At 50.3% G+C, this 138927-nt stretch overlaps 10 protein-coding genes across 17 annotated transcripts in view; 7 read left to right on the plus strand and 3 right to left on the minus strand.

Annotated features, from left to right (window-relative positions):
* Positions 1 to 3970: 3970 nt before the first annotated feature.
* Positions 3971 to 4888, plus strand: LOC108926431 (class E basic helix-loop-helix protein 22-like). Its single transcript, XM_018739095.1, has one exon. The coding sequence runs from the start codon at positions 4108 to 4110 to the stop codon at positions 4669 to 4671; it is 564 nt and encodes a 187-aa protein (XP_018594611.1). The 5' UTR covers positions 3971 to 4107; the 3' UTR covers positions 4672 to 4888.
* Positions 4889 to 6552: 1664 nt separating this feature from the next.
* Positions 6553 to 9613, minus strand: LOC108926429 (glucose-induced degradation protein 8-B homolog). Its single transcript, XM_018739093.2, has 5 exons — positions 9555 to 9613; positions 8955 to 9082; positions 8660 to 8856; positions 8169 to 8366; positions 6553 to 7917 (listed from the first exon to the last, which is right to left on the minus strand). The coding sequence occupies exons 2-5, from the start codon at positions 9073 to 9075 to the stop codon at positions 7744 to 7746; spliced, it is 690 nt and encodes a 229-aa protein (XP_018594609.1). The 5' UTR covers positions 9076 to 9082; positions 9555 to 9613; the 3' UTR covers positions 6553 to 7743.
* A 458-nt stretch (positions 9614 to 10071) lies between these two features.
* LOC108926441 (dnaJ homolog subfamily C member 5-like) lies at positions 10072 to 16681 on the plus strand. Its single transcript, XM_029251945.1, has 6 exons — positions 10072 to 10242; positions 13508 to 13628; positions 14031 to 14154; positions 14778 to 14991; positions 15555 to 15726; positions 15807 to 16681. Exons 3-6 carry the CDS (start codon positions 14045 to 14047, stop codon positions 15911 to 15913), a joined length of 603 nt encoding a protein of 200 aa, XP_029107778.1. The 5' UTR covers positions 10072 to 10242; positions 13508 to 13628; positions 14031 to 14044; the 3' UTR covers positions 15914 to 16681.
* A 4923-nt stretch (positions 16682 to 21604) lies between these two features.
* LOC108926438 (TPD52 like 2) lies at positions 21605 to 29957 on the plus strand. Of its 4 annotated transcripts, XM_018739108.2 has the most exons (8): positions 21605 to 21796; positions 22161 to 22309; positions 22833 to 22981; positions 23682 to 23741; positions 27238 to 27339; positions 28901 to 28945; positions 29049 to 29097; positions 29501 to 29957. In XM_018739108.2, exons 1-8 carry the CDS (start codon positions 21778 to 21780, stop codon positions 29564 to 29566), a joined length of 639 nt encoding a protein of 212 aa, XP_018594624.1. In that variant the 5' UTR covers positions 21605 to 21777; the 3' UTR covers positions 29567 to 29957. The 4 variants fall into 4 exon arrangements, with proteins under 4 accessions (XP_018594624.1, XP_018594625.1, XP_018594626.1 ...); XM_018739109.2 differs by lacking the exon at positions 28901 to 28945; XM_018739110.2 differs by lacking the exon at positions 23682 to 23741.
* Positions 29958 to 31067: 1110 nt separating this feature from the next.
* LOC108926440 (pancreatic progenitor cell differentiation and proliferation factor B-like) lies at positions 31068 to 33844 on the plus strand. The gene is made up of 5 exons (XM_018739112.2): positions 31068 to 31242; positions 32509 to 32605; positions 32869 to 32946; positions 33085 to 33181; positions 33524 to 33844. Exons 2-5 carry the CDS (start codon positions 32551 to 32553, stop codon positions 33648 to 33650), a joined length of 357 nt encoding a protein of 118 aa, XP_018594628.1. The 5' UTR covers positions 31068 to 31242; positions 32509 to 32550; the 3' UTR covers positions 33651 to 33844.
* Positions 33845 to 35409: 1565 nt separating this feature from the next.
* Positions 35410 to 40782, minus strand: LOC108926388 (protein-tyrosine kinase 6-like). The gene is made up of 8 exons (XM_018739052.1): positions 40172 to 40782; positions 38986 to 39107; positions 38284 to 38447; positions 37869 to 38037; positions 37296 to 37454; positions 36749 to 36930; positions 36395 to 36548; positions 35410 to 36272 (listed from the first exon to the last, which is right to left on the minus strand). The coding sequence occupies exons 1-8, from the start codon at positions 40585 to 40587 to the stop codon at positions 36052 to 36054; spliced, it is 1587 nt and encodes a 528-aa protein (XP_018594568.1). The 5' UTR covers positions 40588 to 40782; the 3' UTR covers positions 35410 to 36051.
* Positions 40783 to 43720: 2938 nt separating this feature from the next.
* Positions 43721 to 74394, minus strand: LOC108926406 (nucleolar protein 4-like). Its single transcript, XM_029251744.1, has 11 exons — positions 73831 to 74394; positions 64842 to 64997; positions 64325 to 64436; positions 61181 to 61290; positions 54361 to 54499; positions 50837 to 51102; positions 50542 to 50724; positions 49945 to 50133; positions 49517 to 49636; positions 49167 to 49356; positions 43721 to 48465 (listed from the first exon to the last, which is right to left on the minus strand). Exons 1-11 carry the CDS (start codon positions 74170 to 74172, stop codon positions 48260 to 48262), a joined length of 2013 nt encoding a protein of 670 aa, XP_029107577.1. The 5' UTR covers positions 74173 to 74394; the 3' UTR covers positions 43721 to 48259.
* A 14884-nt stretch (positions 74395 to 89278) lies between these two features.
* On the plus strand, positions 89279 to 107027 carry LOC108926378 (DNA (cytosine-5)-methyltransferase 3A-like). 4 transcript variants are annotated; one of them, XM_029251742.1, is made up of 22 exons: positions 89279 to 89774; positions 93167 to 93258; positions 95213 to 95363; positions 95477 to 95568; positions 96719 to 96850; positions 98183 to 98335; positions 99192 to 99350; positions 99776 to 99883; positions 100626 to 100770; positions 101006 to 101128; positions 101233 to 101277; positions 101423 to 101502; positions 101759 to 101871; positions 101986 to 102169; positions 102394 to 102478; positions 102603 to 102748; positions 104243 to 104333; positions 104534 to 104682; positions 104944 to 105029; positions 105174 to 105243; positions 105408 to 105526; positions 106418 to 107027. In XM_029251742.1, the coding sequence occupies exons 2-22, from the start codon at positions 93196 to 93198 to the stop codon at positions 106557 to 106559; spliced, it is 2436 nt and encodes an 811-aa protein (XP_029107575.1). In that variant the 5' UTR covers positions 89279 to 89774; positions 93167 to 93195; the 3' UTR covers positions 106560 to 107027. The 4 variants fall into 4 exon arrangements, with proteins under 4 accessions (XP_029107575.1, XP_029107574.1, XP_018594553.2 ...); XM_029251741.1 differs by lacking the exon at positions 89279 to 89774 and adding an exon at positions 89789 to 90273; XM_018739037.2 differs by lacking the exon at positions 89279 to 89774 and adding an exon at positions 89789 to 90224.
* Positions 107028 to 111259: 4232 nt separating this feature from the next.
* On the plus strand, positions 111260 to 131413 carry dnmt3ba (DNA (cytosine-5-)-methyltransferase 3 beta, duplicate a). Its single transcript, XM_029252110.1, has 25 exons — positions 111260 to 111402; positions 116315 to 116422; positions 116842 to 116987; positions 117693 to 117897; positions 118948 to 120659; positions 120830 to 120998; positions 121672 to 121731; positions 121932 to 121999; positions 125423 to 125509; positions 125688 to 125837; positions 125937 to 126044; positions 126594 to 126738; positions 126857 to 126976; positions 127070 to 127114; positions 127247 to 127326; positions 127426 to 127538; positions 127947 to 128130; positions 128585 to 128669; positions 128767 to 128912; positions 129323 to 129413; positions 129506 to 129654; positions 129765 to 129850; positions 130318 to 130387; positions 130580 to 130698; positions 130792 to 131413. The coding sequence occupies exons 2-25, from the start codon at positions 116320 to 116322 to the stop codon at positions 130931 to 130933; spliced, it is 4383 nt and encodes a 1460-aa protein (XP_029107943.1). The 5' UTR covers positions 111260 to 111402; positions 116315 to 116319; the 3' UTR covers positions 130934 to 131413.
* A 4274-nt stretch (positions 131414 to 135687) lies between these two features.
* Positions 135688 to 138927, plus strand: part of LOC108926380 (microtubule-associated protein RP/EB family member 1-like) — a 7673-nt gene continuing 4433 nt past the window's right edge. Inside the window, exons 1-2 of one of the 2 annotated variants that reach the window (XM_018739039.2) lie at positions 135688 to 135837; positions 138819 to 138927. The exon at positions 138819 to 138927 is cut by the window's right edge and continues 52 nt beyond it. In XM_018739039.2, coding sequence (XP_018594555.1) covers positions 138859 to 138927 — 69 coding nt within the window. In that variant the 5' untranslated portion in view covers positions 135688 to 135837; positions 138819 to 138858. The remainder of the gene's footprint in view (positions 135838 to 138818) is intronic. The other variant, XM_018739040.2, reaches the window with a different exon arrangement.

A 138927-nucleotide genomic window follows, 5' to 3' on the forward strand; every position in this document is an offset into this window, starting at 1 on the left:
ACTGGACCGGGAGGCTGTGGGGGGGTGGGTGTCAAACCGCCATGGTTGCTATGGCTTCACTAAAAAGTAAACTGTTCAAGGACCACAAAGTGGCCCCTAAAATGAATGGAGACCAAAATAAAGACGTTTCCGGTGCTAAATGACCGCAGCGCCATTTGGTCACATCTGGGACAATAATTAGCGCGGGGGACCAAACGGTCCAGCTGGTGTCCAGCACTCGGAGGCTTGAGTCACGTTCATGAAGCGCGTTCAGCTCAAGCCGCTGGTTACTGTCTTGCCGTAAGACGTCGGTTTACCAGTAAAAAAGGTGTAAATAACAGGTGATCCAAAGGGTGTCTATTTTCATACAACACTGTGTCACATTCTGCACATTCTGCACATTCTGCACATTCTGCACACCCAGGACCCCTTTCTGCGCTGGAAGCCCATCAACTTCTTATTAATGTGTGAATGTTCGTATACATTACATCACATTAAAACATCAGCTATTTTCACAGAAATTTTTGGGCTCTGAGTCTATAAGGAGGTTAGGTACCAGTAAATATGTTTTTAAGTTATGGTGCTTGAAATGAATAATTAACCGTTAAAACGTATTATTGTAAAATGCTCATTTGATTAATTAATGATTACTGTGGGCCTTGGCCCTTCTGTAATTGAATAACTGAATGACTGATTAATTTTAATTAAGCTGAGCTGTAATTATTGTTCTTTTATTTGAGACGCGCAAATGAGCAAATCAAGTTAAAGAGGCACATTTTACTTTTCCATTAGTGCTGCTCTGTGACCTTTAATAGGCTCCACGTGCAGCTCGCTGTTTTGTGACGGCGCAGTCAGGGCTGGTTAATGAACTTGCTGCACCCACTGGGGGTCCAATTGTGGGTCCCGCTGGGGGTTCAGCTGGGGGTCCAACTGGGGGTCTATCTGGGGGTGCAACTGTAGGTTTCACTGGGGGTTCAGCTGGGGGTCCCACTGGAGGTCCCACTCAGGAACTGCCACTCTAAATCACACGATGCCTCGTGTCGCATTGCGTCCATCTCTCAGCCTATTGGCTGAGCCCAAACCTCAACGGCCAATAAGATCATACCGCTCGGAGCCCCCACACTAACTCATAGTGACCGATTCATTGCTTTTTGCAGGAAACATCCCAGATTGGATACAGTCAGACATTTTTTACCACAGTCAGCTCAGTTATACCACCGTTCCCTCAGGCCGTTCGTGGTCAGCCGGCCTCTCCTTGCGGGGGAGCGCGGGTCAGACAACAGCCGCTCACTGTTCCCATGGAGACACGATGCTACTGTTGGCTGCTGCAACGCTTTTTTAAGGGCATGCCCAAAAGGTGAATCTGAGCTGTTGCCTTGTTTCCATGGCAACCCATAGGTGTTTCATGTCAAGCAGCAGCAGAGGAGGAGAGTACAGTACCTTTCGCCTTTCACCTTAACGGCTGATTCGGTCCCCTCGGCTCTGCTGTCCAGAAACACAGTGACAGAACGACCACACGGAGCAGCGTCATGTGTCACACAGCAGTAGAGACAATTATTCATGTGGCACTGAGCTACTTATGTTGATTCAGCCATTCATTTAATGGCCCTAAACACTGCGCCCCCGCTGGCCCCGAAGAGCACACCGAAGTGGTCCCCTCCCAGAGGCTCTCGCGTTTCAGCAGGGTGCTCGTCTTACTCTTGGGTGGACTCCGCTGCCGCCTGCTGGTAAAAAGGCAGAGAGACATATTCGCTTTCGGCCCATGTTCCCCCAGTGGTGGTGCACAGGGTTGCAAGTTCAAACCCGGGCCCAGACTGGTGTGCGCGCACAGTTTGTGTGGAGTTGCAAATGTGCACACGTTCACTGACCGGTTGCCCGGTTGCTCACTTGGGGACTGCTGAATCTCAGTTTCTAGAGCACTTTACACACACACACTGTTTGAAACCACTTGTCCCGTGCAGGGTTGTGGCAAACCAGAGCCTAACCCGGCAACAAAGGGCACAAGGCTAGAGGGGGAGGAGACACACCCAGGACAGGATGCCACTCCAGGCAGGACTCAAACCCCAGACCCACTGCACCCCCTCTTTACTACTTTACATTTACATGAAGTAATTTAGCAGACACTTCTCTCCAAAGCGACTTCCAATGAACTCTATGTAGTGTTATCAGCCCACACACCTTATTCACTGCGATGACTTACACTGCTAGATACACTACTTACACTGGGTCACTCATCCATACATCAGTGGAAGGCACACACTATGTCTGTCCATCACTCACACACTGTGGGTGAAGCTCAACAGCATGCCTTTGGACTGTGGGAGGAAACCAGAGCACCCGGAGGAAACCCACGCAAACACAGGGAGAACATGCAAACTCTACACAGACTGAGTGGGGATCAATCCCAGGTCCTCTCGCACCACACAGGCGCTGTGAGACAGCCACGCTACTCGCTGTGCCACCGTGTCTTGGGCCACTATGCTGGTGTCCTACTGTACTTCACCTGAGATCAACGTCACACTCAGAAAAAAGCAATGAATATGATAATACTGGTAATGAACCAGTATTTTTTTTCGCACAAAATTGCACACATTGCACTTTTTTCTTATTTAATCTTTAATATTAAACTTTACATTCATTCCATTCATATACTTGAATCTGTACCGTATTGCATTTTTCTCCTCAAATACATTTTATTGTGCTGTATATTTCTAATACATTTTTATTGGTTTTGTTATTCCGCATTTTTAGATCACTATATGTTCATTTTACCACTACATTTTCATCTTGCATTATGTATTTAATCCTATTTTTATCATTATATATTCTTCATATTTCTGTAGTATGTTTCAAATTTTTACTTTATTGTGTGTGTGTGTGTATTGCCTTACTTTTATTATCTCTACTATTAGTCTATATTAGGGACAGTCAGAAAAGCATTTCACTGCACGTCGTACTAAGTATGGTTGTGTATGTGACAAATAAAATTTGAATTAGAATTTTTAATGACGTAAACCTTAATTTAAGGAAAATGTGTCACTGAGCTGGACTGAGACACAGGGGGTGCTACTGGAACAGATATATATTTTTTCAGACTAGTCCTCTGTGATTATTATTATTATTATTATTATTATTTGTAGTAGTATTTCTTACTAGCCCTCTATTATTATTATTATGATCCGTGGGGGATCATTGCCTTCCTCTAATAATACATGGCAACATTATTGAACAGGTTTCTTCATATAAATACTTGGGTGTTTATAAAGATTCTGTTCTCTTTTATCAGTCTGCTTTTGAGAGCTTGATAAGATATGGTATTACAGCATGGTACGGAAACTTGACTGTCCGATCAAAATCGAAACTTGTACAACTAGTATGTAATGCTCTAAAAATTGTAGGGTGGGAAGAGAAACGACCCATACAGGAGTTGTACGAGGTATCTCTTTTAATAGAAGCTAAAAAAATTGCTGCTGACGACACGCATATTTTACACGAGAATTTTAACATGTTACCCTCAGGGGACATTTAGGATTCTGATGTGTAAATCAAATCATTATTATTATACAAATTATTTTGTGCCATCTGCGGTTAAGTTATTGAATAGAGAATTCCAAAACTGAGATTTTAGATTGGTATTCAGTAGATTAAAATATTTTGATTGTTGCTTTATTTCTTATTTTATTGTGTGTTACGGTATGTATTGTATATATGTGAGTCCAATCAACGTTGTGCCCTGGCCGTGTCATGGTTGTCCGAGACAAATTTCCCAGAAATGGAACAATAAATACATTCTGTTCTATCCTATTATTGTTGTTGTTTGTAGTTCTGCTTTTTTTTAGCTGTTTTTCACTTGTTTTCCTTTGCTTCATGCGCTGTTATTCAAAGTGAGCTCTAATCCTATTTGTGGGACCTTCCCCTGATTGGAGGCAGGTAATCCGAGTCGCTCATAACCTGCAGCCTGCAGGGCCAAGCAGGGAAACACACACACGTCACACACGTCACACACGTCGCACACGTCGCACGCCGATCGAGCCCTGCGGCACTTTCTCCGTCCCGTGTGACACACGCGCAGACACACACCGCACCTGTGCTGCGTCAGCCTCTGGGACAGCGCGAGCGCGTCAGAGGATGAGCGTCAGGGAGGAGTGCGCGTTCAACTCGGCGAGCGGCTGCAGCGCGCGTCGCGATGCCGAGGACCCCGGACACGCTCGAAAGGCGGTCGCCGGCGCCGGAGTTGGGTTCGAATCGCCCACCCCCTGGGAGGCGGGGCCCCTCGGCGAGGACGAGGAGCAGTGGCGGCGCGAGCGCGGGGCCCTGCGGCAGCGTGTCAACGCGCGTGAGCGCAGGCGCATGCACGACCTGGGCGATGCGCTGGACGGTCTGAGAGCGGTCATCCCGTACGGTCCCGAGCCCTCGGCCCGCAAACTCTCCAAGATGGCCACCGTGCTGCTGGCTAGGAACTACATCCTGCTGCAGGGTCGCGCCTTGTGGGAGCTGCAGCGCCTCGTGGCGCACCTGAGTCCGGGGCTCGGGACGAGGCCCTCTGCGCCGCACCTGGTGGGGGGCGCCGCAGAGCGCTCAGAGCCAGGTGCGGGGCCCTCGCCCCACTGGGGAAACGCACTGACCGCACCGGGTCACGGGTTCGCATCCCGCCGGAGCCACCGCACCGGATTCTGTTTCATGTCCCAGTGAAGATCTTACCCGGATTTGTACCTTCTGTTGCACTTTACTGTGCCAGAATGTGTGGACCGGTAGGAGGTTAACTGTACGGTGTCAGTTTTCCAGTTCATTCCCCTCTTGCTGATCATCCTGTTGCCCTGGCAACACTGAACACATTACTCTTACTGTATTTACCACATTGTGAGCTCTGTGTTTTCATCATGTCGATGCCTGAAATAAATCCAGCACACCCTGCTAAGTGTTGTCGGTCATTACTGGAAATGCCACCACCCAGGTGCTGTGTGTCTCTGCGCTTCAAAGCTGCTGTCACTCTTCTTGGTGTCTCGTCTGTGCTGAACCAGCAGGGGGCGCACTGGTTGGCGCTCTCGCTTGGCAATGAGGAAGACCTGGGTTCGAATCCCACCTCCTGCTGTAAAACCCTTAATGAAAGTACTCAGCCTGTCCTGATACAGTAAAAGTTACCTTGCTGTGTACATGGGTAAATCAGGGTACGAACCTCAACGTAAAATGTTCACACTGTAAGTTGCCTTAAATGTAAGATTACAGCAGTAACACAATAAGACCCAGTCAGTCCAGCTGCCTGGCAGGTCTCACAAGCTGTGCTGGTTGAGGATCACAGACGGAGAGAAAGTGCTGGAACACATTTCCATGTGCACCTGAACTGTAAGCTTGTGGAATACCACAGTAAATGCCTAAAACAGCTCGATGGCATTTGGAGGAAGGAGAAAAACCAACGGCTGACCGATTTACAGTACGGACGAGAGGTTTGAAAATCAATAATAATAAAGATATGAAAGAGCCATAACCCCTAACACAAACTGAATTATGAAGTGTGGAACATCTGTTAGTTGTGATATTTCAGTAGCATGTTTACCATGTTCTGGGGATGTTCAGGGTGCTCTCAGTTCAACGAGGAGGAGTGTGTTCACGTGCTGGGAAACACTCACCCATCATTTGTGCCCCACCCACCAAGTGCTGCTCTCAAGGGAGACAACCCTCTGTTTTCTCAATGTGTTTATTTGTTGTTGTTGTTTACCTGAGGCTTTGCGCCACAGTCTGTAACCACCCAGGACCCCTGGACCCTGTGGCTTTAATCAGCTTAGCACCCGGTGTCAGCACCCCGCCTCCGAGATTCAGTGCAAAACAGAGATTTGGTGCATCCTCTAAATCCACTCTGCTGCTTTTCAATATTATTATTGTTATTATTATAATTCAGAGAGAAACAAAATCAAAAACAACACATGGTTTTCCTCTTGTTCCAAAGGGTGTGGATCAAGGTGGGGGACAGCTGGATGCCTGGGGTTTGTGTAATAAAAATACATCTTTAAATTTTCAAAGAGACAAACACTATAAGCTTCAAAGAGACTCCACGATATGTTTTACTTCATTTTTTTCACCATTGTACTTTCTAAAAATATCTGCCTTGGGGAGCAAATATGACCGGTGTTTACCCACCATGCAGATAGATGGCAGTAAAGAGGACCAAAACAAGAGTGTAGGACCACCTCTTCAACTCATTTCCAGTTTTGCTTCCATCTAGTGTCCCTGTGCAATCATCAGATCGATAATAAACATTTTCTCATACGTGCTCACAGATCCACAGGAACATAGATTAGAATTGTTCAGTCAGTGGTGGTACTTTCTGCAGTACTGTATGGATGTGACAGGAAAACAATGGATTCCTTAGATATGTGATGCTACAAGAGACTATTAAAGACACCACGGACATCCAGTAATACAGAAGTGTCTTGAATCGAATGCAACCACAGCTGTCGCAGGAAGCACAAAAATTCCACTATAAGCAAACAGTTTTGAATCTAATATCCTGCAGTTTTAAATAATTCATCTAGACACAAAAATCAATTTTTCCAAAAGAACTGTTTATTTCTGTATCTGTAAATCTGACTGCAAAAACTCATAGTAACAGAGTTGGGGTTTTAACATTGTCTGTAGTCACATTATAGTCTGGCTATGCAATACAACCTTAAGAGGAAATGTATTCATGAGCTCCACAATAAGGTTATGAGAAATAAAATTTAATTAAAAAAACTGTTTAAAACTTTTGAACACAAACGTGGCTCAAACAGTTCCCAAGTACCCTTGAAAACAATTATAATAAAACAAATACAGCAGACATATGTTCAGCAAATACAAAAGCAAAACCACTAATTTAACACGCTCCTCTGTCAAGGCCAGACTGCAACCTGCTCTGCCCACATGGGACAGCAGGGCAAGACCAGGGTCACAGATTGGTTGCACAAGGCAGAACATCTTCAGCATAATGGACAGCACGGGGACATGGTGAAGTGAAACATGGACACTCGTCTCTTAGAGACACAATTGAGGCTGGAGGCAGTCACTCTCTCATTCACACAAAATATCTTTTTAATGACCAGCTGTTTCTAAAATGCCTGCATTTGAGCTGACCAACAGGCTTCATGTTCAACAGGCAGTTTATAAGCTACTCATTACTCAATCACACCCATACAGCAGCCACCCAGGAAAGAATCCCCTATGGTTGTGGTGTTTTGTCCCCTTTGGAAACTGAGGGAATTGCTTTCCAAGTTTACTGCAGTCTCTCAAAAACAGACTTCCCTAATATCACCCCATCAGCATCCTGTACTCCCCTAATATCAGGCCTAATTTAGGCTCAAAATACAAGTATTTCTTCCAAGCATACCAGTCTTCCATATACACACAGTTCTGTACAAACCACCTCATGCACTTGGTGTGAAAAAGAAGTGGCATTTAAGCAAGCAATAGAACAAGCTAAAATCATCACTACACCAAAGTAAAAATGTCAACGAGTGAGTGATCTGTTCAGTAAAGAAAAGGTAAGGCTGAATCAAATCAACCTCAGCATCTTAAACAACTAACCGTTGGCTTTTTACTCAAAGCATCATTTTAAATTTCAGTCATTTACATTTTACACAATCCAATAATTATGTTCTTTCCAATATGCAAAGAAATATTTATACATATATATATATTTATATATATAGGGTCCAGTCAACAAGTTGTTATAAATAGGAAGTTTTTTGGTGTCCCTGTTTTCTCCACAGTGCATCAGTACCAGGCTGTGATTCACTTGGGATCTTCAATTGCCCCCTTGCTCAGATCAGTCATTTTGGGGTACTTGACCTTTTTCTGGTCCAGTTCATTCTGGGCCCACAATAACAGCTTTAGCAGTTTGGCGAGTTTTGGTGTCGACTCCCTGTTCTCGTAATCCAGCACAGCCTGGTTCACTTCGCTCCAAACCTGATGAGGTAATACAGGCACTTTTGTTTCATATTCAAAAGAACTAAAACAACTGCTTGCACATCTGTATTTTACACAAACCTACCAGAAGTCAGTGATGTGATACATTTTTGTTTTGCACAGTTTCTCAATGACAACTGCTTACTGTTCAAAAATTAAATGAAACTACACCTTGCACTCTGCCTAACCTCCACCCTCCTAATGTTACAATGAGCGATATCCTCCCCGACTGAGGCCGTGTCCTTGCCCACCTTCTGCCGCTGCATCATGTTGAGCAAGTCGCCGAAGGGCGAGTCCTCGGGGTTGTCAAAGGCAAGCAGTGCCAGTGTGCGTTCCATCTCTGTCAGGCACTCTCGGCTTTCCTCTCCCTGCTCGGCCAGCTGTGTCTGCGCAAACTCCAGCGCAGCCTCCGTTTCACGCAGCCGAATCAGCTCAATCAAGTGCTGCTGCTGCAAGTGGGGTGGGGATGTCACAAAGGAAGTGTTGCAAGGTGAAAGAGAAAATGGGGCAGGGGGTCAGGAAGGAAATGACAGGAAGACAGAAAAAGAAAGATAAAGGAGATGGGAACAGAGAAATGAAAATCTGTCAACCATGTGGGTAATGTGAGTAATGCCTGAAAGAGGACATGAAAATGAAAAATCAGACAAAACAAGGTTTTATGCTTCATTGATCCTTTCACTGAGTCTGCTTCATCCTCCTCCAGGCTCAGACAGCTGTGCCCCGACAGCAGAGCCAAACATACCTGCAAATGAAAGTACAGGTAGCGGTTCGTGTCCAGTAACTCTGGGTGGAGGCTGTTGATCAGCGCAATGGCCTCTTGGATCTGCCCTTTTAGGATCATCTCCCGAATCTTTATCCTTTCATCCAGTGAGTCCAGGTCCACGCTGGGCTCAATTCCCGACTCCAAGCGAAACTTCTCTGCAGCCTCTTTAAACCCCTCTGCAAAAGAAAGCGAACACAATTTAATCTGAGAACACAATAAAGCTTAATATCAATATCTGGGTAGAGAAGAAGACACGGAGGGAGGATCTACCTACCAGTCACCAAGTAGTTCATGATGAGCCGGTTCATGTCAGCTCTCTGTATGTGCACGTTGTTCAGCTTCTCCATCCATTCATCTCGTGTGATGTCCTCAGGTTTTTCTGCATAACTCATCATGAAGAGCCTGTGAAGAGGTCGTGAAAGAGATGGTTAGTAACTGCTGGGGAAGAGCCCCCGTGGGATTCTGGGAAACCACTGGCACATATGCTGCCTGGTGGTGATACCGTTAGTATGTACATACGTTAACAATTATTAACGCAGAAAGTCACAGTCATTTCAGCTTTACTGAAATGCAAAAACACATGTTTTTTTTTTTTTCTAAATTCAACAAAAACAGAGCCCCAGCGTCTTTCTGAACGAGGCATTTTTTTATTTTTTATTTTTTTTTACAGATTCCATTCCGCGCGAATGAGGCCTAACTCACTACGCGCGCGCGAGCCTCAGCACCGCACACACATTCAAAACATCGCCTATACTTACTCCTGTTCAGAAACACACACGTTTAGACGAATCTCCGAAATACACTCATACATCGCGTTTCATTTTTTTGTGCGAACATAACGCTTAACACTGGACCGATACGGTTAAACATATACCTCAGAATTTGTGCGGCTTCTTTCCAGGCAGGCGTTGTTGACGTTGGGCCGCGAGGAAAATCTCGCGATATCAATATCGCTTCCGCAAGCGAGCGAGATTTCACTGAGCGTTGAAGCGATTGGTTGGAAGGAGCCGTGCGCTATGACGTCATGTCGTTCTTTGCGTTATTTATAATTTGTTAGACAGTGTAATAAGTAAAAATTGCATTAGTAGGCCGGTTTTCAGTTACAGCATTTGTTCAGATTTCACATCGCGGCGGCTCCCCTTTCCTGTCTAAATTTTGGGTCCAGTTTTTACCTGCCACACAGTTCGGTTTGACACCGTGCGAATTATAGAATGAAATGCTATTAAATGATATCTGGCGACGTGTTTAAAGACACTTTTCGAGTAATCTGTTGTATTCTGATGGAGGGATTTGCTTCGTGACAGCTCCCGTCCCGCCCACTGTCACCCGCCACACCACAAGCAGCCCCGCCCCCCGCCCGCCCTCCCCAACCCTAGTCTGACAGTGCGCGAGAACACGGGTCCGCGAGCCGCGGTGCGGGAGACCTGCGGCAGAAGATCGCGCGTGCTCGTGATTACCGCGCGCGTTCACTTGGGATGCGAGAATAGCTAAGATTCCCCCCGCAAAGCGAGCAGAAGACCGAGAAACGCACACCCCGCCCCCCCCCCCGCACAGACAGCACGGTGAGTGGAGTGTGGAGAGCAGCGGAACGGGGCGTTAGTCGCTTCTCTCTTCGGTTATTTTGTATCGCAGTCGTGCCTGCGAGAGCCGAGCAGTATCGAGTATAATATGTTTTTATGTGTGTCCCGATGCACCATTTCGGTGTGTGTATGCATGCATGCATGCATGTGTGTGTGTGTGTGTGTGTGAGAGAGAGAGAGAGAGAGAGAGAGAGACAGAGAGAGAGAGATGCTCAGAGATGAGCCTCAGGACTGTATCCAAGATGCTGCTCCTCCTGTATGGTCTCAGTGAGGTCCTCTCCACCTTGGCCCGTTGACTGGCGGTTCTGCTCCCACACCCGTCCAGGGACACCTGAGTGCGCAGAGACCCCCGTGTCTGTCCTCATTTGCCCCTCCGAAGGCATCAAAAGCGGGTCCTCATGGAGAGCGTAACAGCAGAGTGGAGTGTGTGTGTTTACGTTTGTAACTTAATGTTTCTACATTCTGAACACACTCCACTGCAGCGTTACACAACACACACACTCGCTCGGTACGACGTTATTTCTGTGCATTATTATGTATCATCTACTGCACTACAAATCCTCTTATTCCATCACAGATCACGATGAGCTGTGAAAAGAAGCTGTGGGGTTTACTGGGGGTGACGTCAGCATGGATACACACACACACACACACACACACACACACACACACACACACACACACACACACACACACAATCCGTTACACTGGCCACACAGTTATCGTCACAATTTTGTTTTTTAGAGGGAACTCCTGCACAAACTGTCATTTTTTTAATCCCAGCTGCAGATTTTCTGACTGGGGAGGGGACAGCACTTTCCAGAACTCTGCTTCAGCCTGGAATTTTTGTCTCAGGGTTTCTCTATCACCTATGTGACAAATCTTCTCTGAAAAGAGCCATTATGTCACTGTGACGTCACAGTGACGTCACTCCCCGGGTGGTCTTTAATGACTAACTCTGAGACAGCGTCTGCATTCGTTTCGGGTTCGAAACACGCTATGGTCCAGATGCCCTGCTGTCCTAATGCTTAGGACTTAATGTATCCATCATAAGGATGTTGTGACCTCCCCCCTTACTAGCTCGCGGCGCACCGTGGCGGCTGCTGTCCTCAGTACTGCAGGTCGCTCGTCCTGTGACCATGATCACTTAGAGCCTGGTTTTCATTGACCTGGGGACGTCATCCATTAATGCATCGGGGGTTCACACTGTTCTGCATGGAGCAGCACCACCCACTGCAGCTCAACAGAGTAATGTGCCATATCCCTGTAGCCTATGTTTTACCTTAATATTACCCCTGGGTTTTGTGAGCTGCGTGTTCTAGAAATCTGCTCATAGATATATATGTACTAGATCAGATGTCCACACAACACACACACACACACACACACAGTTGGATTAAATTTTGCTGGCAGATGTGAGCTGGAGAATCCTTCTGGACCTGCAGTTGTGTGGAGTATAAGGCAACACCGTGCAAGTACTTTTACACCAACTCAGAAATGGGGGGTCATTGGTATCCGATCTTAGGACCTATATTTTGGTGCAGCATCACCTGTTTGCTGTTATTATGATTCGACGCACAACGGCTGTCAGCTTGTGGCATTCTGAAAGGTGTCACAGTTATTAGCACTGCTGTATGCCTCCACCCTACCCCAACTGAAGCGACAGGTTAGAATAAACTAACAAAATAAATTAATTAATTGGTTAGTAAAGAGGGGGTGCGGTGGCGCAGTGGGTTGGACAGGGTCCTGCTCTCTGGTGGGTCTGGGGTTCGAGTCCCGCTTGGGGTGCCTTGCGATGGACTGGCGTCCCATCCTGGGTGTGTCCCCTCCCCCTCCGGCCTTACGCCCTGAGTTGCCGGTTAGGCTCCGGTTCCCCGTGACCCCGTAAGGGACAAGCGGTTCAGAAAGTGTGTGTGTGTGTGTGTGTGTGTGGTTAGTAAAGGTTTTAGGGATCACTGGGGTGGAGGATGGGCTCAGCTGAGTGCAGGAAGAACAGGTTTGGCCTCCTCTCCTGGAAGGCAGAGGTGGGGAGGAGTTCTTCCCCGAAATGGACCAGAGTCCTCACCACCCTTCTGAATCAGCAGTCATCACACGCTCCTCACTGACTTTCGTTTTTCATTTCTTAATGTTTGTACTGAACTGTAACATAATTCATGGCCATTCATGACACCAGTAATCTCCCGTGAAGAATACTGTGGTCTGCATGTTTGTGTCAAGGTGACAGTTCAGGCTGCTGCCACAAATCCTTGCTCACGAGTTTTAATACACAGCTCTGCGTGTGTGTGTGTGTGTGTGTGTGTGTGTGTGGCTTACACTATGTCACCGAGAATCAGCAGTGTCCATATCTGTTTAATCTAAAATCACAGCATGTGCTGGAAACATAACAAACACACACGCTCAGCCAGTCATCGGCTCAGTGACACTCTCTCATTCTCTCTCTCTCTCACACACACACACACACACACACACACACACCGACATACGTATAAAATCTATAAACATGCAGAGACATTTTTGTGTGTGAGTTCGGAGAACAGGCGAGGGGTGGTCTGCCTCTCGAACCTCTATCCCTGGGGTTGCAGGCCTTCACACTCAGTCTAGATTAACCTCAGACCAGCTGATGACCTCACATTCCCCCTATTTGTTGGGTGAGGTATTCACCGATTTTTTGATTTATTGACTTATTGATTGCAGACAGAGCCCCTCTCTGTGTCCAGGGGCAACTCTCATCATTAGTTTGTTCAGTTTCAGCTGCCATAGAAACGATCCACAACGGGCTAACTGTGTGTCGTTCTGATGGACAGGAGTGTGTTGAGCTGGGAATCGAAGCGCTCGCAGTGACCGGGGGGAAGAGTCACCCACATTTTATGCAAATACATTTCTCTGGCTTTGCAGAAATGTGGGTCGAAGTCTTGCAAGGAGCGACCGGCTCTCACCGTGCTCTGTGTGTGTGTGTGTGAGAGAGAGAGATGCCATCGGCGGAGGGCTCCCCCGTGCTACGTCACCCCAGCAAGCCCACGGGGGTTGCTAAAGCGTGTAGCACACATGTCTAGGGTAAAAAAGCAGAAGACATAGGCAGAGTGTCCCATGTCCCTGCGCCTTCCACTTGTACCCCGACGAGGTTCTCGCTGCCAACAATTTCCGCGTTACACGCAAGAACTGCAAGCGCTTCGGAGGAACACGAGTGACTGCAGTTTTGAAACTTGGTGTGAAACTTTCCTAATTTATTATGTGTGGTCAATACCAGGATTAGGACTGAACAAAGACCACACTCCGTGGCTGAACGTTGAGCAGAACCTTCCCTTCAGAAGATTTCGGTGGCCCGTGTTCTTCAGCCTGGATCTCGCTCCCGCCCTCCATCTCAGCGGGTACGTGCGGTTCACCCTCATGCTGGTTTTGAGGTGTTGGGGGGTCACTGATCACTTTGAAGACATGCTGGACAAAATGATGCATTGTGTCCAAGGAGCAGGAACCTCCCACTTCTAAATGTCTGGCAGGAAATATGGAAAATTTAGTGGAAATTTTGGCACGTGAAGTAGAAATGGGGATCAGTGGATGTTACCTGTACTTCATTTTGGTGTCATGAGAAAAATCCTCTTCTTGCCAGAGTCCTAAAACGTTTTTCCATCCTTGTCCAGATTCCTGAGCTGAGGACTTGGGTCTCTTGTTGTGCCCACAGAGTGCAGCTAGGGGACAGTCGGGCTTCGGGACGGTGCTAAGTGACCCTCGTGTGTGTTTTTGTGTGCGTGTGCGTGTGCGTCGCCCCCCAGGTTGACACCGAGCCATGTCCGAGCAGCAGAGGCAACGTTCGCTCTCCACCTCAGGGGAGACGCTCTACCGGGTGCTGGGCGTCGACAAGGTGGCCACGCCTGATGACATCAAGAAGTGCTACAGGTGACGGTCCCTCTGTCCCACCTGCGAGCAGCATCTCACCACGGTCGCTGTCGGGACACCCTGGTCCTGGGCCCTGGTCTTCGCGAGTCCTCCCCCTCCTCACCCGTACTCTGCCTCCCTCTGTAGCCACAGTTACATTGTTTCCATGGAGACGGATAGGCACATCTATCGGACTCACCGCTCCGTCTGCACACAGCATCTGGGTGAAAATGAATTTTGTGTTCCGTGTTATGTTGGTTTATTTATGGGCACAAGTGAGAGTTAAAGGGGAGACAAACAGACAGAGAGAGCGAGAGAGAGAGAGAGAGAGAGAGAGAGAAAGAGAGAAGCCATTTGGCCATCGCACACCTCATTGGAGCTCACTGTGGGACCCTAACCCACTGAGGTGTGGAGAAACATGGTACCTGTGGCCAGGACGCAGGCTCCCTGGCCGTCGCGAACATCGTTGTCTCCTCACGTGGCGTTTTGTCAGCGAGCACCAGAAGTTCTACTTTAAAAATGGATGGAACGTTTCAACTGCTGGAGTTGCGATTGGGTTTGAGAAGCGTTGGTGGCCAGCGGAGAGGCACCCCGTTCCCCCGAGCAGGACCTGAGGGTTGCTCCTCCTCTTCCTCCTCCCCCAGGAAACTGGCACTGAAGTACCATCCCGACAAGAACCCCGAGAACCCGGAGGCGGCGGAGAAGTTCAAGGAGATCAACAGCGCCCACGCCATTCTGACGGACCCCACCAAGCGCAACATCTACGACAAGTACGGTTCGCTGGGCCTCTATGTGGCCGAGCAGTTTGGCGAGGAGAACGTCAACACCTACTTCGTGCTCTCCAGCTGGTGGGCCAAGGTAGGCTGGCCTCTTCCCTGGCTCAGCTGTTTGGGCTTGAGCCCAGGTGTGCATAGGTTCGCGACTCCAGTGCAGAGACCAATCCTATATTGTTGACATGTGAATGAATGAATGAACGAATGAACGAATGAATGAATGAATGAATGAATGAATGGTCCAGAAGCGAATGGTGCTCCGAGTCGTACATCACTTGGGAACGAATAAATGCACATGTAAATAATAAAGAGAAGAATACACTGGAAACTGTCCGCTTGGACAGTTTGTAATACAGTGTTTCTTAACACCATAGGAGGGAAGGACAGCGAGGGGCCGGAGTGCCCATCCTGACCACGTCCCTGCCGTGTGCGTTACCACACATGCCTCTTGAGTCCCCTGCGTCCCTCTGCTCCGTCCCCTGTGGCAGGCGACACGGTCTCTGTTTCGTGGGACTTGTTCTTTCTAGTGGTGCAACAGAGAATTTTTCAACTGCTGGGACCGTTGCAGAAGGTCGTTGGTTTGAGGTCAGAAATGCTCTTTCGCCACCCTCAGTAACACCCCCCCCCCCGTCCCGTTGCCCCCTGCAGGCGCTTTTCCTCTTCTGTGGCCTCATCACCGGCTGCTACTTCTGCTGCTGTCTCTGCTGCTGCTGTAACTGCTGCTGCGGGAAGTGCAAACCACGGCCCCCCGAGGGCCAGGAGCCCGACTTCTACGTGTCTCCCGAGGACCTGGAGGCGCAGCTGCAGGCCGACGAGAGGGGTACGTGCTGTGTGTGTGTATGTGCGTGAGGGGCGGCGCACGCAGTGTGTGTGTTGACAGCGCCGCCATGTGCTCCGCAGAGCCGTCGGAGCCCATCATGATGCAGCCCTCCTTGGCCACAGAGAGCACCCAGCTGACAGTCAACAGCCACCACACCAGTTACCACACCGACTTGGGCTTCAACTAGAGGGCTGAGACGGAGGACGGAGGGACACGGTGGACTGGACACCAGGTCGTCCTTCATACAGAACGAGAGGAAAGAGAAATTGGTTGTTTGTTTTTTTAAATCTTTTTGGCCTTTAGCATCCAGGCCTCCCTTTTCATACCGGGTCCATCCACCCTGTGTGCTGTCCAGTGAACCATCCAGGACGTGTCTGCTTTGGTGTGTGTGTGTGTGTGTGTGTGTGTGTGTGTGTGTGAGAGAGAGAGAGACCATCATGCTGTTTTCTTTCCTCTAAGTGCTTGAACCTCCAGCAGGAAGCCTAACTAATCTACTGGACTTTCCTTATGTAACATCCCTGAGTGTGAACTTTGACCTTTGGAGCTCCAGCCCCGCTCACACTCTGTGTCTGCTGTATCATGTGGAACTGCTCTGTTTAGTCCATATTATTTGTGAACTGCAATGCTATATGTTGGTACAGGTTTTACCGTATTAGGAAGCTATAAATGAGGGCTTTTATGAATAGGACTGCCCCGTATTGCTTCGGGTTCCCATATTATGATGTGATTTACATGTATAACTTCATTGATAGTTTTATCATTGGTGATTTGCATACATTCCTACTTTCATTACTTATGTCCATTTACAAAGCTGGGATTTAAAGGTAATCAGGGGAAGCCACCTATTGATCTCGCTGGCCAGTATGAAAGGGGTGTAGCTTCGATGCACCCGCCACCATACACTACATTTACTTTGATCACTCCCCCAATAACTGTGCCAAAGTTTCACCTGCACCCCCACCTCAGTATTCAAACTGCTCTCCCAAGCCCCTTGTGGCGCCACCTAGTGGACAGGCAGGTGGAGCGTCGTCTCTGTTGGAACCGCTTTGCGCTCAAATACAGACTTTGGCGGTTTGAATTGTTTTTAATTGCATGTTTGCACTTGTCTGTTCTAGTAGAATTTTTTGCCCGAGGCAGAGGGAACACAAGCTGTGTTTACTTGTTGAGCCAATAGGTGGAAGTTAGGAGCACCCAAACAGAGCAGGAGTGGGAATGCCTTAATTCAACTCACTTCCGCAGTGTTTACAGCTCCTGTCCGATGTTCCCGAGGGTCAGTGATGAGTAACAACGATGGGAGTGTCTTAGAAAACAGTTTCTATTGATTATAGTTATATCTGGGCTCTTTGCATAATTGGATCAGTGAATAAATCAAGAGACCCCTCTGTTATTAACCCCTTATTGACTGTGACTTTGGATTTAGAAACAAAACAAGTTACAGTTTGAGCCAGGGTCTGTTCTTACATTAGACTGCACCTACAGGCGAGATTCCAAATCATTTACAGAGGGTTTGTTGTAGATGTCTTCACATGAGGACAGCTGGTAGGACAGCGGTTGCCGCTCCGTTTTTCTGTGCGTTCTTGTTCGTCTTCTGCTGTGCGCCTTGTTAATGCTGGTGACACGAAGGTATAAATAACTTTCTGTGGATTTTAAGAGCTCTTCCCCTGCTTGCTGATCTCCCCATCCTGCCCCAGTCTGTCCGCTTGTTGGAATGGATAACACACCTGCAGCAGCTTCTTCGCGGAGTTGCGGGTGCAAATGGCCATCGTGGATCACAGAGACCGCAGGATGTCCTCATGTGTCCAAACGGAAATCAGTCTATAGTATAACGACAATGACGATTATATGTGTTTATTTATTTAATTTGTTTTTTTTTTTTTTTTTTTTTTATGAAATCTATACTTTTTAATTGTATGGGATTTCATATATAATCATTAAGTAGTGTGTACCACTGGAGACATGCAGTGAAGGCCCTGTGCTTCGACTGGAGCGAAGAGGATTAAAGTAAAGAAGTGTGTACCAGTTGAAAGGCTCAGATCTGTCATGCACACTCTTATGTACTGAAGTATATTCGTTATGTTGTAGCATGTTTATAACGTCTGAAGGAAAAAGTATCATATCTGCTGTTGTAAAATAAATGTTTCTTGACATTGTTTCTGCTGTTCTTTCTTCCCATGCAGTCCTGTCTCCATATTCATGTTCTACACAGTGCCATTCTGGCGCTACAGTGCTGCAGTCCAGGATATCAGAGAAACAAGTGCCGTGTGTCGAATGGGTTCCTCAGGGACAGATGTCCACCAATGGAGGCGACTTCTAACTCAATCACGACTGCTGCCGAGGAAGCCGTAGATTTTTCTACACGTTAACATTTGTCGCTGGTTCAAAAATATTCTCTTGTTTGGCAAAGAAACCATTTCTTTTTATTTGTTCAGGTTGCATTATAAAGTATGACAATAACATTAGTACAGGAGCCACAGAATTTCCTGTAATGTGTCCATTTACATTGTATTACAAGACTGATACCCATTCAAGTGATCCTGCTCTCCGCTGTGTAATTTGAGGGAACATTAATTTATAAACATGCGTACTAATGTAGGCTTACATATACTTTATAATCTAGATATTTACTTGCACAGTGTAATAATAATCCTACCAGTGTGGCCACTGATCATCTAGGAGGACACACAGAGCAAGGATGGGATGTATTTGTTATTTGAATGTCACTTCTGTAGGAGCTACTGGAGGGATGTGAACCAGCAACATGCTGCCATTAGACACACAAGCCTTGTGTCCACAGTCCTGTGTCTGTGTCTAAAGTTCTTTATTGATAATCCACTTTGTTTACTCTAAGATATACATCCATTTGGAGGAAAGTGACAAATGCAAACGTAAATGATGGACTTTTCGGTCTGTAGGTTGCGGTGAAATCCTGTGATGTCTTAAAGTGGAAAGTGTCCTTCTCCAAACGGAGTTGATGGACACTGAACGCAGCAAAGGTAAACAACAGCATTCCACTACAACTCTAAACAAGTCCCACTGCAATGGTCAGAACTACCAGTACCAGTACCACGACCACTACCATTTCTATTTCCATTACCACTATTTTTACCATTTCTGTTACCCCTGTCATTACCATTACTTCCCCACAGCTTGCAAGAGTTTCTTGTTGCTCTGAGTTTTCTGGGCCATCTTCTCAGCGCTGGAAATTTCATAAAGTTCTCGGAGCAGGTGGAAGGTGACATCCAGAGAGTTTGGTTTGCCCTTTGTCTCCAGCCTCTTCGATCGCCCCATGTCCCGTCCACCCCCAGCAGATGAGTGCTCCCGTGCACGCAGCGTGGTCTCGGATGCTCTGCAGAGCCGCCCGTCTCCTCGGAAAGCGGGTCCTCGCTCTCCGCCCGCAGTTTCGGGTTCTGGACGTGGCACAAAGGCTGCACGCAGCCTGCAGGGGGCCGTCTGTCGAAGGGGTTAGGGACGAGCGCGGGGGAGCACTGCCCGCGTGACAAACGCAGCCGAAGGAGGCAGGACAGTAGCAGGAGACTAAATTGGCTCATGACCGTCACTTGGCACCCGGCCCATACCTGGAAAAAAACAACACATCAGAAAGGAAACAGCTTTACCTTGATTACTGTGTTTCAGCAGAGGACACTCAAGTCTTACCCAAGAACTCTTTTCACATCACAAAGCATAAAAACACTGAGTTGTCATGGTAACGTATGCCGTAACTTCTCGACTATGAATCACTGAAACTAACAGCATATGAAATATGTGGAAAATTTGCCATGTTTTCCCCACACTGTCACACGGCCGTTGACAAATATCCCCCTTATCTAAACGGGCGGAGGCAGAGCGCTACCGGCGGGGACGCATGGTGGGACGAGGGGCTCCGTTTTATAGCTCTGCTTCCAGAGAGGGATTCGATCCCGCTGGGCGGAAAGGCACAGGAGACTCACACGTCAATGCAGAAGCGCCGAGAAGCAGATGTTCCCAGGGCCGTCCTGCTTCTTCATGGATGTGACCTCCTGACGCAGGGGGTGGGAACATCTGGAGCGGGCAGACGCGGGGGCACCGCGGAGAGAGTAGAAGGCGGTGCTGCGCTGGGTTGGGAGTAACTGATGACATCACAAGTTAACATAGAACATCCATTCTGAGCGAGAGAAAAGGGGAATTCTGGGATGCGGATTCACACAAGCCTCAGCCGTCATGGTGTTTACCGACTTTCGAGGAGTCCGCAAAAGCGTTCCTGCCCGCTGGAGCGTGTGTCCGAAATCCACGGTTCAGTTCTTCGGGAGAAGAGGGCCAGCTGTGTGTTTGCTAGTGGGAAGCGAACTAGAACCAGCTACCCCGACACACACGTACACAAACACACGTGTCCGGACATCTGCTCAGTCCTCTCCCTCGAACCCACGGGCCTCATCCATCTCATCCAGGTCCGCACTTTGATCGACAGCCACGGGTGCGGAGGGAGCTGGGGGTGTGCGGGTCCCGGGCAGAGCTGGAGATGCTGTCCGGTTGGGGAATGACAGCTTGTCCCATCAAGCCCAAAATATTCAACAAGCAATCAATCCGAGGATGCCAGTTTGTGTGTTTGAGCGAGTAGTTCCATACCAGTGGGCTCAGAGCACAATGAACACGTTCAAGTTCAAGTTTATTGTCATAGGTACAAGTACTGTGTACAAGTATCATGAAATTCTTCCTGAATGCTTGTCCACAGACTGTGGACAAAGACAGAGACAATAGAAATACTGCACAAACAAAACAAAACAATGACAATGACGGTGAGTGGCGCAACAACAATAGCAATAAATAATGGTAACAGTAGTAACAATAATGCCACTTGACAGCCAGAGAACTCAGAAGGAGAGACTGAGAATGCGGATGCTTAAAGTGGCAGTGTAATTTACCAATGCGCTTGGGTGGAGAAGTCCAACTCTAGTTACAGAAGGTGGCACATCGGTTAGTGTTGTATAGTCTTACAGCAGTGGGGTAAAAGCTGTTCCTGTACTTAGCTGTGCGGGTTCGAATAGACCTAAGCCATTTTGCTGATGGCAGGGAAGAGGAAAGTGCCCGTGTGGGGTGACTATGATCTCTCATGATGCGCATCGTCTTTCTGAGGCAGCGTGTGGCGTAGGTGTCCTCGACTGCTGGTAGCCGTGTGCCGATGATTTCCTGAGCTGTTTTGACCACCCTCTGTAGGGCTTTCTCGTCCTGTACGGAGCAGCTGCCATCCCAGGATGTAATACACCCTGTGAGGACGGACTCCACAGCACACCTGTAGAAAGTGGTGAGGACTGTAGTGGACATCCTGGCTTTCTTCAGATGCCTGAGGAAGTGGAGGCGTCGATGGGCCTTTATGATGGTCGATGTTGTGTGCTCAGTCCATGTGAGTTTGGCAGTGAGGGTGACCCAGAGGAATTTGAAGCCGTTGACCCTCTCTACGTCCCCTCTCTCATGTAACGTCTCAGTGACCCCAGGAGTTCGACGGAACCCTGTCATTTTTGTTTTATTTTTTAATCTGAAAATAATTAGAAAAGAAATCATTAATAATCCCACGGGCAAATGCACCGGAGGGCCAGGCTCTCTGCGCTTCTGGGATGAGCTCCAGACCAACTCGACCCTGCCTCTCTGTGTACAGTGAGCGAACGAGCAGAGAGACGAGACATGTCATGATACAGAATCATGAACGGTGTTTCACACGCCATCTTTATGAACGGGTAATAAACAAAACACCGAGAAGAAAGTGAGTGGGGGAAAACACGAATTAACGCGCAGTTCCACTACAGGAACCGGCACGACGCCTCCGCCGCCACACACTCACACCCGCGCTACGGAGCGCACGAGGCGGCAGCGCCGCGAACCGCGGGAAAAGACCTTTTCACTGCGACGTCACGCCGCGCGCCGGAAAGCGAGTCGCGCGGAGTGGCCGTCGCGAGCCTTGCCGAGAGGTGTGAGCGGGTCGCGCGGGGTTTGTGTCCGGAGCGCGAGGAAAATCTCACACTCTTGAGAGAGAAAGTGGCGGTTTGATAGAGAAACAGCGCGAGTGTGCGGAGCTGGAACATGGAGTCCGCGGGTCAAGGTAAAACACGGTGAAAACGTGGTACAAATGGAAGAAGGTCCGAGGCTTGAGCAGCGGGGTTTTTCCTCAGAACACATCAGTCTGACGCACACAGACTGAGCAGTAATAATCATGCCCAGTCCGTCAGTGACAGTCAGTGACCCTGTCGACCGTCACAGAGTGTACAGTCTCCAGAGAAAAGCAGCAGGGACCGGTTAATTAATAATTACAAAAAACAGTCCTAAACTGGTCAGTACTGCACCAAACGTGTGAAAATAAAAAAAAAAGATCATGTGTGTACTACTGGGGTAAACTTGTGCTAATTTTGTGAAGACTGCTACTAACAAACAAAGCTTGCTGTGTCCCTTTCTTCTCCGGGTTCCAGACATCAACCTGAACTCACCCAGCAAGGGTCTCATCATGGGAACCTCTCTGTCGGACTCCCCTGCTGGAGCTGCCGGGGTCGCGACCCCCTGCGCGCTGTCCGGCCTCAGCCAAGAGGAGCACGAGGAGCTGACGCTGGAGCTCTCCAAGGTGCAGTGCAGTCTGGGGTGTAATTTCCTACCGGGCCAGCTGGTGGGGTAGCGGTTAAAGAAGTGAACCTGTGCCCGGAGGCTACTTTGGAGTAGTTGTGTCGTTGAGTAAGATTTGTTGCGATAAAAACACCCTCCTGTGATGAACTGTGTCAGCTGTGTGCAGTAAACAGTGCTGCACATACGCTGGATCCACGACTTACGAACCCAACTGGACCAGAAGTCTGTTCATAACTCGTTTTGTTTGCAGCTGTAAAGTGACTCTAACCACTGAGGCACAATTAACAAAAGTCTGAAAAGAGAGGTGATTTGTTCACGTCTCAGGTTCTGTAAAAATGTGGGATGTAGCTATAATAAAAATACTCTGTATGACTTTTTGTGTGGGGAACTCACTGAGTTTTACCCATCTTGTCTTCTGGTTATTCGCCTGAAGAGCCTCAGGTTGGCAAGGGTCCCCCACAGGTTTGAGACCCAAAACCTGTTCAGCGCAAATCCAGCTGTTTTGTTGCGGTACGCTCTTGTAGGTGGAGGAGGAGATACACACCTTGCGGCAAGTGCTCGCTGCTAAAGAGAAGCACGCCGGTGACCTGAAGAGGAGGTTGGGTCTGACCCCACTGGAGGAGCTCAAGCAGAACCTGACCCGGAGCTGGCACGATGTCCAGGCGTCCAGTGCGTGAGTAATGCTTCCTGTCCACTCTCCCCCCCGACACCGACATGACCAAACCCCACCCTGCTTTAGGAGACCACAGTGGCTGACCAGTACATTCTTAGGACAGCACCATTGCCGAGAGATCCGCTGAGACCCCAGAGTGGGTCTCCATTACCTCTATGGAGACATGGGGGGCGTGGGGATGATGCACCCTAAGTTCACTTTGTACCAAACAACAAAGTGGTCATGTGATATACAATATTGTATTTTCCATTCCCTCAGTGAATCACACTGTGATGGAACCCTATTAATATTGTCAGTCTAACAAAGTGTGATATAGAGGCTGAAATTGCGCACCAGTGTGTGTTGAGCGGCCAGGCTTCATAGTGCCACTGTTGTGGTTCAACGGTAGGTACCACAGTAAATGTAAAAACTTTTGAAGGACACCTGCCCTTTGCCTTTGATCTCTGTGGAAGTGTGACAGGCGAGGTGACCTTTGTTATTTGCTTGGTTTGTACAGCGGTGACGCAAATTCTTGTTGCACAGAAAAAAGATGCAGGTGTCAGTCATCAAGCAAAGAGGCTTCACAATATTAAATTAAAATAATTGACAGAACAATTCAGGGGAGTCACAGCACCGCTTGGTATCTTCCTGGGAGAGACCACCCAGGAGGAGAATGGACCTTTTGTTTGGGGGTTTATTTTAATTGGGTCTCTATTTCTAGCTATGTGAAAACCACGGAGAAACTGGGGGAGTGGAACGACAGACTTACCACATCTGATTTGTGAGTGATCCTTATTTTTGTTTTATTTTTATTATTTATCTTTTGCTCATACCTTCGAGGTGTCTTGGCACACTTGAGTGGGTTTATTCTGTGGTATTATCCTTTGCTGTGCTGTCGCACACCTTTGTTGTGTAGTGTCGTAAGTAGCCATTGCTCTGTGGTTTTGTGTGTGTGAGAGTGAGAGAGAAAGAGACCTGTGGCCTGCTGCTTAAACCTCTCTTCTGAAAGCTACTGCAAATCTTCCTTTGAGTTATGATGAAGTTTGTTTTTGAGATCAACTTATTCTCTCTCCGCATGATTGAGCACCTTTGGTAAAGTGTACCAAAGATTGGGTGCAGCTTAGCTGGAAAGTGTTCTTGAAAAGGAAATACTGTATAAATGCTGTGGAAACTCCTGATTTTCAACTTAAGAACCAGAGTGAGATAAGAACAGCTTTCTGTTTGTAACACTGAAAAACATTCAAGACATGTCAAATAGCAGTTGTACAACTTTTTTTTTTTTTAACTGGTCTGATTCCATTGAGTGAGAAGTGCATGGTTAGATCTTTCCCAACCAGGCCGCTCATAGGATTTGACCAGAGGGAAGCAGTAGTGAGCTGGACAGAGCAGAACTGACGCAGCAAAGGCTGTGAAAATATCTTATCAAACACCAGCTGCCACTTGGCAGCTAAGGACACTTCTGTTACACCCATCTGGTAACTGTGATAGGGGTCACAATATGGGTACTGTTGTTTTCAACAGAGGGGTGCGGTGGCACAGTGGGTTGGACCGGGTCCTGCTCTCCAGTGGGTCTGGGGTTCGAGTCCCGCTTGGGGTGCCTTGCGACGGACTGGCGTCCCGTCCTGGGTGTGTCCCCTCCGCCTTTGGCCTTACGCCCTGTGTTGCCGGGTAGGCTCCGGCTTCCCGCGACCCCGTATGGGACAAGCGGTTCAGAAAATGTGTGTGTGTGTGTGTGTTTTCAACGGAACCCCGGTGCTTTCTAGAGCACTTGGCTTTATATTCTGCTCTCTTTCTACTATTCTGCTAATATTTTGTTGTTATGATTGTTGACAAATTCAACCCATAAACATGTGCCAGATGCTTCATCTTATTACTGATCACAAATACCGAGAAACAACAGGCAGGAGCTGTAAACACTGTGGATGTGGGTTGAAAGAAGATGGTCCCGCACTCCTGTTCTGTTCGGATGCTCTTTACTGCCATCTTTCAGCAGACCACGTAAACACAGGTTGCGTTCGCTCCAGTGCTGTCTGAATTTTAGAAGTTAGATAACTGAAGATAATGTGGATTAAAAAATTAAATTGGGGGGATTTTATTATCTTGGAAAATTCATAAGCTAAAAGTTAATAACACAAGAAGCTGGTGTATTACTGTGGATTTTATGAAAGCAGCACATCACATGTACTTCTGTGTACAGCTTGTATTGTTTTTCACCAAAGTGCTTGCTGCTGAGTGTTGGCATGGTGACAAGGATTTACTGTAAACGTGCCGTCTTAGTGCAACTAATCCCTCGTCCTTAAGTGTTCTCAGTGGTTTCTGCAGTTTTGTCTGAGGAGACTGAAATGAAGTGCACCTGTTTAATTTACCCTACTCTCGTGATGCCTGTTTACCCTTTGCGTATTTTAAAAATGCAGCAACTAATAGATGCAAAGTTCATGCTGGATATTAATGCAGTACTGATATAGATGGGTAGATAGTTTATTTATCCCAGAGGAAATTGCAGTTAGTATGCAGAGCATGGCTTAGATGCATTCACAGATACTTTTATGTGGTTTGTTAGTTGTTTTTGCTAGATGATGAAGCAGTGAGCTGTCACACTGTGTCTGTTGTAGACTTCTTTCAGCATCTGCAGCTTTGGAGGACATAAGCCATTCTGAACTATGAGTTCACTTTTTTCCCCCCGTTTTTTTTTTTTTTTTTTTTGTCCAGTTTTGTTACCAGCTGGCTGCTGTGGAGCAGTATTTTGTAGGTGGTGTGATTTTAAAGGCATCTTTATCAGAAAAGCTGTTTATCTCTCACTGAAAGGCTGCAGGTTCTTATCGTGGGAAAGACCTTGACATGAACAAATATTCAGCTGAGTGAACGAACAGGAAGTACGGAACAGTGAGCTGAACTGTGTCTGACGTCGGTTTTGTTGATCACCCGTTTCTTGCCATAAGATGTCGTCAGGGGTTCAGGATGACTGTGTTCAATCCTTGAGAGCTTATTTGCTCATTTGGAGACCAGGATGCAGGTGCCTTCATGAGAACATGTGATGTTTCCTTGTCCACAGTTAACGGTGACTTTAAGAAGAGGAGTGCAGTGAAAATCCAGATCGTACGCTCTCAGACCAAAAGTTGGCCATCATACTAAAAGCACAAAATATGTTTCCTCTTTTGGTTTCTGCTTTGTTTGTGTTGGAGTAGCTGTTTGTCTCAGACTTGCCATTGTCATAGCATCTCTTTCGAATGCAAGTAGACGTTATTGGAGCACTTTTTAGAGATCGTGCAGTTGGCTGCCACCTCAGTAGATCAGTGATATACATATGCAAGATGCTGTGATGTCTTTATGGAGCACCTGAAATTAAGCAAAAAGAAAGGAGACCTGTGGTAACAAAGGCCATCTACCTGGGATGGTTCTGACATTTTTTATTGTTGTGTAAGCAGGAAGGCCACAGTCCCATGAACTATCAGAAATGGTGAGGTTCCATTCCTGTGACAAAAGACAGCTGTGTCAAAACCAAGCATGAGAACATTAACCCTGCTTGGGTTCATCTGGTTCAGGGTAATCCCAATAATGCCCAGCAATACTGCAGCTCAGAAATCACTTTGGGAAGTGCACAGAGAGCCAGGTGGTGGGTCAAGTCTTATGACCAGGGTGATCCTGGCTTTGGCCTGAGTACAATTAGTCCAATACGGGCAGCTGTCTCACTGAGTATGATGAAAATATTCTTTGCCTCCCTAAACAAAGAGTCACTGCTTCCCCTAGTATTGTTTAAGCAAAACACTGAAGGAAAGCATAGTTTTAAAAATACAAACAGACAGGTCAAGTTGCTGGTTGGTCCCACTCACAAGGGGTCCAAAATTGAAAGCCTCTCAGTTTTAGCCTGTATGCAGTTAGATGTGTCCCTCAAAGCTGCTGAATTCCTCCCAACATTCAAGAATGGTCTCGAACCCATCTCTTTGAGAGCTGCCACTCTCCTGATCTGCTCACAGCTCCATAACTGAGTCGAAACACCATCTGCCACAACTGTCTATGTATTTATTATTTTAATCTCACTTCCATAAGTAGCTCCTTAGCCAGAAACATGGTGGTATCAAATATTAAACACTTCTCAAAACTGGTGTTCCTGACATCTCCAGTACATTCAGATGTATACCTTAAAACATTAAAATTAGATCAGCTCACATCACTGAGCATCGGCCCGTCCCCTGTTAGCTTCCGTCTCCTTCCTGGAGCACAACCGGTGGTCATCTCTGCTGCCCCTCACAGCCGTCCCTCTGACCTCTGACCTGCAGGTACAAGAAAACTCAGGAGACCCTCACCCAGGCAAGCCAGAGGACGTCTGCTGCCCTGTCCACGGTTGGCACAGTCATCAGCAGGAAGTTTGGAGACATGAGGTATTGTGCTTCCTGCCTTTGTGTGAGAGAGTAACAGATCACCCTTGAACAAGGCTGTACAAAACAGTTTTTAAAGATCCACCTCTTAATTTTTTAAAAATTAACAACAGAACAGAAACAACACAGAAACAGAATCAGTGCACAGAGAAATTGGAAGTGCACAGAGGTACACAGCACAACTCAAGGGCTGGATATTACAGTATTTATCTTCATCAGAAACAGAATGTGGGTTGTGGATTAGCAGGAATATGGAGGGAGGACAAATCCGACCTTTTTCTAAAAGGATCTTTTGAGTAGCTGAACTTATTTGAATTTAGAGAGCTCGAATTTTGACCGAGTTTGAGAAAATGTCCTCAACATCCCAATGGAGCCAGACACAGTTATAACGTGTTGTAGAGAAGCACAGGGGACCGAGGCGGCTGCTCAATTTTCCTCTCCACTGGTCTCATGCACACTGGCCTACTTGGATGCAGATTGCCAAGCTCTGCTGTTCAGGAGCTGAGTGGTTGCCTGGCAACTGAGACTGCCCCCCCAACCCTAACATTGCCGCAGCAACACGGATCCCTGGTAGAACTGAAGAGCTGGGAGGAAACGCACTGTATGCAGTTGCGCCGCTTTTCGCTCATTCGACTCCCTGCTGTATGTTGCTGAGGAACCTTCTGCTCTTGCTCCAGTGAGACAGCAGGGAGCAGAGTAGTTGAGGACATAGATGTACAACCTACACGTTGCTTTTTTTCCCCTAAAGTTCTGGGTGGTTCTGTGGTATCTGTCATTGGTCTAAATAACCAGAATTACTCCTGAAAAGTATCCGGCTGTAATGAAAGCATATACCCAATACTGCATTAGCAGTAAGTATTATTATTTGTTGTTGTTGTTGTTGTTGTTATTATTATTATTATTATTACTGTCATTGTTCTGTGGTATCCATTTGTGAACCCCACATTGTCATTCTGGGTGTTTTGCTCCAAACATTGCTGCATGTGATGGAACAGACACTTGAATAGAAATGGGGCGATGCCACCCTCTGCGATGGCAGTAACGTGGTCACAGAATCCAGCCACCTGAAAGTCAGCACTGGTGTGATGCTGTGGGTGGAGCCTGCCTTCCTCTTCTGCCTTCTTTCTCATTTGCACACATTGCTTTTGCTTACATTTGTTCCCCCCTCCATTTATTGCTTTCACTCGGTGCAGCAGAGCTCTCCTGTTTTCAGTCATTTGGATAAAATTAACACATACACATCCTTCAGCCAACTCTAGTCTGAACATCATTAAAATTTCTATCAACAGATACAAAATGTAAATTTAAAGGGTATATTAAATTAGTTTTGCCTTGTTCCTTAGTTATTTTTATTCGATGTTTTATCTTGCATTGCTTCTGTGGTGTCCATGACTGCTTTCCTTGAGTGACTGTCCTAATGTTGTGGTCCTGCTTAAAGTTGTTCTTGACCACACGTGTACCACATGAATGAAGTGCGTCATGCTCTCTGCGCTCCTCTGGATGGGTTCCTTTGCACTCACTTTACATTAACATTCACTTCTTTGTCTCCTTAATGCTGTCCAAGTGGTAACTACTCCATCCGCCACTCTATAAGTATGCCGGCAATCAGGTAAAGTGCCTGGTGCTCCAGCATTTTTTTTTTTCCTTCAGTGTCTAGGGTCACTCACCAATTGACCAGTTGACCAGGACTAAAATGTGCCTTTGCTCTGCAGGAACTCCCCGACATTCAGGTCCTTTGAAGACAAGGTGGGGAGCATGAAGGTAAGCCCAAATGTCCCCGCAGAGGCCACCCCAGTGCGAGCTTGCCCAGGGAGGGAGGTGCAATAGGCCCCGCAAAGCTGTAAATCTCATGAAAAACACGGGCGTGTTCGGCCTCAGCCTGAGGTCCATGTCATTTCCTCTGCTGACACTGCGAACCCTCTTGGGCTACATTTTGCTCTTGCATTCAGCACAAGTCCGCATTGTTAAAGCAGAGTGAGCACACAAGAACTAATAGTTCTGAATAAGTGTTGATCCTGTCCCTTTGTTGCCACTATGCTCAATACGGACCTTGAGAAAGTCAAAATTTTTGAATTCCTGCTCCGTTGAGTCTTTTTTTGTTTTTCCCCCCTCACCCTTGCTTCTTTCCTCCTTTATCCTCCTTCCATCCCTGTCCCTTCTGCAGTACAAAGTGGTTGGCGGAGTCAGCGATGAAGGACTTCGTTCTCCATCGGAACAGAGTCACCCTTAGATTTTGCCCACCACAGCAGAGGAACCCCAAGCGAAGAACCACACACACACACAAACACACACCCTATGCTGCCTAACTCTCCCCCTGTAAGCTGCCTGCCACCCTGGAGGCACAAGTCTTCCCCACCCCTCACTGTATATACTGTTGAAAAGAGAGTTTGCATTGTCAGTACTGGCCAACAGAATGTAAAAATGCTGCACCTTTTGTATTATGACCTATTTTACATTGCTTTGCATAATGTTTCCATATGTGTATAAATATGTATTTGAACAATAGTGCCAACCGACATTTGGAGGCGGGCAGCAGGTGGAAAAGCAAAATGCAAAAGGAAGATGTTCTAGACATTGTAAGTAAGCAACAATAAACAATAGGTTTAAGAAGTGCAGTTGAAGAGCTTGAGCCCTGCTGTCGTTTCTGAGTGATCTTGACCACATGACTCCAGCAAGCACACGGGGTGAACATGGGCTCCATACTCATCACCTTTTTCTGTGCGTGTATGTAAACACAAGCATGCTGATTACCGAACGACAGTTGTGGGGTGTGTTAATTTTCTCTAGTGTTTTATACCACTTTTTTTTACTCCAGTAATACAATGATCACATATTACAGCAGTTTACGGACATGATCTTGATGAGGTGAAACATTCGGTCCAATCATGTCTGCAAATACCAATAATACACCTCTGCAGTTTTGTGCATAAATGCAGCTGTGAAACGGGGTTTCAGGTGTGTGTGTGTGTGTGTGTGTGTGTGTGTGTGTGTGTGTGTGACAGAGAGACTGAGAGCTCAAGCGTCAACATTAAATATTTAAAAACTACTGTATATACTGTCAGTTTCCCGGTGCTTATTGAGGAGTTTGGTCCATGTTGTTCCACACATGTAGCACCGACAGAGTTTACTTTTCAGTCCCTGGTGGTCTAGTGGTTAGGATTCGGCGGTTAGGGTTCGATTCCCGGTCAGGGAAGTGTTTTATATTACTTTTACCTTTTTCATCTTTTAACATATTGATTAAGAGAGAGAATAACGAAGCTTCTCAGAATTTTTCCTGATGTTCATACAAAACGTTCTCCCGGTTTGCAGGTAACCTAGTTCTGCTGGTCTGTGGAATAAGTGTTTTTTTTTCAGAGTTGAAATGCATCCGATTTTTGTATATAATATTTGTAGAAATTAGTTTTTACAGTTATCAAAACATATCCCTCTATTTCCTAACCGGGAATCTAACCAGTTGTGGTGATGAGAGCGCCGAATCGTAACCACTAACCCACCAGGAATTTCTTTCTGTTGTACTTATTATTGTACGAACCTCTCTTCTATCGAGTTACTAAAGTGGAGTGTTAAAAAGAGGACATTTCAGTTCTGTCCATTGCTAAGGCTCGTCAGATCTGCTCCTTTCAGCTACAGACCCTCGCAGCGCTCTGTTCCGCGAGACCTAGCCCGGGATCACGTGACCCGGAGTTTGGGGTGACGTAATGACGCGTTGTCTATATATACACCCACCGGGCCGTTGTTCAGCAGAACGGACATAGAGGTTGATACAAGAGAGGGACGTGGAGGGTTTTACCCGAAGTGTTTTTCACAAATGGGCCCCGTCGCCTAGCGCCTACTCCTCTGAGCCTTGCCCGCCGAGACCTTGAGCTGCTAAGGGTGCTGCTTTAACATCGGCACTCGTCAACGAAGGTGAGTCAGTGGAGGAGGAGTAGTGCGGGCTCGAGTCCGCGAGCTGAGGCGCAGAGTATAAAATGGAGGACGGAAGGCGTTACGTGACTGGAACTTCAGCCTCGCGCTGAACTGAAGTGGGGGGGCGGCCGGCACGCGGACGCGCCGCTAGTTTCACCGCGTTTTCACGGTCCGCGTTTCGCTGCTGTTTTATGAGGGGATCATAGTCACAGTGAATGTGGAAACTGGTCTCCGCCGGCTGTACTGTTCTTTTGTCTGTCTGTGCGCCCGTTTCTTTTCTTGCCGTCGCAGACTGCGCGCTGTCACGCGCGCCGGACCCCTATTTTTTGTTGCTTATGGGCAGAAGCGTCATTGAAGCGTTAATAATTCCTCTCGTCGAAACCGCCTTGTGCTCTGGACCGTTAGTGCGTTATATACGCCGGCGTCGTTACGAAATAACTAGTAATTAAATACAGCCTGCCTTTGCTCTAAATTATTGCTGAAATGTTATTCGTTCACTGTCCTGCTTCATCACATATTGGTGGTGTTTGTATTAAACCATATCGCTGTAACCATGGTAAAAACGACGTGTGGGTTAGTCGTTGTGCTCCTGCTCATCTTACACACCGCCGGTCCTTCCATCTTTGCTAGTAAATGATCTCTCTTGAGAAACACCAGCTGTGTGACACAGACAGAGAGGGCAATTTAGTCACCAGTGGTATATCAGTGTGTCTTTGGACTGTGAGAGGAAACCAGAGCACCTGAAGGAAACCCCATATAAAAGAGTGGGGGGGGGAGCTGAACCCACATCAAGTTGCACCATCCAGATGTCAGAGATGCACCAGCGCTACTGGCTACACCACTGTATTGTGGTACCAGCTGTCTGTAAAACGCTCCGGCTGGCGCCAAACACCTCGACACCTTCAGCTGAAGCTTTTCATATTCTGCTCTTTGTGGATATGATCTTGGCAAGAGAAGAGCTCCAGTCGGTGTCGGTGTGGGGTCATTTCTGTCCGTTCCCGACACCAGGTGGACAGTCTGAATCCCGATCGAGGACTGATACCCCTGTTCTGGAGAGCACGTGTCCCTTTTGTCCTGCTTTAGTAAATGTTCTGCTTTTTTGGACCATGTGGTCAGACAGGTGGCCTTTGCGGTGTCAGAAGGACCCCTGGTACCGCAGTTGATCTATATGTCCTTTGTACATGAGTGGAACCATAAGGTGGGCTTTGGGCTAAATGAACACATCTGCTGCGTCTCAAGCAATCTCCATACCTTTCCTTCTTTCAGGTTTTTCCATCACTGCTCTTGACGCACAAGAAGCTCAGAAGGATGGCAGCCATTCCGTCCAGCGGATCCCTTGTTGCCGCCCATGACTATTACCGGAGTGAGTCCCTTGCTTGAGTCGGGGTTTGTCAAGGACACGCTGAGCCTTAATGTGGCTAGCAGTGCTGGTGTGTGAGAGGTAGCAGGTGGTGCACAGAACAGCAGGGTGTGTGTAGTAATCCGTGAAGAGGAATTCATTCTCTAAGCAGCTTTGAAAGGTGCTGCTACCTTCAGCCGATGTTTTCTGGAGGAACACGGAGCAGAGGAAAGCGGCTCTCCCTCACGGTGTGTGTGTGTGTGTGTGTGTGTGTCTGTGTGTTCCAGGGCGCATTGGCTCCACCTCCAGCAACAGCTCCTGCGGCAGCTCGGAGTACTCCGGTGAAGTCATTCCTCACCACCCAGGTAGGCTATGGTGGGTGGGGGGAGTCTGCACTGCCCTCTTACAGGGTCCCCAACAGACTTTCATGGGTTGCTTCTGGGGCTCGATAGCCTCAGAATGCTTTCTGTCCCTCAGCTGACATGGTCTCTGTGTCCCTTCAGGTCTGCCCAGGCAGGATTCTGGCCACTGGTGGTCCAGCTTCTTCTTTGCCAAGCAGAACCAGGCTGGGATGCCCAACTTGCCTGAAGCTCAACAGAAGTACGTACACTGGTGGGATTAGAACCTGTTAATCCTGCAGAGGGAAAATGGGCTAATGCTTCAGCCGAGATAAACTGCATCAGCTGCGTGTGTAATGTCCTCATAATGACGTTATGCAGGAGGTTCTTTGGGCTGTGGGTATGAACACGCATCTCTTGCTGTGCGTGTGGTGCACATGTGTGGAATTGGTGTCCCAGTAGACCTGTAGGTATCTGTCCAGTTGTCCTGAAGGCATTTTGCCAACTGCCAGTCATTCCATTTAATGCTGGCTTGTGTAGTGTCCTGAACCTGAGCTTCACAAATGGCACAGCTGACATTGCTGACCTCTGTCTACTCCCACAGGGCAGGAGTGTTTGCTGTGAACAGCGGGCAGGGGACCTGTGTTGCCAGGGAGATGGCGAAGAGGCAGCTCAGTGAGACCAGTGAACCTGGGAGGGGGGAGGCTGGGGGTGCACCCCCAACATCTTGAACACCCACCCTGGGGGATCAGCGCTAGGCGACGGAGGCGCCTTTTTAGCAGAAACGGGCTGCATTTTTTTTTTTTTTTTTATTGGGCAAATTAAAGTTTGCTGTGTGTAACACCATAGTGAATTTGCATTTGTAACACTTCCCACTTTGTTGTTCTGCTTTGGAGGACATAATTAAAGTAACCTTTGCAGCCTATCTAGCTGTTGCTGTCGGTTCATGGCGGGGCAGGTTTTGGGGTCACCATACTCATGTGCGTTGCGAGACGAGCGTGAACGTTAAGGACTCTGTCCGTGGAGCTCCTATTTATCAGCTTTTCATCTTCCAAGCTCTTGTGCTTTGAAATGCTACGTGTCGGTAAAGTGGGATGAGGGGATGTTGGAGGAATCGGTGTCATCAAGCAAATATTTACCCTGCAGTCACATTTTAATCTTTCCTCAGTTTGACAGTCAGACATCGAATGCTGCGTCTGTTCTCACTGTGCTTCATATTCCTTGAGCCCCGAGCTCTTTGCTAGGAGGAAAAGCCCCTCTTTGGACAGTCACCCCCACACAGTCTTGTCATTGTCCACGAACATCAAGTGAGGAATGAACAGCTGGTTATGTAACCGCACCTCTGCTGGGATGTGGGACAGCAAGTGCATCTGCAGGATTGTTCATAAGCACATTAAGTATATAAATAGTGTCTTGTTGCTCTGCGATGTCAGAGCACTGTGGAACAGGGCTACGCTATCCAGTGTTTAAAAAAAAAAAAAAAAAAAAAAAAAATGGTAGAAAGGGGGCAGATGAAGTGCTGGAAAGCTATTGAAGGATACTGGGTAATCAGATACATGAAAAGAGCACTGAACATATCCAAACTGTGGGACAAACATGGAGGACAGTAGGGGTTCATTCTCCTACAACTTGTTGGTGTGCTTTTTTTAAAAAAAAAAAAAAAAAAAAAACCCCCACACAGGTGAAGAGCTTTGGGTGGGGTGGGGACTATTCAGACCTGTGCCCTGCTGTGACACTCAAGTGGCCTTTTCAAAGGTGATTCTGAACTATGCTGCTTCGCCACTGTGTTCATGGGGGGTGATTTTCTCCACTTAGCCGAGGGTCTGAGAGCAGCTCTAACAGAATGCCAGGTAAGACCGGAATTTTCTTGTTGCAGCTGGATTCCTTGCTGAGGCTGAGTGAGAAACCGGGACGTTTCTAGCGTCTGCTGGGGGTGTGTATCTGCGTACGGTAAATGCAAGTCCCTTGCGGCACTCGGCCTCCGAACAGACCGGAGAAACGTGGCGCCGTAGAGGCGAGCGAGCACCCTTTCCATTCGGGGTCACTGGGGACAAGTCTCCAGCTGCTGCAACAGCAACCAAGGTAACAGTGAGAGCAGTTGCTCCCCCCCACCCCTGTTACTGCTTTTGGGGAAAGGGCAGGTTTCCATAGAAACTCAAACAAATGCTGACTGTATCAGCAAATGACCCACAAGCACAGATCAGCTGGTAGCCCGGAGCTCCGTGTCTCATGTCACACGTAGTGATCATGCCCCCTACTGGACATGGTGTCGCACTGTTTCTAGCAATTTCTCAGCTCTCACATTGAGTTTTGGATGAAGAAAACCATTTTATAGGGAGATCAAAATCCTGGCCAAGGTGGAGCAAAGCAGCTGGAGCAAGAAACGGCGCTTTTGGGCCTTGAAGCAGGTGCTGCGTCAGACTTCCTACCGGAACAAACAAAACTGAGTTCTGGAACAGCGTTTAACCTCGTGTACAAGAAAAATGAACACACATTTATCTGACTTTACATAATGGAAATCATACTTTATACATTTCCACTGCTTTCATAAATTTTATTGCAGTGAAAAGGCTGCTGGATGTGATTTTGTAAACCACCTGAATAATATAGGTTTGAATCCCCCTCCAGCTGCAGTCCCCTTGATGAAGATACTGACCCAGTAAAACTGATCCTGGTGTATAAATAGGTAAATTGGTGTAAGCAGCTTAACTTCTTCACTTAGAAGAAAAGCATGAACTTAATGAATAGTCTAAGGCAAACATTAGGAAAAATAAATATTATTTATATATTTTCAGTCACTGCAATCCTATACATTAATCTGCAAAGCCTCTGCTGAGCTACCTTGTTCTCCTTCAGTCCAGATGAGTATAACAGGGCCATTCACTGGTTCAGGCTTAAAGTTTTGACTGGTTATTTATGTTAACTGCATTAGTAATGAATACCTTTTAACACCTTAATCTGTAATTCCACTAATTTAGAATTGAAGCCTTTGATCAGGTCATTCCCAGAGTTTTTGTGCCCTCTTGTGGCCAAACCGTGTTCTGCAGTCCAGAAATCAGCTTTTTCTCTTCTGCCCTCTTGTGGCCAAACCGTGCTCTGCAGCCTCGAAATCTGCTTTTTCTCTCCTGCTGCCTAGTGGCCAGTCTCCCCACAGCAGGTTTCTCCAGTTTGTTCCACCTCGATGATGTTGGCCTTAATCAGACTGGAGGTGAGGGCACCGAAGCTCGGCCGTCTCTCAGGCTCCAGATCCCAGCAGAACAGCATGACTTCATAGATGCTGTCGGGACAGTTGGACGGTGAGGGCATCCTGTAGCCCGAAGTGATGAGTTTGTACACCTCGTGGTTATGTAAAGCTGGGAGAACAGCGGCAAGAGTCATTGGCAAATTGTACACACGCATGACACACCGTACACACCATACACCCAAACACGTACACATACAGGATGCCCCGAGGAGACGCCGAGGTCGAGCTCACCTGGATAGGGGTTTCCTCCATAGGTGAAAATTTCGTACAGAAGCACCCCAAAGGACCAGACGTCCGACTTGATGGAGAAGCGGCCGTGGCTGATGGCCTCTGGCGCGGTCCACTTGTAAGGGATTTTCACATCCCAGGAGATATAGAAGGGTTCCTGGAGTAATGCAGGAAACAATGGATAAACGCCACAATTTTACTACTATTGGACATGTTACTGTAGCTGAAAGATACCTGCTAGTAGCAGGGGCCGCTCTCTGAGATCCTTTCATTTGCCAGCTCAGATTGTTATTGTCCACCGTATTTTTACCAGTTTGCAGCTGCCGTGGGACTCAACTGGTTGAGAGCACAGCTCACCTTGATGACGCGAGCCAAGCCAAAGTCAGCCACTTTGCAGGTGTAGTCCTCGCCGACCAGGACGTTGCGGGCAGCCAAGTCTCTGTGTATGCTGTTGTTGGACTCCAGGTAGGCCATGCCGTTAGCCACCTGGATCGCCATGTCGATCAGAGAGGGCATGTCTAGGCTGGCCCCCTCATCACCTGCAGGGAAGACCTCCAGAGTTTGAGCATCTTCGCTCCACCATGTTCAAGCCCTGCAGGTCTTTAAAGAGGAGCGACAGCAGAACCCTTGGAGCAATCGTGGTCTGAAAATATTGCTTTTGGCCTTCGGTCTTGTTCCCTCGTGTTTGATTTAGGATTTGTGCGCCGTCAGTCACCATTACAATCAGTAGGTTAGTAACAGAAGGATGACCAGGTGTGTTTGGGTAGCTATTCACCACTAAACATGCAGTGTCAACACTGTCCTCAAGGTGGCAGCAGCCGCTCCCTTCGTTGACATTTACGTCGATTTGTTCGGCCCAGGTTCCTGAGCGCAGTGGTGCATTGTGGGACGTCAGCGAACACACCTCGCAGGAGGTCCTGCAGGCTTCCCTTCTCCATGAGCTCGGTGATGATGTAGTAGGGCTGCGAGGTGGAGCTGAGGGCAAACAGCGCCAGGAGGTTCCTGTGGCGGAGTTTCTTCATGATGTGGATCTCCATCTGGAAGTCTTTGTAGTTCAGAGACCCTGGGTGGGTCAAACACTCGTTAATTAGCGGGGTACATGAGCACACGATCGCACCGCAGGGGGCATTCCAGTCCGTTGATACATTACTGTTAAGTGTCTGTCCAGAATTGAAGTAAAAGCCGGAGAGTGGCTGGTTAATTGGTGACATCAAACTCCAGCCACTTAATTTAAATATTTAGTGATTTTAGAGCACACAGCTCTCACTATGCAATTCTTGTTGTTTGGAAATTCCTCCGTCTTCAAGGTCATCGGCCAGTTTTGCCCTAGTAGGGGGTTACTGGGCTAAATGAGTTTAACTTGTAGCTCATTAAAATGTGTCAAAATGATTTCAGAAATGAAGTGCGCGGTGCACCGGGATGACGGCACGGTACACGTGAGGACGGGTAGCGACCTGTGGATCGTGGCTCTTCTCACCCATGTTCTTGAGGACTTTGACAGCGACTCGGACGCTGCCCTTCCAGCAGCCCCTGTAGACGTCGGAGAAGAAGCCGCTGCCCAGCTTCTCCTCCAGGACAAACTGGTCCTTGGGCAGTTCCCACTCATCCACCGTGCTGTGGGAAAGGTCCTGCGGTCTGGGCGTCCTCTGGGGCACGCGGAGACACGACGCCATCAGGCGTCACACACTCACACACACTCGAAGCACAGTTTCTACATGGGAAACGCGGAACGATATTTCTCCTGCTGCGTACGCATGGAATCCAAATGCGTCTCCCAGCATTTATGGACACAAGGACACCGGATCACGTTCAGATTCTCACACTGACATTTTCCACAGTGCGCCTTGAATCACGCTCTTACTGAACCTGTGGCAGTTGCCGCGGTTACTCACCCGGACGCAGGGCTTGCCCAGTTGCCCGACGGAGGTCAGGGCATGTCCCCTGTAGTAGTCCACCAGGTCCTGGAGACTGGAGAAGCAGTGGGTTTCATCGATGTACCAGTGGTTCTCCTCGGGATGGTACACCTTGAAGTGCTTCGCTTTGTTGGCCACCTTTACTGTGGGTTCCGAGCCCAAGTAGGGAGAGCGAAGAACACGTTGGTACACAGCTGGCTACTGAACTGTACGCCAGCGGTGGCAAAAAGCATTTGAAATGTGTTATGAAAAGTACTGTGAAAAGAAAAGTCAAGAATTAGAAAACACACGCTGGCTCCTCCTGCTGCAGATGGCCGAGTTGCTTCAGTTATTTGTCACAGATACGTGCGACATTTCGATGGCAAAAATACACTGCTGTATTACACTGAATTTACTCTACAGACTAACGTGGCAGCTCTGATTCAAACTCCTCTGTGACGTGTTTCTCATGATTTCAACGAACCGGTGGTTCTCGGCTTTCAGGTTAACAATGGCCTTGGGTCGACTCGATCGTTCTTATATCGACTTGCTTGAAACATCTCCTGGTACTCTGGTGCACTTTTCTCAATATTTCACGCAGAGAAAAGATGCTGCAATGGTTTTGTGTGGGTGTGTGTGTGTGCGTGTGTGTGCGCGCGCAAGTAAATAAGAGTTTAGCCAGACGAAAGCGGACATGCAGACCTGAGAGCACACAGCCAATGTCCTCCTTCTCGCTGAAGCGCACCATGAACGCGCCGTCTTTATTTCTAGACGCTTGCAGATGCTTTACGGTCTCCAGTCGACTCAGCTTCCCAAAGTACCACCTGGAAAATGTATATTTACACACATCGCACGTCAAGAGTGTGACAGAGAGCGGCGAGAGGTCTCGGAAACCCTCCAAATCATCTCCAGCTGTCATCCCCGGATCCCGCCGTGCTTAGCGTCACCCTGTTCTTCCTCCTCTTTTCTGGTAAGTGTCCGTTCCGTAGGAACTTCCGGCTTCCTCATGAGACATGTTACCGTAAAATGCGGCATGTTCGGATTTTTGCTACACTGTCATCATGCAACTATTGCAGACAAACAACAGCAGCTCTCGGCCGTGCTGCTCAGGCTGGCGTTTGGCCAGAGGAATTCCAGAAAGATGTTCAAAAAGTCCCTCAATCTGTGGCATGATCTCTTTTTTTGTCCTGTGAAGTGCAAAAGGGACGTAGCACAAGGACAGAAAAACAGCTCTTCCAGTTTGTCATTAGCCCATCTGCCTTCCCAGTGGCTGGACAGTAAATGGTAGAATGGTTCTTTCTGGCCTGAATTAACTCCTGGAACATCGCATTTGTGTCTTGCAACATATGTAATGTACTGATGATCTGAATGAGATAGTCGCTCGTGGCACAGAGGCTCTCAAACGTCTCTTCGACACGAAGCAGATACAGTGATGCGATAATGTGACCGATGTACATGGATGACATGAATTTTTCAGCGATTTAGAGACTGAAAATGTTTGATGGACTGCATCTGATTTAGCGGCGTGTTGTTGCGAACGAAGCAAAGTTCTTGAATCAGGAATATAACCGCAGTATCAGTTACCGGTTCTGGGTTTTGACCCCTCCATGACGTACACGCGGTTCAGCGTCACAAGCCAAGGTGGAATACCACGCATACTTTGAGGTGAACTCAACCGGAATGACATGATTTAGGGCTTTCTGTGTTGAGTCTGTGCGCTTCTCGCTCGAGACAACGAGTTTACGTGATTGGCCAGCGGAATGCATCGACAGATCGGCGTAACGCTGGAAATCCCTCCGCAGAAAAGCGTCAAATAAATGAACACAGATACAAACGAAGGAGCAGAAGGCAAACACTCGGTCAGGTGGTCTGTTCATGGGATACTCACGGATTTGCCTCTGGAGTGTCCTCTTTGGCCAGGTAACTTCTCGGCACAATCCCTTTGCCCGTAGAGATGCCAAAGGCGTCTATCCTTTCAACAGTCCACCATTCGCCACAGCGCTGTGCGATCTTAAAGCGGTCACCCTCATGGAAGGACAGCTCCTGCTCCTCCCTGGCATCGTATTTCCACAGGGCTTTGTAGATGTCTGACCCGTCTGCTGACCGCTGACCGAGTAGCTCTCCATGTGATAATAACCGCTGAGGTTTCTTGCCCTGTTGTGCAGAGTCCGACTCTGTGTCTTCAGGTCCAGGTCCATCCTTTCCACCAGAGCCCTTGTCATTCTGGTCAGTGTTCCGAGACTTGGATGACTTGTGACAGCAAGTGCTAAACCACTGACTCAAACGGGTGCAAAAGCTGGACATGACTCCTGGAGGAGAGAGGAGACCTGCTCAGACTCCTCCTCAGAGCTGCTCTGCATCAGCTGTTACCCTGTTGCACGGTCACAGGTAAAGGAACCGCGAGCGCAGCGCAGGTATGAAATGACACGAGTGCCTTCAACGTTTGCTTATACAGGGAGAGAGGGCAGATCCTTTTGTCTTCGTCATTTCATACCATTGCAGATTCCTCTCTTTCATACATGCGGAGATGCAGCGGTAACTAACTTAATCCCTCCCTCTCCTTCTTTTCTCTCATATCTATTCATACAAACTCACATACAGACAGACAGAAAAAACTTTGAGTCTCAAAGGAAACTGCCCATATTTAAATGTATCAATGCTTTTCTGGTTTTCGTATAATTTTATCCATAACTTTCCTGTTTTGTTGTCTTCCTTCATAACTAAAAGTCACTTTTTCAAGTTTCCTAAATTAAAAATTAGTTGCTAAGGCACACAGTACCATTACAACCTTATTCTAGATGTCCAAGTCTCGAGCTATCACCTGGGTTCAGGTAGCACGAGACAAATAGTTGTCTAGAGTCTGTTGTTGGATAGACATGGATCCTGCGGATATTATGCAGGATGTATCTGCAGGACCGGGTTGTGGCTTCAATGTTCTGAGAGAAAGACAGACTTGAGTCAATCGTCACTCCTAGACTCTTAGTCGAGGAGGTCGGCAAAATGAGTGAGTTGTCCGGTTTGATCGAGACATTATGACAGGAAGACAGGGCAATTGGGAGTGTAGGATCTCTGTTTTGGAGAGGTTGAGTTGGAGGTGATGATCAGACATCCATGCAGAGATGTCCGACAGGCAGGCAGCGATGCAAGTGGAGATGTCTGATGCTCCAGGTGGAAAGGAGAGGAAGAGATGGGAATCATCGGCATAGCAGTGACAGGGCTGAGGGAAGAGGTGTACATTGATCAACATGGTAATGATCCTGTAGTACAAGGGTTGTTGAACATCTAAACCATGCTTCTTGGTAGCAGGGACCCAGGACCACAGTTGCCTGGGGTGACATGAAACAAAAAAGTACCTGGAAACCCAAAATCAGGACAAGTAGTTTGATTTGGCACTATTATGAAATATCAGTTACACTCCTTACCAGTCATGAAACATCACATCATTCCTGCTCTTTGCTTTGAGCCAAACTGGCACTAATCTTTATGACTGGGGCTTCACTTTCAGTAAGAATCTTGCATCTAGATCAGGACTGTGGAAACAGTGCTAGTTTCTGAGGGTGGTGAAAGTTTCTTCACAGATCACTGTTTTATTGGGCTGTTGGACAATTTTGTGCTAAGATCGGTCCGGTGGCAGAACTAAAGATAAAATACATATACTTCATGACAAGGTGAAGAAAGTCCGTCTCTCCAACTTCCTGTCTCAGAATGTTCTCCACCTTTTTGCATTGGAAGACTTGTCAGTCCAATGATCTCTTTTGCTTGTGGTAGAAATAGTCGCTTCAGTCAGGCAGGCAGAACTGTCAAGATCTCTAAAGCTTGTGAAATTGATGGGTGCTTAATGCTACCCGAATGGTATTACAATACGCTGAAAAACTCCTAGCGGTGGTCAAAATGTACGTTTTTCTTCCGGTGGGTCTTACCGATTCCTTTCTCAAATGCAGTACGCGAGTATGAAATAAGATTTTCTCACTGTCTCATAGATCATCAGTACATTACACATGTTCCAAGACACAAATGCGATGTTCCAGGAGTCAGTTCAGATCAGAAAGAGCCATTCTACCATTTACTGTCCAGCCACTGGGAAGGCAGATGGGCTGATGACAAACTCGAAAAGCTGTTTTTCTGTCCCTGTGCTACGTCCCTTTTGCACTTCACAGGACAAAAAAGAGATCATGCTGGGTTCTTTTTGACATGGTAACAATGCTTTTATTTTATTAGATCAGCTGTGTGACAAACAAAGTTGACTCCCTTTGATTTTTTTGGGAGAAACCAACATTTTGCTATAGCCGTGACATCAGAGAACACGCGGTCACGGTTTTCCATTCCTCCAAGTGATATGTAGAGGGCAGAAAGACCTGCCATGACATTTTTGCATTGAACAAACAGAAATAGAAACATTTTTCATCATCATTCATTTGTTGCACGTATATTTATATATATATAATATATTTATTTATCAACACTTTTCTAAAGAATTAAAATATTTAGTCACACATACTGGAAAAAGAACCCACTGCCATAGCACAATAATAAATATAAAAACAAATAATCATCTGTCATAAATTACAGGGTATCAGAGAGGGAGGATGGACTGTTGATTCAGTAAGACACATTTTTCATATATATTTATATATATATATATATATGTATATATTAAAATTCTTGGGGAGTCTTCTTTTCCTGAGGTTCTGTTTTCCCCTGGTAAACCCTAACCAGGGGTTATTAATGGCTTCTAATTTACCGAGGAACATCGGTGTCACATGACCTGCTACTGCAAAACCTTAGAATCAGAGGGTTCGGTCCGACGAAATCATAGGTAAACGCGAGGCGTAAAATTTCAAAGTTCTACATGTGTTTGTGCCATTAGAACTTTTTTGACATTTAATCTGTTACAAACATAACTACACGTATGTAACAATGCATAGATGAAAGACAGTGGATCATCAGTATGTTAGAAACCCATTTCTGGAAAACAAATGTAGAACCCTGTAATGTCAAGGTCTCGATTAGCCAAAGCTGAGTACTCGTCCGTCCGCTGCTGTGCGCTCACCGCACTCCGTGCACCTTTTCCGCAGGTTTAAATTTGCTGCCATTTTGTTTGAGCGAGGCGGCATGTTCCGCCAATGCAGAAGATTTCCCAAATTAATGCATACAGTTTGGGGGTTCGGGATAGGGCTGAGAATAAAAGAAACAAACAACATCAAAATCGTCATCATCAGCATCATCAGCATCATTATCGTCAACAGCAACAACAACGAGAACAAAAAACGACATTTAAAACCAATAGCAAAAATCTGTACATGTAAACATCACACTTTGACTGAGTCCAAAAATCGAGAGGGGAAAAATACAAAGTTTCACATTGGTATACAGTATAAATACAGAGTTTTAAATTAGTATAAGGAATAAATACAGAAACAGTTAATACCATCAGTTTCTGGTAAGCAAAGAAGAAAATCCTGAACAGAACAAACAACGAAAAGGTCTAAAGCACCAACAAATTAAATAGAACAGGCTATCGATTCGACTGTAGCTGTACACCACCCTGATAGAAAAATAAACTTTTTTTTACTTTATATTTCTCCGCATGAGACCTACGAAGATAATAGGCAGCAGCGGCGAAAGCCGCTCTCTGAAAATATAAGTACTCAACAGAAACGGACAGAGGTTTCAGTTCAGGATGGACCCCTGATACAGCGTCTAGCTGGAGACAGTAAGCCGTCACACTCACTGGGTGGATAGCCCTTGCAAGGCCGACTGGTTGGTAAATCCTCGGTGTGTCATTAATAATCTGTTAAAGCACGCAGCGGTGCCGTGGAACTTGCTGTGAATTCCACCGGCGAGGAGGATGCCACCCCACCCGGTAAGGAAGGGAGCTGCGGTTGAGTCGGGACACCTTCAGACACCAGTTGGCAGGCTTTTCTCCCCAACCACCACCGTCGGAAGCCGGTTACTTTTCTTTGCATTTATCGCTCACCGTTTTGTAATCTTCAACGAAATTTGAGTCAGTGTAACAGGGGTACTTATATTGACAAATTGCCCGGTTTTTGGCAATCGACCGTGCCCGAAACTCAAACGGAGTGTGACAAAGAGTGTGTTTGTGTTTGCGTCCATCCCGGCAGCCGTGCCGGCGAGGTCTGGAATGTGAGAAGGCCGGCAGCAGGGTGGCTCCGGTGACACCAGTGTCATACAAAAGAAGTTCAGAAAAGACCACATACACTACAAATATATAGTACATGTATTTATAAAAACCAAAGCGAAGCAGTGATACCAGGTAGAAACCAGGTGACACTAAGGGAGGATCCAGGAACAGAGTCTGGTCACGGCTACAAGTCCACCAGACGGTCCATCTGTGACAGCGGCACACAAAATAGGACGGGGGAAGCATCAGGTGGAAGAAAAATCCAACTTCTGAGATTGTCTTAAGCCTTTTTACAGTGAAGTCATTACTGTTAAAACTTTGTTGACGAGAATCTAGTGAAACCCTAGGTCAAGTAGGGGGTAGTAGTGAGAACTCTGCACAGCTTTCATTTTATAGGGCTTTTTCTGCATGTACAGTCTGAACCTGACGCCATATTTACTGTGTCTCCCAAGCAAGGCTAAATGGGAAACGGAGTCATTCAACTTATTCATTAGTGCCTAGTGTGTGGACACACCGGTCCTAATAAAGCGTAGGTCTGAGCCAAGATCTGGACAAAAACCAGTCCAAAGGAACTGGGGTCTCCTTTCACCTAACCCAATAAACCCTCAAGAATCTTCATCGGAGAGCTTCATCCCTGACAACACGCAAGCCCAGAGCTGATCCAAGCTCCTACTGGCTGCTTTCCACAAGTCACACAGACAGACACACTCACTCACACACACACACACACACACACACACACACCTCAGCTTGAGGAGGTTGTCTAGGGTAAATCTAGAAAGGATTGCTCTTTAGCTATATGTAACAATGACTTATCTTACCGGTGCATCGTTCCTCTACACAGACATTGATTCCACCTGATCTCCCAGCAGCAGTTCTGGGTACTTCGAAGGTCCCTCAGTATTTCCCACTGGTACACAAGCACTCTAAAACTTTACAAGGAAATATTCATGTGGCAGAAGGAACTCCCAGCCACCCAAAAGTTCCTAGACTGACAGCCACACCTGGGAAGAAGCTAGATAGCAGGCAGTGAGACCCAGATGTGACTAATAAATCCCTGGCACGGGACCATTTAAATGGGTACTGAAGAGTTCTGGATGTTGACAAGTCGCTTTAACAGAGTTTGAGTTGTTGCAGGGGCAAATTTGCATTAAGGCTGAAAGGCTGCCTGGATAATCTGACTATTCTTACTCTAGCTTTGTTTTGTGGTTCCCATTCACAGAAGCAGCAAAGTTTCTCATAAAATCTTGAAAATCTACCTGTTGTTGACTCCCACCTTGTCACATCTCAGATCAGACATGTCCCAGATGTTACAACTGGTGCCGAACCCAAGAGTGACTAACACAGTGCATGGGGTAGAACTTGTTTCCCGGCAAGAACAGCCAATGGCTGTGGGATTTCCTACAAGCTTAACAAGTTCTAGAGATACTAGCTTGCAGCCTCTGAGGAAATGGCCCTGGGCCAGAGGACTGGTCCAGCACCCAACTGAGAAAGTAGTTCTAGCGACCATAGATTGGGTTCAACGATGAGTTGCCATGCACGCGTAGAGACGAAGCAGCCGACTGAGAGCCCATCGGGAGTAGTGAGGGATGAGTTTCAGGAGGACCAGCTAAGGGCCCAGACAAGGGCTCTGTCCACGGCTTGGACAGGGGATCCTGCTGACCACAGTGCACTAAGTCAGACAATACACAGAAGCGACTCAAGGGACAAAATCAAAATCCAAATACAGAGGTATCTGGGAAGGGGCAGATAGTGTCCTATCTAGAACTGAGATAGCAGTGAACCAGTCCATTGGTGTAACAAAGCAGCACGGAGAGGGCTGAACCATCCCTGATGTTTTCAGGTTCAGTTTTGCGTTTGTGGTCCACTGAATTATTTGATGTGGTTTCTCATCCTTCTCTGTGCCAATTCCAATTACATTTCTCAGCTCGAGATTTCCAAGTGTGTAGCAGCAGCACGGGTTCAACAGATGTCAATGGCAAGATCTTTTCTCCTGCCAACACATCGGAATGTTGAGCTGACAGTGGGGTGACATGGGACAGGTTTTAACTTTTGATCTCACACCTCGACTGAGAGGCTGGCAGTGGTGCTGGCAGCAAACCAGAGATCCACATCAGAACCTTCAGGAACTAGAGTTCCGATCAACTGAGCCTCTCCACAAAATAAACATGCCACCAACCCAGAATCTTCGGGAGAAGGTCCATCGATATGGGAATCTTGGGGAACTATGAATATAGCCAAATGAGCAGCTTGTGGAACTGAAAAGCCACTCAGTTCAGAAACCTAGGGAGCTTCAGGTACAGCCAAACACAAAAATTAAGTAACTAGAGATGCTGCAAATCAGGATACCTGGTGTACCAGAGGTCCAGCCAGTCCAGAAGACTGAGAAACAACAAGTAGAGTCAACTGAGACACCTGTGGAACTAGACACAAAGGCAGTTTAAAATTTTGGGGAATTATAGATTAAGTCAAGAAACTTCTGGAAACAGACACCCAGCCCATCCATTAGATCAAGGAACTAGAGATTCAACCAACCCAGAAGATCAAGGAACTCGAGACAAAGCCGTCAAGAAAATGATGGAACTCGATGTACATTCAGTCCAGGTCAAGGTTCTAGAGATACACCCAGTCCAGAAAACCAAGGAACTACAGCTGCAACCAGTCTAGAAGATCACGAGTTGGAGATGGTGTCAATGGAGACCCCAAGTGTGAATACGGAGACAGCAAGCCCATTACGCAGCCTGGTGGGCCGGCTACTCATATCCTAAACACCCACGAGGATAAAGACCCAGGAATAACGGCAGCATTTCTGTCGTTGATATCGATGCCTTGTCACCACTGAACATTTCACCTTTTGATACTGCAGGTTTTAATATGTACATAACCACCCGAAGGATCCAAAAAAAATTAAGTTTAAATAATATTCTCTGCTTGGCTACGTTTTTTTACTTTTTTTTGTTGTAAAATAACATTTCACATCAAATGTGAATGAGCAGTTCGCTGCTCTTCGAACAAAGATTTGGGACAAAAAGCACAACGACAGAACAGAGAGTGCTGTGTGTCTGAGGTATTTCCATGTGAAACAAATGGCATTTCTTTATGCATAAGTTACCGGCGGCGCTGTTCCCCGCGGTGGAAAGAGAGGCCTGCGTGCGCGTCAAGGGTGCGAGTGAGGTCTGTACTACGGGGAAAGCGCCGAGACGCGGAGAGCAGCAGCGTACAGCCCATCGATTGCAGGAGTGTTTACCTTCCTCATTCCTCCCGGCTCCGCCTTCCTCGAACCTACGTACACACTTGTTAGTTGCCCTCTCCAGGAAGCCAATATGTACAAATGCGCTGTGATCGTTCCAAACAATTTTTCGACAAGAACAAAAGATTAAAAAAGAAAAAAAAAAAAAAAAAATCAGTCATAAATCTTGCTGGGGAGTCTTCAGATTGTGTGCATTTTTAAAAATGATGAGGTCCAACTCTGGAGGGTCTCAGTCGGTCAGATCCAAACCACAGTCCCGCCCATATCCGTTCCCATCCGCTCAGTGTCCTCGAGTGATGCGGCGTTGCTCCAATCAGAGGGGCGAAGGGCGTGCCAACAGTGGTGGCTCCGCCCCTTTAGGTAGTCTCGTCCCGTCTCGTGCGCCCGTGTGCTCTTTGTCTACCGTAACGGAGGCCGTCTGGGGGGGCCCCTCCTTTGGAATCCGTTCCATTTCGTACTGGTGTCTCTGAGCAGGGCTGAGCCCGTCACAAGCGTGTGCGTGTGTGTGCGCGTGTGTGTGTGCGCGCCTGCGTGTGCGTGTGTGTGTGCGTGCGCGCGACAGCTGGACCGCTGGCACCACCGCCTCAGTTCTGCTGCAGGATGAGGCTCTCCAGCTCGTCCGCTGAGCGCAGCAGGAACGCCGCCGACTCACGGTACCCGGCGATGAGCTGGCGCACGGCAGCCACCTCGGGGGCGCTGAGCTGGGCCGAGGCTCCGCCCCCTCCGCCGCCCGGCCCGTGGCTGTTCGAACTGCCGGACGCCAAGGATTTCATGCTGAGGTCAGTTGGACCTAAAGATAGAGAATTCGTTCAGTCGAGAGCGTCCGCGCCGGAGAAAAATGCTCAGCGCAAACACGCTCATTTTTACACGTTTTCAACCGATCAAACGGACGGGAAGAGCGTGCGGCTCGACATGGAAGAGGCTGTAGTTCGGGGTCAGAGGTCAGGGACCAAAATGAACAAACTGACACGCACCGGCTGCTCGACTTCCCAACACAACCGAAACCGGGAAGTCGCCTCTGTCTCTAAGAGACCATTAATAGACGTGCGATAATACAGACCGGCATCGATTCGTCTACCGCTACGCTCTGTAGAAAATCGTCCATATCGCACTGCTAAGACTTGTCAATATTTCCGTGAACTCCGAGCTACCTCGCAATGAAAACTGAAGTGAGTGACAATGAAAATTTCCATTCAGGAGCTATAAACGCTGTGGAAGTGAGTCGAACTCTTCTGTTTGGGTGCTCTTTACTGCCACCTATTGACTTGGAGGGTACGGAAATTCTGCGAAGGCCGTTAAAAATAAGCAAGCTTCAAAATTTTGGTACGTTGGAAAATTTTGGAACTCGACCGTAACGTGAGCGGCCGATGCACAATTTAGCCCGTCCACCAGCCGAATCGGATTTCCAACATCCGGTCACGACCCGTCGCGACCCCTGAACTCCGACCCCTCCCCACAGGCTCCCGACTGCGCAGAGCAGCCGTCGGTCACCGTTGGTCTGCGAGGTGCCTGTCGACAGGGGGTTGGCCTGCTGCAGTCCGTAACCACGGTAATTGTAGCCGAGCCCGCCGTTGGTGTACAGTTGGTCCTGGGAGTAGACGGAGGCAGCCAACGAGTAGGCAGAGTGCGCCAGCGTCGCCGGGTCCCGGGGGCTCGCCTTGTCGGCGGACACCTGCTCGTCCTGGGAGGGGAAGGGGGCGGAGTGTCTGCGTCATACACCGCTGTCCCTTTGACGGACCTCAGTGTACAAACAACGAGCATCAAACTCGACCGCGCGCTCAGTACCGACGCACGCACGCACGCACGCACGCACGCACAGACGCACAGATGCGCGCACTCACGAGAGGCTGGTAGGTGTCCAAGCGCATCCTCTTGGCAGCGTTGCGGGTCTCGCTCTCGCAGGCGGCAGCCAGGATGTTCTCAGCCATGGCCGAGGTGAGATGCGGTGGCGTGGGCCGCGTCTGGCGGGGAGAGGAGGAAGGGAAGCAACTCACAGCCTGGACAAGTGCGCGCGCGCGTGTGCGCGTGTGTGTGTCTCTAACACAGACAAGTGCCACGTCTACCATTAGTTCATATCCTCCAGTGGACAGAATGATGCTTTGTCCAATGCAGAAGTTGCTATTGGCAGAGGAGTGTGTCGACAGTGAACCAATAAGAGTGCTCTGTGCATAGCGTGAGCCAACAGGAGAGCAGCGTGTTGACAGTGCGGGCCAATGGGAGAGCAGTGTGTTGATAGTGCGGGCCAATAGCGGCGCAGTCTGCAGCTCACCTCCATGCCGCCTTTCTTCATGCGGCGGCAGGACTTGAGGTAGGTGCGGATACGCTTGCGGGCCCTCTCCTGGAACTCGGGGAACTGGCGGCTGCACGACTCGATGATGGCCTGGATCTTCTCCTTGGGTTGCTTCGAGATGGGCACCATGCGGTCCAGGTTCTCGTCCACGAACAGCCGTACAAACATCTGAGGAGGGAGGGAGACGGTCACGGCGGGGTCTTTCCTGCACGCACGGGGAGAACACGCAAACCCCGCGCAGGCCGAGCCGATTCAAACCCGCAGCCCAGGAGCTGTGAGGCACCAGTGCTACCTGCTGTTCCACCATGTCGCGCCCCCCAACTTTTGATTCTTCCGAATTCATGAATTTCCTATTCTGTGTGTGTGAGACTGCACTCAGACGGACTGGCACCCTGTCCAAGGCGTACTCAGCCCAAAACCCTATGCTTCAGGAATAGGCTCTGGACCACCTTACAGGCAGTTAGAGATACAGGATGGACACATAGACTCATGAGTGTCGTTATGTTGCGATGTTTACAGCGTCCAGTTCCCGTGGCCGTCTCGGCAGACCGTCCGTCCCGCACCGGTCACTCGTACATTGAAGGCTTTGAGCCGCTCTGGGTCGAGTCCCTCCGCGTCGGTGATCTTGTCGCTGTCGTCGTGGTCGTCGTCGTCGTCGTCGTCGATGGCCGTCTGGCCCCGCCCCGCGCTCAGGTCCTCCGCGCACATGCTCGCCTCCGTCTTCACCGAGTCGTAGCTCCCCGAACTGTACTGAGGGGACTGAATGCGCACACAGACACGGAGAACACGTATTTGTACCCCGCGTTCCCACAGATATAAAATGAGCTGCGGCACTCGTCCGCTCGAGCGCTCGAGCGCGTCGTTTCCACACCTTGCTGCCGTAGTCGATCCGCAGCTCCGCGGGGTGCGCGGGGCCCCCGGGGAACTTCCTGTCGGCCGCCAGGTTCACGGGCTGCTGGTCCTCGGAGGAGGGCGACGAGGACGTGGTGCTGAAGTCCAGCGGCGCCGCCGCGCCGCCGCCGCCGCCGCCGCCGCCGCCGTCGTTCGCCTCGCCCTCGGGCGGGGGGGCTCCGCCTGCCGACAAGGGGGTCAGGGAGGGCATTCCGTTGGCGCTGCCGTTCTCCGAGGAGTCGTCGTCTGGGAGGGGAGAGGGAGAGAAAGCACGAGCGTGACGACGGTGACGCGGACGGGCACGCCGAGCCGGGTTCGAGAAGCGGACTGTTAGGAAACCGTTAGCGCGGAACAGTTTCTCTGGGGTCACCCACACGGGTGGGGGTTATCTGCTCGCGGGCTCTCTCCTGGACCCCCTAGCGTGCACGATCAAGCGGCGTCATGCGGTGGCAGCAGGGGGCGCCACCGTGGCTCTGCACGCAGACTAGAGCACGACAGGACCCGCCCTGCGGACTTGCGCCGTCTCCAAGAAACCGAGAGGGGGCGGCGGCGTGTCCGCCGCGGACCGAGACGCGGAGGGGGAAACGGGTTAGACGCAGGGTGACCCCGGCGCTGATGGCACTGCGGCGATGTTCACGCGTCACCTAAAACGCTTCCCCAGTTATCTGCTTAATTAACTGCAAATGACTCGCTAATGAAGTCGGGAACGAGGCCCACTTCTCTACCAGGGTTTTACCGCAAGAATGGTGACCCTGCCACGTTCCCCGTGCTCCCGGTCTTCGTTGCGCTCGGAGCTTAATCCCTTAACCGGATCAATTACCGCGCTAATTTAATAGGGGGACCCATGTGGCGCAGGTCCGCGGACCTTCTCCTGGACACCGAGGACCATCCGCGTCTTTGTTTCAGCGTTACGGACAACGTGCGTGCGGAGAGCTGCGTGGTTTCATCGAACATCATTTGTCCAACACTTCTCTGCAACGTGACTTACGCTGTGAGATTTGTGCACTGAGCTACTTACACTGATTTACCCATTACTGTATACACCGGAGTTATTTTTACTGTATCGCAAAAGTCTGCCAAAATCTCAAATATAGCTATGATTAGAAGCAAATAGGCTCGTAAATATGAATTTTTCATATTGTATGATCTGTATACATACATTAAAATTAAAACTAATTAAAATGAGCGAAAATAAAAATCTATTGTCTCCACAAGCTTCCGATCAGCCTAAGAGCTGTAAACACCGTGGAAGCGAGTTGAATTAAGGTGGTCTCCCACTCCCGTTTGGGTGCTCTGTAGTGCCTTGGAGGGTAAACGCAGCCAACAGCAGAGTGGCGCGTTGCTAGCGTGAGTAAACTCAGGTCGCCCTCGCTTGACGACAAACGGAAATTGTTGAAAATAGTCAAGTGGTGAAAACAAAGTAAAAGATATACTGGAAAATACATTTAGATTTTTCTCGTATTTGGCTCAAGTCAGATTCGGAACAAGACGAAGCCTCGAGAGGCGGCGAGGGCTGCTGGGTCGCCACGGCAACCGGGGGGTGGGCTTACACGTGTACCTGTAAAACAGTCAGTCAGCACCGATCACCTGAAGTCATTTGCTCTAAACATGGACCAGTGGACTGTTCCAGAAGCACCGCATCCCGCAGTCTGATGTCACAACGTCACAGTGGCGACACATCCTGGCAGTTCACCGTATCTTTCGGTGCGGTAACACAGGGTAATCGAGGCGAACAGGCATTATTAATTGCAATAACCACTTTCGCAATAACCGTTTCGTTTCTCGCAAAGAGCGGCAGGGTCGGGGGTGGGGGGGGGGTAACGCTAAGTGTGTGTCTCTCAGTTTCGGGATACAAAAATGTATCGGTTCCTCAGCCGCTTTATAATGACTTATTCATGACTATTGAAACTGGTTTAATAGGAGTATAAATGTGTGGCCCTCTTTGCAGAAGCCCCTCCTCCCTCCTCCCACAATGCACCTGTACACACAAACACGACCACAAGACGCTCGACAACTCCCTCAACGAGCACGACGAGTAAGAACCTGTGACCGGTTAACTGACCCGTTCCAGTAGGAGCAGCCGAACAGCCCCAGCTGTTTAAAAAGCACACGGTTCGAGAGCTGGAGTGAGGCTGCAGCACTGAGGATGCTGAGTATTGCTGGATGGAGGTGGGTGCACACACTTGGGGGGGGGGGCGGCTTTGGACTGGACCAGCTCCCCCTTGGAGGGATTACAGGAGATTATCCCTCGAAGATGCTGAGTGCTGACCCCCCCCCCCCCAAAACCCTCCTGCTGCCACCACCACCACCCCCTTCTCCCATGGTGACAGGTGCAGGGGCTGGAGCATCTGTCTTTCAGTAGAAAGTTCTGGGTTTGAATCCCACCTTCTCCTGTAACACCCTTAATCGCAATACTTTACTAACAGTGTTAATTACCCTGTGGTATAAATGGGTAAATCAGGGTAAGTAGCTTCGTGTACAAAACACACATGTGTCAGATAAGTAATAATCATAGAATAGTGGCCCTTCCTGTCCATCTCTCACAGACCCCCTCCCCCACATCACCTGGACATTGATGGTGCCCAAGTGTGTGTGTGTGTGTGTGTGTGTGTGTGTGTGTGCGCGTCTGCTCTGCAACGAGGCTGCGTTGTTGCCCGAGGCTGATGCCATGGCGTAATACGGGTGCGGGGGGTGATGAGCACATCCAGTGTCAGAGAGATTCTCTTTATCCTAACAGCACTTGTGAGGGGGCGGAAGTGGGGGGGTTGGAAGCCAAAGCTGCACTGTTCCCTCAGCGCATCCCAGAAACACTCCTGAGTCGAGTGTCCCTCAGGAAGAATCCCCCCCAACGTACGCGAGTAGATGAAAATATATTGTAGTGAGCAATGATGTCGGGTTTTGGCTCCTCCGTGACCCCGGTCCTCGTAAAACGGAGCTGTAGAAACGCGGTAATTTGGGGACGGCAAGGCCCTACCGGCACCTGTCAGATGGAGTGAAGTTTTCCCAGTGTAAAGCTCTGCAGAGCATTTCTGCAGCGAACATGAAGTGAGGAAGTTGGACAGCAGATGACAGGAGACCAAAGACACCGCTGTACAGGACAGGTGACGACATTACTCGAGTGACACCCGGAGATCCGGCGCCACACGTGGCGTTGCCATGGTAACCAGTGACACGAGCGACAGCCTCGCGGTCGCCAGGCGATTCCGGCATCACGACTGCCGCGCGGTGCCGTGACGGGCAGCACCGCAGTTGCCGTGGACGCCCGGAGGATCGGTCCAGGTGGGGGGGGGGGGGTACCGTTTCATACCGTGTTCTGCTCCACTTCAGATCTCACACAGCACAAAAAGACACATTTTTCTAAACAGCCACACACACAGCAGAGCCACGGACATGGAAATAAAGTGACGCACACCCCTCCGGTGACTGACCGTCCCGGTACGATCCCACCCCGTTTCCCCTTTCCAGTGTGTCGGTTTTCACACTGGGGGAGGGGGGGTGTCCTACCGTCCTCCTCCTTGCGTCCCCTCTCCGGGCTCTGGACCCGCTCTCCGGGAGGGCTCATATCCGATGCTGGACCGCGGTCGGCAGACATCCACGTGGGTTCGCTCATGTCCAGGTCCTCGCTGCTCACTGTGCTGTCATCCTGGAGGGGGGAGGGGGTGTCGACAAAGCGCAGCAAGGTGAAGTGAATTCCGCTCTCCCTTACACACACACACACACACACACACACACACAGTATTCTTATGGACTGTGCATAAAAGACTCCCTGCACACGGAGGGCGCAGCCTTAGCCGGAAGGCAGGCGGAAAATCTTTGTTTTTACACCCCGAGGGGACTGATAAGCAGCACACGTGCCTGGCGAAAAGTTCCGAAAAGACTGGTCTCGGCAAACGTCTATTTCCTTGCAGCGCGACGCAAACCCGTTGAGGGCCAACTGGGGGGATCCATCTGGCTCCGCCTCCCCCATCTGAACCCCACGCAGCCTCTGACCTCGTTCTCTTTTTCTCCAGGAAGACCAAATCGAATAAAGACGGCCACATGGACGCCTAACCGGATCAGCCACACCGAGATTTATGGCTTCGGCCGAATTAAAAGCCACTTAGGGGCGCGGCGGCAGCGGAAGGAGAACGGAAAGTCCAGGCCGAGAGGTACCGGAACACGTCCCGCCCCTTGTCCCTACCCTTGTCCCTACCCCCCCACTCCAGGACACGACTGGAGAGTGACGGGTTGCACGAGCTTGGTCAGCAGCGGCTTGATTTGCGAATGGAAAACAGGCCTCTGCCTAACGAGGGGCTTTTTAAAGGTCATCTCAGGAAGCTCGGGCACGGGACGGGTTCCCCCCACCCAGTGCGTCCAACCAGGCGACGCGTCCCAGTGTTTAATAACCTCACTGGAACAGGAACATAAACATAAATCGTTAATCGTGCCACTTTCCAAAGCCAGGAAAACTCCACAGGCACTGGGCTTGTGAGACGCCAACGCCGATTGGTGGAAAAGGAAGAGGGCGGGGCTTCTGCGTTCACGCGATACCCTGAGAAAGGGAAGGAAGCAAGCGAAACGCGTCTTTTTACGCGTTTCCAGCCGCCACTGAGAAACTTATGACGACGTGACGTTCTCCGGCATTCGTCCGGAAACGGTCCTGCCCCTTGGCCCGGCGCTCGGCTCCCCGCGCGGAGCAGCTCTTGGAGACGGGGACCGTCTGCCTCGTTTACCGAGACGCAAAGGAGCCGCCTCGGCCCCGTCGCCCCGAGCGCATTTTCCATTCATCCTGAGAACATCTCCCTGGGACCGGACCCGTACACCACAGCGCAACGAAGAGTTGAGGGTCAAGGGTGAGGAACGCACACGGAACGCTACCGACGCGTAGCTCCAGCGCTCATTTCGTCAACCGCGCGTCCCTGCGCCCCCCGTCGGGAGGGCTGCTGCCATCGAACCCGTGAAAGGGCGACCGCGTGAGCGAGGACGTCCAACGCCCAAAAAAGCATCAACCGAGGAGCGAGAGGACGAGGGGAGGAACAGGCAGACTTCCGAAGCAGCGTTCGCAGGAGGACGGAAATCGAGTCGAGGAGAGCTCCTCTTTAAATAATGACTGAGCTGGAGCGCGGCTATTTTTACCGCGCTGGAGCGAAAGGCCTACGTGCTCGGCCGCGTGCGCGTGGGGGGGTGGCAGGTGGCAGCCGTGAGCTCGGGGCCTGCGAGCACCACCCGGGATGCTAACAATGCTAATGCTAATGGAGGTAGCTGGAAACTGCGACCGGACATCTCGCAAACACGGAAGTGCAGCCTGGTTGGTGATGCTGAGACAGTCAGGGTGGCGCGTGCGTGCGCGCGTGTGCGGATGTCTGTCCAAATGGTCCCGCCTCCTCGTGCGGTCACTCTGTCGCTGCACGTTCAAACGGTCGGTGCACGAGCGCTCGGTCAACACACAGCCAGTGGGTGCACCGCGGTAACCGTGTCACTCGCCGCGAACAGCTATATTCTTCTTGCGTGGGAAAAAATCCAATCCAATCCTGTCCATCTGCTGCGATGCGACAGCTGCGGCGAACGCAGTCTTCGGTGTCCAAAAACACTCTTTTGTTCCCGCAACTGCTTCCAAAGCAGGACAGTCCACTGTAACCGGGGTTACAGCCCCGAGGGAGGGGCCACACGGCGAGACAAGCCGAACAAACGGTTTCCCAAACGCGCGACTTTGCTCCCGCTTGGTCCTGCACGTGTCCTCTACCTGAGCCCCACGCACCTGTTGACCAGGCGCCGCAAACACGAGCTCAGGTTCACTGTCGCCGCAAGTGATGTTCACATTGTTTACCTGTTGCCATGGAAAACCAATCGGGGTAATCGGGGCATCTCGGCCAGAACGGGGGGTAAGTGGGCAGCGGCGAAGGTTCACGGAACAGCTCCGCATTTGGGGGAGTGCCAACGAACTCTTACAAACGCGGTTTGTTGGGAATAGGGCGTTGAACGCAACCTACCACAGCACGTTTCCGAGTACCAGTCCATCGGGGGGACACAGTCCTCCGCCTGGCTCCCGCTACCTCCGCAGCATCTTCAAAACGGGAAACGGGAACAAAGCCTATCCGAGCGCTCCGAGAGGCGCAGGAAGACAATTTTACTGACGAGCTACACACTGTTATTGGATGGTGAGCAAGCGTGACGGATGCCACTCGACCAAGGATGAACGAACAGCTCCTCCCAGACTCCGCCCCCTCGCGAGAAAGCCGGTGCAGGAGGGGTCACAGTAAAGCTGAGCATCTCTGCGAGGCACCGACTTTACACACACAAATACTCTGTTTCGGATAAACAGGAGGATACTGCCGTGTGTGTGTGCGCGCGAATTGTGGCCCAAAGGCTCCCAGAGCAGACAGTGAGCACTTTGCTGGTCCTTCCACCCCTGCAGCGTGAGCTCCACCGTGGTCCAGCGAGCGCCACTGTCTCCCTGGACGCGTGGGAGGGAGACGTCTGCACACGCTGGAGAAAACGCCGCCGCGCACGAATATTCCGTGTTCTCGCGCAGAACACATATACTAACGCATGCATTGACATGACATGTGTTTTGGGTGGAGTCGGAGGGAGGGGGTTGGAAGGACACTCGCTCCACGCAGCACGTCAGCTCAGATGAGGATTACAGCGCCGGCCGCCTCCCCGACTGGCCGAACGTCTTTTTTTGGAGGGTTTTTGCCGAGCGCAGCGGCGCCAGAAGGCAGAGGATGATTAAAAAATGAAGGTTTTAAACCATTAACCCTTTTCCTTTCTGCACAGCGGCGCAGGGGGAACGACGGGTGGGATGGCGGCCCGGAGCATCACGGGGGGAGCCAAGACTGACTGAGCAGAGTAAGAGCAGGAGCGTGAGCATTTCCACCAAGTGCGCACACCACACACACACACACACAATCTAGTAAACACACACACACCGCAGGCCGTGGCCCTACCCGGGAGGGTGTTTGTCCTCCTCCTCCTCCTGTCACTCCCTTATTGACAGGGCTGCACGTTGACACTTTACACACCAGAGGGGCTGAAGTATCTCCACATCACACACACTCCCACCCCCCGAAGCGCGCGCGCACACACACACACACACACATTCAGCCAACTCGACTGCAGAGTGAGAGTTGTTGATGATTCATAACCAACACCGTCATTATGCTAAAATGATGTTGCAGAAGAAATGCATAATTCATCCTCGCTGGCCGAACCGCAGGCTGACATGTTATTAAAGCACCTAATTAGTATGATTAACCCGCAATATGAACCGCTTCTCGCAACACAGTCTGCCGCCCGGTGCGGTCCGGTGCGGTCCGGTGCGCTCGAGCCGAGCCGCCGCCGCTCCGCGTGTGACTCCCATCATCATCATCAATACCACAGTGTGCGTACGTCAGTCGCGGCCCGGGACCTTCAGCGCCGCTTTCTCCGCAAGCTGAAGAAGGGACGCAGTGACACTCCGCTCCCCGTCAAAAGCTGCAGCGGCTCGCGCTACCCAGAAGGCGCGGCCCCGCTCGTCCCCCGCGTCACACGCGCTCCTCGCCGCCGCCGCGACGAGCACGTGCACGGCGCCCGGAACCGAACGCACGGAAGGCGCAGCCGGGCGGACCCGCGGCGGTGAGCGGAGGGGGGGGGGGGGCGTTCGAGGCGCGTGCATGAAGGAATACATAAACAACGGGGTCCGGTGTCCGCAGGGAATAACGGTGACGTTCAAGAGCCGTCCGCGTCTGATGTGTGATGTGCCCCCCCCCCCCCACTTGCAGCTCATCTTTTCACACGTGCAGCAATTCCTCGGAAAGTTTCACCAGTCAATCAATGTGTCGAGGTTCCGCACCCTGGTACAATGGCCGGTACACCCCCACCCCCCTCGGCTTCAGTTTCTCTTTTTCCTCCAGTTTGGGCCATATCAGAACAAGACGGCAGGTCCGCATTCGCACTGGTAATTAATAATAATCAATAAGGGCACGGCTCTTTAAATATATTTCATAAATAAATGAGCCCTAAGCCTTAGGACTAGCGGGGATGGGGGGGGGGGGGGGGGTCACTGTCACACTCGAGCATCATTCTGGCAGTGAAAGAGAGCCGAACCGAACCGAACCGAGCCGAACCGAAGCCTCTCACCTGCTCCGGCCGCCCTTCCGATCGCCCCCGGAGCCCCGAGAGCCCGACACGTCCCGCGCGAGCGCTCGCGCTGCCTGCCCGCCTGCCTTCCGCGAGAACAGCGAAACAATGTAGCGCTGAGGAGACGTGCGCGGGGAGGGTTCAGGGGCGGAGCTATCGCCGTGACGTCACGGGACGCCAACGAAGCCGCGCAGAGATCCACGCTGCTGGTGTCCTACGGTAAAATACCTCACAGATAACGCACTGTACTACAGTAAATTAAGGAGGGTCCTAACCCTAACCTCTTCCGGACTCACTTCTCCCCTGATCTCGAAAGTACATGATAAACGTGTAAATGTTTAGGCTCAATAATTTTGCGATTACACAGCTGTTGAATAACATTAACCTTCATGCAGCTACTCGTGTGATGAACATTGATTGGTTCACGTGGTGGAAAGTAACAAATTAACTGCACTTTAGAATCACACGTCTAAGTGTCTCTTTCTGTTGATGTTATGAACTCAGTGTATTTTTCTCCGAGATGTGTGTCGCTTCGGAGGAAAGTGTCTCATAAATTAATACATGTCAATGTACAGTAAAGAGCCCTGTCACACACAGCGCACAACAACAGACCCACATGGTGCGTGTGCTATAAACCTCAAAGGTTCCTGCTTTCCGCCTCCTGATGCCGGTCCACTGTAACCAGTGCCATAACCACTGCGCCACCTGCTGGTGTGCAGAAAGACTGCATCGCAATCTGTACGTGTGTGTTCTCCGTTAAGACACCACTCGGCCGGTCGTCCCCAGCGTATGAATTGCGGTCCTGTCAAAGCCGACATCTTGAGTTCCGCTGGCGGAAGTGATGCTTGCGGTGCCAGCGTTTCACTGTTTCACTGTGTCTTGGGGGGGGCTCACAGATGGGGGGGTCTTATCTCTTACTGGTCATCAAAAAAACAAGGAGGTGAACCGACACTTGTTTTCTCATGGTCCCGCTTAATTCTTAAACCCCCAAATCCAGATTTAGAGCAGTCAGATTTAAAGTCCATGTGTGTGTGTTTGGTGAGGGGGATGGGCTGAGTGTCACAGTGAAACACCCCTGTGTGTGTGTGTGTTCATCAGACTGAAGGATTTCAAGGGCCTGAGGGGATGGCAATTCTGTGGTTGAACAGCGCCCCCCAGTGGCAGTGCTGGGGCAGAGCAGAGACAGAAGAGTACAGTGTATAGTGTACAGTGTACATTACTGCCCAAGGACCCCTAGGATCTAACAGGAATTTCGTTTAATGGTACTTTTGCGGAAATTTGAGTTTGCGGTAATTGTGACAGTTGAGGAAAACCTAAATAGACAGCAGTGTTAATGTTGGACAGGAGAGCCACGTTGTTTGTGCTTGTCTGTCGCCACGGAAACAGGCCGGGGTCCACCTGTGTACACCATGTGCACTCAGGTTCTACATGTACAATACACAGTATATAAGTAAAGCGGAGTGATTTACCGAGTTAAGCTACTTACACCGATTTACCATTTATAAAGCAGGGTTCTTTTTACTACATCGATTCGGGGTAAGTACCTCGATCTAGGGTACTACCCCAGGAGGCTGGATTAGAACCCGGGACCGTCTGACAGGCAGTGTTTCTAACCGCTACGCCACCTGCTGCCACCTCTTATTGACATTATTTACTTTGTGTGCAGAGGATACGGGCTCACAGTTCTCACACTTTGTTGTGGCTTTTCAACGAGCCACACTGACTGGGGGGTGTCAGGGGGGTGGCTGCGGGCGGCAACGTTCAGTCTGTACCTTTGTCATACCATCTGCACGTCTCCAGGGATCAGGCATGTTCTAAAGGAGCATCAAAGGGAGATAAGAGGGTGTTTGCACCTGATAGGGGGCCCCTCCCACCTTCCTCCACCCTGGGGGGCTGCAGGTCCTGCTTTATCTCACCGACATGCGGTTGACACAAAGGGCTCCATAAAGCGGGGGTGGGGTCGGGCACACTCGGCCGTGCAGGGCCATGTGAACGTGCTCTCAATGAGCGAGTGGCGGTACAAATCAGAAAAGTACAGTGTTTTACCTTCAGCGCAGCACCCCTCCCCCGCGCCGCGCCACACCGCCCAGCGCTCCAAAACACAGCACACACAGCCAGTTCACCACCGCCCTTTCACACTCGCCCAGAAATCACACCGTTAGCACAGATACACAGGCACACGTACATACATGCAGAAACACACACACACACGCAAGTGCCTCCTTACCTGTTCGTTGGTGTTCATGCACTGCAGCTTCATCTGCTTCAGGTAGGTGGCAGTGAGCGGCATGTTGTAGTCAATGAGGTCCGGGACCAAGGGGGCGGGCCTATCGTTCTCTGTAAACAATACGCAGCCAATCAGCTCAGGAGTGTTCGCCTGCCACAAACACTCACAGCCAATCAGGTCTCGTATCAGTTTTGCAAAATTCCTTTTTCCCAACAGCCTTTCCTCTGCACCATAAAAACTGAGTATTTCAGTGAGTTTAAGGCTTTTTTTGTATGTGACCTTCTCAGCTGGACAACATGGGTTCACCAGGGCCAAGGACCGTCGGCGTCGGACCGACGCGTTCCGTCTCCGGTTTCTGGCTTCGGCACTTGATGTAATAATATGATATGGATATGATATGGACCGCAATATGATACGGGCCACAGCCCTATAAATGCGTCCAACACCATCTGCTATGATTATCTGCGTATTTGCTGTTTGAATGTCACTTCTATAGGAGCTGCTGGAGGGATGTGAACCAGCAACATGTGGTGTCACACACACAAGTTGTGCCTCTACAGTCCTATGTGTGTGTCTAAAGTTTTTTGTCTGTCATTGACATACTTTGTTTACTCTGATTGTACTTCACTGCAGAGAAAGGTGTTGTTCATTAAGAAAGACGTGTTCTTCAGTGAACGACAGGGAGCACGTTGTCCCGCGGAGCTATGAAACAGGTGACGCCGTCCCTGCGGTATCAATCACAGTTATTGATTTGTCGGCTACTGCCTGCTTCTGCTCAGCATGACACCCCTCTACCCACAATTCTGCTTGGCCAGAGTGCAGCGTGTAGAAGACATGGGCAGCGGGTCACCTTTCCTTTCTTTGATATAAAGCAGCTGGTCAGAGGAGCGAATTGTAATTATAATAATGTACAGCGGTGTAAACCTGCGGTCCACTGGTAACCAGGCGGAGCAGGACAGTAGGACAGTGCTCAGCAACCTGTCGCACGTCCTCTTTAGAGAAAGCAAGTGCATAACTCTCGTTTATAACTGTTGATAACTCATTTTGTACGTAACTCCTTTCGGCATTAAGTCACGGTCGCCAACATGTTTTACATTTATTCATTTAGCTGATGCTTTTTTCCAAAGCGACTCGCACTTATTTACCCGTTTATGCAGCCGGGCAATTTTACTGGAGTAAATTTAGGGTAAGTACCTTGCTCAAGGGTACTACAGCCAGAGGTGCGAATCGAACCTGCGACCTTTAGTGCAAAAGCAGCAGCTGCAACCGCCACACCACCAGCTGGCCTCGTGCACCTTGCGTGACGTGAAAGACTGAAACGTCCCAACAACCATGATGTTACACACGGCACAGGGGCAGCTGGTAGCGTAGTGGTTAGAGCTACTGCCTTTGGACCCAAAAAAAGGTTGCAGGTTCGATCCCCGTCTCCGGCTGTAGTACCCTTGAGCAAGGTACTCTCCCTAAATTGCTTCAGTAAAATTACCCTGCTGTGTAAATGAGTGTAAGCATGTAATAATTGTGACCTTAACACTGTAAGTCGCTTTGGAGAAAAGCGTCAGCTAAATGAATAAATGTAAACACGGCACGTTTGGCGTCCATTACTCTTAAAGCTGCACGCTTTGCCTGTAGCACCAGAGAGGTGAACCCAGGTGTGCGCCAGGTGTGCCTGCTGTTCCCATGCTGACCACTAGAGGGACCACTGAGCCACGCACTGTTTTTCCTCTCAATGAGATTCACTTCACTTTACTTCGCTTTACTTGCGAACCATGATCGGCGGCACCACAGTCCTCCTACCGCTGGGCCAACGGAGGGTCGATTCTCCCGCTACGCCGACCTCTCACCCGACCGGAAGTGCCTGGTGCTCTCAGGATCCGACGGTTGTGGTCAGCATGTGACCAGGACGCCTACTGACCAGCGAGAGAATGAACCCTAACCCTTAAGGACCGGTAGCCGGGTTCCGCTGCGGATCAGTTTACGTCTCTGGGATCCAACAGATCTTTCATCTACAGAGGATCCTTCACGGAGCCCGTAAACGGAGGAATCGATACAACCCTGAGCTGAGAATTTCAATGTTCTGCCTTGAGTAAACATGCCGTCGTTAAAGAACAGAACAAACACGGTAAAACAGCATCCAGCTACCCTTACGCACAGGACGCAGGTGGAACAGAAACGTTCCTTTCTGCGCATCGCTCACAGAGCAGCCTGTGTGGTAATTACCATATTATTAATGACCATGTTTGGTAACTGAGGGCGAAGGGAGCTGCTGTCGGAGGGCAGCGAGGCCTCCCGGCTCCTGTGGCGGCACCGCGCCCCCATTTCCCGCTAGCGCGGTGTCGGCACGGCCCTCTGACGACGTGCTGCACTCGGCCCTCCGGCACCTTCCCTGTTAAACAGTTGCTCTCCAGTTACCACACTGCTCTTTGTGTGTTTTTTCTTTACAATATTTACTGTTTGCCCCCCTGAGGGGCTCTGACACCATTCAAGCCCAGGGACCAAAATACACTCACTACTTACAATGGGTCACTCATCCATACATCGGTGGAACACACACACTCTCTCTGTCACTCACATCACACACTATGGGAGTCATCAGTCCACCTGAAGGGTATGTCTTTGAACTGTGGGAGGAAACCAGAGCACCCAGAGGAAACCCACACAGGCAGGGAGAACATGCGAAGTCCACACGGACTGAGCGGGGATCGACGCCAGGTAATCTCGCACCGCCCGGGCGCTGTGAGACTGCGGTGCTCATCGCTATTAAATGTGACTTTCAAAGGTACCGGAATTTTTCCACTGTATTATTTTTAATTTAATTTTCGTCACTTGGCTACTTTCTGACATTTCTGCCTGTAGCCAAGGGGACCAGTCGAGACCTGTTTCTGCCCTTCAAGGCCACAGGCGGCAGGAAAGAGCACTCAGACAGAAGAGGAGTGAGGAGCCGCTTTCATCCAACTCCCTTCCACGGTGTTTACAGCTCCTGCGTGATGCTCCTCGGTGAGTGCAGGACCCCGGGGGTTTAGCGCTTCCTCTGGACCTCGGTCGCACCGCTTTGCGCACCCAGTAGCGACCGATCGCTCACTGATCGGGAGTGGCCCCTGCACCATGTTTAAAGCGGACCGGGTCGGGCCAGGTCAAGGCGCTCACCTTTGAACTCGGCGGCGCTGGGATTGATGTGCATCCTCTTCTGACACTCGCCGCAGCTCATCAGAAACCGGGTGACGGCCTCCCTGGGCAGGAAGGCGTACGTCTCCGCGATCTGGGGGACATATGGATCTGGGGTCAGGGACACGGGGACGTGAGGACATGGGGACTCGGGGATGGTGATGCTGGTGGCAGATGGCTACCACAGAATGCAGCACAGCAGTTAAGGATCTGGACTTGTAACTAAACTATCCCGGCAGTTGCGGTCCATAAAAGTCTCAGCTGTGGATACAGTAAACAAAAAGTACTTTTTGTATTTACTTCAAACTACAGTAAAAGTACAAGTTAGAAGTAGGAGTCGAATGTTTGTGTTATCAATTCATCACACGAGGAGCCGAATCGGTGCCAAAGGGGGACGGCTGGACAGGAGGAACACGGGGCCGTGCAGCGGGGAGACGGCTGAGACGGGTGATAAAGGTGAGACGGGCCTGGTCGCCCCCCCGGAGGGGGTCTCTCTCACCGCTTTGTAGGTCTTCTTCTGTCCCGCGTGCTTGGGCGTGCGGCTCGGGTCGGGTCCCACCTCCACGTGCATGGCGTAGATGATGTCGAAGAAGTCCTCCACCACAGCCACCCTCTTGAGGGACGAGCCATCTGCGGCAGAGCCGCCGTCTCCGCACTGTAACCACACGCGGAAAGCCTCTTTAACAAGGGAGGGTCTCACCGTGGAAACACCGCCGAGACTTGCCCCGTGAGCCTGCCTGTGTGTTTCTGCATGCGTTTGCATTTCCGGAAGGAACGCGAAATGGTCAAGAAAGGTCAAGCACAACAAGCGTTGAGGACACGTCACGACGTGCATCCTCTCGGGAAACAGAACGAGGTGAAAAAGCAGAGGACGGTTCTAAACAACAATTGAATGATCTGCTCGTGCTCAGTTATTTCTTGGGGGAGGCGACCCCCCGCAAAGAGCACAGCATAAAATTCAGTTTGTCTGCTGCACAAGCGCCCCCAACCGGCCAGTCGGATTCCAGCAGCAGGAGGTGCGTCGCTGTTTCCCCCGAAGGGGGCGCCGCACCGACCCGTGAGCAGCACCTGGAAGGTGGGAGAGGGGTGGGGAGTGGGGGGGGGGGGCTGCTGCTCGGATACTCTTCAAACCCTAACGGGCAGCGGAGGCAAAGGGAGCGGAGGACCCCGGTCCGGGCCAATTTCCCCACGTTAAAAATAACACGGTTCTCGCGCTGGAACAACCCACCTCCCTGCCCCCGCTTTCCAGAGGGCCGACCTCGTTACCATGGAAACTGCCACTGTGCCTCATAGGCAGGTGTGCGGGGCAGCGGGTCATGTGATACCGCGCTGAAAGTCGGACTCCGGCAACACGCCGGGGGGGTCTCCCCTCCGTCTCTGACAGGACGAAAGTGGGACAGCAGGTGGCGCGGCGGTTAGAAACCTAGACTAAAGTCCCTACTGGAACCCAGGCGTCGCGTCTTTGGGAGAGGTACTCGGGCCAGATAAATACCGTCACCTGACTGGTACCTAGAGCACTGCAGACAGGGTTAGCTGGGTATTCAGCGAGCTCGTACACTGGTTTTACCATGCTGTCTGGAGCAGGGGTTGTGTTGAGGGTGGCGGGCCCACGGGGGCCTTTGTGCGCACAGAGGACTGCCTGCAGTTGCTGGGGCGACGGTCCATGTGCGTTGGAGGAAGAGTCGGTGGCATCGTCGAGTCACTGCCCACCCCCACCACCCTGGGCCCGGATGCCCCTCCCGTGGATGCCCCGCCTCCCCCTCCTCCTCCTCCTCCCTCTGCCTTTCCATTCCCCATTTCTCCTCTTCTTCTCTCCCTTCCTCTGCTCTTCTGAGTGCCAGGTAGTGGGCGTTGCCATGGCAGCAGAGACGGGGCAGGGTGTAATCCGGCCCTCTCCTGCCACGCTCTCCCTGCGTGTGCATCCCTCCTCTTATTATTATTATTATTATTATTATTATTATTATTACCCCCCTCCCACCAACAATGATGTTGTTGTTGTTAACACTGCTGTCACCATTGGTCCCTCAGGTCGATCACCCCCACCGTCCAGCAAACACACCAAATCTGGAGATGCACATCCTCGTGTGGTGCGGTCAAACGATGCTGCGCCCTTTTCCTACTCACCCCCCCCCCCCCCCACACACACACACACACACCTCTTCCCTGCTCTCTCCTTCTTCTCCATCCCCCTCTCTCCTCCACCCTGGGGGTCTTTGCTCTCCCCAGACAGAGTATTATTATTATTATTATTTCTTTCCTCCCTCTCGCACTCTCACCCCCGTCCCGCTCCTAACAGCTCTGTTGCTAGGCGACCGGAGGGGTTGATTCGGCAACCGGCCGCCCCCAACAGCCCCCCCCATCCCCCACTGGCAGTTGCATTGGGCTGTCGGCCGCTCAAGAGCAGCCATGGCAAGCATTACAGTCCCGCCAGCCCCCCACACATACAAGCACATGTACGCGCGCGCGCACACACACACACACACACACACACACACACACACACATATACACAGAGTGCCCCGTGAGGCCGCAGGTTAACCGGGACAGCTGAAAGGACTCCTGGTCCAAACGGAAATGGTCCAAGAGTCCCCACCCACCCAGCACCCACCTTTGTCTGCCCCCACCCACACCCCTGTGGGGGGGCATCTGGCGTACGGGTCGACAGTACATTTGTTCACCGTGTCTGTCAAGCACAGAGAGACGTCCCACATGTGTCTCACTGCAAACACCAGATCTCTCTGGTCACTGGTCCAGTTCTTTAACCACTAAGGAACCTGCTGACTGCAGCGTGAGCAAGTGCAGAGCAATGGGCAGCAGAGAGAGAGAGAGAGAGAGAGAGAGAGAGAGAGAGAGAGAGAGACAGAGAGCCTCTCCACCGTCTGCCTCCCAAGAGGACGTTCACCAGGGGAGACGGGGCAGTAAAATGCGACCTGCTGTCACACGGAGAGCGCTGAGCGCTGTTGACACTGCTAACCCCCCCGGCACTGGTGGGGGGGCTCAGCTGGGAGAGCGAGGGCCTTCGATGCGATCGCTCTGCTATAGCGTCATGCCAGGCCTTCTGCTGACGTTCTCCTCCCCCCCGATGGCATCATCGTTACCACTGTCATTTTGTTACATTTACAGTTTTTCGTGTATCACACATTTCTCTCCAAAGCAACACACTGATTTATCCAGGAGGTGGGATTCAAACCCAAGTCCTTTGTTTATAAGGGGACTGTGAATGTTATGATTGTTCATTTTATTTTAATTTCCTTTTTATTTATAGCGAGTCACCACTTGTGCTCCAATCAGTGACGCCCTTGATAATTATTATCATAATATATCCTGTTATGAATGCAAATCAGCGAGAGAATGCGGCGCGCAGCGGGTGGTGCTAACAAGACCCTCGCAGGTCCTATTATGTGGCAGCATTGGCAGCTGGGCCAGAGGGGGCGCTGTGGGGGTGCAGGCACGTCGGGGTGGGGGAACTTTTGGACACGCTGGCTAAAAGCGGTGTCCGCTTCGAGCCCCGTGGGAGCGCAATCGCCATGGCAATCGTAAGGGCACTGTGGGGTACCAGGCCCCCGGGGCCACAGCGAGAGAGTGCACTTTTACACCGGTACGAGGGAGTGTATCAAGTGGAGGTCATTGGATGGACCGAAGGGCCACCTGGGTGCAGCTCTGACTGCAAGTGTGTTTGTATGTGTGTGTGTGTTAAATCAGTGTGTGTTTCCGGCAGGCCTCGTCAGGTCTCGTCAGGCCCCCCACACCTGCAGCGTCCTTAGATGTACCTCCCAGCCTCCGGCCCCTCGCACCTCTCGCTCACTCGCTCGCTCGCTCACTCTGGAACCTGCTGAATCGACAGCCTCCCTGGAAGCCACTTAGCCTCTTAACCTGTGCATTTACTTACTTGCTCACTGCGTGTGCCTGTGTGTGTGTGCGTGTGTGTGTGTGTGTGCGCGTGTGTTTTATGTACCGTGTATGGGCCAGCTGGTGGCACAGTGGTTAGGAGCATCACCTAGTCATCCAAAGACCCAGGATAAAATAGCACGTCTTGCTGCAGTACCATAATCAAGGTACCTGTAAGGCTACGGCAGAAAGTACCCTGCTGCATAAGCGGTAAATCACAGCAAAGTTGGTCATCTCGCAGTGCAAGTCAGCCAGTGTAGTTTGTAAGTAACGGCCCGTTCCAGAAGAATTACCACAGCTAACCTCACGTGTCACATGACAGGAAATGAGTTCTAAATTCTACAAAAGCACGGGTACGAGGAACAGACTGGAGAAGGTGAGGGACAGGAAAGAAGAGGCGGAAACCAGTACCAGAGCAGCGTAAAATACCATTTGGACTCGGAGGAGAGGGTTCCTAACAACAGCAGGCACACGACTACGGCCACGACCGCACCGCGCCGACCTCTGCGGCTGCTCCTGGTAAACATATTCACACAAAGACACCAAAGACACAGAGCCCTGGTAGAACAGCTCAGACGGGAAGAGATACTCGGAGCCTGGACCCTCATACGGCGGTGGAGGGGGGGCAATCAGTCACGGGGAGGCAGCGCTTCTGTGAGAATCCGAAATTAATGACGTTCACCTTTCTTAAAGGGACGGTGTCACAGAAGTGGTGATGAGGCCGGAGCAAGCACTAATCTGGCCTCATCTTCATTTCTGCAATGCCGTCTCTTTAAGAAACACGAACGTCATTAATATGCATATGCAGTTACATCCTGCTTTGTCCACTCCCTTAATAACGACAGGGGGACACGGGGAGGTGGAGCAGCGGCAGGGCTGGGTGCCGCGTGTGCAGCTGGCGGACAAAATGCATGAACGGTGCTAACACTCCTCTGTGGTCACATAAGACCACCAGGTGGCGTAGCATTTGGTCGTCACCTTACGATCCAGGTACTCACGTTTGAATCCCCCTCCTGCTGGAGTGCCCTCAATCCAGGTACTTACGCTGAATTGACACAGTAAAAATTACCCTTCTCTCTAAGTGAGTAAAATCAGTGTAAGTAGCTCAGTGTACAAACCTCCTGCAGTAAATGACCTTGGAGGAAGGTGTCAGCCAATAATTAACAATAATAATTATACTAATAATACGGCTGTGCCTTGTAGCGTCCTGCTGAAAGAATGCGCTCTATTAAAAACAATAATTACTCTTTCTTCTCAATCGAAAGGCCTTTGTGTTCCAAGCGACCGTGAGCGCGAGCTTGACGAACAGACATGAAGCCAATAGTTTTATTAGCTCCTGTTGCGCTGAGTCCGGACTGGTTCCTCCGCAGCGGCAACATTGGCTCCCCGAGCCCCTCAGCTGCCCCCCCACCCCCCCCGTGGCTCATGACGAACGCGCGGCGGAGGGTACGTTAACGCTGCTGTACCGGCCGGGTCCGAAGAACAGGGGAACACGGTAATTGCCGGTTCCCGTTGGCACGGCAACCGCGGGCCACAGCTCCGTCCCGCTCCGGCTGGCGAGCGCGGGCCAAGCTCGCATATTCAGCCGCCGCTACCGTCCGTGTGCATTTTCGCAGAAGACGTGAGAGCTGCAGCATTTGGGGGCGAAACGGGCCTATGGCGACCACGAGAGGCCTGCTGCTCCAATCGACTTGTGGCGGGACGCATCTTTATCAGCTGAGCTCAAAGGGATGCAAATGAGGCGAGCAGCAGCATGGTATTTACAATGGGCCATGTGTGTGCGTGTGTGTGTGTGTGTGTCTGAGAGTACACGAGCGTGGGCGTAGGCGTGTGAATCTGTCTGCAAGTGCCTATTTGAGCACGGGAGCACACACACACACACACACACACACACACACACACACGCCCTGTCGAGCGCTGTTTCACTTCCTGCCCTCTGCGTGTGTGAACACCACGCTGCGGACCCGCGAACACGTGGCGCTGCAGAGAGACGCGGCTCTCGAACCCGGGCAGCACCGTTCCCGCTCCCAGGTGTCGCTCCCTCGCTCTTTGCATCTTAAGTCAGTTGAAAAACACACCCTCTGACACACCCTCCTCCGTCCTTCTCCACCACTCTGATGGAGACCGTTGCTCAACGTCAATCACACTCTGTTCGCTGGGGGGGCGGGGGGGACTCCTTCCCTGGGCTTCTGTATCTGTTTGACCAAACAGAGGGGCCCGGTCCCCGGTGCCAGCGCTGCCCCGCCTCTCCCCGCCAACGGGGGACTTCCCAGGCTCCGCCTCCTGCAAGAGGCACAATAAGAAAAGACCAACTGTACGAAGAGCTGACCTTCCCCACGCTAGTGTGCGCAGTGTGAACACACACAAACACACACAGGGATGCAGCCTTTGAGACAGAGGTCCCATGGTGAACACGGGTCTGAACACACACCATACTGTCCCCATGTCCCCGCCACCTACCCCTCCAGACCCCAACTGGTCAGAGTCACCCTGCCCACACGAGAACCCTGGCAGGGTTAGATTCAAGGTAGCTCTGTGTGTGTGTGTGTGTGTGTGTGTGTGTGTGTGTGTGTGTGTGTGTGTGTATATACACACAGCTCCACACCGGTCCTACTGTTCACACATAGCTCTCCTCATTGAAGCTAGGCTAACAGTAGTTCTCAAAGGTACAGTAGGACGTTCCCCTCCCAGGATACAAACCCGTCGCCTGCTATGGAGAAATCTGGGTTTCGAACCAGCGACCCCCGTGCGAGTGAGTGTGACGCACATGGACTTTCTACCTTCCGACACAGAGAGGGCCAAGAAGGGGCCGCAAAATGGCAAACAGGCAGGCGAAACAGGACAAAAGTGGGCCAAGGAAGGGCCATGAGTACCAATGGGGGACAAAACAGGATAAACAGATTGCTGGGTGGAGGACAAGGGAGAGCCAAGAGAGGCCAAAGTAGGGCCACATGTGGAGCCCTGAGTGACACTGCTTGTGCTCCCAGGGCGTTTAAATGCCACTTTTCCCCTTCGTTTCATGTGTTTCCTGTTTTGAGACCTCCACAGTTCCGAGATGCCCTCCGACACGTGACGACCAAATGAGAAACAAACGCGTGGGCACGTTCCAGCCATCGTGGAGCAACACGGAGACGAGAATAATTGCCATTTACAGCCCAGGATGTCCTGGAGAACAGGCCAGTGGGTGGCGCTACTGGGGAAGCCACACAAGAATGATGGAGACCGTAAGAGTGAGTGGCAGTTGATGAATTTGCCTGACAAAAGGGTTGTGGGATCCTGTGGGACAGGTACTTGGACTGAGTTAGAGGTTGATGCCTTTCGTAGGATCCAGTAAACATGTGAAACGCACACAGTATGCTTGTTCAGTGCAGGGTCACTGTGGTCTAGAGCCTATCCCAAAAAAGCAGAGTACACCCAGAATGGGACAGCAGTTCATCCCAGGGCAATCACACACACACATACACACAGGGCAATTTCAAACCACCATCTTTGGACTGTGGGAGGAAACCAGAGCAAAAACCGTATGTTCAAACCTCAGTTTCAACATATGCTTGGGGTCCCAGAAGTGTAGGTTGGTGTTGAGTTAAAAGTAAAATGTAAGTTTTCCTATGATTTTACAATTCTGTGTGAAGGTAATAATTTTTCAGAGTAAACGCGATGAAACATTTCCTGCACAGTTGTTTATGGACACATTCCCTGTAGTTTTCATCGGCCGAGAAAAGACTGAGACTCTGAGCTGCACCCTGCGGCTCTGGACTTCATTTCCCATGAGCACCTGTGTGAGATGTCAGATGAAACAGTGACATTACTGACATGACCCATGTCACCGGGTGACCCCCCCCTGCACTGACCCTCCTCTGTCCTTGTCCTGCATACTGACACTGGTTTATCACCCCCCTCCCATAGTTCAGCCTTATAGCACAAATTAAAATCATCCCTCACAATGCTGTTATTAGTCCTTCAGTGCTATTATTATTATTATTACTATGACTATTATTATTATCCATTGTATCTGCTATATATCTTTATATTTTATAACTAGCAGTTTTGGGGAAGCAAGCAGAGTTGCGACTCTTTCTCAGCATGACGGTTATCTCCTCTGTATGTCACAGAGCGTCCCAGAAGGTTGCCAGGACCAGATCCGGGGCTGTGGGGCCGTGACACTCTCCTGCGTACTGCTGGACACTACAGACCTCCTCTACCTCCAGGTGTGTGTCCCCTGCTCTCTAGATGGGACACATGCAGCAATGAACCCTGCAGTTGCCCCGTGCCGAGGAGGACGGGGCACTACCGTGGGGCGATGGAGGCCAAAGACCCCCGAATTCTGAGCCAAGGGGCCACCGACCCAACACACCAAAGTGGATCTCCTAACAGCACGCACAGGGCTGAGTGGAGGTTCCACACAACCAGGAACATACACAAATACGGGGGGGCCTCACAGCGTTGACGTTCAGCACAGGCTCTGTGCTAAGGGGCTTCCCTCCCACCCCCAGCAGGGAACACTGTGGCCATTTCAGCGCTTCAAACGGATTTTAGGCGACATGACATAACGGCAACTTTCCTTCATATTTCTGCCAAGAAGCGCATGATGACCGGACTGCGGAAGGAGGTCTTTCGGCGTGTGTGTGTGTGTGTGTGTGTGTGTGTGTGTGTGTGTGTGTGTGTGTGTGTGTGGGGGGGGGGTCAGTCATACCGAGTGACACCGAGCTGTCCTGCACTGGCCCACCGAAACCCCGAGCCACGTCGTGTGCGCGCGCTGCTCCGGCGGGGAGGGGGTGTCACACTGCCTCTGCGCCGTACAAAGACCATGTAATTGCCCCCCTTCCGCGTGCGGGCGCGCGCGCGTGTGTCTGCGTATGTGTGTCACACACCCCGCTAACGCTGCTCGTTCTGTACTGTAGCCACGATGTAACTACGACCACTTAAAATGGCCCGCCGCTGGCACGAGGACGGCTCGGCTCGGTGCGCGCACGCACAGGGCGCCGGCCGACCCGAAACGCGCGACCGTCGCCCGGTGCAGGATGCGCGTGGGCGGTGCTGCGAGTTTAAACCGGGACAAAAGAACCGGACCCCCCCCCCCCCCCAACACACACACACACAGACACCCCCACCCCGCGCACCCCGCCCCGCGCGCACCGCTCGGTGTCGCTCGGTTGGCAGGACGACGCCGTGCAGATGGGCTCCGAGTCCCGCACCCTCCGTATTGTTAAAGGCACCGGCGTTGCCATGGCAGCCGGCTGTCCGCGGTGCTGGCAGCGCGCAGCGATGCTTTGTGGAGATCGAGATGGTGGGACAGGCGCGCGGAAACGGAGGGGACGAAGCCGCAGAACACGGTACCAGTGGAGTAAATAAGAGTAACGCACAATAATAAATAATAACGCAGAAGTTGTACTGAAGCACATATGAGAGATTGGACGGGGGGTGGGGGCGCAAACACAGAAAAGGCACGCACGCACGCACGGACACACACACACACACACACACACACACACACACAGGCAGGTGTCCTGGGCGACACCGCGCACGGAACACGAAACACATGTGTAGGAGCGCGCGGGCGCGCGCACATGTGGGCAGCGAGGAGCCGCCACCCCACTGACCGTGGACTTGACGGGCACGTAGAGCACGGGCTTCCCCGGGGCCCCTTTCTGGGCGTGCTCGCTGAGGACGCTGCTGCCGACCTGGAAGCCCTTGGACTTCACCCAGAATTTGAATTTGGCGTTGATGGTGCTGCTCTCCACGAACACGCCGTCCGCCTCGTCGCCCTGCAGCAGCGTCTGCATGATCTTGTTGTATTTTCTGCGCGTCACCGTCTTTGTCTTGCCCGAGTCGCCGTACGTCCGCAGGCACCAGTCCTGGAACTCGCTGAACATCTCGGCCTCCAGCACCACGGGGCTCCGGCTGCCCTTCCGCGCCTCCGTCGGCGCCTTTTTGCTCGCCATCGCGCCGCAGATCGTGCGACCCCCGCGCCGTCCGCAGCCGCCTGTCGCGCAGCGGGGATGGTTGAGGTGACGAGCGGCTCCGGGAAGCGTCCCGCGAGGAGGAGGAGGAGGAGGAGGAGGAGGAGAGACGCCGCGCGGCGGGGCAGTAGAGGAGGGCAGGCAGGAGAAGAGCGTGTGCGCAGGGCGTGCGCTCTCTGTCTCTCTCTCCCTCTCTCTCTCTCTCTCTCTCTCTGTGTCTCTACGTGTCCCTCTCTGTGTCCCTCTGTCTGTCCCGCTGTCCGTCTCTCTCTCTCTCTCTCTCTCGCTCTCTCTCTCTGTTCTTCACACCTGTTTGCAGACGCGCCGCGCTGCGCCTCCCGTCCCGAACCGCAGCAGCGAATGCGCGCGGCTCCCTCCTCCGTCGGGGAACTGAAACAGGGGGCTGTCCTGGGGTGGGTGGATACGGGGGTGGGGGAGCGCTGTCCTGGGTGGGAGCGGGGTTGCGGGAGGAAAGGGGGGGCTGTCCTACGGGGCAGGGGGGCTCCCACCTGTGCGCGAGGGGCTCCGACTAGATGCTGCGCACACGAAGAGCACAAAGAGACGACGGGCTGTCAAACCCGAGCCGGTCCGCCGCGGGAGCCTGAATCATCACAAAGGAGATGTCATTAGTAAATATGAAACATAACCTTAGCGCGCGCGGGCTTTGTCACTGTCGCGAGATAAACCGGGGGAAAAACAGCACATTAGCGAGGGAAAATCCGAGTCTGGGACGTTGGGGGGGTGCGGCGGTCAGTTTGTCGAAAGGGGAACCGCGCTTTCGGTTTTTTTTTTTTGGTTTTTTTTTGACGTCCTTTCCTTCTTCCTCAAATTGCACCGACTCCTCAGCGCGCGCCACATGAACGCTACGGCGCTTCCTTAGCACGTGCCGTCTGCGGGTCAGCGTGTCGCTGTCTTCATGAAAAAACGTCCAGGCGTCGCGTATGAACTTTCACAGACACCGCACACCGATGTGTGTGAGAGTCCGAACAAAAGGTGAACAGAGCCACACACACACACACACACACACACACTCTGGCTTTTAAACGACGCTTCGTCCCGCTGATCCGTGCACGCACGACTGGGGGACTCGTTTCCATACACCCATCTGAGTAGTGTGTGTTCAACAGATGTCCCGTTTGTCGCCCGTCCACTTCCTGTCAGGGGACAGAGCGCTGTCCCCTCCGCTCTGCGCTTTGTCCCCGTAGAGTCATCAGGGATGAGCTGCGGACCACGATGACCGGCCGGAGCGCAGAGCGCAGAGGTCGTCGTTCTGGCAGGAGAACATTTCTCGTGAATGAAGAATCACCCTGAGAAACGTGCTTTTACATGACCTAGAACATGTAAGACACACTGAAAAATGTATCGTCCATGTGTTTGTCATTGCTACACATGTATATATGTTTCTTCATATGAAGCGTCAGTGTCATGCCAGAGCACACGGTGCATTTTCCTCATTTTAATTAATCTTAGATCATGTATTTATGTATGGACATATTTAAACACATGGGTTCCCATGCCTCTCACTCCACACAAGGTGCGTCCTTCCTCTTTGTCCCTCCCTGCCACTGGCCTGTCTGTCACTCTCATCACTTCCTCTTAGTAGCACCAGTGTGCTCCCAACAGCTCAGGAGTTTATTGAGGACGAGAGGCACCGGAGATTTTGGCACCGGTCTCCATCCTAGATTGTGTCTCCGACGCCAGAGCTCAAAGACTCTGTTCTCTGACATATTTGTCCTTGTAGACAAAACTGCTGGAGCGTCAGTGGCACGACACAGATGGCACAGCTGGCTGAGGAACCTTCCGGCACTGGAGCTTTCAGACAGAGACTGTAGGGGCCAGAGACCTCGACCAAGATAGACCACAGTCGAGAGAGATGGAGCGGGACCGAAACCACATTTTAGAAATAATTCGGTCAGGTGACCATATTCGACAATGACTTCAGTTCACAAAGACGTCAGAGACCACATTTGACAATGACTACCGATGACATGGTTGCTTTGCGAATGAAACGTTCTCAAGCCTGGCAACACCATTTTCACTGAGTGCTCACATATCCCTGTTCCCCCTCACAATCTCTGCCTGGGGCTGAGGGTCCATCACCAGCAGAAACCATGAGGTTGGGGTTTGACCATCCTCACCTTGGGTGGTTTAAGCCAGCACCTTGCCAGGCAGGATCTGAAACTGTGTGTTTGTTGTGAACGTCTACAGAGTTATGCTCCCTCTTCCTGGGTGAAGGTTGCGTTGAAGTCACTGAAGAAGCGGTTCTGCAAGTTTGGTCATTTCAGCAACAGATGAGCAAGTGAAGGATTAAAGAGGTTAACATGCGTGGAACGATCTGATGACTTACTTCCAAGTGGTCTTTGAAGCTCAAGGTCTGGTCAAAGGTGACCAAGGTGGGAGGGGAAACAACTCGGCATGAGACCATTTATGAAGAAAGGTGGAACACCCTGGAGGTTCTGGATAGACTAGATTTTAGACTCAAGGCTGTGTGGTCCAGGCCTTTGCTCTGGGTTTGTTCCAGGGGGCTGAGGTCCAGTGCTTATGGAGCCAAGTAGGTGCCATCAACCTAAACAAAATTTTTGGATTCTCCTTCGAGAACATTGTTTATGTCAAGGTCGAAAAGGTTGGTTGAAGTACTGAACCTCGTGGAAGCCTATTGATTTGTTTCTTTCAGACTGACTAAGGCGCATCCAGGTGCTCCAGTTAGCAGGTTTCAGCAATGTCCGTGGCCCACGGTTGGAGTGCTCAGCACCTTTTCAACAGGAGCCCTTTGTGTCACGTGTCATAGGTGGCAGTGAGGTTCACGAGTTCAGTGATCACCTTCAAGTTCTGCTGGTAGCCAATCTCTACCAAGCCGAGAGAGCAAATGCTTGTCTCCCAGTACTTGATGAGGCGAGAACCACAGATGGAGGAGCGACCGACCGCTACCACTTCTACGGCATGTGGCTCTCCTGAATGCAAATCACATCAGTGGAGTGTCAGCGAGCAACAGCTCCACTGAGGTTCTCAACACAGAGCTCTAGAATTCTGAGGATGGGTCACGACCCATTTACTGGTCCCCTGCAGTCAACAGCGCCCACAGTCGACAGGGAGCCCAAAGACGGCACTGACCAGAGGTCGTCGTCCACCGGGACCATTTTATTAGGGACCCCAAGGAGAGAATTTGCGTCCAGCGTGGACTCTGTTCCCAGAAGATGCGTTTCAGCTGAAGCCCAAACAGGAGGTCATCTTCATCCAAGTATGAGACCTTCAGCTCAGACATGGAACTCATATGATCATGAGTCCAGAAGGAGGAAGTAGCAGCCGTCTCCTGATGAAGTCCAGCCTGGTGCTTGACCCACTTGGTTCAGCTATGTTTGCAGGACAATTCCTGACCACATTGGACCGCATGAACCGTCACTTCAGTTTGGGTGTGTAACAGTAAGACTGCGTGGACCCTTTACCCCATTTTCACTCTTAACAAATCAAGCATATTTATCCAAACTGGAAGCTCTTCTCATACCAACCAGACAAACGTGGTGTGTGCCTGATACACATCCTTTCTCTGCACCGATGACACAAACTTGTGGGCTGCGTGGTGCACAGGGTTCTGGCTCATCGCTCCTTGAAACTCTCCCCACTCATGTGTGCTATGAGGGAGACAAGTCGTGACCCAGTCGGACTCGGGGGATCCAACACCTTGCTGTGGGAATGCACATATATTGAGACCTCCACCTCTTCCACCAGTGCTGTCCCCCCCACACTCTTCTGCTCAAACACTGTGTTACTCTGCCCCCCTTTCGGTTGCACCATTACACATGGTCCATATACAGCGGTCATGGTTGCACACATTTACCATGGTTTGGCACAGCGTCAGTTGAGGCTCCGGTTGAGTTATAAAATTTCGATGTTACAAACATTTTATGTTTTTTTTAAGCTCCTCTTTCTTCCCTTGCTTATTTCCTGAAATGTCTGTCTGTGGCATGAGTTCAACCTGACTTTACAGTTCGAACCGATAGGTAGCAGTAAAGAGCACCCAGACACAATAGGAGTTGCCTCAGTTACACTGACTTCCACAGTGTTTACACCCCCTGTACGGTGTTCCTGTTTATGGGTTGAATCGCTCAACAGTCAGTGCTGAACAGGACCATTATTGTTATCAGTTATTGTAAATTCATTTTAATTTTACACACACACACACACACACACACACACACACTCTCTGAAGCCGCTTGTCCTGAGCAGGGTCGCGGTGAACCAGAGCCTAGCGCAAGGCTGGAGGGGGAGGGAACACACCCAGGGCAGGATGCCAGTCCGTCGCAAGACACCCCAAGCATGACTCGAACCCCAGACCCACCAGAGAGCGGGACCCGGCCAAAACCGCTGCGCCACTGCACCCCCCCAACTAAAAAGTCTTACAGCCTATTCATATTTGTTAGAGCTGCATGTGTGATCTTTTACAGAACCTACCCAGGTAATGAATCAGAGAACATCTCTGTTATTCAGGATTTATTGATTGTGACTCAGCAGTAAAAGCAACTTTGGTGTTAATAATGAACTGACCGAGTTACGAAGAGAACAAGTTATGAACCTACTGAGTTATGAACGGAACGAGTTATGAACAGACCTCCAGTTCCAGTTGTATTTGTAAGATGGAAGTCGCTGTGCTGGAAAGGCTGGAGCAGCTCCACAGCTGAGCCCTACAGATGACTCTACAGTTAGTGGAGGGACCTCATTACATGCTCACGGTGCGTGCGTGCGGTCGGGGGGTGCAGGGGTGCTTTCCTGTCCCTCTCAGCAGTCCTGTCCTAAGGCGATGAACCTCCCTGGGACCTGGCAGGTCTGTCTGCGGTTGCTATGGCAGCAGTGCACCGGGGTAGGGGGTGGGGTGGGGGTGACAGGGGACGGCGTCGTACTCAACAGACAAACACGGAAGCTCTCACACACACTCTCACCGAGGGCCTATATAGATGCAAATTGAGACTGTCCGCTGCCACTCTTGGCAAACACCTAAACAGTGCCATACGCACACACACGCGCGCACACACACACACACACACACACACACACACACACACACACACACACACAGAGGGGTAATGTATATCCAGAAGTGAGTAATAGTAGTAGCAGTAGTACAGAGGTGCACACTAAAACAACAAAACCCCACCCATCCTGCATCATTCTCTCTGCTACACACCCACGCACACATACACACTCACACACGGACAGAGTGCCGTGAACATGTAAATGTCAGTGCAGTGACACCAACCTATGAATATGCAACTGAACACACATTCATCCTCAGGACAAGACACTGAGTTTTGCTGTCACCATCTGAACACAAGTTGTGATCCTGCACCAAACACACCTCCAGGCACACACACTCCTCCCTCACTGCCCACACACACACACACACAGAATGACGCACAGTCCAGGTCTGCACAGGTTCATTCACGTAAGACATTATTGTATCATCATCTATTTATTTATCTGACACTTTTCTGCAAGGTGACTTACACTGATTTACCCATTTATGCAGCAGGGAAATTTTTACCATATCGATCCAGTGAAGGTACCTCGTACAGCAGGAGGGGATTTCGAGGTGTGTTTGTCCGACCGACACAAGGCCAGGGCTCAGCACCGCGCCGCCCGCTGTCTCCTCTACACAGACACACCTTTGATCGCACCCGTGCATTGAGGATCGGGGTCCTGTGCGGGTACGAGCTCACGCGCCGCCCCTCCCCAGGAGGGACTGGCTCCTCCTCCTCCTGCCCCCCCCCCACCGCCAGGCTGTACCGCCTGAGCCACATGATGTGTGAACAGAGGATCCAGCGCAGTTCTCCTTCCAGTCCGGTGGCCAAGATGCGGAACGACCGCGACTGTGTTTGCGACCCCCCGCAGCTGCTGTCTAGTTCTACTACAACTGTTAACTGAAGTGAGAGTGAGAGTCCCCCCGCAAGCCGGAGAGGACCCCCCCCAGCGCAGGTTCACCAGCCTCAGCTTCCTGTCACATGGGGGTGGGGAGAGGTCAGGGCGCTGTGGTTAAGAGCGCGCTCAACAGACACCCTAAATTGGGGAGATAACGAAGGAAGACCCCCCCCTCCACCCCCCCAACCTCCGAGAACACTAATAAGGGCTCAGCCGCCAGGGGGTGGGGGTGGGGGTGGGGGTGGAGCAGCCCTGCCTGCGGGGGGCGGGACGTTGCTTCTTCTGCAGGTTTGGGCCCGAGGCAGGAGGGACATTGCGCTGCGCTTCCTGTTTCTGCTGAGTATCTGTAGCGGTGCGGAGCCGTGTCATTTCCTGTCACACGCCTGTGCTGCGCGCCGCCGGGGGCCGAGCGCGGGGGGTGCGCGGCAAGGCCGCGTGTCGCCACAGGGCTGCGTGTTTCCAAGGAGACGTGTTGCCTGAGGTTTCAGGCGCTGGGCCGTCACCGGGACTTCATACTTGCAAGATATAATCCAACCTGGGGGTCCCTGTGTGTGTGTGTGTGTGTGTGTGTGTGTTACGTGACTCACTGGGATCCTCTGTGTGTGTGTTTGCTGTTTGCTGTTTGATCTTCCCTCTAAAATATAGAGATCACTCAGAAGACAAAAGTCATATTTATATAAATATAAACATATCCTGTATATTATTATAGTCTATAGAGAGTTTGTGTTGAACAAGACAGGAAGTGAAATACACTGTCACACACATGCACACACACTGGTAAGTGGTGTATACGCTGTTTTTACACTGATTCTTTCATTTCCTATTTTTCTTCCTTTGTTCCTCTGTTTCACTCCTTCATCCGGCTGTTTCTGTTTCTGCTTCATTCCTCCGTGTTTCTCTCCTTCTCTCCATCCTCTGTGCCGCAGGCTCTTCACCTCACCTCCACCCCCACCCCCAGCTACACCCCCAACCCCTCCCCCACCAGAAGAGGTCACTGGAGACAGGCTGGAGGGAGACTGACCCTGGTGGCCCAGTTGTGTTGTTCATCTACACCTTTCAGCAGATCTCCGCTGTGTGTGTGTGTGTGTGTGTGTGTGTGTGCTCTTTCTGTGCTCCCGGTTAAGACAAGGTTTGATGTGGTCCAGGACGGTGGTCACTCAGAAAGGTATCTGTGACTCAGACTTCAGAGCCACAAGCAAAGACATCATGTACGAGAGAGATGCTGAAACTCTGAGGACTAACACGCACACACACACACACACACACACACACACAGAAGAATGTTGTTTCGATCAGTGAGTTGGTGATGGACTCAGACCAGCTGTGTGACGAAGACCTAGCGCAGATGACCTTTGACCTGTGCCGATCCCTCAGGCCGGTTCATCCCAGGCGCTCCCAGAGTTCCTGTCCACAACTCTGAGATGTGCCACATCTGGAGGCAAAAGGATGAGGGTGCGAGCGATCTGTCCTCCCCCCTTGCAAACCTTTATTGCTCAGTTGCTTTTGATTGGCCGAATGAGGCTGAAACCCAACACCAGTCACCTGCTGCCCCCTGCGGGCGACACCTGTTGTTGGACGGACGCGTGGGACGCATAACCGACAGCAGAGGGACAAAGGGGTGTCCTGTGTGGGGGGTGCTCCAAACCCGCACACGCCGTGGTCAAATCCCAGCCTCTTCAGGGGCTGCCTCCCCTCCCCCGTGTCCCTGAGCTGACCTCTGGTAACTGGACACAGGAAGAGCATCGTGATGGACCACGAACGGTGCCTCGTCCTTCTGTCTGCTGAAACCTAAAAACAGCACTTGTTCAACGAATTGTGGTACCGAGGAAGGAGCACAAGGAGCACATGGGGTGATGAATATGCTGTTCATCCAAATGCTGTTCATCCAGGCGCTGTTCATATAGGTTCTTATCATCCAGATGTTGTTCATCCAATCACTGTTCACCACTAATGGAGATCTGAAGAACACGACCAGTTCAGTTGGTTCAATCGGCCCATTGTTTCCCGCCGACCGTTCAGTCACTGCAGGGTTGTCCACTGCTGCCACCTGGTGTCCTCCAGCAGAACTGATACTCCCGGGCACCGGGACCACTGTGGGGGGCCATTTCCGGGGGCCATGCGACTCTTAGCAAACCTGCACTAAGAAACATCTCTCATGCTCCAGCGAAGGATATTGTCATTTATTGTCATTTATTGTCATTTATTGTCATCGAGAGACACAAGCTGTGCTTTCATTGTCTTTTCCGAGTTGACTCCACCGTCGCTGCACAAGTGTCGCTAACAGGCCCAGCCCTGTACCCTGCGCTCCACACCCTGCGCCTGCTTCCGCACACAGGTTACCCAGCAACCCAGGAGTGTCACACACACACTGGACGGTGCCCAAGGGTGCCCTTCTTCAGCTGGGAAGCGCCACTCAAACCCCGGGCCGAGACCCAAGAGCGTTGCAGCAGTCTGCTGCCCACGCTCCTCCGCATGTCTCCTCACTTCCCTCAGATTTTACTGCGATATTTTGTATTTATCACAGAGGAGCCGCACAGGTACACAGCAGCGGGACCTCAGCTCTGCAGCAACACCTCGGGCTGTCGGGGCTCCAGAGCTGTCAGCACTACCTGGGTTTCATTCCTTTTCTTTCTCGTTCCTCATCTCTTGTTTCACCCGAGCCCCTCCAGGGGGGCTACGGTGAACTCGAACTCGAGCCCCTCTGACCCGGGGAAGGACTCGATGGACATTGCTGTCCAGGTGTTTCACTGCACTCCAGAGCATGACGTGTGGCTTAGCAGGTCCAGGTGTGCAGGGGTTCCAGTCCAGCACCTCTGCGCTCCCGAGGGAGGACTAGTCTGCCAGGTTCACACAGACCCTCCAGAAAAACACTCCAGCGCTTCTGCTCCACAGCTTCACACCTGCCAAACTCCATCCCCTCCCTACAAACACACACACACACGCATTTAGATGAAGAGACCAGTGTTTGGGTTCGCATCCCACTGAGCTGTGTTGGTGCATGCTCCGCGCATGAACTGTCCCGCGGGTGCGAGAGGAGCCCGTCGGCCTGGGCTTTGTTACCAGGTTGGTGTGGCAGGAGAGAGGCTCTGCCAGCATTCAGCCCTACCCCCAGCAGGGCAAAGTGGGGGTGGGGGGCTCAGGGCGCCCGTGGTACCCACCGACAGGCCAGAATGCAGATGGAGACGGTAGCACCGTTGCCACGGAAACACGAGGGACTTGGGCTAATCGTGGCAACTGGTAACTTAGTAACTGAAGCAGGCGGTGGACGGCGGCTCAGCCCCGTGGGCTCCATCAATCATTGACAGGGTCCCGGTACCGGCTCTCAGCCTTTAGCCACAGCTGTGCAGGGAAGCGAGGGGGGGCAACCGTTACCACGGAAATCATAAACCCTATGCTCTTAACAGTGTTACTAAGAAATGGAGGTGTGCGTGCGTGTGTGTGCGTGTGTGTGCGTGTGTGTCTGTGTGCTTGTTATATGTTTGCTCAGGAGCCCAAGTGTGTCAGTTGTTGTGTGACCAACTGTGTGTTTGGGCTCACGTAACGGAGTACGTCCGTGTGTGAGAGCGTGAGTGTGTTTCCTGGACAAATGGAGGCCCGATTTCCTCCTGCACCCACAGTCCCGTGTGTGCGGTCCTGTGATAACAGCCCCCCCCAGGAAGTCGTCAAACTGCAAGAAATGTAAGAACGTCCAGAACCTGGTCCCCCTGCTGAACCACCCTGACAGGGGGCCATTTCTCTGGGGCGGACACTTCCTGTGTGGCCCCAACGCGCATGTGTTTCGCTCCGATTATCGCTCCAGTGAAACGCTGGCACCGTGGGCTGAAATACGACAGGAAGTCCCATAAAACCCTTCATCTCCTCAGTGCCATCAGGGGCCGTGGAAACAGTTTAAAAAAAAAAAACTGCCGTCAACAGCCGAGACAGGTGAGCAAAGAGAGAACCGCGGTTTGAGTTGGCGGGGATCTACCGCAGGGTTTGAGGTTCGAGTTCCTACTGTGAAAAAGAGACAAAGGAACATGACTCACAGTGAGGGAGAGCGACCGCAGTGACTCTCGGCAGAGTTACGGCAACATACTGTGGGGTGCGGAGGGTCGGTGCCGAGGGGGTGGAAATGAGCAACAAAACAGGATAAAGGCTCAGATTCAGCAACTCTGAGGCACAGAGGGAGCTTGTTCTGCCACATCAGGTCCGATTGTAGCCCCTCTGGTATTTTACCTGGAAACATGGTACGGAATGGGACGCGTTCCTGCCATCACCTCAGATTCCCGGTAAGAGGAGAGCAGGTGGATCCTAATTTCTGTTTCCACCATGAGCACACATAAGAGCCACAGACACACACACACACACACACACACAGGTCTTGCTCTTCAGCGCATGCCTCTGTGTGTCTTTGTGAGGTCATGACCTCTGCACACCCTACACACACCCCCAGGCTGACTTGCAGCCCCCACATAGAGCGGCCGGGGCTCGAGGACTCCTCGAGATGATGTGTGTGCCTCAGTACCTTTAGTCCCCGAGACAAGTGGACGGCTGACTCAGGGAAGGAATTTTCACCTGAACAGATTCTTGAAAGATTCTGCGGTCTAGAAAAGGTCAAGAACCTCAGATGTACGAGTTGTGTGAGGGGGATTTTCCAGTTTCATTTGGCAACCCAGAACCAGGTTCGGGGGCATCACCGTGTACCATGTTTTTCCCCTTTCTGGACACTACCGTAGATTCCCTGACAGGTAAATTTAAAGGTTTTATGACTGTTACAAGGGTGGAAAAGGGAAAAAGGAAAGAAAAAAAAAGGATTCAGCTTCTTGTAATGTGTTGAAACAAAGCAAAAACTGAACACACTCAAAAGAGTGGAGATGATTGTGGACCTCAGGAGGAACCCCCACTATTCTCAACAGCACCGTGTGAGCTGCGGAGTCCTTCCGGTTCCTGGGTCCAACAATCTCCCACGACCTGCGGTGGGACGCCTATATTGACTCCTTCGTGAAAAAGGCCCGACGGCGGATTTACTTCCTCCGCCAACTGAACGAGTTCCAGCTGCTGCGGGACCTGCCGATCCGCTTCTGCTCAGCTCTCATCGAGTCTGTCCCGCGCACGGCTATAGTACAACTGTCTGCTTTGGCTCGGCTAGCGAACGGGACGGAATCGGGCTGCGAAGGAAGGCTCGAGTCGGGCGCGAGGATCATCGGTGCCCCCCGCGGACTCTTCGGAAGATGCTAAATTCCAGTCTTCGGCTCCCGTACGAGAGCGGAACGAGGAAGCGGGCGGGCAAAATCGTCACCGACCCCACACGCCCCGGGCACAAACTCTTCACACTCTTCCCCCCGGCAGGTGTTACAGAGCGCTGTCCGCCAGAACCACAAGACACAAGAACGGTTTTCCCCCTCAGGCGTCACATGTATTTATATTTACATTTATTTATTTATCACTCTCGTGAAGAGCTAACCCTCCCCAGTAGATCTCCTGTCAGTGCAACATTATCCAACCGCTTTCTGTAATTTACCCATTCATTTACTTTTTTAGTATTTATACTAGCACTTACACTCTCGTGTTTGTATACTCTGTTAATATATTATTTATTTATTTATTTATTTATTCTGCGATTCTGTGTCAGCTGTTTGTTGTCTGTAAATACTGGAAGCATCTAGAAACACAGCAAATTCCTTGTGTCCCTCAGCACACTCTGGCTAATAATAATAATAAAACTCACTCTCAGTCATTCTCTCATTCTCAAATGATAACTCCTGATGGGGGAAGGGTGAAATGATTGGGAATAAAATCACTGACTGCATAGAAATAAAACTACAACGCGCTTTAGGACCCCTGTTTATTACACGCATCCATTTTTCGTTGGAAGATGTAAAGGAAACGCGCGCCGAATTCAGCGAACGGGGATTTGAGAGAAGAATCTGGCAACCCATTTCAAGGCCCTTTAACATGTGATTCAGAGACGCACTTTCGACACTTTCGCAAGTTCCACTTTTCGGCACTATTTCGGTTTCCACCTCGTAACTAAGATCAAAACAGAGCAACGTGTGTAATGATACACTGTACAATTTAATGCAGTCCTTAATTTGAACAAAAAGCAATTACTCCAATATAATTTAAGTATACATTTCACAATGCATCTCTTAAATGAATTACACACAAGGGGTTATTTTCTACAGATTTTCTTTTTTTTTTTTCAAAGTTAAGTTATACCATGTAACCACAGCGCCTCTCAGGACCCGCGTGGACCGACAGATGGTGTTTGTGGCTAGATGTGTCCGTGTGGTTTAAGCGCACAGATCTCGGCTGACGCGTGGATGTGCGGCCTTATTGTGGACGGCGTGGGGGTTGGGGTTCGGTGGCCTGCGTATCTGCTCTGTATACCAGAGTTTGTGCTACGCTAAACGTGGTAAACGGGGCCCCAGAGAAGGCCCAAGTGCCCAGCTAAGAAATAAGGACCAATGGCCGGTGTGTGACATCGGGGTCAGAATGAACGTGAAGCGCGCATCCTGGGTTCGCGCTGCGCTCCACATAGTCTTCGCACCCCAGCGGCTGCAATCGTCTCTGTGAATAATCCTGATGTGAATAAGGACACAGTAGATAATAACGAACACGCTGCAAGACAACAATATGTCCGAACCAGTCCAACCTTTAGTCCCGGATTGTTTGACAGCAGCGCGATGAAGTTTTCGCAGATGGTTCACTGCGCTTTCCACTTTTCACGCGAAAATTTTATTCCTCCTGTAGGTAACAAGCAACATCACGGAGAGCGATGTGAACTTGAGGACGATCGTGGTCCATTGTGGTGGAGCTTCTGCTGGTGCAGTCGTTCATAGAACGCGTCTCTTTCCCAATGAGTGATGGGTGTACGCGTTACTATGGCAACATCACCATGAGACACCGGGTGCTAACCAAGACCTCTCTCTTCTACTTGATTTTTCTCCAAATTATATTATTTACACACTTTTTCTATCCAAACAACTCTTTTAAGCAAAACTTTACTGGAGCTATGAAGGTTGAGCACACTGATGAAGGATATTGTGCTCATGTTGGTTAAAAATATGGTATGTATAGCGAAATATACAGTATGTACAGTATATGTACTACATATGTGAGCATCAGCTTATATTTCTTAAAAGGATATTTATAGCATGAGATTTTGCACAGATGCACAGTGCAGTGTGTGTGTGTGTGTGTGTGTTTCTGTGTGTTACTCCCAGGTTGTGCGACAAAGCTCCCTTCAAGCCCAACAGGATTGTGTAGTCGATTCCTTTTTATTTTATGACTATCGGTGGAGTGGAAAAAATAAAAATACCAGTTAATGAATAAAATTCTAACATCACATTGGAGTTTTGGCCTTTGTCAGCTGTTTTTGACTTTTCATTGGTAATGATGAATCCAAAACATTCGATTTATTTGACTTCTTTCTTTATTTCTTCACTTAGGCAAAGCAACAGGTGTACAGAGAGACACAGCTGGGAACAGTGAGAGGAGACACTTTGACCAGAGCAAAACGTCTGCTAGACGAGTACAGGGAAATGTAAACCAGATATTGTCACCTGAATGAATGTGGTAAAATTCAGCAGTACTAATAAACAATGCGGCAGGGGGTGTGGTGGTGCAGTGGCACAGTGGATTTGGTCCGGTCCTGCTGTCCGGTGGGTCTGGGGTTCGAGCTCCGCTTGGGATGCCTTGCAGTGGACTGGCGTCCTCTCCTGGGTGTGTCCCCTCCCCCCCAGCCTTGTGCCCAGCATTGCTGGGTTAGGCTCCGGCTTGCTGTGACTCTGCTCAGGATAAGCGGTTTCAGACTGTGTGTGTGTATTTGGTAAACAATGCAGATCAGATGTACATATACAGTAAAGACACAGAGCTCAGTAATATATACCATTTCTTTGGGTGCGGTTTTGTGTGGGAGAAACTACAGTTTATCCCCACCTAATGAGCAATTAATGTAGAACAAGTTCTTGCCTTCATTTAGTGAAATATGAAAAAGATGAGCTTACTGAAGGCACTCTGTGATATTTTATTCCGTTAGCAAGTTGCAGCCCAATATTAATGAATACATCAGCACTGCACAACAAATTGGGATTTTTAAAAAACTGCTTCAAATTGTGACAGTTAATGTTTACACAGTGGCACAGTGAGTAGCGCTGCTCTCTCACAGCACCTGTGTGGTGAGAGAGAACATGGGTTCGATCCCCTCTCGGTCTGTGTGGAGTTTGCATCTTCTCCCTGTGTCTGTGTGGGTTTCCTCCGGGTGCTCTGGTTTCCTCCCACAGTCCAAAGACATGCTGTTCAGCTTCACCCATAGTGTGAGAGTGACAGAGAGCGTGTGCGTGTTTCACTGATGTATGGATGAGTGACCCTTTGTAAGTAGTGTATCTAGCAGTGGATGTCTTTGGGTGCTCTGGTTTCCTCCCACAGTCCAAAGACATGCTGTTCAGGTTCACCTATAGTGTGTGAGTGGCAGAGAGTGTGTTTGTGTGTGTTCCACTGATGTATGGATGAGTGACCCAGTGTAAGTAGTGTATCTAACAGTGTAAGTCACCATGGTGAATAAGGTGTGTGGGCTGATAGTAACACTACATAGAGTTCATTGGATGTTGCTTTGGAAAACATCTGCTAAATAAATAAATGTAAATGTTTTATATTGTCATGTTTACATTTCACAGACACCGCGTTGTTTTTTTTTGCTGTATGCATTTGATAAAAATGTTGTGTATATATTCACATTTATCTGACTCTTTTCTTCAAAAGCAACTTACAGTAAGGAGTTACCTACAATTATAATTATTTATTTATTCACATTTTCAGAACCGCTTGTCCCATACGGGGTCGCGGGGAACCGGAGCCTACCCGGCAACACAGGGCGCAAGGCCGGAGGGGGAGGGGACACACCCAGGACGGGACGCCAGTCCATCGCAAGGCACCCCAAGCGGGACTTGAACCCCAGACCCAACGGAAAGCAGGACCGTGGCGTGGTCCAATCCACTGCGCCACCGCATCCCCACTTATTTATTCATTTAAGTAATATATATTAATATATTACTGCAAAATATATTAATATTAATATGTTTATTTCTTTAATTTTTGGCAAAAAAATAATTATTTATCCATTTATAGAGCTGGGTAAGTTTACTGGGAAAATTTAGGGTAAGTACCTTGCTCAAGGGTACTACAGTTGGAGGTGAGATTTGAACCTGTCACGTTGGTCCAAAAGCGGCAGCTCGAACCACTACATGATGTAGGTATTAATATATGTTGAAATAGACAAGGCGCATAAGGCTCTGCTAATCGAATAAAAAATTACACTAATTTGTATCATTTTGTGAAAGAAAAGAGTGCAGTGAGTGCGGGTACAGTGAGTGAGAGCTGGGGGGGGGGGGCAGAGTCGCGCAGGGTCCAAAAGGGTTAAAAGTGAAGCGAAAGTAACTTTGTTTCAGTTCGAGTGCGATTCGCGACCCGGGAAAGTGACGCCTGAGTGTGGTCCAAAAGAGAGCGAAAGCAAAAAAGAAAAAAAAAAAAAAAAAAAGAAAAAAGAAAGAAGGAGAAAAAGGAAAAAAGGTGCATTTCGCGCGTGCAGCGGAGGCGTTCGCTCCTCGGATCGCGGTAGCGCGAGGCAGCGCGTGGCAGCCCGAGGCAGCGATCGAACCCGGGCTCGTGCTCCGCGTGCGCCTCCACACACACAGGTAAGGAAGGAAGGAGGCGGCCGATCCTCGGACCGGGAGCCACGTTTCCAGCGCGCGTCCAGTCCGCACACGTGTCTCCTGCTGCTTTGACACCGTCGCCGGATTTTGTGAGGACACGCGTGCGTGGAAAAAACAAAGTGATTCACTTGTTGGATACATTGTTGCACACAGTGAGTGAGTGACTTAAGTTAGTTCTCGGGACACACACTCTCTGACACTTTCCGACACGCTGGACGCTGAGTCAGTCTGTCCAAGTGTCCAGCACTCCGCTGCTCGCTCCCCACCGCTTTCTGTTGGACTCTGTCCTTGTGGCGGGACGCGCGTCTCCGCCGCTCGTGCGGCGCTCCGCGCGACTGACGCGCGCTCCCGAGGAACGGGATCTTATGCAAGTCGGGAGGAAGCGGCGACCGGCGGGACGGGGAATAAAGTGAGCGCGCTCAGCTCCGCGAGGTGCGTGTTGCGAGGTGTGTGTGTGCTGCGCTGCGCCGCGCTACTCCAGGTACGTGCGCGTCTCTTACTCCGCCGCGGGCACGGTAAACTCAGGGTAAAGCGTGCCGTGCGTGGTGCCGGTGGTGCGCGCGGCGAGCCGTTATAATCCAGATGTTTCCACGCTCGGAGCGGACAATGAGGAAGAGCGCGCGTGGAAGTTGTTTCGCGCCCGTCCGTCCGTCCGTCCCGACTCTCTCTCTCGCACCCTGGACACACGACACACACGGCGGCAGTGCCAGAGTAAGAGGCGACGGACCGCTGCGGGTTTTACCTTGTTTTCACCGTGATGTGACTGAGCTCAACTCGCGCAGCCGGTGGAAACTTAGTGGCTCGTCTCCGCTCTGCTCTTTGTTCACATCCACTGCACTGGGGTGTGCGGCGTGCACGCGCTTGCGATGCGTGGGGTCGAAACCCGCCGTCACTTTTTTTTCTCTCTCTCGCGCTCTCTTTGTCCTCCTCCTGCACGTGCCTCCCTTCCTCCTCCTGTCGTGTCGATCGACTTCTCTCCTCTTTTTCTTTCCCTCTTCACTCACTGTCTGTCTGTCTGTCCGTCCGCGCCTGCTTTGCTTTGCCCAGACAGCAGAGTGTGTCTCCAGCGCAGGGCACTTCGTGACTTCCTGTCTCCGGTGTCCTGGACACACGCGTCACGAGCCACTCTTTGGCTTCATGCCGTCCGGCTGCGCGCGTGTGTGGCCTGGCTGTGTCACGCGCCGAAATGTCAGGTAACTGGTGCGTGCAGGTGGGTTCGGAGCCCCGCGCTCAGCTGGGTTCGCCTCCCGAACTCCCCCACGGCACAGAGGAAGGTACAATGGGTGTGACCTCCGCTGGTGTGTTTCGCAGGGCTACTTTGTGTAGCAGCAGCACATGGCTCGCACTCCATCGTCACAACATCACACTCCGTCAGCGCTTCGCCCTCCCGCATCACACTAGCGTTGCAGTTCAGCATCACGCTCCAAGGTAACGCTCCAGCATCCCTTCACGCGGAGCAGAAAGTCTGTGTGCTGCGTGGACGTACTCCCCGGGCCTCCTCGCACACATTACCACACGGCAGTCATCCTGAAACCCTCAATGAGTCAGAGCTGTGATTTCACTTTTCTGTTACACTGGAGCACACGTGTCTCATCACTCCAGTACTTGTCATTGAGAATAAATTTGGTGTATTTACTATTTTCAAATGTATTCGGTATATTTAGCATTGGACTTGGGCCGTACGTGCCTCAGGTGTGCGTGTGTGGACGTCACCCGGGACCCCCGGGGACCAGACCAGGTGCTTCTGGAGGAAGGAGGGCAGTGACCACCTACAGGAAGCACATCAGCCTGATCGTGTCTATCTTCTGAGCTCCATGTTGTTTCTCAGCAGACTCTTAAGTGTGTGTGTGTGTGTGTGTGTGTGTGTGTGTGTCAGTAGGCCTTTCTGCTGAGCAACATTTAATGAGTGTGACTTTTGTTTGCTGCTTCAAAAAAATTATGTCGTGAGAATTATACTGTCGCTAATGACTAGTGCTGTTTAGATTAATGTGTTGATGTGAAACCCCATGGTACAAGAGTGCTCTATGTGTGTGTGTGTGTGAGAGAGATGCCTAATGGATATCGCTGAGGAGTCACTAATCTTTCCGTCAGTACCCCATTCCCCAGCAGGGTTCTTGTAACTTTTTGCTAGGTTTCCATGGCAACCGGAGTGTCCCTCTCCGGAGTCTTGGGTTCGGTGGGGAAAGAACCGCTGGGGGCTCTGCTGAGCTTCCTCGTGTGCAGCAGGTTTCTGTGTGGTTTAGCGAGTGCGCAGCACATGGGAAGTGTGGCTTTAATGTGTGTCTTTAAAACTAAAAAAATCTTAATGAGTGAAAAATACTTAATGAGTGGTTTATTTTTGCTGCTGTAATTTTGGAGATTTTTTTCTTTAAGGATCTGGGCTCTAAGTGGTACTTGGAGAACTTTTTATCTGTAGCGCCTGAAACATGTCTCACAGTTTTACAGCTGAATCTCTGAGTGTGTGTGTGTGTGTAAAACCCAAACCGTACACCTTGCTTTGTTCAATCCCTTTCTTCAATGGACCTTATGGAGGACATTTGTTGTTTCGATGGTGGCACTTGGACGACTTGCTGGAAGTCCTTGTCCAAATGGACAAGAACCGTTTTTACTGGGTCTCTAGAGGACATGTTCAGTCCCACGTTAGCTGCAGCACCACCTACAGTGCACTGGAGGTTAGGGTTAGGGTTAGGGCACAAACAACAAACTGATCTCTACATAGTGTCTCATTCTGTTTTAAACAAGGTAATGATGGGGGGGGCAGAGTGACAGACGTGTGTGACCCCGCTGGGGACGGCATCTTCCAGACTGGTGCAGGACTTTAAAACGGGAGGTGCAGGTGGGGTCAGGGCAGGGATCCGGCATGTCCTCGCATGCCCTCGCATGCCTGCTCTTTAGCTTCCTCCTCCTGGCGCTGCAGAACAGCAGCTGGAACGCATCCCGTCGCAGCGTGTCCTACGGCGCTCGTGACCCAAGCGAGGAGACGGCACATGCAGGTGGTCCATCCCCTCGTCTGCGTAGCGCTGCTGTCTGTCTCACTCAGCTTCCCGCCTTCTGTTTGGAACGTCCCTCTGGGGCGAAACTGCAGCCCTTCTTCTGGGACTCGAACCAGAGGTTTTTTGAGAAACACTCTGGGGGCCTGTGATTTAAATACCACAACGACAGCTACCCACATATTGCAGCGGCGTGTGTGTTCTAGGCCTTACATTTGGCGTTGGACAAAAATTGCCTGTGGATGTTTGTGTGTCTAACTCGTCTGAATGTGTGCGTGTGTGTGTGTGTGTGTGTGTGTGTGTGTGTCAGCAGCGTTGTGTAATTTTGTACTCTGTCCGTGTGTTTCCTGTCTCTTGACTCTGAACTTGCGCTTCCTCTTGCAGGTCAACAGAACTCCAAGTGAGCGTCAGCGATGCCTTCGAAGAAGTACTGCCCGCTGGGTGCAATAGCGGAGCGGGACCAGGTGGGGGCGACGGTAAGAGCCTCTTACTGTGATGTGGGTGCAGCTCAGTTACCGTATGACACGAACTCAGGTGGGGATGGACTGAGTGTGTCGTGCTACGGTAGGTGGGAGGCGGAATAGGGCGGCAGGACGGCTCTCGGGGACAGCTGGTAGCGTAGCGGTCAGAGCTGCTCCCTTTGGACCCACGGATTGCAGGTTTGATTCCCATCTGTAGCTGTAGTACCCTTGAGCAAGGCACTTACCCCAAAACTGCTCTGGTAAAGTTGCCCACAGGTATAAATGGCTAAATGTATAAAGTGTAAGCTGCTTTGGAAAAAAGTGTCAGGTAAATGAATAAATATAAACCCATCTCTCTGAGGGCCCCTGACATCTCCATCAGTGAGTCCAGCACCCTCTGCTACGGTTATGTGTGTTTTCCCCGTTGAGATGCGCAACGCAACACACACCCCTCCGACTTTACGGTTTCGCTGCTTCTGTCACACGGCAGCTTTACGGCCAGAAGCGGAGGGCCCTTCGGAATGTGTTTTGTTCACAGCTCCAAAGTCTTTGTTGCCACAAATTAGAGTGTTTTTTGTAGTTATAATAGATTTTTTTAAAAAAAATCTTTTTTGTATTAACTTTGATTTGCATCATAAGTAAAGAGAACTCAAAATTACTGAAAAGTGCTTTGTTTTCACAAACTCCTGTTCAATGCCGATCGCTCGTCTCAGAAACGCATCCGACGTTCCTCATCCTGTCATCGATCGCCGACGCCAAGGAGCAGCAGACAGCAGCCGTAAACGCCGCGGGAGAGAGTTGAGTCGAGGCGCCTCCACACGCGCTTCTCTTTGGCTGCTTTTACTGCCACCTACTGGTGAGGGGGGCAAACGCGGGTCACGGTCACTCTTAAGGCAGAAGTTTTAGAAAAGCAGTAAAAACGTTACGGTTTCACATCGAAATGGGAGCGTTGCCGCGAGGCTCCGGTGTAGCCGTGTCCTTATGGGACGCGTACCACAGGGGGCGCTCTGTACTCTCAGCGTGGTTCGGGACTCGGTGTCTGAGCCCTCCTGCCGAGCGCTGCTTCATTAACGTGTGGAGCTGAAGTGAAGCGCGCAAAAATTTCGGGAGACGGATACATCTGGACCCCGAGCAGCTGCAAAATTCTGGGGCCTGGGTCAGAGGTCACTGTGGGGTCACCTGCTGAAGCAACTGCTGCAGCGTTTCAGGCTCCTCTGCGGTGTTCGTCCATGAAGCCCTGGCTAGGAGCGTGTGTGCAGATTGTGTGTGCAGAGTGTGTGTGTGTGTGTGTGTGTGTGTGTGTGTGTGTGTGTGAGAGAGTGTGTACGGAGCATGCGTACGGAGTGTGCGCTGTGGTCTGGGCCGGAGGAGGTTGGGCGCAGGAGAATGGCACGTAGGAATAGTGAGTAAATGACCTCAGTGACCCTGAGCACCCCTGCCTCTCCTGCCAGCTATAATTTCCGCTCAGTGGGAGGGGCCAAACACTGCCCCCTCCACCGCACCCCATCAATCACTGTTACTGGAGCCGATGAACCGATGTTGACCTGTGTCTACAGGGATGTGCACTTTCTCCTTGACGCGCCTCATTCTGTTTGACCACCGCTATGGCATTGTTCTCTCAAACCCAGAGCCCCTGCGCCCCCCCCCCAGCTCCCTCCTGAATGAGGGTTTTACCACCGCGCGTTCCGCCTTGTTCCCCACGAGAGCAGGAAAATCCGGTGCCACCGGACAGGCAGGTGTGGGATTAGTGTTTGTTTTGGTGCAATGGGCGGATTGGCGCTCTTCTGTCCCAGAGCAGGGGCACGTGTCTGGAAGTGTGTGTGTGTGTGTGTGTGTGTGTGTGTGTGTGTGTGTGTTCAGCACACGCTTGGAAAGCCACGCTAACACACGTGGGTTTTGCGCCCCGGACTGCTGGGTGGAGTCGAGGTGTAGCTACGTGCTGAAGCCCCGCCTCCTCGTCCTCATGTAGGCGGCGGTGAACGGAGACGTGGCGCCCGAGGTGGAGCGACAGCTGGAGGCTGAGGGGGCGCCAGAGATGAGCAAAGGGAACAGCCCCCTGACGGCCGCCGAGCCGCCGTCACCCGCCAGCCCCCGGCAGAACGGCGAAACGACAACCCCCGGTGAGGGCAGGGCCGGGGCGCGCGTCCGGTGAATGATGGCTGATGACGAAGGGCGCAGAGCATGACTGCTTTTAATTGTTTTTTTAATTCTTTCTTCGCTGTCTTTACGCCAGACCTCAGCGACAAGCTCTCCGGCTGTCGGAAACGCAGCAGGCGGAGCTCCGAGGTGGAGGACAAGGGCGGCTGGGATACCTCACCTAGCCAGGTACGTGTGAAGGGCCAGAGGCAACACCGCTTCCACGCCACACGCCACAGGCCACAGGCCACGCCTCCAAGCAGTGGGTCAGAATGTACCCCTCGTAGCGCGCCGCAGGTGACGCCCTTCTCTCCAGAAGCCGCACCCACTGTGCGCAACACTTAGTGCAGCAATCCATAGAAACACAGGAGGGAGGGGCCCCCAAAGGTGTTGTTGCAGTGCATTGTGGGTGTGGCAGCGGTGGGGTAGTGGAGGGGGATCCCAGGTCGACGGAGTGTCGGCGGTGATGGGCGTGGCGGGGCAGCGAGGAGCTGGACGCTTTCCCGGACGGTGTTGCCGCCAGGCTGCCGTCACCAGGGATCTACACGTCTGTGTGCCGTGTGTGTGGAAAAGCAGCAGCAGGCGGCGGAGGAGTGTGAGTTCCAACCCCTCGGCACCGGCAGCAGTCTGTCGCTTCCCCTTCGAAAACAATTAATTCCATCCAGAACGCGAATGAGTTGGCAGGGAGCCCTGCTCTCTGTCAAAGGCGTCTCGTTCCAGAATGTTCCGCAGCGGCGGCGGGGCTTTTGTGTCGCTCAGAAATGAAAACTGTATTCGGATGACTTGGTGTAAAACGGTGCGACTCTGGCACCGGCGAAACGGGGAGCCCCGAGAGGAGGCATCTTGCGGACGGACAGTTTGGCTCCGGAACTGGAACCCGAGACCGTGTTTCGCAGAACCTTTCTCCGTGGTCTGTCGGGACCCCACATCCACCCCGTGTCCGGGGTTCCCGGCCTCGGGGTCCGCCGTCCTCTGACTGGTGACAGACCCGAGTGCCTCCATACTTGATCGTTAGGCTAATTTATTGGGAAACCAATTGATCAGCTGGACGAGTTACTGATCAGCAGCCTGGTGGGTTATTGATCCGCCCTTCAGCGATGGACTGAAACGGGGCAACAGCCTTTGGACTTAAAGGAGCTGGGTTCAAATTTTCGTACTGTACAACCCCGATCAAGGTACTTACCCTGAACTGCTACAGTAAAAACATAACCCTGTTGTATAAATGGGTAAATCGGTGTAGGTAGAGCTTGAGGAAAGTGTCAAATAAATAAATACATAAATAAGTAAATAAATGCTCCTTCACGCTGCTCTAACGCCACTGTCTGACTCTTGACTGCAGATCCGCGTGAACCTGAGACAGAGGCCCTCCCCCAGGACCATATTCCAAGCGGGGTTCGCGCCCCACGGTGTTGCTCACCGAGAGCAGGACAGCGGGGGACGGGCCAAGCGGAGGCAGGACAGCCCCACGGGGGTAAGAGAAGAGACCAAGGTGGCAACTTGTGAACAGGAATGATGTGTCATTGGGGGCATGAACTTTGGACCGGTGAGCCAATGGAGCAATTGACTCCGCCCCTCTGGCTCCACCCCCCCGATCTGTAACCAACAGCTCCTGGTAATAAGTAGCGTTTAATAAGTTCGGGTGAAGATCTTTGACCTGCCTGTCGAAGCACAGGGCATCGTGCTCATCGTACACATCATTCTCATTGTACACATGATACTCATCACACATTTACATTTATTTATTTAGCAGACGGGACAAGCGGATTCAGACAGTGTGTGTGTGTGTGTGTGTGTATTTAGCAGATACTTTTCTCCAAAGCGACTTCCAATGAACTCCATGTAGTGTTATGAGCCCACACACCTTATTCACCGCGGTGACTTACACTGCTAGATACACTACTTGCACTGGGTCACTCATCCATACATCAGTGGAACACACACGCTCTCCGTCTGTCAGTCACACACTATGGGTGAACCCGAAGAGCATGTCTTTGGAGTGTGGGAGGAAACCAGAGCACCCGGAGAAAACCCACACAGACACAGGGGGAACATGCAAACTCCAAAATACACGTGCTACTCATCACACTCATCGTACGCATCATACACTGGCTCCTCAGGTGACGAGCACTCCAGTCACAGGTCCCGTACCCTACGCTCCTCACGGTTTACAGTTTATTTTTCAGAGTCTTCATATTTCCTTCGTTTAGCCGTGTTCTAACGCTTCTTTTTGCAGCCGAGTGTCCGACCTGCAGCACAGGAGTTTGACGCTCTTTTCATTTTCCCTCGTTTACAAGTTTCAGTGTAACTTCAAGCTGAACAAACAGTAAAGTCTTAGAGTTTTTACTCGTTATACCCGTATCCAAGATTGTTACACAACCCAGAGAGCGGAGAAGTCAAAGGTCACCTGTACGTCTGTCACTTGTTACTGGTTGTGACCTAGTGCTAAAAGCGACTTTGGAGTTACAGACAGAACAAGGTACGACTTTGTTTGCAGCCCATGTGTCACCCTGTTTCCCAGGGAGCAATGAGAGCCCCTTGGGTCTCACCAAGAGAGAGGACCTGTCAGTTCCGGGTTTCTTTATGTACTTTGGCTTTTGACCTTAGTGGTCATCTCACATGGCCAGACTTGAGACTCGAATGTGTGACCTTTGGGTCCCCGTGCAGCGCTTCTAACCGCTACACCGCCAGCTGTCCCTACATGGGCCCCCCAGAGGGGAGAAGAGGCTCATGGGAAGCAGCAAAAGGTCTGTTGAGCGCGATGTATGGAGACCGGGGGACCCTAACTGTGCCGATACCCCGCCAGGTGGTTACCTGTCCCCCACCTGAGGATCCCGCAATGAAGCTGCAGGAGCAGGACTCCAAAGACTCCGCCCAAGTGGCGGTCTGCCCCTCCCCCTCTTCTTCCTCCTGCACCTCGTCCACCGCTGCAGACTGCTCTGCTCAGCCCGAGTACAAGGTGAGAGGGCGGGGCTTAATGGGGCACCACCCCCCCTCCAGAGCACCTACACAAAAAATACACAGAACACAGATTATCCGCTTGTCCGTGTTTCGCTACGTAAGTTTTAAAAATCTGCGTTCGTGTCAAAGTCAGAATTTCTCTGGTCACAGCGGAAAATGAAGTTCCACCCACATCTGGGTGAAGGCGTTTTTTCTTCAACGAAGTATTAAAATCATGAAACAGCTTCTTCACAAGGGCAACTCGAACACAAACACAAAAACAACAATTAAAAACCACAATACTGAAAATTTCTCCATAAAATAAACCGAAAACGGCACCACGGGACCCGAAGGGCGAAACGGCTCCAAATCCCCGGAACCCAAAGAAACGAAGACATTCAGCCACTGGCCTCAGCAGAAGCCCAGCAAAGAACTTTACCACGCTTTACTGTACCCTATACTGTCCTACACCAAAACCACAATAACCAACAGCGAAACCCCCCCCACTGAACTTGAAACAACGTCCATAACATATGACAAACTTCAAAAAATGTAAAGCGCAATAAAAACCCCGATACACCCATCGAGATACAATAGAGCGCCGTAAAAGGAAATGAAACTATGCAGAGGAAGGTAAAGCATGTTAAAACTTCATATTACTTCCCAAAGTCCCTAAAGGCAGCTGAGCGGAGGAGCGGCGCAAACACACCTCCCCGTGTCTCCTCCTCCTCCTGGTCACACGCGTGTCCTTTTCCACGGGGACGGAGGCCGCTGACTCTCGCTTCTTGGGAGTCGCTCGGCCCTCGTCGCCGTCCGGCCGTGTCCCGCGGCCCCTCTTGTGACGTCTTCTACCCCTCGATTGACCTCACCCGCAGGACAGCAAGGGCTTCGGCGTCGGAGAGCTCGTCTGGGGGAAGATCCGCGGTTTCTCCTGGTGGCCGGGCGTCGTGGTGACCTGGCGGGCCACGGGCAGGAGGCGGGCCACCCACGGCATGCGCTGGCTCCGGTGGTTCGGCGACGGAAAGTTCTCCGAGGTGAGAAGGTGCGGAGGGCAAAGCGAGCCGGAGCACCGCACCGAAACAAGTGGCGAAGCGCGGACGCCTGCTCGTAGTTTCATAACGTCAGAATGTGCAAAAAATGATGTCCCTCTAAAATGTGTCGTTGCTTTGTTTGTGCTTCTGTGCTTTTCCCCATTAGTATAATTCAGGATTAAAATGTACTCACGTTTTGTGCTGTTTACCAGTGTATTTACCAGTAGCTCTTAGTCGCGGTGACCCGGGGGGACAGGATGTGTCTCTGTGGTGCTGGACTGACACTGCTATGTCCCTCTCACACACACCATGGTTGCCTTGTTCCCTCCATAAACCGCAGGGGTGTTTCTCTCTCTCTGTGTGTGTGTGTGTGTGTGTGTGTGTGTGTGTGTGTGTGTGTGTGTGTGCGCGCGCGCGTGTCTCTCCAGGTGTCTGCGGACAAACTGGACTCCATAACGGCCTTCCCCAAGTACTTCAGCCAGGCCTCCTACACCAAGCTGGCGTCCTACCGCAGGGCTGTCTTCCAGGCGCTGGAGGTGAGGGAGACCTCAACCGTGACACGCCCTTAGGTGGGATGGCGGAAGGTGCTCGGGGGTCTCAACTCACAGCTCACAGGCGTGCGTATGTGTGCCTGCGTGTTGTACGTGTGCTTGTGCGCGCACTCAGTCCTCGCTCATCGCCACGTTTCCGGTCCCACGCTGTCACCTGCTGGCCTCCTGCAGTCACTCGAAGCTCCGCCTTCGCTCATCTTCTCGGGTTCGTCCGCCGCGACCGTTCTCATACTGCCGTTTGATTTACATCACATGTGGCTTCGCACGCCTCCGGTTGTGTGGCCTTTGCGCGAAAACAGACAACAGGCCCTAGGGTGACCTGGGGCGACGCTGCGGACCAGAGCTCAGAACTCAGATCCACCCCGGTGACAGTGAGCTCTCCTCTCGAATCCCTGCCCCGGAGCTCCACGTCACTGCCCCTCCTCTCGCCCCCGCGGGGCCTTTCTGTCCAACGTGAACCTCTCAGCTGAGGCTTCCTTGGGCTGCGCCAGCTGTGTGACAGCTGGAATCTTGGTTTCTCTCACTTCCTGTAACGGTGGAGTGAAAATGAGCAGCAAGACGGAACAGGTTCGTTTCACAGCAGCCGGTCTGATGTGTGGCGTGTTTTACCGAAGTGAGTGTCGGGACGACGCCCTGGTACCGCTGCGCCGGCCCACCTCGCCCCGTGTTCTCAGTGGTCTCTCTGCTGTCCCTCACCGAATCGTACGTTCGTGTGTGTGCGGCGCAGGTGGCGGGCGCCCGCGCGGGCCGCGCCTTCCCTCCAGGTGAGCAGGGTGCCGGCGAGGACCCCACGAAGCCCATGCTGGAGTGGGCCAAAGGGGGGTTCCTGCCCGAGGGCTCCGAAGGACTCAGACCTGTAGCCACAAGTGCAGGTCAGATGCTCCCCTACGCTTAGTACTCACACATACTAACACTCACACACACACAGGCTGACTGTCTCGTTCTGTGTAAATGTAACCTGTGAAGAGCAGTCACATTTCTGGGTTCCGCTTGACTGAAAAGGCAAAATTCACTGCAGAAACATCCTTGCTTGTTCCAACAGTGTTTGATCACCGTCGTCATGGGTAACCATGCCTGCCCTGTGTGTGTGTGTGTCTGTGCCACCAGAGAGCGGTGACCTGGCTCCCCCGGTTCTGGACATGGGCTTATCCGAGTACTTCCCTCTGGCCAAGAGACAGAAGCCCAGTCCGGGAAAGACGAAGGCTGCCGAAGAGGAGGCCCGCAGCAGAGGTCAGAGGTCGTGCCCTCGAGGGCGTCACATCCCGCGAGACTCCCTGGTAGAGTGGAAAATCATCGGTTTACACTGATCTATGTGTTTCTGTCACTCCTGTCAGAACAAATGGTTCATGAAGTCGTGAAGAATAACAGAAGTATTGAAGGTGCGTTTTGTGCGCAATTCCTCTCGCTTCGCTTCCAGCGTCCTCCGTTCGCAGCACGGCAATGCTCATGTGTCCGCGCGCATTATGCTCTGTGCGCACGCCGTGTAACATGCCACCTGACACACGTCATACGTCTTCCTGGTAGAGTTTTGCCTCGCGTGTGGAAAAACGAAAGTCGTGACCTTCCACCCGCTGTTTGAAGGAGGACTGTGTGTAAAATGCAAGGTGAGAGGAGGGTTCGAGCTGGGACGGCTCATGGTTCGACTTTGGCAACCGTGTGCAAGTTAAACTCCCTGGCTCCGGTGCGTATGTAAAATGTGCTCGGAGGTGGGTAAGAACGAGGTACGTTTGCTCTATTACTTTTACGGACAAACTGTGTTTTATTTATGTATATACATGAAGCTGACCGGCTGCCCCTTTTTTTTTGTGTGTGTGTGTGTGTGTGTGCGTGCACGTGTGTGTATACAACATCCGTTCCCAGAATGTGTACCTAGAGATCTCCTACATGTACGATGACGACGGCTACCAGTCGTACTGCACTGTGTGCTGCGGAGGACGCGAGGTCCTCCTGTGTGGGAACACCAACTGTTGCAGGTGAGGGACAGACCATTTAGTTCCCATCCAGTTCCCATCCAGTTCCCATGGATGAGAGCAGGAGTATAATGTGAGTCCCAGCTCCAATCTGTGACCTTTGACCTCTCCCCACAGGTGCTTCTGCATAGACTGCCTGGACGTGCTGGTGGGTGCAGGGGTATCTGCAAGTGCGCGGGCGCTCGACCCCTGGCATTGCTACGTGTGCCAGCCCTCGCAGAGCAGCGCCGCCCTCCGGTGCCGCCCTGACTGGAGCCAGAAGCTGCAGGAGTTCTTCGCCAGCGACCACGACCCGGACTTTGTGAGCGCGAACCCCGGCCCCCGTTCGACTGACACACCTGTTAACCTGGGGGTTGGCGCTGGTCAGACGAAAATATGTTACCATATGTTCTGATGGATGTGTTATTTCTTGGTACCACGGGGTTATGAATTTTCAAAGATACAGATAGTTCCCGGTTCATTTCTTTAAATTCCACTGTCTTGTCTTTTATTCCGTTTTCTTTCATCTTAACCTCATTTCTGCAGGAACCGCCCATGACTTACCCGGCGGTGCCGGCCGAGCAGAGGAAACCCATCCGCGTTCTGTCTCTGTTTGACGGCATCGCCACTGGTGAGCGCACAGCACCTCTGTTTGTAACACACAGTGGGGGGGGGCGTAGGGTGCAGCCTGTGCCTCAGTGTGACCGCGTGCGTGTGTGTGTGTGCGCGCGCCCGTGCACATATGTCGTGATCAGGTTATTTGGTGCTGAAGGATCTGGGCTTCAAGGTGGATCAGTACATCGCCTCCGAGATCTGCGAAGACTCCATCTCTGTGGGTGTCGTGCGACATGAAGGAAAGATCCAGTACGTGCACGACGTACGCAACATTACGAGGAAGAACGTGAGTGCAGTCCTCGCACCGCTCGGCGTGTGTAGCGTATGCCTCCGAGTGTCGTGTCTGTCTCCTTGTCGTGGGTCATAGCTCATGTTTCCGTGAGGTTTTATTGTGGGGCTGCAGCAGCTACAGTATTTCCATCGTCGGGAAATAAAAAAGAAAAGTAGCACAGGTGGCGGTACTGTGTTCACCAGGGTAGTACTAAATATATTTTATAGAATAAAGACTAAATAATGTCATGTCACGTATGATGTGTGGCTTTCAGCTCACGTATGACAGATGGAGGACAAGGACAAATTAGCCGTGTCTCTCACCAGCATATAGAGAATGTTTCCAATCGTCGACATCGTGGGTGTTTGTTGGTCTCTTTATATGAGCACAACTGGACCCACAAGACTGCAAACACTTTTGTTTGTAATTTCAAAGTCCACGATCACTGAAAGTTTAAAAGCACAGATGTGACTTATTGTACTTTTGTTCATTTCACTGACACTTTTCTCCAAAGCAACTTATAATTCTAATGTTGTAACAATTGTTTACCTATTTATACAGCTGGGGAATTTTACTGCAGCAATTTAGGTTAAGTACCTTGATCAGAGTACTACAGCTGGAAGTGGGATGTAAACCTATGACCTTTCGGTCCAAAAGCAGCAACTTTAATCGCTACACTACCAGCTGTCCCAAAGTTAGACCATGTAAAAGTGTCAGGTATGGCTACAATGAATTAAACACTTTGTGAGACTTTTATTGTAATGTTAACTTTAAGCTACGTGAAAATTAAACCTAAAATTGTTGAAAGTAATGATTTAAAATGATTGAAAGTAGAAATAGGTTTCTTCCCGCAAAGTCCTGTTTGGTTTTGTTACTGATCGCCAACGCTGAGGAACACGAGACAGGAGACATAAACACTGGGAGGGAGCTGAATGAAGGTGGTGCTGCACTCCTACTCTGTTTGGGTGCTTTACTGCCGTCTTTCAACAGGGAGGGTAAACACGGGTCACGTTCGCTCTTACACGCCTAAGTTTTATCAAACAGGTACGTTTATAAATGTTAGTGAAGAGCATGTACACACACACGCAAAGAGTGTTTCCGCACTGAGAGAAGGGTGTCGCTCAGCCCAGTCCCCTCTTGGCTGACGTGCCTTTTCATCCATTGTGTGTTCGGGGGAGGTGGGGTTGGAGGGGGGCTCTTGTTTCCCTGTGCAGCCCCTGTATTGCACAGCAGAGATAAAGGTCTCTGCTGGGACACCCCCCCCTTTTCTCCTTTCTGAAAAGCCCTTTGGGAGGGGCCTGGGGGTCGGGTTGTCTAACAACAGTACAGATGTGGGAGGGCTGAAGGCTGGAATGCCTGCCCACTTTCTGTGTGTGTGTGTGTGTGTGTGTGTGTGTTACCTGCTTTAGAAACACCAGACCATGTCTCGGGACTCTTACGTGCCGAGTGAGCCATTGTTACTCTGTACTGCACTAAAGTGACACTGTGCAGCCCTGTTATATTGTGCAGATTGAAGAATGGGGCCCGTTTGACCTGGTCATTGGTGGGAGTCCGTGTAACGACCTGTCCATTGTGAACCCGGCCCGGAAGGGACTGTACGGTAAGGACTCGTCCACTGCATGTCCAACAGCGGACTCACAGTATCAACGCTCCCTATCCAAAGGGTTTGGACAGTTACTGTCGGCTCTTCATGAAACATTCATCATTCACTCTCAGTGGTCTGGTCTCACGATCACCATTTACACTCAGTGGTCTCTCAGTTCTCATTCACACTCGGTGCGGTGGTCTCATTGTCTCCAGAGGGAACAGGGCGGCTCTTCTTCGAGTTCTACCGCCTTCTTAGTGTGGCTCGGCCCAAACCTGGTGACCAGCGGCCCTTCTTCTGGCTCTTTGAGAACGTCGTGGCGATGGGCGTCAATGACAAGAGGGACATCTCCCGCTTCCTGGAGGTCGGTGTCACCTTACATGTGCACCCTCACCTTACACACACACGCCAGCTTATGTGTTTGTATGTCAGTGTTGGTTTGTTTGCGCAGTCTGTGCATACGTGTACATGGCATGCGTACATACCCTGTTAAATGCACATGCACACATGTTTTCGCGATCATACACATACACTCAGATGCATACTGAGATAGACAAGCTTCGCAGGTCAGCAGATCTGATCTTCATCCCTTGTGTTATTTCTGTCCATCTGCTGGCTGCTCCAGTGCAACCCTGTGATGATAGATGCCATCGAGGTGTCCGCCGCCCATCGTGCCCGCTACTTCTGGGGCAACCTGCCTGGGATGAACAGGTGTGTGTCTGTCCCTGTACACTGTTGTACATGTCTGCATGGCAGCACCTCATCCACTCCGCTCTGCAGAATGCATCTGTTACCCAGGGGGCTTCGTGCTGAACTGGATGTGTTTGACACGATTTCCGTCCACCTTCTCATCAGGCCTCTGTGCGCCTCAGGGATGGATAAACTCCAGCTTCAGGACTGTCTGGAACACGGACGGGTGGCCAAGGTGGGTCTGGATGCTATATCAATGTGTGTGTATGTAGTATGTAGCTCTGTGACTCATGCAGTCTGTGTGTGTGTGTGTGTGTGTGTGTGTGTGTGTGTGTGTGTGTGTGTGTGTGTGTCTTGTGCACACATTGACGACCTTGCTCCTCCTTGGCTTGCACCCAGTTCGGGAAGGTGCGAACCATCACCACCCGCTCCAACTCTATCAAGCAGGGCAAAGATCAGCACTTCCCTGTCATCATGAACGGCAAGGAGGATGTGTTGTGGTGCACAGAGATGGAGCGGTGAGTGTCAAACACTCAGGGTCCTGACTGGAGCCCATTGGACTCAGCATTTATCACACTTATTCATATGCTTCTTTGTTTGTATTTGTTTTTCTTGCCTTATGCCTGTGTTAAAGCGCTCTGTGTCACTGTGTGAGAAGAGCGCTCTATAAAAATAAATTGAATTGAATATGCAGCGGTAGGTGCCTGCTGACAAAGTGGTTAAAACATGCTGTTGTGATGTGTGCTTTTGTGGGAGAGCTGGTAATGTAGTGGTTACAGCTGCTTCCTTTAGACCAAAAGGTCACAGGTTTGATCCCCACCTCTAGCTGCAGTACCCTTGAGCAAGGTACTTGTCTTAAGTTCTTCCAGTGAAATTACCCAGGTGTATAAATGGGTAAATAATTGTAAATAGCTCAACATTGTAAGCTGCTTTGGAGAAAAGTGTCAGCTAAATGAATAAATATAAATGTGATCAGAACATTGGATGTTCATATCCTGAGAGGGAGACTGATAACCTTTATATGAAGAACTTGTCCTGAGTTTGTTCAGTGAAGATTTGAACGGATAAAAATGCTCCAAAAAGAAATTCCAGAACCTTTGAAGTAGACAGTGTGGTGAGGGTTCTTACAAGGTGCTTGGTTTTAAGAAGCCTTCTGTAGCTCACTGAACAGTTTTTGTGGCCTCATTTCACTGGTTGATCATTTTAATGAGGCCTTTCTTGATTGGTCGATCATTTTAATGAGGCCTTCCTTGATTGGTCGATCATTTTAATGAGGCCTTCCTTGACTGGTTTATCATATTGGTGTGAGCTGTGGGATTGGTTAGTTTTTTTTGGCTCTGTGCGACTGGTTCTACCGTAGCAAGGCTTCGTGTGATTGGTCTTTACTGATCGGTTGATTATTTCTACAGGATCTTCGGGTTCCCCGTACACTACACCGACGTGTCCAACATGGGCCGGGGTGCAAGGCAGAGGCTTCTGGGCCGGTCCTGGAGCGTTCCCGTGATCCGACACCTGTTTGCCCCTCTCAAGGATTATTTCGCCTGCGAATAGCCCAACCCCCTTCCCTTCGTGCAGCGCACAGGGGAACAGTTGGCTGAGAGGAGGAAGCGTAGGGAGTTCCCCAGCTGGCCCAACGTGACAGGGGACTGAGCTGTCACCAAACAGGAAGGTGCTGTCGCTGGGGAACACTGGCTCCTCCAGGCTTTACGAGATAAAGAGGACCCAAGCAATGTGGGATTTGTCTCTGATCGCAATGTTAGTATGGAAGCCCTGCTCCCTGCGGGTGAACCGCGGGGGCATTTCTAATCGGTGCCTTAGACAGACAATCCAGAGAAGCTTTTCCTGTCAGTTATACCTCACATGGAGTCAACTACATACTGCACTCACTTTTAGTGTTCTTTCCTCTCTAAACTGTGACGTTTCTGTCCCGAGCTCCCTTCGAATGACATTTCTTTCTTCCGAAAAACCAACGTGGTTTGTGACCGCTTTAATTTTCTTCATTTTAAATACTTTTATTTGCCTCCCTTTCAAAACTTGAAATTTGAAAGTCCATTTGGGGAAAACATTTCCCCACTTATATTAATATAGGTTTTATGGATTTTAATAGAAAAAAGATTTTATTTTAATGTACTGTAAAAGCACAATTGACGATCTAAGAATTATTGGTGCATAAACGTTAAAATCTAAAACGTTATTTTAAGCTTTGTTTTCTGATGTTTTTTAGACTAAAACTCTTTTGTACTGGTGCATAAGGGTATGATACCAAGAAATATAACTACAAAAACTACCTAACTATTTGTGCTTGGTAAAGTAGAGTAAATGTGAGGCATGACTAAAAGGGGCTGAAGTGACAGGTTAAACATTTTGGTTGCAGAATATCAAAAGTGGAAACGATTCCAACGGTATTTATTTGGTTCGCTGCATGCTTCTAGCTGTAAGGGTATATACCTGGGCATTACTGCTGCCTCACTGGCTTGGAATAACACCGCGCCTCACAGTAGTACAGTATAGTAGAGCGCATTGATGTGCGCTCGGTCCACAGGACCCAGGGAGAAGGACAGTACCGTATTTGAGAATGCGGCACTGTGTTACTGGGAAGCGCTGTGACGCCAGCAAGTGGTGAGCTCTCGTCTTTAATCCGCAGGATTAACAATCTCAGCCCCAAACGTCAGGCCAAGTCTTCAGGTCAAATCGTCCACCTGATGGAGAGTCTCTGGGTGCAGCATCGCGTCCGCGCTTGAGAGATGCTATTTACTGTATCGGCCTCCGTCCAGGTGACCCAGGAAACACGGGCGCAATACCTCACTTATCTGTAGCAATAACATCACAGTACTGTATATTTCTTTGAACTTTACAATCTTCCAGGCATCTTGATATATTACAAGACATGTTTAACACGCATTTCACTGATGATGTTTATGTTCAGTATTCTGCACAAGGTGTTTAAATACGCTTAAAGCATTTACATACGTAGTTGCACCGCTCAGCTTTACTAACACTTTTATTGCCTGGTGCTAAAAAACCTTTTTTCCATATATGTTCTTTGTCTTTGGACAGCTCATATTTGTTATCTGCCACATTTGCAGTTTTTTGTTTTGTAATGCGTTTCATGCATAGAAAGCTTTTGTTTATAAAGTAGTGAGAATATGTGAATTAAGAGAACAATGTAAAAATTGTTCAAGTGTTTCTGTATTTCTGATTTTATATACCAGTGCATCTGCATAATGTCTTACTATAGTCTCCAGTATTTTGTATCTTTTATATTAAACATTGTTTATACTAAATTTATTGTCTAGCCGTTGCATGTTTTTCACATCATAGTGTAAATGCATCTTGCCTCAGCTCTGACCAGTGTAATCGTTTTTATCCCTGTTTCTGAGATGGTATCCATGGCAGGAGCAGAGATTACATATAAACATGTAGTTTCTGCAGTGCAGTGTAAAATCATGGTTTAGTGGATACTTCAGAACTTTACACACTTACAGCTGGGATATCTTGGATTTTTGCCATGAAGAGCCCGTATCCCTCATCGATAGGAAACGTGCAAACAAATGTACTGTCCTGTCTGGTGCGACTGCCCTCACACACACACACACACACATTTTCAGAACCGCTTGTCCCATACGGGGTCACAGGGAACCGGAGCCTACCCGGCAACACAGGGCGTAAGGCCGGAGGGGGAGGGGACATACCCAGGACGGGACGCCAGTCCGTCACAAGGCACCCCAAGCGGGACTCGAACCCCAGACCCACCGGAGAGCAGGACTGCAGTCCAACCCACTGCGCCACCGCACCCCCCTTTTTCGCGACTGCCCTCAGCCCGTCCTATAGAATGAGAGGTTAGCCAGGCCAGGTCTGAAAAACTGCTTTATTGCACTGTGGATTAAATCTTAAATGTTACATTTTGGAGCTTCTCGTTCAAAACAATATGTTACATGAATGCAGCAGCCGAGACACAAAAAAATTTTTCCATGTAGACCGAATAAATGTTCATTAATGAGCGTATGTAATTTAATTACTTATTAACATTGTTTGATATTCTAATCTTCTAGTTTTATGATGTCACAGCTAAAAAATGTTTTTAGCATTTATGTGTAGCACCCTTGAGCAAGGCACTTACCCTAAATTGCTCCAGTAAAATTACCCAGCTGTATAAATTGGTAAATAACTGGTAGTAGTCTAACACTAAGTTGCTTTAGAGAAAAGAGTCAGCAAAATGAATAAATATAAATATATTATACCAAAGAGGCAGTCCACCCACACCCTGACAGGTAACCTCCTGCGCAGTCATAAACGTATTTATATTTATTCATTTACCTGACAAGTTTCTCTAAAGTGACTTACAATGTTCGATTTGTAGGTACATTAAGATACTTGCAGTGATTTAGCCATTTACACAGCTGAAAACGAGCTGGCCATACAGTTTACCTTAGGCCAAAAACTTGGTCTATTATTATGCTAAATTATATGGGGAAAAATGTCCAGAAATGAATGAATGAATGAATCCTTCAGTACAGCAGATGGATCCAGGTAAAAAAAGATGTAATTATTGGAAATCCCAATCAAAGCACAGTAAATAAGGCTCCATTACACTCTGTAATATATTCTTTATTACCCAGCATTACACTTTATTACACTCTTTTTCACTCTGTTAGTATCTGCTAAAGCTTTATGTTTTTATATATGTTTTATATACCAGTTTTATATATCATTTGTGCACATCACACAAATAGCTTTATGCAGCTACAAGCGGGATGCACATTGTACAGGATGCTGGAATGTGTCAAATTAACTGTGCTCTAGAATCACGTGTCTGTATGTAAGTGTCTCTTTCTGTTGTTCTAATGAACTCTATCGAACTTTGGAGAAAAGTAATAACAAATTAATATAAACGTAAAGGCCCCAAACCGCCATTTTGAGGCCAACGCAGAACTCGGGTTCGCCGTTACGCGCCACAAGATGGCCGAGAACGTCGACTATCCCACGTGACTTTAGGCGGGACACGCGGCGATTAATCGGGCGGTGGAGGGCGAGGGGTCGTGGATGTCATTGCATCGTCATGTCTTATTCGTGTTGTTTCAGTGTTACCGAAAATAAAACATTCGTTATTCTTTGGACCAGTATGAACTTTTTGGCAGTTTTTGTCGTCCTTCACATTCGAGTCTCTTTCAAGTCCGGTTCTCGCGCTCTTTTGCGCCTAATTTAAACCTGGGCAGTAATAATGATGTGCATAAATGTGGGAGTTTGGAAAACACTCCTTACTTCGGGGGTTCAGTCCGGCCAAGTAGCGTCACGTACTCGGTACAGTACAGTACAGTACAGTACTCACACACACGTCGCATAATTGTTTAGGTAAACACGCAACAAGGTCAATGATTCATTAATGCTAATGTAATGAAGTAAAAGAGTTTACATGGAGAAGCCCTGCCTTTCAGCCTTGCTTTGACAAGAACCACCAGGGCTGTGGAAACTAGGTGGCCGTCCGGCCGCCCGTACAGCGGCGCTGCATGGGCTGTAGTGTAGGCTTCGCTTGTGGTCAGCCTGGAAAACGGGTGGCTCGAACCCGACACGCAGTGTCACTGACGCACGGGGGATGATACGAGTTTTCATATTTTGGACACGTGGTCCCGAGAACGTTGGATTCTCTCGGAAAGGCGGCGACGATGGGAAACGCAACGACAAGAGCACGAGCAGCAGCATCACGACGGCGCTCATCCATTGCAAAACCTTCGTTTATTCTTAAATGTGCTTGTATATACAGTATAAATTAAAGCTGGCGACGGGAGATGTGATGTCATTGTCAACTCACGACGTTTAGCTACTACTCGAGTCTCGAGGCCGCCTCCCGCTGTCCAGCTCCTCGGTCCAACTTAAGCCTAAGGGAGCTATAAGTAATAAATAATGAAGAACCAAAAACGGTAGGGCGGCGCGTCATTGTTTCACTTTAAAAAGGAGCCCACTGCACTCGTGAAACTGAAAGTCGCGCCTTTTTATTTTTTTCGGGTTACAGAGCCGTGGTTCCAGCTACGACTTCGTGGACGAGCCGGGGACGTTATGAGGATGGACGGACGCACGACAGCAGGAACTTAAGCTTAGCAGCAGCAGCATCATCATCATGTAGTTATGAAAGTGCACGTCGTCAGTCAGTCAGGCAGTTCGTGGCTCGTCGCTGGTGCGAGTTCAGGCCCAGGCCAGGGTGTCACACCGCGATCCGATCGTTGTAGCAAAAACTGAATTAAAATGTAGTCCCCCCACACCAGCAACGAAAGAAAGGAGGGGTATTGCCGAGCGAGTGGAGGTCACGTGGGCGTGCGGCTGTGGGGAAGACCACCACGCGCAGCGCTGGTTGCCAGTGAGTGTGCAGCTGCTGGAGCCGGGGGACGTTCACGAGCAGGTAAGTGACAGGGGCCCCTCGCGACCCCCGCACGCACACGCGGCGCGTGCCGGTCGCACACCTCGAGGCACGGGGCCCGGTGCGGGCGCGCGCATTCGATTCGGCGGGATCGCGTTCGAGCGACAGAAAAGCACAAAAGGCTCGCAGGATCACACAAAGATCCGGCAAAAGGGACAGCCCGCAAACACAGACAGCGGGTGTGTGTGTGTGTGTTTGTTACGGGCGAGAGAAAAGACAGAACGGGAACCTCGCGGTGGAGTGTGAATCATATATAATAATATGCGCGATACGTAAAGGTGTTCCTGAACATGGTCACTATTGTACTGATGAAGATTTAACCAGCAGCACAGTCAGTGGTCTGAACGCGCAGAGCTGGGCGGTCAAAGCTGGCGGATTTCGAGCTTCTCATCGCTCCACCACCGATCACTGGAAGCGGCAGAAGAAAGGATAGAAATCATGATGACCAAAGTGATACAGTACGAGTGTGAAAGCGAAATTTACCCCTCGGGTGGCACTTAGGGAACAACATCGACCACACCACCGCGTTGTTATTATTATTGTTGTTGTTGTTGTAGTACAGCAACAGCACACGAATCAGTTCGGACACAAAGTAAATCTCCGGCGCTCGTGAGTCTTCGCGGGAAAATAGAGTCGCGCGAGTTTTGCTTTTTCCCTCTTATACATGGCGAAGAGTAGGGGGAGGGGGGTGGGGGGTAGCGAGGGAGGAGGGGGGGGCGGAGCCTGAGCCGAGCGCAACCGAACGGGTCCGAGGCGGCGCGGATTGAAGCACATGGGAGAATCGGGATTTTTTGACACCAACAATTGTTTTTTACATGTCAAAGTAAATTTTCTGCATGCCAGGTCTAATGACTATTATTTTAAAGCAAATTTATCCAGGTCTAAAACTATGTATCGTACATATTGGGGATTTACTCTCATCATGTGGGTAACTTAGCTGAAGACTGACCTGAATTGCTACCCTTTTTTTTTTTTTTTTTTGCAAATGAATGAACCCCATTTGAACCAAATGCTATGGGGCAAATTGAGCCGGTGGTTCAAGTTAATTCCCCCCAAACGTAATTTCTAATGTTGACGGAACAGGTGTGAGAGCAGTGCAGACACCGAAGCGGTAGTGGCAGAAAAATGGAAAGAAGCAAGTGGGAGTCATTACATCTGTGCAAAGAGGAGAGTCTGTGACTGGTCTGTGCACTCAGTGCAACTGGAATGCAGTCCCTCCCTCCCATGTTTCTCTTCCCAAGGGTTAGATACAAAGACACTTCATTACAGGAACACCTACAGGATCAGTGGGTACCTCCACCAGATCTGGCTGGATCAGTGAAGACACTTTGTTGAGTTTCTTGAACATCTGGTTCAGCACACCAGGTGCTCCTCTCACCAGTCCATGCTGCCAATCCTTGATGACCATGAGGCACACGTTTCACTGAGGGCACTGGGTATTGCAAAAACAAAAGGTATTGTCATGCTCACAATTCCACCCCATACTTCACATCGCTTGCAGCCTCTGGATAAGTGTGTTTATGGTCCATTTAAGACCTATTACAACAGAGCTCTCGATGGTTGGATGAGATCAAACCCAGGCAAAACAGCCAGTATATACCAATTTCCTGGATGTGTGAGTGAGGCTTTCATGTCAGCAATGACACCACGGACTGTCTGTTCTGGATTCAAGTTCACAGGGATTTTCCCTTACAACAAAGATATTGTCTGTGATGCAGAGTTTTAGCCATCCATGGTGTCAGACAGGCCAAACCCTAAACTGCAATCTGCTGCTCCAGATGATTCACCCATGGTTTCAACCTCCATCTCTGCTGAGCTACCTTCATCATGGCCTACACATCTGAGTGTTTCTCCAAGGAAGCCAAGTTCGCAACCCAAACACACTGGATATGTCTCCTACTAAAATTGTACCCTTACTCAAAAGTCGGCATCCTAGGGCACAAACAAAACGAAACTGTATTAAAAACAAAGATACTGACTGATACATTTGAAAAACAGGCAATTGAAAGAGCTCAACAAGAAAGGAAAAATAAACAGAAGGGAAAAAAGAAAGTATCATCAAAGAACAAGTAAAGCTCAAGAGAAAACCAAAGAAGAAACAATTCACAGTGTACAGTAGCTCTGAGGACAGTGATGTTCCAATCCCACTTGATGAGACCAGGGTATGAGAGCTCTGAGGATGACAGAGGTGAACCTGACATCTCAGATCTGTCAGCTGGTGACTTTGTAATAGTCAATTTTGGGACCAAATACAGGAGCTCCCGTTACATTGGCTTGGTTGAGAGCCTTGAGTTCAACGAAGTGAGTGCAACATTTCTGAGAAGAATGCGGTGCAGCACTGGCAGTGAGAAACCCACCTTTGTATTCAAAGAAAATGATGAGGTATCTTCCCACTGAGTGACGTGCTGATGAAGCTCCCTCAGCCTCAAAAGGCTGGAGGAACTGCAAGGGAGGAGCAACAATTCATATTTCTTTGTAACCTTGACAAATGGAATGTTGAATAGTTGTTTTTGTTGTGCAGTGGTCTTCACTTTCTAACTGGCATGTTTGTTAAGCTCTCATGGTTTATTTTCACAGGTTCAGAACTGTGAAACTGCTTGTTGATTAAATTATGTTCAAGTTTAAACTTAAAAACTCTGATGGTCAATTTACCCCCGGATGGCTCAACTTAGCCGATGACTTGGATCAACTTACCTCTAACCTGGGTCAAGCTGAGCCACATGACCACTTTTTTTTTGAGAAGTCATATTTCCAAGGCTGTTTGCCATAGATACATTCTTATAATTTTAGTTGATAGCAGACATCCTGAAATATAAGTAGATGTTTTTATTTTACTGCTTTCTCAACCCTTGTCTAGAGGACAAGATAAGTAAAAACTGGCTCCTCTTATCCCACTCTCCCCAGCTGATACAGCTGGTCTGAGTGGCAGTGTGTAATTGAGTGTGTGTGTGTGTGTGTGTGTGTGTGTGTCAGTGGACATTAGAGCTGGAAATCCAGGAATGTGCACTGATCCAGATCCAAGTGCAACCCAACCTATCCCAACCCAAGAGAACCCAGCAGAATCCGAACCCGACTCAAATTTGGGGTTAAGAGCACTGTGGTCTGTGGTAGTGGTTGTCATGGCAGCAGGCTGGGCCTCGAACCACCTGTCCTGACAGCTGTTGCTGTGCATATCAACATGTCTCGAGTGGCCAGTGTGGCTTCTGCAGCACTGCAGTCGTACAGTGCAATGAGTTGTAAGGACAAGTCTATAAACATACTCAAGTTTACCTCTGTGGACTGAACTTTCTGTTTCATAGGCAGTATTTAAAATGAGGGGGGCACGGTGGGTTGGACCAGGTCCTGCTTTCCAGTGGGTCTGGGGTTCGAGTCCCGCTTGTGGTGCCTTGCGACGGACTGGCGTCCCGTCCTGGGTGTGTCCCCTCCTCCTCCAGCCTTTCGCCCTGTGTTGCCGGGTTAAGCTCCGGCTCCCCGCGACCCTGTAGGGGACAAGCGGTTCAGACAATGTGTGTGTGTGTGTGTGTGTATTTAAAAAGGGTCATGGGTGTCAGTGTCTCAAAACCCTTCAGTGTGGTTGCTCTGCTCAAAGTTTACATTGCAAATGCTTTTCTCCAAAGCAACTTCCAATGAACTCTGTAGTGTTATCAGCCCACACACCTTATTCACTATGGTGACTTACACTGCTAGATACACTACTTACAAAGGGTCACTCATCCATACATCAGCAGAACGCGTACGCACACATTGTCACTCACACGCTATGGGGGAACCTGAACAGCATGTCTTTGGAGTGTGGGAGGAAACCAGAGCACACAGACACAGGGAGAACATGCAAACTCCACACAGACTAAATGGGGTCCAAACCCACATCCTCTTGCACCACCCAGGCGCTGTGAGACAGCAGCGCTACTCTCCGTGCCACCCAGTTATGTTTGTATTTTGAGCAGATGGACACATTTATTCACTTAGGAGACACTTTTCTCCAAAGCAACTTACAAAGTTAAGGGTACAAGTATTTATACATTTTTACAGCTTGATAATTTTACTGGAGCAATTTAGGGTAAGTACATTGCTGAAAGGTACTACAGCTGGAGAGGGGATCAGACTTGCAACCTTTGGATCCAAAAGCAGTAGCTCTGACCACTACGCTACCAGCTGTCCCCACATGCAATTCCATGCTGCTCGCTGGGATGCCACACTGTGCACACAATTATTCGATCATTTATCGGACACTTCCCCAAAGAGTCTTGCAGTGTTGTGTTTGCACGCTGATTTACCCATTCATAATACAGGGTAATTCTTGATCAAGGCTGTTAGAGCAGGCATAGAACTTGAACCTCGGTCTTTTGATTGTAAGACAACAGCTCAAAGCGCTACAACACCCGTTGGCCGATATGTTATTGTACACTCTTAATGCACCAAGGCCTGTGATGGGTGCGTTTGGCCTGATCTGCTCGCCTGCATGGTAAGCATCCCTCGGTGTGACGCCCTCCTAGGTGCAGATGGAAGTCAGTCACAGCGCAGATGAAGCACCGCTGTAGTCGTAATGGGTGTGTCCCTCATTGTGGATTCCAGTTTCCGTGTTTGTGGACTTTGCATGTCCTCCTCCAGCTGTCCGTTTCCTCCGGAACACCTTTTCAAAGAGCTGCAGCTCAGGTGTACTGGGGACTCGTTCCATTTCTAATGTGTTTGTGATCTGCCTTGCCGGACGTACCGTCCCGTCTTCTCCTGGGGTTTCTAGGGTCGGCTCCCTCGCCGGCCAGCTGTCCGTCTCATGTCCATCTGAGAGAGTTGAACGTTTTGCCGAAGGTGTTTGCCGTGCACGTCGCAGCCGTGTGACTTCTGGAAACCTCCCGTTGGGTTCTTCAGCTGCGTCTCATTCTATTGTTTGCAGCCAAGATGACGGCGGTGAGCGGGAAGGCGGCGCTCCAGTGTGACTTGTTGACCTGGTTGAACGTATCCCTGCAGACCGAGTTCTCCGCGGTGGAGGAGATCCGCTCAGGTGTGTGTCCTTCTGTCATTGTGTGTGTGAAGAGCGTCCAGTTATTTGCGTGACCTAAAGTAGTAATAGCACACATTCATGTGGGCAGCTTCTACTGCACAGTTGCACGAATGCTTGTTGATTCTTCATCGCTGCGCTTTAATATGAAACGCAGAGGCAGCAGAAGAGAACGGTGCACGGTACTTGTGTGTAATATTTCTATGTACTTCGTAGCCCAACTTCAGGAAACATTTTCATTTTCATAAGGAAGGTCTTTATCAGAGTTCTGGACAAAGAATGAGTGTCGGGCTCCGGTGGCTGCGCCACTCTGCCGGCTGCATGTTCCGGCTGCGCGCTCCGTCGAGGTTCGACGCGCCGCTCCTCCCTCCTGTCCCCGGCGTTATTGTTTGACAGCACACGCCTGGTGCCGCCGCCCACAGGAGCCTGTTTCTGCCAGCTGATGGACTGGCTCTTCCCGGGGTGTCTGAACTTGCGCAGCGTGAACTTCCAGGCCCAGGATGAGAGTGAGTTTGTCAAGAACTACAGCATTTTGGAAGCCAGTTTCAGGAAGAAAGGGGTGACGAAGGTACGTCTGTGCTTGTTCTTCTCAGCTCGCTTAGCACATACGCTTCTTTGAAATAACGTAGATTCCTCGAGTTTTGTGGGGCTGCAGGTCAAGAGGTAGTCAGGCAGGACAGGTAGTCCTCCTGTGGGACATGACCCTCAGCGTGTCCGTCTTTTGCGTAAGTCAAATTCCTAAATCGTACCGGAGGTGATTTTTTTACGTCCTCTGGAACCCAGGTAAATATCTCGCGCGCTACAGCTCGGTGCCGTGTCCGTCGAGGCGATTTTTCTTTATGATTCAAGATGGCCAGACTGTGCTTTGTCATCTCGTGCCCGGTAAAACATGGTCAGCACTGCGATGAGCTGGGCTGTGTCTCGCCCATGCAGTGACCAGGCAGCCCATGGATTTACACTTTGTGCTGAAACAGTCCTCAAAACTGTGTAAAAAAATGCAAAGCAGTCCAAAAAATGCAAATGAGGACATCCCTTGACGAGTCTAACCGCAGACCCGAGAAGTACAAAATGAAAGTAAACCCATCAGATTTTTCCAAAGCTGTGTCCAGAGTGTCAGTTCGAAAACCGGCAATTAAGGAACACCAATTCCTGTTCACACGCACGCTCTTCCCTGGGCGCGAGCCCACGGTGGGGGTGCCCCGTACTCCCGTTACCCGTGTCTTTCACCGACTGTAAAACAAATCCAACTGGTGCTTCTGCTTCTTCTTCTCAGACTGTTCCAGTCCCAAAGTTAGTCAGAGGGAAACGTCGAGTCATTTTCAACTTCCTGAGATGGTTTAAGAAGTTCTTTGATGCCAACTTCTCTGGTCAGTCGTACGAGGCCATGGACGCTCGCGAAGGACAAGCCATTGTACCCGTGAAGACTGCGCTGGGCACCTCTCAGAAGACGAATCCTGGAAATGAACCAGAACCTCTTGGTAAGACACGGTTCCCCCCCTCCCTCCGCACACACGCAGAGGCTTCGGTGCAGAGTGCTGCTCCGCAATCACCTGCAGGACCTCAGTGATCGAGGGACTCGGGTTCTAGCAGAATGGGAACCAGCCGCTGCCACTGTAGGAATTTCTGCTGAGATGATTCACTTCCTGCAGGCTGATCACATCCTTGATTGTGTCAGAACCTGCTGGATGGGATTTTGGTGTTTCTTCTCGTTTGAATAAGGGCGTGAAGGAGAGATCTCACTCTCCACCTCGTAGCTCACACTGCTTTTGTGTGTGTGTCGTGCCTTAATAAACCTCTCTTTTAGTAATGAGCTCAAGTTACCGTGTGCTCTTCAGAGAGATCATGTTGGGCTGACACCGGCTTGCATACCTCGTGAACACACTCGCCTGCAGCCCACGTCTGAAATGTGGACTGAAATGCAGAATGTTTTTGTGAAAAGCCCACTGATTAATTTAGTCTACTTCTGATATTGTGATGTACATTGGAAGTCGCTTCGGAGAAAAGCATCTGCTAAATGAATAAATGTAAATGTGATAGGATGTAAAGCTAGCTGGTGTAATGAGTGCCTTTAGGGATCCTTTATTTTTCTTTCTTTGTAGGAAAGCAGTTAAGAAGACTGCAGGCTTGCGTGAGAAATACTTCAGATATTTTCAAAGACAACTTTCGATATTGTAAAAACGTTTTTTGTGAAATGCTGAGCATTTGTCGCTGTTCAGGAAAAACACGTTTGTGATACATTTAGAAAAACCCTGGTGGAAATTAAAAATGATAAATGTGACTGATCCAAAGCTGTCAAAGGTATTGACACACACTTGGCGTACGTGCAGTAAAGAGCTTTGATTTGAAAAAGGTGGATGTGTACTTTGCTCGTGGCTGAAAAACCTCAATACTGATACGATGCCTCTTGTACTCTCCACAGCTATGCAGTGACTATAAGTGTACGTGGGCGCTGAGTGTAAGCGTCGTGGCTCATACTGCGGTTTGCTGTAGACAGACTGCTAAAATGTACATTTGCTGTTTTTGGCCAGTGACGAGAGTGAAAACGGAACCGGAGTCTGAGGAGGCCAATGAGAACACGCCGAAAAAACGCATTGTCTTCCGCAGCCAATGGCAGAAGACTTTCAATTGGGTCCGGCCCAGCAAGCTGGGAGATGTCTACGCCTACTGCCAAACCTGCGACCTCAACCTGAATATCACCGAAATGGGCAAGGGGGACCTGAGGCGGCATGAGCAGACCCAGAAGCACCAGAAGAGTGTCAAGAGCAGTTGTGAAGGACGTCTCTGCAGCACCGGGGTTCTGCGGTTCATCAAGAAGCACTGGGCAGGATGGGAAGCTGCCAAGACGGGTTCTGACGGAGACAGGGTGCCGTCCCACCCGGAGAGGCACGTTCTGGGACTTGGGCATCTGCAGGGCCTGGCGTCAATCTGCACCAAAACACCATACTGTGTCTACCTGTATTGCAGGGTGGATCTAGGCGGCGCCAAGAGCGCCGACGTTATCCTCTTGGGCTTTTTTGATGTGGATGCTGGAAAGCACCTCATCCGGCTTCTTGACGTTGTCCAGCCCGAGGAGGATGCTGCCCACACTGCCAACAGCCTCATCAAAACCCTGAAGACTTCCAAGATCCCGACCGTCAAACTTGCTGCTTTCCATGTGGCTGGGGAGGATGAGTTTGCTGAGCAGGTGGCGTCACATCTCAAAGGTCTCCTTCCCCATGCAGTGTCGCTTGTTGGCTTGTATAGTCTCTCTGATAGGGCTTGCAGGACCATCATAGAAACACACTCCAGCCTGGTTAAGGAGCTTGTCATGGAACTGTACCACCACTACTCCTCCTGCTCTAGCACCGACGACAACCTAAAAGAGCTTTTTGGCAGCGTGGGTGTGAGGCCGCCAGTCCTCAGCCACTGTTTGGTCTTCTGCCAGATAGTCTGCAAGATTCTTGGAATGTGGTCGGACCTCGCCACATACTTCAAGTCTTGCGACCCCACAGATAACCGGACCAAGAAAATTAGTGCCCATCTGGAGAACCTTCACATGAAGGCAACGGTCATGTTCCTAAGCCATGCCCTTCAGCCTCTGTGTGATTTCCAGGAGCAGCTTGAAAAGAGAGAAGGCAGAAGGGAGGATTTGGTTCACGTCCTGCTGGAAGCCAGTGATCTGCTCCGCTCGTACGCGGCCAGCTTCCTCCACTCCAGTGCTGCCATCAAGTTCCTCAAGGAACGGGACATCAGTGTGCTGAAGAGTAAGAAGTCTCACCTGCCGGATGCTGAGGTCAATGTTGGAGTGGCTGTGGAGGACTTCCTTGAAGAGCACAAGGAGGCCCTGGCTGACATGCTGCCGACCTTTGCAGAGGGTGCCATATCATTCTATGTGTCGGTCACAGCTGCCGTGGCAGAGAGCCTACCTTTGAATGAAGGCAGCTTGAGAAATGTGTCCAAGCTGTTGAGTCCTTCGCGGGTGTTGAAGCTCACGGGGAAGGCGTTGCTGGAGTTGGGAGCTGAATTCTGTCTCCGTGACATCAAAAGAAATGCCACCCAGCTCACCAACGACCTGGTACATTACCAGCTGGAACTGGGGAAGGAGTCCTCCCAAGACTTCCAAGAGTTGGTCCCATGTCTGGAACAGCACTGGAGTGCAGCCCTGAAGGCCATGCCACCGACGTCCATCTTGCGGACCCTGGTTCTTACCCTGCTGGCTCTGCCCTGCCCGCCTCTGAAAGCCGAGAAGGTCTTTGCCCAGGTCCGTAGATCCACGTATACCTGCACTGCATGGTGTCCCCAGTGGTACACGGGGCTTTCCTTCTTCCAGTCCTGCTTCAGAATGTGGCACAGCTACATGTCCGGAGTGTTCACTCACTGTATGTACATGTTGGCTTCTCTGTGTTCGTGTGCGTGTTGGCATGTGCACAGGCACTGGAGATCAGGGATGCTCACCGACCAGCTGAGATCAGGTCTGAGGGCGAGTCCGACGTCAGCCGAGAACTGGACCTGTGCGACGGCGAAGCTCCCGCTGAAAACAAGCAACCGTCGCTGTCCGAGAAAGGTCATCCAGAGATGTCTGGTGGCCCGTGTTCCTTGGGTATGTTTGTGTGACGGTCGAGGTCCCTGCTCAGCCTGTGGTGCTCCTGAAGTGCAAAATAGATGCAAACTTAAAAAGAACAGAAAATGAAACTAGAAAGAGTCACGGATTTTTCAGGATACAAATCTTTTCTAGTTCACCTAGTTTAATGTTCATGTGTCTGTCATCTGAAATGTGTCACAAGGCAGTGAACCAGAGGTGTGTTTCCCCTCCAAGCAGTTGGTGGGGTAAAAAGCACCCAGACAGAAATGGGGTTTCTGAGGGGCGTGTGTATTATTAATTGTTTACTGATTGTAACTTAGTGACTTTGGCAAAATGAGTAAAATGAATTATGAACAGACTTCTGAACGCAGTTTTTTTAAAAAGCCAAGATATCAGAAGTAAAAATTAATGGAGAAACAGTGCAAACTATAAAGAGAGTTTGGGCAAAAAGACAGGCTGACACTGCAACTTTTACATTAGTGTTTGCGCAGTGTTTGGTTTGCAGCGCCGCTGTTGTTGGACCTTGTCTCGGCGCTCGCACTTGCACCTGCGCTCTTTTCGAAACCCGTCGCTTCTCGCCATCGGCAGCCTTGTGTCCTCTGGCATGTTTCTAATGTGACGCCTGCATCTTAAATGAACGCTGTGATTGCTGTTGGATAGATGGAGCGTTTAAAGAAATGTCATTTTGCAGATGTGATCGAGCTGACTGAAACCATCAGGCCGTGTACCGTGTTACTGGAGAAAATCAGCCGTAAGTTGGACCCTGTTTTCGTCGCACTCGTCTCTTCCGCTTTCACTTCCACCACCTTTTACATCCAACTGGCATGAGAATGAAAATTAGTGTGAAAGTATGTCACAGTGATGTGAGTCACGATTGATACCCGAGCACGTCTGCAAACCGGTGGGGATATCGGTCCGCTCACTCGAGTCCCTTTCCTCTCCTCCGTGCAGAAATAAACCCCAAGGAACCGGTCATCTGTATTGATGACGAGGTGATCTGGACAGGCTCCTATCAGCAGGTATGTTTTCAGTGCAGCCTCACCTGATCGGTCGCCATGCCGGAGGAGTCTGCAAGGTGGAATGTGTCCATCGCTCTCTGTCTCTCTTTCTCTCGGCCTCGTCGTTTAGTCCAAATTGACGCTAACGTTGACTACCTTAGTACCGCTGGATATTTTTACTGTCACAAGTGTGTAACACAGCACAATGTGGAGGTCAGACTCCATTGGCCCGGCCCTTGCACACCAGAACGAGGGAAGGGGGCTTGGGCTTCAACACCTTGCTTCTTCCCTTCTGGCTCTGACTCTTTCACTTTTCCGTCTTGAGCGTCTGCGAAACAGTGCTCCGCGTCCCGAACCTTCTGGCCACATCGGCTCTCTTCGACTTCCTCTCCGTCTTTTTGATTTTTTTTCCTTTCGATTTTTCTCCATATTAATATTTCTTTTTCATTTAACTTTTGAATATTTACTGTTCCCAAATATAAAACGGTTACACTCTCCGGCCTCATGATGCGGCCTTTGGAAGCGGTTTGAGGAAGAGGTTAAAACAACTGCTTCTCTGAGAGCTCAGTAAGGAGAAGAGCTAATAGATGAGAGAGGAAGTGAAAAGACAGCCCTTCACTGCAGGGTTTCCCCCAGTGCAGAAAACCTGTTTCTTTCACTCACGGTCAGATTGTTAAAAATATAAATCGGCTTTCAGAGGTGGGCAGGGCAGAGCCTGTGCCTGCCCGCTGGTGGGTCTGGGGTTCAAGTCCCGCCTAGGGTGTCTTGCAACAGAATAGCGTCACGTCCTGGGTGTGCCCCTTCCCCTCCAGTCCCATGCCCTGTGTTGCCAGGTTAGGCTCCGATTTGCTGCTACCCTGCTTGGGACAAGCGGCTTCAGTCAATATGTGTGTGTTTGTGTATTAGACAATAATATTTTTGCATTTTATTTTCAGTAATATGCTGGTGATATTGTTCTCATGCAGAAAGTACATTTTGTTTTTGTGTTTTAATTAATTCTAGGGTACATATTTTTCACCAGACAGCTCATGTTTTTCTCCGTAAGAAATAATGGCAATTTAACCCCTCTGTAGCGTCCGGACGGGAGTCCGACACGGACGCGCGTTGCTATTACGTCCAAACACAGACGAAATATAAAATGACTTCACGTGCAGTGTGATGTTAGAAGTGTACTGTGCGTATTGTAAGACACTCGGTGGAAGTGAAACAGGAAACACGAGACCAGGAAACACACACGGTGTTTGAACTACGGTGAACAGTGAAACGCTAATCCGTGAGTATGACCGCAACCCCGAGACGTGACGAAATACCGGACAGGAACGATGGACCAGGACTGAAGAACAAGAGGCAGGAACTGACGGGACGGGCACTCGGGACTGGAACATGCACACCTAGGAAACAGACTGAGGGAACAAGAGACTACGAATCGCCAAGAGAGCACAATAGAACAGCTGATTAAGAATCCGCAAGTAGTTCTGCTCCGCTGGCTCCTTTTATACCTCCATGTCCTACGAGACTGTGAGGTGATAGGTAAGCGTTAACTAGCGGCACTGAGTGGCGCCGCCTCTGACCAGGAGGGGCAGTGACCCCGTGGGACGTGACACCCTCGCAACGGGAATTCGTCCACTGGGTGATTTCACAGGAGGAAGTCACCGTGTTCTATGGGCAGTGGGGGGTATATATACTGTAGCTTTAGCTGATTATATTTAGCGGGTGGGTCACAGGAGGCTCCAGGGGCTCCGCCCTCCGTGTGGCTCCGCCTTCAGCGTGGCTCTCTCTGTATGCCACCCAGGGCGCCAGGCGCGGCATTCACGGCTGGGAGAGCAGCCTGCGCCAGAGGCCTCAAGCGCGGACCGTCTTTCAGGCGGCGGCAGGTGTGTGGGAGGAGCCTCGTGCCCTCAGCGGGCAGAGCAGGTGCCCCAGAAAGGCAGACAAGTGCCCTGTGGTGGTATGTACCGCAGCTCCCGCCCCGTCCCAGGGGGAGCGGTGTGTGTCTGTGCCGTGGCGTGACGCCAAATCTAGAACACGGAAAACGCAGCCCTAATGCACGTTTACATGTGCCGTCGATGCGGAGCCTGTAGAGTGCCTTTGCGAAATGACGCACGTGTGTGTACAGTGTGTATGTGTGTGTACAGCTCTCTGTTTCAGCCACTGATGTGTCGTTAAAACTGAAGTCAGTGTATTTTGGACTTTATTAGTCTCTTTTTGACACTTACAGAGGTGTCACTTTCTTCCAACCAGCCAGCGAGTTTCCCAGCAGGCAGGAGGTCCTTGTGTTCAAAGTGTTCTGACTCTCCGGTGCTCCCGTACCGTGGAGTTTCTGGAGTGGGCTGAACAACTGTGGCCCTGCTCTCCATCCAAAGGCACAAAGAACTGACATGATGCCTGTTCTGTTGTGCGTGACACTTTGTTTAAATAACCGTTTCTGAGCAGGAGGTGGACACGGTATCCAGTGAGAACTGGACTCCCTTTCCCTTCCTTCCCAGCTCTGTATTTCCCACCCTGGTTCAAGGCTTTTGGTGCTGCTGTTCCCACATGATGTAGTCCTCTTAGCCACACTAGACTGTGAAGGTTAGCACGCAGCAGGCCGGAGCGGCCCACAGGCCAGTGTGACCTTGTCGGGATGAAGGTCAGTGTTGCCAGATGAGACGATGGTACAGTCTTGAAGGTTGGAGAACCTTGAGGTCCTTCTCAGGTGTGGAAACCGCTGTACTGAACGGTCACGGTGAAGCGGGAGCTCAGTGCTCGGACAGGTCTGACAGTTCACCCCGTCGTTCGACCGTCGTCACCCTCAGCTGTTCTCATGAGCTCTGGGAAGTGACTGGGAAAGCAAGGGGCTGAAATGAGGCTCCAGAGAGATGGGGTCGGGGGGCCTTCGGAGTCGCTCCTCCTTCATGCTCTTTGAGGTGTTTGGTTGTGTAGTCACAACGCCTCTGAGCGCCTCCTACAGGAGGCCCTGGACTGCAGCTGAGGGAACCCCTCAGGAGGAGTGGCTGTGGAAAGGGAAGTAGAGTCTGACCCTTGCCAAGAAAAGCTTTCCCTTTAGATGCCTTAACCACTCCACTGATGAATGGCCTCTGCTCCTGCTCTTGTGCAGCACTGGCTTGGGTAGCATGTAGAGCTAGCAGGTAGTGTGATAGTCTGCACTTACCAGTGTAATGTTCTAGATGGTTCTGAGTTGGGTATGGCCTCCTGGCCTCCTGCAGTCCCGACTCCTTGGGTTATTGCTAAAAGGAAGGCTTGCAGAGGAAGTGTGTTTCATTTCATGTGTATGCTGTGTTGCTTGCTGTCGTGTAGAGGTGCACGGCATAGCAAACTGGAGCTCGTAGTGCCTTGTTTGCATTTCCCATGAGCCCCTTTATTGTAAAAGTGGAGCATTTTATCCTGTCAGGGAAAAAAGAGCTTTTTTGGACTTCTGACCTTTTCCACATGTTTGGCTTTCAGGACAAGAAGGAGAGCTGCACGGTGACTCCTGTCCGGCCGATCTCCAGCAAGCCGGGCTCTGGCAGGAAGAAGTTGTACCCGTACCTGGTAATGTGACAAGGGGGGGGGGAGCGGGGAATGTGCCGGCACCCCCTACCACTGACATGTGCAACTGTAGCGCATGGCATCATCGCTGTGGCACAGTAGTTTTGCACCAAGGATGGCGAACTGGGTCCGCTTGGCATTTCTCGTGAACCGCTTCCGCTTCCAACCGGTTCGCCTGCAGGACGGGAAAGGCTTCCGGGTTGGAGAGCTCGTGTGGGGCAAGGTGAAGGGCTTCTCCTGGTGGCCCGGCATCGTGGTCGGCTGGAGGAGCAAGTCAGTCCCGGTGGCCGTCCGCCGTGTCGAGTGGTTCGGCGACGGAATGTTCTCAGAGGTGAGCCAGGAGAGTGGGACTTGGGAACCCCTCCCCTCCAGCTGTGTTGCCCTGGCAGCTGTACACTCTCTCTCTCTCTCTCTCTCACTGTGTCCTCAGATCTACACGGAGTGCCTCCTGCCCTTCGGCGCCTTCACAAAGTGCTTCTGCAACAACTCGTTCGCCAGCCTGCCCACCTACAAATCGGCCGTGTTCCAGGCGCTGGAGGTAAAACGACCGATGCACCGCTGGTGCCCCTCGCGCCTCGCGCTCTCCTGTTTGATAATTTCTGTTAGTGAATGAAAAGCAAGGTGCAGTGCTGCTGCGGAACACACTCCGTGTCCCGAGGAGTACTATCGCCGCTTCGCATAGTCCGCTTTATAGAACTGGTGTTACGGGGGAGGAGCCTAATACCAGATGACCGGAAAAACATAGTGAAACTTGTGTGAAGAGGCTCGGTTAACACTTATTTTTAACCTTTTTAAACTTTCTGTGCCCTGACTTGTCCCACTGACACCAAATTTGTGCTGGAGTGCAGTACATGACGGGGACAAACGGTGTACACTGCCGGTGTTTATTCATGTGGAAGGAAGGTTCCGGATTGTATACAAACACAAAGAATGTGGTGCCGTTACAGTGGAAAATACTGAAGTAATTAAAAAAATAATTGGAACTTGTCACTGTAATCTTAAATTTGGGAAATTGTCCTGCAACAAAGTGTCGTCTCCTCTGCTGGTACTCTGCTCGTTACTCCAACTGCGCTCGGGGCTCCTGCAGCTGGCGGCAATGAGGAGCAGTAAGGTGTTCCCTCCGCTCACTGAGGAACACCAGGAAGATGAGCTCAAGGCCATGCTGGACTGGGCCTTCGACGGTTTCAGACCCTCCGGACCGCAGGGTTTCCAGCCCCCCCCGGACCCGTGCGGTGAGCTCCTGCTTTGCGGCCTCGTTCGGCCTGGTGGGTGGGGGCGTGTGGAGGAGGCAGGATCTCCATCGTTGTGTCACTTCAGTGTGTTTCCTGCCTCCCTGTCCCTCCACTTCAGACACAGCCGTCTCAGCGAAGCCAAACCACCTGGACACGGCGCTTTCGGACTACCAGCCTCCAGCCAAGAGGAAGAACGTACAGAAGAGCCGTGTGTGCGCCGAGCTGGACTTCAGCAGAGGTTTGGTTTTCACTGCCGAGATGGTCCTCCCCCGCGCTGCTCTCCACTGCTAGCGGATGCTGTCGCTGATGAGTTCTTTCTTCCGTTCCTCAGAACAAATGGTGCAAGAAGTCACTGTGAAAGGAAAAAACATTGAAGGTAAAGATTTATTTATTTTTAATTTCTGTTCATGGTTTCCAGAGGTTTCATTTGTTTTGCTGCATTTCATTGAAGTCCTGCATGTTGCTCTGTGTGTGTGTGTGTGTGTGTGTGTGTGTCTCTCCCGTACAGACTTTTGCCTCTCATGTGGCGCATCCAACATCGAGATTTTCCACCCGCTCTTCAAGGGGAGTCTGTGTCTCAAGTGTAAGGTAAGGCTCCATATGGACGTGTCTCCGTCCCTTTTGGTCAGCCGCTGTACCGCCACTGTCGCTTCTCTTGGACTGACACTCTGCTGTTCCTCTTCGCAGGACAACTTCATGGAGACGCTGTACCGCTACGATGAGGATGGGTACCAGTCCTACTGCACCGTGTGCTGTGCCGGCCTCGAGGTCATCCTGTGCGGCAATGCCAGCTGCTGCCGGTCAGTGACCTTTGACCCCCCGGTTTGATATCGGCCGCCTAACCTTTAGCAAGCCATGGCAAATACGGTATTCCGAGCTTGACTTTTGGAGACACTCCTTTTGCATGTTCATGTAGCGCTCCCAATAATACAATAATAGTCCCAGCAATAATCTGAGTAATACGGTAATAATCTCAGTAATACTCTGTCTTGCAGTAATGCTTGCCGTAATATGGTTATGCTCCCAGTAATAATCCCAGTAATACAGTAATACCCCATCGTACAGTAGCGCTCGCAGTAATATGGTAATGCTCCCAGTTACACAGTAATACTGCCGGTAATGTGTCTTTCACAGCTGTGCGCAGTTTTTCCAGCACTTATCTCTAAGCTGACCCGTGTGTCTTCTGTGTGTGAGACGCATATGCGCAGCTGCTACTGCAAGGACTGCCTGAACATCCTGGTGGGGCCGGGCACCTTCGAGCAGCTCATGGAGGTGGATCCCTGGAACTGCTACATGTGTGTCCCCCCCAAGCGCTACGGGGTGCTCAGCTGCCGGCCCGACTGGAGCGTCCGAGTGCAGGAGTTCTTCGTCAACAATAGCGCCATGGAATTCGTAAGGGGGCTGTCATGCTGCTGCACTGCCACTCTGTATGTGCATATTACCAGGGTTCGAGTTATGAACTTTCGAAAATACAAACGTTTGAAGTGCATTTCTTTATTTATTTTCAGTAGTCTTTTGTTCACTTATTTGATGTCAGATATTTGTTCAGGCGCAGGAAACGTGGGCTGTGTTTACAGGCCCAGCTGATGGGTGGTGGTAAAGACCACGCAAGCACAGTACAACACAGCAGTGCTCTAATTCACTTCCCCTGCACCGTTTCAGCAGCTCATGTAATGAGACGAGGAATGCTGCAAACATTCATGGGGTCAGTTGGTCAACAGCCAGCACTGACTTGTTTGCTATTTGCAGTAGCTTTACGGTAGACCTACCGTCGTTTGGAAGTAATAATACAAGTGTGGACCAGATCTGTGAAGTATTGGTGACTCCGCCCCGTTTCCTTTGGCAGGAGCCTCACAGAGTGTACCCGTCCATCCCGCCCAGCCAGCGCCGGCCACTCCGGGTCCTGTCCTTATTCGATGGCATTGCCACAGGTCAGTGCTGCACCTCTGCGCATAGGAGCAGGAGCGCATATGTGGACTGCTGCACTTGACCACAGCGACCACCTCTAGCCTGTCATTCGCCCTGCAGGCTATCTGGTGCTGAAGGACCTGGGCTTCAAAGTGGAGCGCTACATCGCGTCAGAAATCTGCGAGGACTCCATCGCCGTGGGCATGATCAAACACGAAGGGAAGATCGAGCACGTGAATGACGTGCGCAACATCACCAAGAAACATGTGCGTGAGCCCCCCTGCCTCCCAGGCACTTCCCCACCACGGAGGTTAAAGATCACGGCGGTGGCAGCTGCAGCAGACCCCCACGAGAGTCATGCATGCACACACGCGCGCGCACACACACGCACACACACACACACACACACACACGTTGGGAATACAGCTCAGCGCCGCTGTAAGTTACTCCTTGACTGAAAGGATCCACAGCTTGTTCTTGCTGCCCAAATTCAAGGTGTAAATTGCTGAGAAATGTGGGTCTGAGCAGGTAAACTTCCATGGAAGAGTGGTGCTTGGGGCAGTTGGTAGCAAAGTGGTTAGAGCAGTTGCCTTTGGCCCCAAAGGTCATAGGTTTGAATCCCACCTCCAGCTGTAGTACTCTTGAGCAAAGTGGTTCATGATGTGTTCTGCCGCAGATTGCTGAATGGGGTCCATTTGACCTCCTGATCGGTGGGTCCCCCTGTAACGACCTGTCCATGGTGAACCCGGCTCGCAAGGGTCTCTACGGTACGGAACCTCTCTTTGCCGTTGCCGTGCTGCCCCCGCTGGTGTTGTGCTTGTTGCTCACTAGTTGTTGCGGTTGTGTTTTGTGCCCGCAGAGGGCACCGGGAGGCTGTTCTTTGAGTACTATCGCCTGCTGACGCTGCTGCGCCCCCGTGAGGATGAGGACCGCCCTTTCTTCTGGCTCTTCGAGAATGTGGTGGCCATGTCTTCCCGCGACAAGACCGACATCTGCCGGTTCCTCGAGGTGATCCCTGGCCCTTCGTGCCTCCACTGTATACACACCTTGACTTGAGTACATGGCACATGGTAACCATGGAAACGCTCAAGCACCTTTTCTTGCTACGTCCTGTCCAGTGCAACCCGGTTCTGATTGATGCCGTGAAAGTGAGTCCAGCCCACAGAGCCCGCTACTTCTGGGGCAACTTGCCCGGAATGGACAGGTAGGGGTGGGGGTGGAAAGGGTGTACACTGGGGAGCTAGACCTGGTTTTTATTATTATTATTATTATTATTATTCTACATGTTCCTGGGAAAAAGAGAAACAGTGCAGGTTTATTCTGTTCAGACAGTTCGAATTTCTGTTTTTTAACTCATATTTACATGTATTTATGTTATCTGACACTTTTCTTCAAAGTCACTAACAGTGTGAGGTGTGTAAATGAGCTGCTTACACTTATTTACCTGTTTATACAGCAAGGTAATTTTACATGAGATGTACCTTCATCAAGGGCATGAGAGCAGGTGGTGGGATTCGAACCTGAGTCCCTGGATTGTAAGGTCACGGCTGTAAATCGTGCAGAACCTGCGAGTGGTTCGAAGCAGGAATTTGAACCTGGGACCGTCAGTTGCAGGGTGACCGCTCTAACTGCTGCCCCCCTGCAATGAGTCCTGTTCCTCTTCCATTACAGACCCCTTGCTGTGTCGCAGAATGACAAGGTGGACCTTCAGGATTGCCTTGAAGTCGGACGCACAGCCAAGGTCAGAGACCTTTCACTTCGCTCTCCTCAGTGATGTTATCCTCACCTTCGTCTTTCTCTTCCTCATTCCCTGCCTCGTGCCTTTCGTGTGCGCGAAGCATCTGGTGTCGCGCCGTATTACTGCACACTGTGGCATTACGCTGTTTTCGTCCCGCTCGCTTCCGACATGCTCTCCCCTGCTCTCTCGTTCCAGTTCAACAAGGTGCGTACCATCACCACTAAGTCCAACTCCATCCGGCAGGGCAAGACGGGACCGCTCCCGGTCACCATGAACGGCAAAGATGACTACCTGTGGTGCACAGAGCTGGAGAGGTGAGTGCAGGGCGTGGTGTGTGCTCGCACTTACAGACCCCTTGTGAATCCGTTCTCGATGCTAGATGTAACACACCCCCCCGCCCTCCCCAGGGTCTTCGGCTTTCCCAAGCACTACACCGACATAAACAACATGGGCCGCTGTCAGAGGCAGAAGGTTCTGGGCCGGTCCTGGAGCGTCCCAGTGATCCGGCACCTGTTTGCACCCCTCAAGGACTACTTTGCCTGCGAGTGAGAGTGTCATCCCCCTCGACCCCCCCCCCCCAACCCTTGTCCTCCTGACTCCCCTGTGCATCAGCGCGCGCTGATTGAAGTGGGAGTCAGCAGACGGATTGTCAATGAGGAACCCCCCCCCCCCCTTACCGCCTCCCTGCTTCAGTAAATGAATGAATGAACTGTAGAGATGTTGGCATTTCACACAGACACCGATTCCACAGAATACCTCATTTGTTCAGTTTTATTTGCTTTTTTAAATTTTATACGGTCAACATTCCAGTGGAGTCCACTTTTTACTGTTGAATATTTAAAATTGCTTTTAAAACTGGCTCTGCCACCTACCTCACCGCTGTCCTGTCTGCTGTGACTGACTCAGCGTCTGTAGAAACATGAATTTACCCTTCCTCTCTATTTATAACTCAATAACAGTGCACAATAGTCCTCAACCACTTGTTTATTTTTTAATTTTTTTTTTTTTAAACTTGTACTGTATGTGTTGCGGGGGGCGCGGTGGCGCAGTGGGTTGGACCAGGTCCTGCTCTCCGGTGGGTCTGGGGTTCAAGTCCTGCTTGGGGTGCCTTGCGATGGACTGGCGTCCCATCCTGGGTGTGTCCCCTCCCCCTCCGGCCTTTCGCCCTGTGTTGCCGGGTTAGGCTCCGGCTCCTGGCGACCCCGTATGGGACAAGCGGTTCAGGCAACGTGTGTGTATCTGTTGCAATTTTGGCAGGGCTTTTAGCTTCTGTGAAAGAAATAATTTTGACCATATTAGAGTGGAACCACACCATGTTAAGTTAGATTCTGTAGACCGAAATAGATCCTGTCAATGGCACATTTACCGGTGCCATCGTTATTCATCACAGGCAGCGCAGGCAGTAACACAAGTGGAAATGTACCACCGGTTTCTGAGGCAGATTCCGGGGACATTGGGAGAAGTTCAGAGGGGAGTCAACGTGTATGAATACAAATGTTAACCCTGTAAATCAAACATGACTGTGTTACAGTGGGTATTAACTGTCATGCCCCTGGTGGCACATGGGTGAAATGCAGCATGCCTTCGCCTACCCAGGGTGCTATAAACAGCCTGTGGTCCATGGGGTAGGTGGGGCAGACGGGGTTTGCTCCCCTTTCCTGCTCACAGCGACCCCAGCGGTGGATCCCACAGCCTTCGGGGCGGCTTATGGCACACACTCCGCGGGCATGTGTGTTTTTGCCTCCGCTCCTGCCAGGCTGCCGCAGGGGTCTCACTTTGAGGGAAACACATTTCTTTGATTTACTTAGACAAACTTGGGAGAAAAGGCAGAAAAACTGTTACTCAGGTCTTCCCTTTCCTTCATCAAGACCGAAAGATTTTTCTTTTTTGGGGAAAACGTCTGGAACATGAGCTTTTTTCGTAGACTTGACCTGTCTGTCACACACTAGATTAAATTTTCAAACAATTTATTTTTTCAAAAATTCTGCTCTAGCAAGGTGGAAGTTATCTGTGCGGAAGTACTGGACTTTCCCCAGATACCGTAATCCTTGTCATCAAGAGATTTTATTCTGATCATGACTTTTCAAACTGATTTTAACCTGTTATTATTAGTAGCTGATACTTGATGCTAATTTTAACTCTGGATTTCACAGCGATTTACACTGAAAACTCTTTCTTTTTGATTTATTGATTTGGTTTTTATGTGTGTTTTCTTTTTAACGTTATGAAACAGTTTGTAATAGTGGTGCATCGCATTTTCACACACACACACACACACACACACACACACACACACACACACACACACACACACACACAGAGAAGACCACTGGTCGATCTTGGGGAAGGAGGCAGCCGAGTGGTTTGCTTTTTGCTAGAATATCTACCCAGGAGGAGTGGCTGAGAAGTGGTGTGCAGTAATTTAAATATTAGGCGTGGCCTCTGCGGGGTAGACTAAGTTGTGTGACCGTAGTGCCGACCAAGAACAAGCACACAAATGTCTTGCCCATTTGCTCAGGACACTTCGTTGTTATTCTGGAGAATTTAAAGGGAACAGCGTCTCTTCTTGATACTCATGTGACATCTAGTTGTCATGTGGCCATAATGCACTTTTCAGTTTACTGTCTGCAGGAGAAGCTTCTGGTGCTCTGATCGTGCTTCTCGATGCATTAAATGTGGCATGTGTGATTTCTGCCACGTCCTCGGTGCTCTCCGTGGCTCTTTCACACCAAAGGAAAATGAACACAATGGTAAATGGTGCTTTTGAAATCGTGTCTTAAAGTGAGACGATGTGAGCCCGCAGCGATGTGTAACACATCCTGTTAAATGAACAGAGTGAACTGTGCAAGTTGATGTCGACAAAGTGGATTTTACATTCTTCCAAGTGTGAAATATAGTAGATCTTGGTGACGATCTTCAACGAAACACAAACGACTATCGAGGATCAGCACAATTTCTGCTAAAAAAAAAAAAACGTAGTAAATGAAATCTTACTGATCAGTTTTAATACGTAATCTGAAGGGTTTCCAGCTGTTTTGACTTCACTGGGTGTGACACCCCGTGAGGAAGCGGGGAGCCCGGCCTGTCGTCCCGATAAATAACAGGAGATGTTTCTCGAAGGTGCACTTAAAAAGCCCGTGAATACTGATCGTTGTTGGGGCTGAAGATGCCCCCCACTGGGCACATCGGGAATGCCACAACCTATAGGCATTTACGAAACGCTATCTGCTAAGTGACCTTTGACCTCAGCCGTGTGCTCCATCCACGTGTTCCGTGCAGTGATGCGGCTTCGCCGGTTTGTGATCCTATACCGTGCAGAAATGCTGTGGAGCTCAGGCTGGTGTCACACTTGTCCCCGTGTGGCGCCGGGGAGCTACGCTGGGGAACGTGTCACCCGCGAGCCACCATCTGCACCAGGTGCTCGCCGTTGTCGCCAGTGGCTTCCGTGTGGTCCGAAGTAATACGGAGCGTGTCTGCTGCAGGAATACTCTCTACTCTAGTAAAACAAGTGCCTGCAGAAACTGGCAGCAGCAAAACCTGCACCACCACTTCCACACGGAGGAACTGTTATCTATTTTTGTATCAAATGTATGTATATTTGTATCCATTCACAAGGTGTTGAACAACCTGTAGCCCAGCCTGTCTCCTCAATGTTTCCTGTAAATGTACAGCTGGTAAATTGCTATGAAGGATCTCCTGTCGCACTGAGGGCAGAGCACTGTGCCACCAGCTCAGCACCCTGCTGTTATCCATAGACCTTCCTCAGACTCTTAGTGTTTATGTTCCTTCTTTTAAAGAGCGAGCATCAATACCGCCCTTGTTTTCTTACACAGTGGGTTTTGTGAGACTCTTGTTGGTGCTATCGGTTTAATTTAAACATCTCACATGTAGACATGTATTTTTAATGTGTGTTGTGGGTCTTCCCTTCGTTGCAGCCCTTCCACATCCGCTGAAAACGTGATTGTTACTGTTACTGGTGTGGCACATGGAGCAGATGTGTGTGTGTGTGTGTCGGGGGGGGCATGGGGGCAGGAAAGTTCTGCCCCTTCTGGACAAGAGTGACCATTACACACAAATCTGTACCGACCTTTGACCTCCATATTTTTACTGTTGTTCTCCATAATAAAGTGCCCCTGTTTGGACAGGGCTAAGCCTTCCTTCCTTGTTGTATTTGTCTGTGTTATTTACCAGTGCAGGGTTAATAACTATTCTAAAGAGCTTTTCTGACCTACCTGGTGGGTGTTTTTTCAAAACAAACAGTCCAAGCGCTTGAGGACCGTGGCCCTCCTGCCTCTCTAAGGCTGCAGCTCAGTAAAAATTGCCCTCAGATGGAAAGGGCCCAGGTTTCAATCCCACTGTAATACCCTTGATCAAGGTACTTATCCCGAATTTATACAGCTAAACAAATGGATAAATAATTGGATGTCAATCGGGGTAAAGCAGAACATGGTACATTGTTTAGGAGAAATACATCAGCTAAAAACATAACCAAATAACTGTATGTCAGATGGTGCTGAAACACCTCTCTTGGCTGTCAGGACTAGACTGAAAACAAACAGTCTATGGGCGGCACAGTGAGTAGCGCTGCTGTCTCACAGCCCCTGGGTGCTGTGAAAGGACATGGGTTTGATCCCTGTCCAGTCTGTGTGGAGTTGGCATGTTCTCCCCATGTCTGTGTGGGTTTCCTCCAGGTGCTCTGGTTTCCTCCCACGGTCCAAAGACATGGTGTTTAGGTTCACCCATAGTGTGTGAGTGACAGAGAGAGTGTTCCCCTGATGTATGGATGAGTGACCCAGTGTAAGTAGTGTATCTAGCAGTGTAAGTCACTGCAGTGAATAAGAACTGATAACACTACATAGAGTTCATTGGAAGTTACTCTGGGGAAAAAGCATCTGCTAAGTAAATAAATGTAACTCACTTGCAGTGAGGTATCACTCCACTCCAACATCCAAGGAAAATATTAAGGAAATTTCACAACTTTACTCTGTTTAACCGATCATTTTCATGATGGGCACCTTCTCAGCCAGGGTAGTAATAGTCATAAATTTGTATTTTGTTTTTCCATACAGAAAATAGGTAACTATGTTCCTGCTTGTGAATAGATAGATGTATGAATGCACAGTCATTTCAGATGAATTATACTATTTAATAACAGCACTGGTGTAGACAGCGACCTACTGTTGGCCCATAAGCTACGCATAACGTTGCGTCACGTCATGAAACGCAACGTCCCTTTGTGTAACGTCATGCAGCGTTACGTCACACGGGATTGCAACCCCCCCCCCCCCCCCCCACCGCGGGAACGCGCGTAAGCCAGGAAGCTCGCGAGCGGAGTAACGGCCGGCGGCTGAGGCGAGTTGACAGGGAAGTGGCGGAGCGGCGCCGACTGGGAGAAACTTTATTTTGAAAAATATTAATAACTACGTTCTTGTGACCGGTGGCGGACGACTAATGTAAGTTTAAGTTTTAAGGGCAAGAAATGGTAAAAAAGTGAAGTAGAAGATGATCATGCCAAGCAAGGCAAGGAAGGAAGTAACGGACTGAATGGCGAGAGAGTGTCGCGAGACAGTGTGGAAAAGTAATGTCAGTTTTTATATATTTAAGGGGAGTTTAGTAACACTCCTAGTTCCTATCCGGACAGCGTGTGGTTGAGAAATTCGCAGCTTGGTGAGGAAAATGAGGCTCCTGCGGCTGTTGCGCCTCAGTTTCGACGAGGCGTCGGTTCCGTTCGTTCGGTTCGGTTTGGTTTGTTAATGATCGTTGGCAACAACGGCGTTGCTCTGTGTGTGCGGGGTGGGGTGTCTCTTTTATTACGTTATTATTTCATTTATTTCAGTTCAGTGTGTGGCTGCTTTGGGGGGGGGAGACGGCTCAGAGCTTCTCAGGAGGAGACTGACACTCAGACTCGGCACTAACTTCCCCCTTGACTGAGTTAGTGCTCTCTCTGACCTCCAGTGTGACTCGCTTGCTCTGCTCTTCACTTCCTCTTTTTTTCTTACTGCCTGTGCTACTGAAGTGATACACACACTTCACACAGCATTGAAGTATGGCATGATGCATGAGACATGCTTCGTACACGGTACAGTGTGAGTTTTGTCCTGATATTCTTTACGACGTGGTATGTTGCTGTATGTCAACCTCACACAGAGTTATAACTGTCTTGCAGTGGCTGAAACTGGAACCGTCAAATATTACTGCATCCATCAGATACCAATAAAAGTTTGTCCAGTGTAGGATCATAATCATGGTCTAGAGCCTATCCTGGAAGCATTGACTGTGAGGCAGAGTACATCCTAGATAATACAGTAGTCCATCACTGGAGAATCTGTCTCACTCAATCATACTAGTCTCTCTCTCTCTCTCTCTCACACACACACACACGAAGGGCAGTGTAGAGTCACCAATTCCAGAAATGCACACATTTGGACTGTGGGAGAAGACCAGTCCAAAAAAACATGGGGAGAATCATGTGCACACTCCATACAGACTGAGCTGCATTCAAACCCACAGCCCAGGTGTAGTGAGGCATCAGTGCTACCCACTGTGTCACCATGCCTCCTTGTTATTCCATTTAAATGAAATTTATTTTTCTAAAACTTTTCACATCAACGTTGCTTTATCGTGCATATCACAAAATCGGTTGCAAGTAGTGTACTGGTCCACAAATCATATTATATGACATATACAAAAAGATAGAAAGCAGTGGAGAAGAGAACACCAAAACTTATCTGGCAGATACAGGACACGGACACCTCTGGTGATTGAAAAGCCAACCACTGAACCCCTCTCCTGGTGGTGCTAATGTTACACAAGTAGGAAAAAATGTTAATACTGTATGAGCAAATTCCAGGGTGGTCAGTTGCTCTTCTGGACATCCTGCCTCGGGTCAAAAGATCAGGAAATGCAAGTGGTGAAAGTTGTAGTGACTCAAGTTGCTGGTATTGCAGTTCAGTATTTAGTGTTATGGCTATTTGCAATTTTTTTTTAAAAAAAAATAATGCCAGTAAAACTAGATAAAATGCTAAAAAGTCTCATTGAACAGTGTCAATTACATGGTTGTTAAGCAGATATGACTTATTTTGGCAAGATTGCAAACACAGGTGAATAATGGAAGTGAAGTGCTGTTGCACTGATGTCAACTCTTGTTCACTACATATATAAACTTTTTCCATAAAGATCTGTTGTCCTCTTGTCTCTAGGGTCGAAAGGTGCATATCCATTGTCATTGTAACTGTGTCCATCTGTTTGCTCATTATCACTTCTAAAAGACTAAAAAAGTAAAGTCAAGTAGAAAACTGAGGTAGTTTGTGTAAACCTTGACATTGTGAGCTTCCATGAAGATGTTCAGTCATGCATTTTCATATCCCAGTAATTTGAATAACCTATTTTTCCCAGTCCTTGTCCCACGGAGTCTCCTTCTGGGACAGATGGAGACGATTGGAGTATGGTGTCTGTCTCAGAAGATTTAATTGCATTTTTGGGTTTATAACTATTAATTGTAAGTGCTTATTTCCTTACACATCTTAGATCGAACAGTAAATCAGAAAAGCTATGAAGTGAAATAAATTGTGGTCAGTTCAGTTATTGATGCTGCTTACAGCTCCATGGCACCTGTGAAAAGGGTGCTTTGCTTACTGTTCGTTTGCCCGCCCATTGCAATATCACATCAGCTGGTCAGTTGTCTCTTCTTCTGGCCTTGAGTAATGGCTGATGTAAATTATAGGGCAAATGGCAGTCTTTACATGATTGGTAACACACTTAACTTCTCTGGTCAGAACACTCTTTGTTAGTTTTCCTGCACAGAAACATGCTTCTCTATCACTCAGTGCATTTGTTACCTGCTTTGTTTGCAAACAAAGATCCCAGAAGAGACCAGTTCCCAGCCTGAGCTGAATTGGCTCACCAAGTTGGAGTGCCTAGATAAGCTTATTGCACTGTTGCCTTTACTTTAAAAGTCCTGCTGCTGCTGTTATGTACAGACTCAGTGATGTATTCATGAGTGATGTATGAGTTTATCTGCTGAGGCCTCTTCCTGAAATATAGGCTGGGGTCTATAGCTCACACTGTGGGATGTATCTTGGTTTTCATTGGTCCTTTGGGACCTTTTTGTGTTTTATCTTGGCACACTCGTGTAATGTCTGCATCTGTATCTCCTGCTGGTGCTATCCACTTTTGTGTAGAGTTGTACGTCACTTTGGAGAAAAGCATGTGCTAAATGAATAAATGCAGATGTAATGCTTTTCTGACTTTCAGTGTGAAATGTTTGTAGGGGCTTGATGCCCTTCTCATTTTGGTAGTTTGGACTGAGTTTTGTTTACAGGTAGCAGAATGCTCTCCTCACCATATGGGCTTCTTGTCTGTCTTTCCATATGTATTCCATTTTGTTTAAGGTCCCTTTGATCTTTTGTTTTTGGATTGGTTTGATCCAACTCAGAGTCTGGACTTTATCATCTGTTCCTTGAAGCTGACCAAAGATGGCTGTGAATGTCTACTCTACCTCTGTGACCAGCGACAACCTGAGTCGCCATGACATGCTGGCATGG

Source organism: Scleropages formosus, chromosome 5, assembly GCF_900964775.1.
Source record: "Scleropages formosus chromosome 5, fSclFor1.1, whole genome shotgun sequence".
Taxonomy (NCBI): domain Eukaryota; kingdom Metazoa; phylum Chordata; class Actinopteri; order Osteoglossiformes; family Osteoglossidae; genus Scleropages; species Scleropages formosus.

Coding starts and splice junctions, on each gene's coding strand:
- LOC108926431 (XM_018739095.1), top strand. CDS start 4,108: ATGAGCGTCAGGGAGGAGTGCGCGTTCAACTCGGCGAGCGGCTGCAGC.
- LOC108926429 (XM_018739093.2), bottom strand. CDS start 9,075: ATGATGAGTTATGCAGAAAAACCTGAGGACATCACACGAGATGAATGG. Junction 8,857..8,954: donor CATGAACTACTTGGTGACTG/GTAGGTAGATCC, acceptor TTTCTTTTGCAG/AGGGGTTTAAAGAGGCTGCA. Junction 8,367..8,659: donor ACCTGTACTTTCATTTGCAG/GTATGTTTGGCT, acceptor CCCCACTTGCAG/CAGCAGCACTTGATTGAGCT.
- LOC108926441 (XM_029251945.1), top strand. CDS start 14,045: ATGTCCGAGCAGCAGAGGCAACGTTCGCTCTCCACCTCAGGGGAGACG. Junction 14,155..14,777: donor GACATCAAGAAGTGCTACAG/GTGACGGTCCCT, acceptor CTCCTCCCCCAG/GAAACTGGCACTGAAGTACC. Junction 14,992..15,554: donor TCTCCAGCTGGTGGGCCAAG/GTAGGCTGGCCT, acceptor TGCCCCCTGCAG/GCGCTTTTCCTCTTCTGTGG.
- LOC108926438 (XM_018739108.2), top strand. Junction 22,310..22,832: donor TGACGCTGGAGCTCTCCAAG/GTGCAGTGCAGT, acceptor ACGCTCTTGTAG/GTGGAGGAGGAGATACACAC. Junction 27,340..28,900: donor AGGAAGTTTGGAGACATGAG/GTATTGTGCTTC, acceptor ATGCTGTCCAAG/TGGTAACTACTCCATCCGCC.
- LOC108926440 (XM_018739112.2), top strand. CDS start 32,551: ATGGCAGCCATTCCGTCCAGCGGATCCCTTGTTGCCGCCCATGACTAT. Junction 32,947..33,084: donor AGTCATTCCTCACCACCCAG/GTAGGCTATGGT, acceptor GTGTCCCTTCAG/GTCTGCCCAGGCAGGATTCT. Junction 33,182..33,523: donor TTGCCTGAAGCTCAACAGAA/GTACGTACACTG, acceptor CTACTCCCACAG/GGCAGGAGTGTTTGCTGTGA.
- LOC108926388 (XM_018739052.1), bottom strand. CDS start 40,587: ATGTCCAGCTTTTGCACCCGTTTGAGTCAGTGGTTTAGCACTTGCTGT. Junction 38,448..38,985: donor CATTGGCTGTGTGCTCTCAG/GTCTGCATGTCC, acceptor CGGAACCCACAG/TAAAGGTGGCCAACAAAGCG. Junction 37,455..37,868: donor CAAAGTCCTCAAGAACATGG/GTGAGAAGAGCC, acceptor TGACCCACCCAG/GGTCTCTGAACTACAAAGAC.
- LOC108926406 (XM_029251744.1), bottom strand. CDS start 74,172: ATGGCGAGCAAAAAGGCGCCGACGGAGGCGCGGAAGGGCAGCCGGAGC. Junction 64,998..73,830: donor ACGTGCCCGTCAAGTCCACG/GTCAGTGGGGTG, acceptor GTGTGGTTACAG/TGCGGAGACGGCGGCTCTGC. Junction 50,725..50,836: donor GGATCGACTACGGCAGCAAG/GTGTGGAAACGA, acceptor GTGCGCATTCAG/TCCCCTCAGTACAGTTCGGG.
- LOC108926378 (XM_029251742.1), top strand. CDS start 93,196: ATGCCTTCGAAGAAGTACTGCCCGCTGGGTGCAATAGCGGAGCGGGAC. Junction 99,351..99,775: donor GCGACGGAAAGTTCTCCGAG/GTGAGAAGGTGC, acceptor GTGTCTCTCCAG/GTGTCTGCGGACAAACTGGA. Junction 100,771..101,005: donor ACCTGTAGCCACAAGTGCAG/GTCAGATGCTCC, acceptor CTGTGCCACCAG/AGAGCGGTGACCTGGCTCCC.
- dnmt3ba (XM_029252110.1), top strand. CDS start 116,320: ATGACGGCGGTGAGCGGGAAGGCGGCGCTCCAGTGTGACTTGTTGACC. Junction 127,327..127,425: donor GTCTGTGTCTCAAGTGTAAG/GTAAGGCTCCAT, acceptor TCCTCTTCGCAG/GACAACTTCATGGAGACGCT. Junction 127,539..127,946: donor GGCAATGCCAGCTGCTGCCG/GTCAGTGACCTT, acceptor GCATATGCGCAG/CTGCTACTGCAAGGACTGCC.